At 45.3% G+C, this 107,373-nt stretch overlaps 4 protein-coding genes and 1 non-coding gene across 18 annotated transcripts; 3 read left to right on the top strand and 2 right to left on the bottom strand.

Moving 5' to 3' along the window:
* The first annotated feature begins 4,288 nt into the window (after positions 1–4,288).
* On the top strand, positions 4,289–4,361 carry TRNAT-UGU. Its single transcript has one exon. It is a non-coding gene; the product is annotated as a tRNA-Thr (tRNA).
* A 2,523-nt stretch (positions 4,362–6,884) lies between these two features.
* Positions 6,885–23,011, bottom strand: TAF1A (TATA-box binding protein associated factor, RNA polymerase I subunit A). Of its 5 annotated transcripts, none has more exons than XM_036453642.2 (11): positions 22,918–23,011; positions 20,224–20,346; positions 18,483–18,652; positions 16,080–16,193; positions 14,689–14,887; positions 13,045–13,175; positions 12,616–12,774; positions 11,483–11,549; positions 10,521–10,644; positions 8,792–8,946; positions 6,885–7,260 (listed from the first exon to the last, which is right to left on the bottom strand). In XM_036453642.2, the coding sequence occupies exons 2-11, from the start codon at positions 20,342–20,344 to the stop codon at positions 7,154–7,156; spliced, it is 1,347 nt and encodes a 448-aa protein (XP_036309535.1). In that variant the 5' UTR covers positions 20,345–20,346; positions 22,918–23,011; the 3' UTR covers positions 6,885–7,153. The 5 variants fall into 5 exon arrangements, with proteins under 5 accessions (XP_036309535.1, XP_045443055.1, XP_045443054.1 ...); XM_045587099.1 differs by having other exon boundaries at positions 20,224–20,397; positions 22,918–22,933; XM_045587098.1 differs by having other exon boundaries at positions 20,224–20,400; positions 22,918–22,932.
* A 6,765-nt stretch (positions 23,012–29,776) lies between these two features.
* On the top strand, positions 29,777–68,390 carry MIA3 (MIA SH3 domain ER export factor 3). Of its 6 annotated transcripts, XM_036453635.2 has the most exons (29): positions 29,777–29,945; positions 33,467–33,600; positions 37,831–37,917; positions 40,691–43,481; positions 45,350–45,511; positions 47,028–47,143; positions 51,976–52,101; positions 53,252–53,273; positions 54,262–54,350; positions 54,599–54,676; positions 54,775–54,885; positions 55,819–55,890; positions 56,096–56,200; positions 57,129–57,251; positions 57,344–57,455; positions 58,412–58,467; positions 58,563–58,653; positions 58,966–59,104; positions 60,888–60,989; positions 62,267–62,327; positions 62,428–62,463; positions 62,540–62,607; positions 62,731–62,828; positions 63,561–63,695; positions 64,419–64,484; positions 64,845–64,921; positions 65,029–65,100; positions 66,552–66,687; positions 67,565–68,390. In XM_036453635.2, the coding sequence occupies exons 1-29, from the start codon at positions 29,813–29,815 to the stop codon at positions 67,846–67,848; spliced, it is 5,682 nt and encodes a 1,893-aa protein (XP_036309528.1). In that variant the 5' UTR covers positions 29,777–29,812; the 3' UTR covers positions 67,849–68,390. The 6 variants fall into 6 exon arrangements, with proteins under 6 accessions (XP_036309528.1, XP_036309529.1, XP_036309530.1 ...); XM_036453636.2 differs by lacking the exon at positions 64,419–64,484; XM_036453637.2 differs by lacking the exon at positions 65,029–65,100.
* A 3,598-nt stretch (positions 68,391–71,988) lies between these two features.
* AIDA (axin interactor, dorsalization associated) lies at positions 71,989–89,187 on the bottom strand. 2 transcript variants are annotated; one of them, XM_036453653.2, is made up of 10 exons: positions 89,064–89,187; positions 84,533–84,602; positions 80,633–80,686; positions 80,146–80,200; positions 77,553–77,616; positions 77,287–77,393; positions 76,123–76,245; positions 74,020–74,142; positions 72,996–73,113; positions 71,989–72,870 (listed from the first exon to the last, which is right to left on the bottom strand). In XM_036453653.2, the coding sequence occupies exons 1-10, from the start codon at positions 89,171–89,173 to the stop codon at positions 72,768–72,770; spliced, it is 927 nt and encodes a 308-aa protein (XP_036309546.1). In that variant the 5' UTR covers positions 89,174–89,187; the 3' UTR covers positions 71,989–72,767. The 2 variants fall into 2 exon arrangements, with proteins under 2 accessions (XP_036309546.1, XP_036309547.1); XM_036453654.2 differs by lacking the exon at positions 72,996–73,113.
* On the top strand, positions 77,949–106,045 carry BROX (BRO1 domain and CAAX motif containing). 4 transcript variants are annotated; one of them, XM_036453647.2, is made up of 14 exons: positions 77,949–77,953; positions 89,818–89,849; positions 91,024–91,140; positions 92,803–92,909; positions 93,261–93,357; positions 96,602–96,697; positions 97,860–97,932; positions 99,020–99,125; positions 99,550–99,639; positions 101,330–101,415; positions 102,336–102,417; positions 102,692–102,842; positions 104,412–104,571; positions 105,445–106,045. In XM_036453647.2, exons 3-14 carry the CDS (start codon positions 91,040–91,042, stop codon positions 105,526–105,528), a joined length of 1,233 nt encoding a protein of 410 aa, XP_036309540.1. In that variant the 5' UTR covers positions 77,949–77,953; positions 89,818–89,849; positions 91,024–91,039; the 3' UTR covers positions 105,529–106,045. The 4 variants fall into 4 exon arrangements, with proteins under 4 accessions (XP_036309540.1, XP_036309544.1, XP_045443053.1 ...); XM_036453651.2 differs by lacking the exon at positions 77,949–77,953 and having other exon boundaries at positions 89,710–89,849; positions 104,435–104,571; XM_036453649.2 differs by lacking the exons at positions 77,949–77,953; positions 89,818–89,849 and adding an exon at positions 90,211–90,320.
* The last annotated feature ends 1,328 nt before the right edge of the window (positions 106,046–107,373 follow it).

The raw sequence follows: 107,373 nt of genomic DNA, 5'->3' as shown, positions 1-107,373 counted from the left end.
CTTTTTTTTTATATATTTTATTGATTTTTTGCAGAGAGGAAGAGAGAGGGATAGGGAGCTAGAAACATTACTTTTTTAAAATATATTTTATTGATGTTTTACAGAGAGGAAGGGAGAGGGAGAGAGAGTTAGAAACATCGATGAGAGAGAAACATCGATCAGCTGCCTCCTGTACACCTCCTACTGGGGATGTGCCCGCAACCAAGGTACATGCCCTTGACCGGAATCGAACCCAGGACCTTTCAGTCCGCAGGCCGACACTCTATCCACTGAGCCAAACCACTTACCAGTCTTCTTATCTGTAAATTAAGATAAAATATAGGGTTTCCCCCCACAAAAAAAAATGTATACGCACACTCTGAATAATGCAAAAGGCAGTGTATATGGAAATACATTTCACTTTCCAAGCTGAACCCTCAACTGGGTATACATTTGGGGGGGGACATTCATCATGTTAGCTTTCACATTAAAACCACAATGACGCTGAAACCGGTTTGGCTCAGCGGATAGAGCATCAGTTTTCGGACTGAAAGGTCCCAGGTTCGATTCCGGTCAAGGGCATGTACCTTGGTTGCAGGCACATCCCCAGTAGGAGGTGTACAGGAGGCAGCTGATCGATGTTTCTAACTCTCTCTCCCTCTCCCTTCCTCTCTGTAAAACATCAATAAAATATATTTTAAAAAAGTAAACAAATAAGAACCCACTGCATAGCTTTCCCTGCCTCACCCCCACCCCAGACGCCTCACACTCTCAGGGATGGGAGCCCCCCTGCTTCTCCCACGGGGCAGCCGAGCTTCCTGCCCTCCCCCCCCCCCCCCCCCCAGATAGCCCCGACGGAGCCCCCCAACTCCACCGCCCAGCTACCTGGGACTTGGGGTTAGGGACTCCCTCCTCTTCCTCCTGTGATAATGTGTGCCTTCCAGGTGCTGCTGAGCATGACATCGGGGAAACGGACGTTTCCAAAACCCTAGTCCCGAGGTCGGCAAACGGCGGCTCGAGAGCCACAGGCAGCTCTTTGGCCCCTGGAGGGTGGCTCTTCCACAAAAGACCACGGCCCGGGGCCAGTCTGTGTGGAAGACGCGGCATCAGCAGGACTTTACGTTTAAACAATGTGGCTCTCCAAAGACACGTCCATCGTTGTGCTGTTGCTATTTGGCTCTGCGGACGCATGAGTTTGCCAACCCCGGCCCTCGTCCCCGCCGCTTCGTCCACGACGGATATCATGACGTTGTTGGTCCACGTCCATAAACGCTTCTCACGCCCCATGCCGTCCAGGGAGGGGACACGTCCAGACAGAAGGAGAAAGGGACTGACACGGTGGGCAGGGCACCAGCCCATCGCCACCCGCGGCCGGCTCCTGGGTCTCCCGGTGCCTCCACGGGACTCGCCCACCTGTTTCCGATGGACGTGAAGGCGCTGGGAGCAGCCCGGGGCCCTCTCCCAGCCTCCCCGCCCATCTCGCCGATGGTTTACACGTGAGAGGACAAGGCAGCGGGAGCGAAATGACCTTCCCAAGGTCAATGGCAGAACTAGAATGCAGGGTGGCCAGCTCACAGCCATCCTTCCCCCCTGTGCCCCCCTCCCTCCCTCCCTGACCCACGCAGGGCCTGACAGCAGGGTCCAGAGGGGAATGTGCATGGGATGGGGCCAGGGAGTCCCCTTTACAACTGAACGGGTCCACGTGGAGCCTGCCCGTCTCCATGACAACACTCATCTGGTCCTCGCTCCTGTCCACTCCCAGGATAACCTCCTGCGGACCCACCACCCTGCTGCTGACCCTCTGAGGCCGGTAACCACGGTGACCCCTCTCCACAATGGCCACCCACGGCGGCTCGGAGAGGCGGCGTCCCACCCGGCCCAGGGGTGGGGCCAGGCGGCTCCTGACTCCTAATTAAAAGGTGTCCCAGGTCCCAATGAATTAAAACCGGTCTCCACCTGATAGAGCGTACCGTCGGCTACAGTGGATTGACACATGTGGGCTAGAGCGTCGGCCTGCGGACTGAGGGATCCCGGGTTCGATTCCAGTCAAGGGCATGTACCTTGGTTGTGGGCATGTCTCCAGGGGGTGTGCAAGAGGCAGCTGATCGATGTTTCTCTCTCATCGATGTTTCTAACTCTCTATCCCTCTCTCTTCCTCTCTGTAAAAAAAAAAAACAATAAAATATATTTTTAAAAAATAAAAGGGTCTCCATGTGACCACAGCCCGTTTACTCAACACTCATCACCGAGGCCTGCAGGGGCCGGAGCCCAGCTGGGTCTCATTCTCTCGCTGCTGTGTGGTTTCACTGGATTGTGTATTTTATTATTTTTTTATTTTATTTTATTTTATTTTTACAGAGAGGAAGGGAGAGAGATGAGAGTTAGAAACATCTATTATATGAGAGTCATCGATCAGCTGCCTCTTGCTTGTCCCCCAACTGGGGATGTGCCCGCAACCGAGGTGTATGCCCTTGACCGGAATCGAACCCGGGACCCCTCAGTCCGCAGGCGGACGCTCTATCCACTGAGCCACACCGGTTTCAGCTGGATTGTGTATTTGTATAACCTGGCCACTGTAGCCAGGTGCCCGTGGGCAGGTAACGCCCTTTTCCATCCGTCCCAGCAAGGAGAGGTACCTGCCAGCACCGCGGCGTGTTCTCCACGGGGCTGTGGGCGTGTTTTAAAAACTCAATCCCGCCCATGGCTTCATTTCTCTCTCCGGGATGCGTGCTCTTCTCTCCAAGAGTGACAGTCAGGCGCGTCCACGCAGGCACAGCCTCCTCGCGTGCGGGAATGTGGCATCCCCTAGTGGCCACTCGCTCAACTGCAGCCCAAAGAAATAAGACACCGTGGTCACCTTGACAAAGTGGTGTGCTCAAGGGGGAGTTTTTTTTTTCTTTTCTCTTCTTTTCTTTTCTCTTCTTTTTCTTTTTTATTCTTTTCTCTCCTCTTTTTTATTTTTTTAATATATTTTATTGATTTTTTACAGAGAGGAAGGGAGAGGGATAGTCAGAAACATCCATGAGAGAGAAACATCCATCAGCTGCCTCTTGCACACCCCCCACTGGGGATGTGCCCGCCACCAAGGTGCATGCCCTTGACCGGAATCGAACCCGGGACCTTTCAGTCCGCAGGCCGACGCTCTATCCACTGAGCCACACCGGTTTCAGCAGTAAAATATATGTTAAAAAATAATAATAAACTCATACCAAGGCTACCCCTGACGCCAGGCCCTGTGGGAAGTATTGACACACAGGGTTTCATGGATGCTTCCCGAGTACCCACAGGCGATGACAGCGTGATTGCGGTCATCAGCATCCTCCTCCTCCTCATCCTCATCATCACTCGCGTTTTACAGAGGAGGAGGCCGAGATGTCCTCCCTCCGGTGCCTGTGCCCAGCCTGGGACCTCACGACGCCACCGGAGAGAAGATCAACTTCCTCCGAACCGAATCCCCCAGCACCAGAAAGCAAACAGTGGCTTCGGACGGTCTCCAGGATGGACCGCGTATTAGGTCACACCACAAACCTCCACCAATCCAGCAAGACTGGAATCGCTGCGCTGGGCCCCAAGACCATGGCCCTGGAGTGTCTGTCTCCCTCCTGATCGCCAGCCCAGAGGCCAGGGATTGCACACATCCAGCCAGCTGCACACAATACTTTTAGACTCAACTAGTAATAAAAAAATAACTCATGCCGCCCTCACCGGTGTGGCTCAGTGGATAGAGCGTCGGCCTGTGGACTGAAAGGTCCCAGGTTCGATTCCCGTCAAGGGCATGTACCTTGGTTGCGGGCGCATCCCCAGTGGGGGGTGTGCAGGAGGCAGCTGATCAATGTTTCTAACTCTCTATCCCTCTTCCCTCCTCTCCATAAAAAATAAAATATATAAACTCATCCCTAACCAATACCTTACTCCTGAGAACCAAAGCCAGGCCCCTGTGAGTATTAAACTTGAGACAAGCTGTCCCAGCGACAGCAGAGCTGTACCCCGACCTAACGGTAACCCCGTTTCACTTCTGCATCTCCCCTTCCCGCCTCTGTCCGTTCGCATCACTTACCGCAGGTAGGCGTCCGTGTTCTGTGATCCTAACCTTAGGGATTCGAGTTTGTTTTGTTTTTCCACCTGTGGCGTGGCGTGGCGTGGCGTGGTGGGCATTTTTTCCCTCTGGCACTTCACAGTCTTCACAGCCATCATGACTGAGATTGGGGGTCAGTCAGTCTCCTGGGGGGTCGGTCTGTCTCTCAAGCCCGCCAGCTGAAGCCAGGCTGCCACCAATGCCCTTGCATTGCGGTCTCCCAGGTAACAAGGGGGCTCCATAGCTCAGTGGTTAGAGCACTGGTCTTGTAAACCAGGGATCGCGAGTTCAATCCTTGCTGGGGCCTTTTGCTACCTTTTTTATTTTTCCCCCCTTTCTTTCTTTTCTTTTTCCTTTCCCATGCTCTCGCATGCATCCAGAACAGAAACTCCCAAAGTGGGAAAGTCACCTCTGCAAACGCTCTCCGGCACGATGGATGCAAAGCGGGGTCTCTCCTCCCGAAATGCAAAGGATACGAGCATCCTCGTTGCGCTTGGGATGCAACGCGGGAGAGGAAATGCTGGGCCGCAATGAAAAGGGGGGAGAAAAGGAAAAAAAGAAAGAAACAGAAAAGCCATCCTCGGTGACCGTAGCGCCCCGGCACCTGCGGGCGGGCCCGATCGCTGGGAATCGGGGCGCGAGGCTCCGGCTGGCTGTGCTCGCAGCACCGGGGGGGACGGCGGGCAGCGGAGGGGCGTCCGGCGCGCGGGCTGCGGGGCGGGCGGGGCAGGAGGCGCGGCGCCTGCAGTGCGCGCGCGCGGCCGGCAGGTGGCGCTGTGGCGCCGGCTCCCGCTCGCCTCTCCCCGACGCCGGACCCGCCGCGCCCCGGGGCTGTGGGCGCCACGTGGCACCCCGGCCTTGCAGCCCAGCCCGCGTGCACCCGGGGAGATCCCCCAAAGCAAGCAGCCCCGGGACGTTCCCCAACACAAGCAGCAGCCCACGCCCGCTCGGGGAGCCGGTGCCTGCAACCATCCTCCTTCCTCCGTTCCCCGCTGAATTCCAGAGTCTTTTCTTTTTTTTTCCTTTTTTAATATATTTATTGATTTTTGTGCAACTTATTTGCAGATAAGTTGCACAAAGTCAGGCAACCTATCTGCAAAAAATAACTGCTGTAGGGGTGTACTCTCTGATTACGTAAATACATGTTTTATTTGAAGGTTATTCCTTAATAAATATATTTCCTTAATAAATATATTTAACAGTACAAAAAGGAAAAATATGTATTTACCAAGAACAAAGGTAGTGAGACTGTTTCTCTGGAGGGAAGAGGGACAGAGAGTCAGAAGCATCGATGAGAGTCATCGATCAGCTGCCTCTTGCACACCCCCCACTGGGGATGTGCCCGCCACCAAGGTACATGTCCTTGACCGGAATCGAACCCGGGACCTTTCAGTCCGCAGGCTGACACTCAATCTAATTGAGCCAAACCGGTTTCGGCTTAATCAGCGGGTTTTTTTAAATTAAATTCAAACTACCGAGGCGTGTGGGATGGTTTTCATTTCGGACGTGGGGCAGTTAACCACTTCGTCTTGGCCTGCAAGCTTTCAGCTCTGCAGAAACACGCACATTTGTGGGTTGTTTTGCCTTCGTGTGCTCGGGGGTATGTGGTGAGGGGAAGTGTGCCCAGGGCCCTGAGGAAAGGAGTCCCACCCAGGCAGGAAAAACACTCCCGTTCTCACGCAAGGGTCTGCACGTGGCTAGTGCTGGTACGCAACGTCTGTGGGCAAAGCCATGAAATCCTGAAGTGCCCCAAGACTGGGAACCTGCAAATGGGGTGACCATCTTAGGGGGCAGCTTTCCTTGGAAACCCGTCAGCACAGGCCTCCAGGCCTCCTCCTAGAGCTGGGGTATATACGGAGTCTCTCTCTCTCTCTCTCTCTCTCTCTCTCTCTCTCTCTCTCTCTCTCTGTCTCTCTCTCTCTCTCCCTCTCTCTCTCTCTCTTTTAAAACCAATAGTATTTTTTTTAATATATTTTATTGATTTTTTACAGAGAGGAAGGGAGAGAGATAGGGAGCTAGAAACGTCGATGAAAAACATCGACCAGCTGCCTCTTGCACACCCCCCATCGGGGATGCGCCCGCCACCAAGGAAAATGCTCTTGACCAGAATCGAACCCGGGACCTTTCAGTCCGCAGGCCGACGCTCTACCACTGAGCCAAACCGGTTTTGGCTTTTTTTTTCCTTTCTTTTTTTTTAAATTTATATATTTTATTGATTTTTACAGAGAAAGGGTGAGAGAGTTGAAAACATTGATGAGAAACATCAACCAGCTGCCTCCTGCACACCACCCATCTGTCCTACTGTGTGGGACACTATCTCATTCTCCACTGGGCCTACTGTGTGAGCCTGGGACCCTATTTCACTGGCTGTCTGCTCCCCTGTCCAGCTGCCAATGCTGTACCTTGTTCCCCAGAGAAAGGGGAGGACTTGGGAGCTCCAGAGCACGGCTCAGCTGAGCCAGACACAGAAACAAAGGCAGACAAGCCCAGAGCCCTCTGAAGCGAAGCCAGCGCCAGCTGAAACCAGCCAGCCCCTTCCACCTGCTCTGACCCAAATTCCTCTCCTGGAATCAGGTCGTTCAGCCTCACACTGTCCCGTCTTAACACCGAAGGAGAAGGAGGAAGAGTCCTTTACTAGGTCTTGTTTGGTTTCCAAAGTTTCTCAACGGAACTCATCACCAAAATATTTGTCATGATAGTAAACCCAACATGGATATCATTTAGAGTCTGAAATAAGAAATTCGTTTAACAATTCCACTTATTATAAGCTATGACTTATTGCACAAAGTCAGGCAACTTATCTGCAAATAATAACTGCTGTAGAGGTGTATTCTCTGATTAAATAAATACATGTTTTATTTGAAGGTTATTCCTTAATAAATATATTTAACAGTACAAAAAGGAAAAATATTTATTTACCAAGAACGAAGGTAGTGAGACTGTTTCTCTGGCTATAACTACTAGTAAGAGAAAGTATAAAAATATATAAAAATAACTTTTTTATAGCCATATAGACCACCAAATAAATAAATACATTCAATAATTATCCATTAAGCTACTACACTGTAGCTACTAAGCTGAAATAACTAAGATTCAGTATCAGGGATTTACAATACTGTGTTTTTTCACTAACTTCTTCATCCGCTTAAATTTCTTCCTTAAGACTTGATGATCTTGTTTTGAAATATACCTAAAATATTTACAACCTAAAAAAAAAATAAAACAAAGAAAGTTTTAATACTTATTGAATTCTTCAAATATATTTCTACATTTTTAGCTTTGCTTCATTCCTGACATATTAATGATTATGGAATCAGAATGAGTTTTACTGTCTATACCAACATGTCTAAGCACACTCTCAGAGCCATCACCAGTGAAATGTATTACTTGCTACATACGAAGATGTTTCTGATCCATCAACATAAAGCGTCAACTTCAGCTGGTTTTCTAAGCTGCCTCCCACACCCTTGTTTAGGCGAAAGGCATTCATATATTACAAGAACCTGCTCCAAAAGCAAATTATCCTCGATTCTTCTCTTTTTTGTAGTTGTCTTTGAAATATGTATTTTTATTGATTTCATAGAGGGAGAGGGAGAGAGAGATAGAAACATCAATGAGGAGACCGGTTTAGCTCAATGGATAAAGCGTCGGCTTGGGGACTGAAGGGACCCGGGTTCGATTCCGGTCAAGGGCATGTACCTTGGTTGAGGGCATATCCCCAGTAGGGGGTGTGCAAGAGGCAACTGATCGATGACTCTCTCTCATCGATGTTTCTAACTCTCTATCTCTCTCCCTTCCTCTCTGTACAAAATCAATAAAATATATTAAAAAAAAAAAAAAAAAAAGAAAAGAAAAGAAACATCAATGAGAATCATTGATCGGTTGCCTCCTGCACACCCCTTACTTCCCAGGTTCGATTCCGGTCAAGGGCATGTACCTTGGTTGCAGGCAGTAGAGAGTGTGCAGGAGGCAGCTGATCGATGTTTCTCTCTCATCGATGTTTCTAACTCTCTATCCCTCTCCCTTCCTCTCTATAAAAATAAATATTATATGTGTGTGTATATGTATATATATATATATATATATATATATATATATATTTTTTTTTTTTTTTTCTTTTTTACTATATTTTTATTAATGTCAGAGAGGGAGAGGGAGGAAGAGATAGAAACATCAATGATGAGAGAGAATCATTGATAAGCTTGCATGCCCCCTACTGGGGATATAGTCTGGCGTGTGCCCTGACTAGAATCGAACCTGGGACCCCTCAGTCCGCAGTCCGATGCTCCATCCCTTGAGCCAAACCAGCTAGGGCAATAAAATATATATATTTTAAAAAAAGATAAGGTGAGAAGTAACAAGTGTTGGAGAGGATGCAGAGAAAAGGGAACCCTAATGGTAGGATTGTAACTTCATGCAGCCTTCATGGAAAACAGAATGGAGGCTCCTCAAAACATTAAGAAGAAAGCTACCATGTGACCCAGCAATTTCTCGGTATTTTTTAAAACACCACCATAAAGATACATGTATCCCATCGCTTCTCGGCTTTTTGGCTAAGATCAAGTGTAGTATAAGATACCTGTATCCCTTTTTCACTGTAGCGTTATTCACAACAGCCTAGAGACACAGAAACAACCTAAGGTACCACAGGAGGCGAGCTGTCAGATGAGAGAATGGTCACACTCATATTTCAAAATCGCCTACAAGAGACTTTTGAGATAAAAAGAGAACACATACCTTTTCCTAACAATATCCCGGCTACAAACGCCTTCTCGTAAGCCAAGGCTCTATCCTCCTTCCAGTCGCTTTTTGCCCAGAAGGAGCTGAAGTGAAAGCCTGGCCACCAGCTTTTCCTGGAATTCCACTCCTCCTGAATCCAGGCAGGATGGCTTCTGGAAGAGAAAAAGGTCAGGGATGGAGACGGATCTGGGCTGTCAGAACGGGAACAGAAGCAGAGTCGATGAACTAGGAGGAGAGGAAGACGTTTTCAGACCAACGTCTGGGTTTGGCAGGGGCAGGGCACACGCATGAAACCACATCATTTCCAGTTCTTGTGGATCTCTATGTCCTAGTTTCCATTTAACTAAACAGCCAGCCCAGTGTGGCTCGGTGTGGTTAATGCCATAGACTCTGAAGTCAAAATCCCGATTCAAATCTCAGATCTTCCATTCGCTACCTATGTGACCCTGGCCAAGGTGTTTAACCTCTCTGAGCTTCCATTTCCTTGGGGATATGAATGGCACCAGCGCACAGCACTGTTATCAGGATGAAACTGGTCCCGCAATACAGCCATCTCATTCAAGCTCCCGGCCAATGTTTCATAAATGTTAGCTATTATTACTATTTAAGAATTCATTTAAAACTTCATTTTAAATTACATACTACAAAGAATTACTATCCAAATTCAGGTATTATTATATAAATACATGGACACACAGGTCTGACAGTTGAAACGGACAAGGCTGAGAGTTCATGAATGATTTAATTGAGCAAATACACATTTAGGACCTATTTGTGTCCTGTGGTCGAATTCCTACCGGTTCAAAAACTCAATAGGATGCCGAGACCGGTTTGGCTCAGTGGAGAGAGCGTGGGCCTGCGGACTGAAAGGTCCCAGGTTCGATCCCAGTCAAGGGCATGTACCTTGGTTGCGGGCACATCCCCAGTAGAGGGTGTGCAAGAGGCAACTGATCAATGTTTCTCTCTCATTGATGTTTCTAACTTTCTATCCCTCTTCCTTCCTCTCTGTAAAAAAATCAATAAAATATATGCCGGGACCGGTTTAGCTCAATGGATAGAGCATCGGCTTGGGGACTGAAGGGACCCGGGTTCGATTCCAGTCAAGGGCATGTGCCTTGGTTGCGGGCATATCCCCAGTAGGGGGTGTGCAAGAGGCAACTGATTGATGACTCTCTCTCATCGATGTTTCTAACTCTCTATCTCTCTCCCTTTCTCTCTGTACAAAATCAATAAAATATATTTAAAAAAAAAAAAAAAAAATCAATAAAATATATATTTTTTAAAAAAACTGAATAGGACATGTTTCTGCCTTTAAGAATCTTATGGTCAGCAGGCGTTCAGATAGGGCTTCATCTACTTCCGTTCCCTCTACACATGTGTCAAACACAAGGCCCGCGGGCCAAATCCGTCCCGCCAGGCCTTGCAATGTGGCCCGCACCGCGCTGTCATCACTGCACTCCGCTGCGTTTCCATCACAATGACAGTTTATGACTGTTCAGTAAACCATTCGGCCCGCGATTTAGGCTGGATTTTAGATTTTGGCCCCTTCTCTGATTGAGTTCGACACCCCTACTCTAAAAGCAATAACAAATATTTTTTTAAAAAATAAAACCCAAAAACATAAGCAAAAACTTTATTTGCTTAAAAACTGACATATTATCAGCTCTGATACTGGGAAGTATTATGATTTATGCTGACCCAGCAACAAAGACCGCGAGTCTCTTACCGCATTAAGATCTGTCGCAGATATTTTGCCAAACACTGCCAAGCAGTTACGTTTTTGGCGCATCCAGCAAAATCCAAGACACCGAACAGCACCTCCAGCCCCAGTCTACGGTGCTCTTCTTGGTCTGCAATGGTCACAGCAGTGAGGTCACAGGGGAAACTGAGGCACACAAAGCCGAGACAATCACTTACTTCATCAGCTGATAAAGCATTACTGAACCGTAAGCCTCTGATTTGGCCAAAAACTTAAAAACAATTCATTGTACTCATACTCTCCTGTGAAGAATCTGAGAAATGCAATAATTCAGTCCATGCTACTGAAGTCGGAATGCGGATTCTGATCTCTGAATGGGCTTCACTAGTGGTCGGCAAACTCATTAGTCCACAGAGCCAAATATCAACAGCACAACGATTGAAATCTTTTTGGAGAGCCACATTTTTAAAACTTAAACGTCTTCTAACGCCACTTCTTCAAAACAGACTCGCCCAGGCCTTGGTGTTTTGTGGAAGAGCCACACTCAAGGGGCCAAAGAGCCGCAGGTGGCTCGGGAGCCGCGGTTTGCCGACCACGGAGCTATATAACTCTGCGCCTGAGTTAGGGGCATCCATCATGTCTAACTCAGGCGTTATTAAAATATGTGTATTATTTATTGTAAGCATACGGTAAATAATACACACAATAGACAAAATGTGTGTGATAAGTATGACCTCTGGTGAACAGTGGGCCATAAGAAGTTAAGGCTTTTGGGAGTCAAAAGTTAGACATGTGTGTGACTGTGGGAGTGGGGGGGATGGATGCATGGACCACGTCAGTGCATGGGAGTGTCTGGGCTCCAGAACTGCGATCGGGGGAGCAATGGGTTTGGCCCAGGGGCCTTGGGCTGCTGACCGCCTCGTCTACTCACAGAGATTTAACACACACACACACACACACACACACGCACACACACACACACAACTCACCTGATTTCCTCAGTAATCTGTGGAATTCTAGCATCAGCTTATGAGATGGTACAATCTGATACAAAATCTGGAAGAAAGGATAATCTTGTGATATTTGCACATGCAAAAGGCATTTCTCAAACTTCAGCTAACTTTCAAATAGCCCTTCAGAGAATGAATCATGGATTTAAAAGACACTTAGCTTTTATCCAGTTTCATTTCGGGTACAGAAAGGATTCTCTGTAAAGCTACTGTTTAAAAATCACTGATAATAACAAGATAATCAGAGGTGTAGGGGAAAACAGATGGAGGCTTTTTATTTTCTCATACATTTTTATACTGTTTATCACACTTAATAATTTAATTTCTTTTCAGACGTCAAAACTGAGAAGAAGAAAAAAATAAAGGAAAAAATCTACTTCACACAGGCCCAGCGGTTGAGCGTCAACCCATGAGGTTCCCGGTTCGATTCCCAGTCAGGGCACAGGCCCATAATGCAGGCTCGATCCCCAGGAGAGGGCGTGCAGAATGATGTTTCTATCTTTCTATCTCTTTCCCTTCCTCTCTTTCTAGTACCCAATTAAAAATCTTTAAAAAAAAAAAAAAAAATCTATACCTTATAAAAAATCTGAGGAACAGAATAAACTGGTGAATATAATAGAACCAGGGGCCTAGAAAGGGAGTGGACTGACAATTCTCAGGGGGAAAGGGGTGTGGGGAGTGCGGGAAGAGACTGGACAAAAATCGTACACCCGTGAATGAAGACAGTGTGGGAAGGTAAGGGCAGAGGATGGGGTGGGAACCAGGTGGAGGGGAGCTATGGGGGGGGAAAAAGAGGAACAATTGTAATAATCTGAACAATAGCCGAGACCGGTTTGGCTCAATGGATAGAGCTTCGGCTTGGGGACTGAAGGGTCCCGGGTTCGATTCTAGTCAAGGGCATGTACCTTGGTTGCGGGCATATCCCCAGTAGGGGATGTGCAAGAGGCAGCTGATTGATGACTCTCTCTCATCGATGTTTCTAACTCTCTATCTCTCTCCCTTCCTCTCTGTACAAAATCAAAAATATATTTAAAAAAAAAAAATTAAAAAATAAATAAATAAATAAATAAACAAATAATCTGAACAATAAAGATTAAAAAAAAGATCTATACCTTAAGCACACTAATCAGTTTCTCTCGTGGCGCCTTCTCTCTCTTTAGAAAGTTGTACAAGTAGACGTGCGCGTTGGGATTGGACGGGAACTTTTCGTCGTAGGCATAGTTAGTGAGGACCTCTCGGGCCCCATCTTGATCCCCATAGAATTCCAGCATCTATTTTAAAAAAAAAAAACACACATAATATCTGAGCTACATTCTGTAAGGGTCCCGGGTTCGATTCCAGCCAGGGGCACATGTCCAGGTTGCAAGCTCAGTCCCCAGTAGGGGACGTGCAGGAGGCAGCCAATCAATGATTCTCTCTCATCACTGATGTTCCTATCTCTCTCTCTCTCTCTCCCTTCTCCCTTTCCTCTCTGAAATCAATAAAAATATAATTAATTTAAAAAAATGAAACTAATAAAATTTTATGGGAAGTCTACTTACCTCTACATAACTCTTCACAAAAGGGTCCCAGACCCCGGGCGTCTGAATCAGAGCAGAGAAGTTGATGGACGTCTTCCAGCTGTGGCTGAACATGTTCTGAGAGGCCGTGCTGTAAGCATAGTCATCCTCATCTAATCAAAAAGACCAGAGACTCATTAAGAATCACTCAGAACTGACCACAAATTAGCAATCGGCAACTACCCACCGAAAAGCTCGGGCCCTGGTGGTTTTGCTGGTGAAGACAAATATTTAAAGGATAAGACTGAGCTGAAACCAGTTTCGCTCGGTGGATAGAGCGTCGGCCTGCGGACTGAAGGGTCCCGGGTTCAATTCCGGTCAAGGGCATGTACCTTGGTTTCGGGCACATCCCCAGTAGGGGGTGTGCAAGAGGCAGCTGATCGAATTTCTCTCATCGATGTTTCTAACTCTCTCTCTCTCTCCCTCTCTTAAAAACTCAATAAAATATATATATATTTTTAAAAAGAGCTCCACGTGTAATGCCATCTCCACCTCCTGTTGCTACGGAACAAAGGGCTGCCACGGGAAGGGACTGGATCACCTGTCCGCGGGGAAGAGGGCATCAGTGCCAGGTTCCAACTGCTTCTGTCGTCAAATATTTGCTTCAGTTCTGCCTGACCACGTGTAAGAAAGTAAATATTGAGTTGAAAACTTACCTAATCAGCATTAACTAGCCTGTTCAAAAATAATAAAAAATATCGCAGCGGGCATTATAGCCAGGTGAACTGAAGAAACAGAAGACAGACACAGGACATCGAAAGATCTGACTGGTCCAGCCCTGACCGGTTTGGCTCAGTGGATAGAGCGTTGGCCTGCGGACTAAAGGGTCCCAGGTTCGATTCCGGTCAAGGGCGCATGCCTGGGTTGGGGGGGTGCAGGAGGCAGCCGATCAATGATTCTCTCTCATCATCGATGTGTCTCTCTCTCCCCCTTTCCCTTCCTCTCTCTGAAATAAAAAAAAAAGGTCTGTTATAACCTTTGTACAGGGATGAAACAGCATTATCTTCCTCTCCTCTTTAAACATAATATTCTGAGAAACAGCATTATACAATAAAACACACTAAACCCCATTCCAAACCCACGAGAAGAAACATTTATGATATGCGATAATGCCTGCTGAAGAAAATGGTCACCTTTCTTGGAAATCATATTTAAAAACAGCAAAGAATCTAAAGTGATCATAACTTAATTTATGAATCATCTAAGTTTTGTCTGAAAAGGTTTTTTGATACATCGGAATATAAAAAATGATGGAGAACTTTACATCCACAGAGACATCTGCTCTCCGTAACATCAGGATAAAGCTCGGCTGGGAGGTCGGGGATTAAGATTTACTCCTTAAGATCCCTGTGTCCTTCTGATCCAGTCTTACCGCCTAAAGCAGTGGTCGGCAAACCGCGGCTCACGAGCCACATGCGGCTCTTTGGCCCCTTGAGTGTGGCTCTTCCACAAAAATACCACAGCCTGGGTGAGTCTATGTTGAAGAAGTGGTGTTAGAAGAAGTTTAAGTTTAAAAAATTTGGCTCTCCAAAGAAATTTCAATCATTGTCCTGTTGAGACTTGGCTCTGTGGACTGATGAGTTTGCCGACCACTGGCCTAAAGAAACAGTTCCCGTTTCCACTCACCAAGCTCGGACAATTCCTTCTTCTTCTTAGACCAGGTGTAATACTGCAAAAGCCCTTTGTAGGCCTGGACGAGGTTGATCAGCGCCTCCTGGGACGAGGACTTCTCGCCGTATCTCCACGTCTCCGCCTGGCTCAGATTCCTGCTGGCGTCGTCCAGCAGCCCATGGTGCAGAAGGTACAACGTGTGTTGCAGGGAGATCTGCAACCGTAACAAGAACATGCAGGGACCTGTGAGCTGCTTAGAAAACCATTCGTCAGACAGCTCCGTACACATAGGACGTATGTTGGGCTAAGGTCCTGGTAGCACACAGATGATGTAACGGCACAGGCCCCCGAGACCCGAAATGTCAATCCAGCGAAGAGGGGAGAGGGGTGGGACAGTACGAGGTGGGTGAGAGTGAAAGGATGTCAGCTTACAGCCCTAACTGGTGTGGCTCAGTGGATAGAGCGTCGGCCTGTGGACTCAAGGGCCCCAGGTTCGATTCCTGTCAAGGGCATGTGCCTTGGTTGCGGGCACATCCCCGGCAGGGAGCAGCGTGCAAGAGGCAGCTGATCAACGTTTCTAACTCTCTATCCCTCCCCCTTCCTCTCTGTAAAAAAAATCAATAAAAAATAACGTAATAATTAATAAAAATAAAAAAGGATGTCAGCTTACAGAGAGAGGACCACGTGATGGAGGGAAAGAACCTGTGCCCGGGAGACAGACAGGAGCCTGGTGGCTGCCAAGGGCCGAGGGTGGAGGAGGCGGGAAAATATCGGTCAAAGGGCACCCCTTTTCAGCTATGAGATAAGTAAGTTCCGGGAATTCTAATATACAGTACGGTAACCAGAGTTAATAACGGTTAATAATTGTATACTCGAATGTTTCCGGGAGGGTAGAGCTTTAAGGTTCTCACCAGAACAACAACACAACGTAATCACGTGACATGTGATGGAGGAGGCGCCAACTCACCTCATTGTGACTGCCTCTTCCATGACGAGGCTCAAATCATCACACTGTACGCATTAAACCTACACGGTGTGATATGCCAATTATGTCTCCAGAAAGCTGGGAGGGAAACGTTTGCACATATTCAAACTCCCAGTTTGGCTGAAACCAGTTTGGCTCAGTGGACAAAGCATTAGTCTGCAGACTGAAAGGTCCCAGGTTCGATCCGGTCAAGAGCATGTACCTTGGTTGCGGGCACATCCCCAGTAGGGGGTGTGCAGGAGGCAGCTGATTGATGATTCTCTCTCATCGATGTTTCTAACTCTCTATCCCTCTCTTTTCCTCTCTGTAAAAAATCAATAAAAGATATTTTAAAAAAAAAAAAGATTGTGACTCAATAGCATTACTGTAAAAAAAAAAAAAGAACACTTCAAAAGTAAATTCTCAAAGCCCACATTCTTACCGTTAAGTAATTCATGACGCCGATATTCTTCATCCTGTCCGCAAAGGCATTGAAAGTCTCCACGCTGCTTTTGGGGTGATAATAGAGAATTTCACTTCCGAGTTTCCAAATCATCTGTCAAAACAGAAATTGCTATCAAAAATGTAAAACCTTTGCCTTAACCCATGTCTGCCCAAGAAAGCTATTTTTTTTCCTGATTATTTCATTCAAAAGCAACCTGTCATTTCTTTCCCTGGCTACCATTTCCATCGATATTTCACTAGCCTTCACCCAGTGAAACTAATATTGTATCACATGTGATTAAGTCCTTCCCACCAATTAAAATACCAGATAATTATAACAGTGCCATTTTTAAATCAGTAGTCTAAAGGCAGGCAGGCAGTTAGGATATACACTGAAGATAAAAATTTTGCCGAAACCGGTTTGGCTCAGTGGTAGAGCATCAGCCTGCGGCTGAAAGGTCATAGGTTCGATTCCGGTCAAGGGCATGGACCTTGGTTGTGGGCACATCCCCAGTGGGGGGTATGCATGAGGCAGCTGGTCGATGTTTCTCTCTCATTGACGTTTCTAGCCCTCTATATCTCTCCCTTCCTCTCTGTAAAAAATCAATAAATTTTTTTTTTTTTTTTCATTTTAACTAACATAGGAGAAAAAAACAAAATGAGAGCAATGGACTAGATACTTCCTGAGATCCCAGCAAGCTTGCTAACTACTGACTATATGTAACCTCCATTTAGGGCTCCAATTTAAGAATGTTTATCAGCCGAAACCGGTGTGGCTCAGTGGATAGAGTGTCGGCCTGCCGCTGAAAGGTCCCAGGTTTGATCCTGGTCAAGGGCATGGACCTTGGTTGTGGGCACATCCCCAGTAGGGGTGTGAAGGAGGCAGCTGATCTATGTTTCTCTCTCATCGATGTTTCTAACTCTCCCTCTCTCTTCCTCTCTGTAAAAAAATCAATAAAATATGTTTTTTTTAAAAAAAAGAATGTTTATCAGCAACAGACACATTTTAATAGAAGGTATTTCCTCCCCACAGCCCCACAACATTGCTGACAGAACGTGGAGCTCTGCGTTTTCCATGGCTGTGAACTCTGTTTCTCTGACTCCGTTTTAAAGCAATTCAGTAACACCAACCTGAAAGTAAATGTAAGCGAATTTTTAAATCCGTTATTTCTATAAACATACAGACTGGTGGTTTGGTATAACTGTAAAACCAGTCTTCCCAGCTTAGAGGGGCCAAGACCTACATTGGCAGAATGCCAGACTGGAGCACTCTGGAGCTTAAAGAAAATGTGGAGATGGCCTGTCACAAGTGCACTTGAACCTGGTTGCACACGAGAACTGCCTGTTAAATAAACACTGCAGGGACTTCAGACTCGGATTCAGACCTGGGGGGGAGCCCAGGAAATCTGCGTGTCCAACGAAAGCCCCAGACCCGTGGTCGGCAAACTGCGACTCTCGAGCCATATGCGGCTCTTTGGCCCCTTGAGTGTGGCTCTTCCACAAAATACCACGGCCTGGGCGAGTCTATTTTGAATAAGTGGTATTAGAAGAAGTTTTAAAAAAAATTGGCTCTCCAAAGAAAAGGGCAAATGGCCGTCTCAGTGGGATGGCAGCGGCCTGCGTCCAGGGGCAGCCTGGTCAGACCCCAGGGAATCGGACCGTACAGCCAGCAGGCCTTTCCGATGGTTTAGAGCAGTGTTTTTCAACCTTTTTTGGGCAAAGGCACACTTGTTTCATGAAAAAAATCACGAGGCACACCACCATTAGAAAATGTTAAAAAATTTAACTCTGTGCCTATATTGACTATATATAAAGTAATTCTCTTGAATAGGAATCAAATAAACACAAAGAAAGTATTTTATAATTACTTTATTATGAAATATTAAGTAAACAAAATAGTGAAAAATTATAAAATTCTTGTCTTGTCTGCACCTACGGCACACCAGGCAACATCTGTGCCGCGGAACAGCGGTTGAAAAACGCTGGTTTAGAGATGGGACATGAAAAAAAAAGAGGACTCCAGAGTTTGGCCTTAGCAGTTAGATACATAAAAACAATCCTCTGCTGAAACCGGTTTGGCTCAATGAATAGAGCATCAGCTTGGGGACTGAGGGTCCCGGGTTCGATTCCGGTCAAGGGCATGTACCTTGGTTGAGGGCATATCCCCAGTAGGGGGTGTGCAAGAGGCAGCTGATCGATGACTCTCTCTCATCGATGTTTCTAACTCTCTATCTCTCTCCCTTCCTCTCTGTACAAAATCAATAAAATATATATTTTTTTTAAAAAATCCTCTTCTGAGGTGAAGAAAAGGTGGTGAAGATCAGAACCGTGTCCACCAAAAGGAGCTGGAACTCTGGAACTCCCAGGGATCAGAAACCTCTCCCGCACTCGCCCACCTCACCTCGGGCGCGGCCTGCCGCTTTTGGCTGTCCGAGTCCTCCAGGGTCTGGAGGTAGCTGTGCATGTACTCGGCTGCTCGCTGCCACTGGTGCTTCAGCAGGGCGTCTTGGATGAAACTTAAACAGGCGCTTGTGGTCTGAGCAAAATCCTTCTCCTTTTTCCCTCGGGTCGCTATAAGGATTAGAGAGAGGAGTCTTGTTATTTCTTTTTTAATATGTTTTTATTGTCGAAACAGGTTTGGCTCAGTGGATAGAGCATCGACCTGCAAACTGAAAGGTCCCAGGTTCGATTCCGGTCAAGGGCATGTATCTTGGTTGCGGGAACATCCCCGGTGGGGGGTGTGCAGGTGGCAGCTGGTCGATGATTCTCTCTCATTGATGTTTCTCTCTCACTCTCTCCCTTCCTCTCTGTAAAAAATCAGGAAAAAAAAATAAATATATATATTTATATATATATATGTTTTTATTGATTGGAGAGAGAAAGGGAGAGGGAGGAAGATAGAAGCATCAATAATGAGAGAGAACGATCGATCAGCTGCCCCCTGCACACCCCTTACTGGGGATCAAGCCCACAACCTGGGCATGTGCCTTGACTGGGAATCAAACCGTGACCGCCAAGTTCACTGGTTGTTGCTCAACCACTGAGCCACACTAGTTGGGCAAAGAGAGGAGTCTTTTACTCAGTGACCCTGACTCAACAGCTCAAAAACTTACTTCTGACAAACCGGAGTATTAACAAGTACAACAGTGGGTATTACCTTAATCCAGCCCATCCCAAATATTAAAGCTAGCTCCATTTGCAACAAACTATCCCACACTATTTTAACTAGTTTAGCAAATGGGGGAAAAAAGACTAATGTAGAGATGTCAACAAACCCTTCAAATCTGTCAATCACCCTTTCATTTTTTTAAAAATATATTTTATTGAGTTTTTACAGAGAGGACTGCAAGGTCCCAGGTTCGATTCCAGTCAAGGGCATGGACCTTGGTTGAGGGCACATCCCCAGTAGAGGGTGTGCAAGAGGCAGCTAATCGATGATTCTCTCATCGATGTTTCTAGCTCTCTATCCCTCTCCCTTCCTCTCTGTAAAAAATCAATAAAATGTATTTAAAAAAAAAAAAAAAAAAAAGGATTCTAGCCCTAACTGGTTTAGCTCAGTGGATAGAGCATTGGCCTGTGGACTGAAGGGCCCCAGCTTCAATTCCAGTCAAGTGCATGTGCCTTGGTTGCGGGCACATCCCCAGTAGGGGGGGTGCAGGAGGCACCTGATCAACATTTCTCTCTTATCGATGTTTCTAACTCTCTATCCCTCTCCCTTCCTTTCTGTAAAATAGGGGTGTCGAACTCAATCAGAGAAGGGGCCAAAATCTAAAATCCAGCCTAAATCTCGGGCCGAATGGTTTACTGAACAGTCATAAACTGTCATTGTGATGGAAACGCAGCGGAGTGCAGTGATGACAGCGCGGTGCGGGCCACATTGCAAGGCCTGGCGGGACGGATTTGGCCCACAGGCCTTGTGTTTGACACATGTGCTGTAAAACATCAATAAAAATTTTTTTAAAGAATTCTAAAACAAAAAATCATCTTTTTTTAAATTTCTTTTTGGCTGCTGCATAAGAAATTGTCATCTGTTTATTCTTATCTTGCAAAGTGAATCAAGCTTGGTTATTCCTGTTGCATTCGCATGGGATCTTATCATCACTTGCACGGAAGGTAAAACGGCTGTCCGGTGTTTTACTTACGCACACTTTCCACGTGCTTCTGGAGCCAAGGAAGACGCATTCCTGAACCAGAGCGGACGCTCCTTCCCGCTGGGTCATCCTCCTTCGTGGGCCTCAGCAAGTCTTCGCTGAAATCGCTCATCCCTATTTCAAACCGAGAAGATCAGTTACTGTCTGCATGTCTTACTCCACGGCCTTCTGAGTTCCACAGAAAAACAGACGTTTCTTAGTCTAGTACATACCACTTGATCAGCAAAATTAAGGGTATCTAGAAATTCCTTTTAAAAATATAAATTTGTCAGCAACAACCAAAAAAAAAATGATCCATGCAAAAAAAAAAAAAAAAAAAAAAAGACTATGTTTCAAGAAAACACCAAGATAGATAAGATACAGCCCCTTGATGTAAAAAAGGAAACAACTCAAATCTAAAGGAAGAAACAGCAGCCCTGGTCAGGTAGCTCAGTTGTTAGAGCAGTGGTCCGCAAACTGCAGCAAACGAGCCACATGTGGCTCTGTGGCCCCTTGAGTTTTTAGCAAAGGCCAGCTTAGGAGAATCCTAATTAAGTTAATAACAATGTACCTACCTACATAGTTTAAGTTTAAAAAATGTGGCTCGCTGCCGAAACCGGTTTGGCTCAGTGGATAGAGCGTCAGCCTGCGGACTGAAAAGTCCCAGATTCGATTCTGGTCAAGGGCACGTACCTTGGTTGCAGACATACCCCCAGTAGGGGGTGTGCAAGAGGCAGCTGATCGATGATTCTCTCTCATCGATGTTTCTAACTCTCTATCCCTCTCTCTTCCTCTCTGTAAAAACTCAATAAAAATATTTTTTTTTAAATGTGGCTCTCAAAAGAAATTTCAATCGTGTGCTGTTGATATTTGGCTCTGTGGACGAATGAGTTTGCCGACCACTGGACTAGAGCATCCACCCAATACACCAAGGTTTGGGGTTGGATCCTGGGTCAGGGCGCATACAAGAAACAACCAATGAATGCATAAATAAGTATAACAACAAATTGATGTTCTCTATTTATCTCTATCTCTACCTCTCTCAAATCAAATAAAGGTATATGTTTTTAATTTTTAAAAATGTAATAAAGGAAGAAACAGCAAAACTGCATAATAACAAAACAGTACAATAATAACAGTAATAGGAGTTACCATTTACTGGGCCCTTTTTATACAACGGGCATATAAATCACCTAAATTAATCCTTAGAGATATCTGAAGTAAATAGTATTATTTTCTCCCAATTTCATGTTGAAAAAACACTGAGGTTCTTAGTGAATAAATGTAACGTGGACTGAGGTCACAAGAAAGGTGAGGACAGCCGAAACCGGTTTGGCTCAGTGGTAGAGAGTCTGTCTGCGGACTGGAAGGTCCCAGGTTCGATTCCGGTCAAGGGCATGTATCTGGGTTGCGGGCATGTCCCCAGTAGGGGGAGTGCAGGAGGCAGCTGGTCGATGTTTCTCTCCCATCGACGTTTCTAGCTCTCTATCCCTCTCTCCTCCTCTCTGTAAAAAATCAATAAAATATATAATATATAATATAAAATAAAATATATAATATAAAATAGTATATATATATATATATATATATATATATATATATATATATATATATATAAAGAATTGAGGGCGGGAGAAGAATCTAGAAAGACAGCCACGGGCCAAGCTGAGCCTGGACTTAACCCTCAAGATGCTCAGGGCCCTCTCCCTCGCTCCCCATTCTGATGGCTCATTGGGTCCTGCTGATGGCTGCCTGCTGGCACTTCCATCTCCCCCTTCTTCGCAATCCTACGCCAGCACCCTAGTTCACCCTCACACCGGGTCTAGCTTACTGCCTTCACTTTCTAACTAGTAGCCTTGCCTCAAATTCTGCTGCTCATCATCATGCCTGCGAAAGCTTTCCAAATCAAATTCTAAACTGAAAATGGAACTCCCATTTGACCCAGCAATACCACTTCTAGGGCTATATCCCAAGAAGCTAGAAACATCAATCAGAAAGGACATAGGCACCCCTATGTTCATAGCAGCACAATTCACCATAGCTAAGAAGTGAGAACAGCCCAAGTGCCCATCAGCAGATGAGTGGATCAGAAAACGGTGGTACATCCACACAATGGAATACTACGCTGCAGTAAAAAGGAAGGAATTCCTACCATTTGCAACAACATGGATGGGACCTGGAGAGCATTATGCTACGTGCAATAAGCCAGTCAGAGAAAGACAAATACCACATGATCTCACTCACTTGTGGACTCTAGTGAACAACATGAACTGATGAACAAAAACAGATCCAGAGGCAGAGGAACATCAATCAGACCATCAAACCTCAGAGGGAAGGTAGGGGAGGAAGAAGTTAGGGAGAGAGATCAACCAAAGGACTTGTATGCATGCATATGGATCTAACCAATGGACATGAATACCAGGAGGGTGAGGGCAATGGGGGAATAAGGACACATAGGTAACACCTTAATCAATAAAGAAATTTTAATAAAATAAAATAAATCAAATTCTAGAGTTAGGAGCATGGGTTTTAAATAGTACCAGATTTTTAACCCCACGCGCATGCATTTTATGGAGTCTTGATACAAGCAGCTCTCCCTTCCCAGATTCTCAAATCCTGCGGGCGTGTCATGCAATTGCCAAGTTCACCGAAGTCCCTCCCCGCTCCCGCCAGCAGTGATGGGTGCAGGGTACCCTCGGCCCTTACCGCCAGCAGCGGGACCTCTCAGCTGAATGCAATCCCAGCTCCAGGCAAACACCGGAAGTGGAGTTAGCGACAGCCCCGTGTGAGCATGCGCTAAGCCAGCCCTCTGGCTCGCAGGCAACGCCCAGGCGCAGCCCCGCCCCTAACTCCTCCTGCGGCGGCGCCGCAGTCTTCGCTGTCCTCGGCTTGGCCCCGCCCCCCGCCCAGGTAACCCGGAAGTGATCGCGAACTCCCGCCCTCTCATTGTGGATGCTCCAGATTTGCATCTTGGATTAGGGACATGGGATGAATGGGAGACTAGTTTTGTTGCAAATGGATATTGGGGCGACCAGAGGGCAAGTGGGTGGGGTGAACAGTGGCAGGTGGTCCCAGCACAGCAAATCTGCATAGCCTAGCCTTTCCATTGCTCCTTTGAAATCATTTTTCTCTTTTCTTTAAATTTAGGTTTTGAATTTAGGGGAGCCTGGACAGCCTCCCCAAAAGTTGGGGAAGATTTGTTTTTCCTCTCAGCAGTGGTGGTTCCGCTGACACCTGCAGTCACTGTCATAAGGACCATAGGCAAACTTTTTTTTTTAACTTAAACTTCTTTTTTTAAAAATATATTTTATTTGGGTTTTTTGCAGAGAGGGAGAGAGAGGAATAGAAAGTTAGAAACATCGGTCAGCCGCCTCCTGCACACCCCCCCACTGGGGAAGTGCCTGCAACCAAGGTACTATGCCCTTGACCAGAATCGAACCTGGGACCTTTCAGTCCACAAGCCAACGCTCTATCCACTGAGCCAGGGCCAACCCATTCAATATCAATCTTGGTTTCACTGTCAAGAATTGTAAATGTGTGTGAGGTAATTATGAGAAATACACAATAAATGCATAACTTGCACTTAATGACTAGGAGCATAATGATAACTGTATCTTATCCTTTTATTAAGGTCTTCAGATTCATCTGAAATGGCAATGAGATTCTCAAACATCCCAACAATAATCTCAACCTCTGATTACAAACAAAACAAAAAAAGTTGGTGGATCTTGAGATAACCACCATCCTTCTTTCTCCTTCCACAAAAGTTCCAAAAGAGCTTGGCCAAAATATGTTAAATTCCAAAACACAATTTTAAGCCTTAGATGATTTGGCTCAGCGGTTAGAGTGTCTTTGGCCTACAGATTGAAGGGTCCAGGGTTCAACTCTGGTCAAGGACACATGCCCTGGTGGGTTTGATCTCCAGGAGTGGGCATGCAGGAGGCAGTCAATTAATGATTCTATTCATTGATATTTCTATCTCTACCTCTCCCTTCCTCTTTTAAATCAATTAAAAAAATTTAAAAAATTTTTAAGCTTTTCATTTCTTTAAAATAAGTATATGCAAAATAATGTACAAATATGTACAAATGTATGGTATGAATCTGATGTTAGTTTTTAATCCCTGCCTTCTTGAGCTATGCTATCTTTAAATGTGTCTAATCTGAATTAATATATACTGTAAGTGTAAAATACATAACAGATTTCAAAGATTTCATATAAAAGAAAGAATGTCAAATGCCTCGTTAAGAATCTTACATTGATTACAAGTTGAAACAGTAATACTTTGGATGTATTGTATTAATTAAGATGTATTATTAAAATTAGTCTCATCTTCTTTGTTTTACCTTTCTAATGTCACTTGTAGAAATTTTAAATTTGTAGCTAGCATCATATTGTTATTGGACAACATTGCTCTAGGGAGTCAGTGAGAAATAAGGGAAATATCAGATTTAGATCCATTTAACATTCTGGTTTGAAGACATTATTCACCCTTTAATGCATTCCATATCATTTCCTATCCAATGCATATTTAAATACGGATGAACTTTTTTTTTTTCATCTTTCAAAAGGGATGTACTTTCATACTTGCAGGGAACTCTCATGCTTCCTGTATGCAATTGCTCAACATCCACACTTGAATAGGCTGCATGACGGCATTTATGTTCCTGTTTCTAATTTTATACTGAATGTGTCAACTAAAATGCCGAGGATTCAGGAGGTTTGCTTTGTCTGGATGTGTGGTCTGTTAACAGGTTGTCTGTGCCTGTACATCAAGAACCTATTTTTTCCTCTCAGTTCTTAGTAGCTCCTCCAGGAGGCGCTTGTGAGCTGCCAAACACAGCCTGGGAGGTTGTTACCTGCCATGGCTGACTTTTAGTAAGAAGTGTCCAGGGTAGGTTCCATCTAAAAATGTCTCCCTTGAGATGAAGTCATTGATCAGCTGAGACTCTCGTTGCATCATCAACCATCCCTGTTGCCTAAGAGCCAGGTCTGTTTGCGGTTTAATTGTTTAAACAACATAAATGGGCAATCTTTAATATGTGATCTTATTTGCTTCTTCAAGCAACACCATGAAATGTGAAACATTTAGCCCCTATTTTATTTTTCTCAATATATTTTATTGATTTTTTTACAGAGAGGAAGGGCAAGGGATAGAGAATTAGAAACATCGATTGGAGAGAAACATTAGACCAGCTGCCTCCTGCACAGCTCCTATTGGGGATGTGCCCGCAACCAGGGTACATGCCTTTGGCCGGAATCGAACCTGGGACCTTTCAGTCCGCAGGCCAACACTCTATCCACTGAGCCAAATGGGTTAGGGCTAGCCCCAATTTTATAGATGAGGATTCTAAGAAACGCAAAAATTGGTGACTCGCCCAGGGTCACATGATTACACTCCCGATAGCTAGCTTAATTCTTTTGACTACATTCCCTGCCTCCACTCCTGTCCTGTAGGGAAGTAATTTGTATCTGAAGTCTGTAATGGATAAGCCAGTCTTCACTGTGCAGGTTGGGCTGTACGGGCCCCACCCTGGAATTCGTTCTGCCTGTGTTTCAAAGCACCAAATATTTGCCTTCTGGGAAAAGCGCGCCAAGGTAAATCGGGCAGAACCGGAAACCGGAACTGACATACAAGCTTACTGTATATATATCGGTGGCAATTTCACATGTTTGCCTTCCTTCCTTTGTACAATACAAATGGGGACATTTAACAAGACTGAACAAACAGAACATGCTGATAGAAGACCTTGGATTGCATATGACTCACTCCTACTAGAACATACCCTTTGACATGGCTTTGACATGCTTTTTATTTTTTTTTAAATATATTTTATTGATTTTTTACAGAGAGGGAGAGAGAAGGATAGTTAGAAACATCGATCAGCTGCCTCCTGCACACCCCGCACTGGGGATGTGCCCGCAACCAAGATACATGCTCTTGACAGGAATCCAACCTGGGACCCTTCAGTCTGCAGGCCGACGCTCTATCCACTGAGCCAAACTGGCTTCGGCTTGACATGCTTTTTAATGGTGAGGAAGGATTTAACCCTACTAGCCATGCTTAACACAAAACTCATTCTCCTTGGCTTTCAGAATAGGATATTTACTTAAAAGTTCGCTTCTGTTTTATGATTTCTTTCCTTAATGTCTGATAGCTTTCTGCCTTTGGCTCAACTAAGTCTAATTCTTGTGCTTGATTTTCATAAGCTGACCTGCCCTAGATAAACCCAAGTTTATTATTTCCCCCTTCTATTTAATAGGATCATTTCACTCTAGAAAGGTTAGGTCTCTTTCCTGTCCTTTAGAAATTACTTCCTGCTGAAACCGGTTTTGCTCAGTGGATAGAGCATAGGCCTGCAGACTGAAAGGTCCCGGGTTCAATTCTGGTCAAGGGCATGTACCTTGGTCGTGGGCACATCCCAAGTAGGGGGTATGCAAGAGGCAGCTGATCAATGATTCTCTCTCATTGATGTTTCTTTTTTTTTTTTTTTTTTTTTTTTTAATATATTTTATTGATATTTTACAGAGAGGAAGGGAGAGAGGTAGAGAGCTAGAAATCATCGATGAGAGAGAAACATCGACCAGCTGCCTCTTGCACACCCCCCACCGGGGATGTGCCCGCAACCAATGTACATGCCCTTGACCGGAATCGAACCTGGGACCCTTCAGTCCGCAGACCGACGCTCTACCACTGAGCCAAACCGGTTTCAGCTCATTGATGTTTCTAAGTCTCTATCCCTCTCTCTTCCTCTCTGTAAAAAATCAATAAAAATATATTTTATTTAAAAAAATTACTTCCTGCTCTGTTTTGTCTTAGGTTGCTTTCTTCAACTTGCCCTTTCCTGTCCTTTTAGAATCTAAATCCCACTTAACTCACCGAGACCTAGCTCAAATCCCACCACCACCATTTACTTTCCTCCTCCTTTGAACTCTTTAGTGCTTAGAATTTGTACCCCAACACATTTCAGCACTTACTATGTGCCAGGGTTCTTTTCTCCCTCCCCTCCCCCCATTCTTACTAAGGGAGATGATTGGTATTAGCAGGAGAGCTTTGTTGATCTTGTAGGAGTTTCCATTCTAAACACTATGATGGGGATCCAGAGTCATTCTCCACTGTCAGAGGTGGAGCCCAATGGAGGCTACTTGGGCACAGGTGTAAAAGGTGGGCCCAGCTGAAACCGGTTTGGCTCAGTGGATAGAGCATCAGCCTGCGGACTGAAGGGTCCTAGGTTCGATTCCAATCAAGGGCATGTACCTTGGTTGCGGGCACATCCCCAGTGGGGGGCATGCAAGAGGCAGCTGATTGATGACTCTCATCGATGTTTCTAACTCTCTATCCCACTCCCTCTCTGTAAAAAATCAATAAAATATATATATTAAAAAATCAATAAAATATATTTTAAAAAATAATAAAAGGTGGGCCCATCTCCTAGGCCAGTGGTTGGCAAAGTCATTAGTCCACAGAGCCAAATATCAACAGTACAACGATTGACATTTCTTTGGGGAACCACATTTTTTAAACTTAAACTTCTTCTAATGCCATTTCTTCAAAATAGACTCGCCCAGGCTGTGGTATTTTGTGAAAGAGCCACACTCAAGGGGCCAAAGAGCCGCATGTGGTTCGCTAGCCGAGGTTTGCTGACCACTGTCCTAGGCAATGGCCACACAGAATGACACTAGACACAAAAGTCAGAAATCTGGGAAGAGAGAAGATAGACCCCAAGATGCTCTTTAGGAAATGACACTGTGCAGGCTGACTTGACAGAGTAAAGAAATGTGTGCCTGTTGTTTTTCTGACTCACTATATTGCAACCAATCATAGCATTTTTATTTTTAACCAAATCCTTTACTAGGATTAACCTGGCGTATAACACTACAGGTTGTCTTTTTATGATTGAATTTTAAGAGTCCTTTGTATATTCCAGATCAGAGATTTTCAACCTTCCTCATCTCACGGCACACATAAACCACTTACTAAAAGTCCGCAGCATGCCAAAAAATGTTTTGAAGATTAAATGAATTGATACGTTTACAGGCCTTAGAATAACAACCCGCTCCTAAGGAAAATAACAAATATTAGCTGCCATTGCCTCTCCCCTATTCTGACATTGATTTGTTAGTCGTTGCTATGCCAGTCGGTTTCCCCTGATTTGTGGGCTTCTTTAGACAGGGTAGGATATCTTGTCTTTGACTTACATATTTTGCACACAGGATTTTGTCCCATGCCTGGCACGGCATGATAACCTAACATGGAAGCTCAACACATCTGTGTTGAATTCAGTCACTTCTTCCTTTGTGAATAAAGACCCAAGCAAATGGAGATCTCAGCAGGGGGACCCATTGCCCATCTCTACCTTCCAGGCCCCCTCAAAAGACCTAACCCGCCACATGCATGCTCTCATCACCTCAACAACGCACCATTCCACTCCCTCTCCCCTTCCTAATCAACGTGGGGAGGCGGGGGAGGGACCTGGTGTCTGGAATGGAGCCTGGAAACAGGGACTCACAGAGTCATGGTGGGGTTTCATAGCTGGGGGAAAGGAGGTACCCCAAGAATGGGGGCAGCGGATCAGAGAGGAGAGGCTGCGAAAACCCCTCACCATCCCAATAGGTAGGAGGCGTTAGGGGGATCCAAGGTCGCAGGGCGGAGGTTGGGGGTAGGGTAGGGTGACCAGATGTCCAGCTTTTGGCGGGACAGTCCCGACTTGTAACCATTTGTCCCGCGGTGGTTTTAAAAAAGTCCCGATTTTTAAAAAAATGCCGTGGGACACAAGACAAATTGTTACAAATCGCGACTGTCGAAAAAAATACCGATTTGTTATTATGCACGCACTGTTTGATTCTTGTCTGTGCCCTGACGGGATGGAACCGGCCAGCACAACCTTGGTATATTCAAGATATTCTACCCAACTAACCTACCCCACCAGGCCAATGGGTGAAAATAACTTAAATACAATTTTGCATTTCTTTGATTAAATTTCAATATAATTATTTAAAAAAAAAAAAAAAGCCGAAACCGGTTTGGCTCAGTGGATAGAGCGTTGGCCTGCGGACTCAAGGGTCCCAGGTTCGATTCCAGTCAAGGGCACATACCTTGGTTGCGGGCACATCCCCAGTGGGGGAGTGTACAAGAGGCAGCTGATCAATGATTCTCTCTCATTGATGTTTCTAACTCTCTATCCCTCTCTTTTCCTCTCTGTAAAAAAATCAATAAAAAATATATATATATTTTTAAATCGGGATTGTCCTGCCAAAAGCGGGATGTCTGGTCATCTTAGGGTAACGGGGAGAGCGAAGAAAGCAGTTGCAGTTCTCCTCCCAGAGCCCCCTGCCTCCGCTCCCGGGGGCCCGTGCTGACGTGTCAGACCGGCAATTCAAACCCGCCCAGGCCCCGCCCCTCGCTCCTGGCCACGCCCCCACACGCCCTGGCCACGCCCGCTGGAGCCGCCGGTCACGCCCCCATTCCGCCATGGCCACGCCCCTCGCGCACGGCCCCGCCCCTCCGCGTCCAGACCACGCCCCCCGCCCCGCCCTGGCCCCGCCCGCTGGCGCCGTGGGCCTCCGCCTCCGCGTCACCGGCCCCCGCGGTGACCACAACATGGCTGCGGCGCCGGGGCTGCCCTTGTGCCTGCTCCTGCTCGGGCTGCCCTGGCGGGTGCCGGGCCGGCTGGAGCCGGACGCGAGCCGGCGCTTCTCCGAGCACAAGCTCTGCGCCGACGAGGAATGCAGCAGTGAGTGCCCGCGGGCCGCCGGGGCCGGGCGGCGCGGGGGCGGGAGCCGGGCAGCCCGCACGCCGCCGCCGGGGAGCCACAGCCCAGCCGGGGCGGGAGGGCGGAGCTCCGGGCCGGGGGGGTTCGGGGATCGAGCCCCGGGGTCCCCCTGCGTGTGTGCCCGGCGGCTCTGCGGGCGCCCCGGGCGGCCAGCAGGCCCGGGCCGCGGGGGTCTGCGCCTCCCACTTGTTGCCGGTGTCTTCTTCTTCCTTCGCTGATCGGGGTGGAGGGGGGGTAAGAGGGGGTTGGAGGTGGCCCCCGTTATTCCCGGGGTTAGCTGCCCGGCTCCCGATGGGCGATGGGGCCGCGTGCCCCGGGCTCCCCACGCCGCCGCCTCGGAGCGCCCTCCTGCCCCGCCGCGGGGACCGGGGTGGCTGCTGTGCTGTCCGGGGGCAGATGCGCCCCGGGCTCGCTGGGCGGACTCCTTGCTCAAGGTTGATGATAGGTTTCGGGAAGGGCGCTGCCCCCTGGCCCTCCTGCTTCGCTAGGATTGGGGGCGCGAGCCGCCTTTTGGGCAGACGTACTGGACTTTGGGATCGGGACGGTCTTGGAGTCCTGGCAGGCGGCGTATGCCGAGGTCTCTCTCCATCCTGTCATTGCTGTGCCTGGGAGGCTTGCAGGCAGCCGGGCAGCCCGGCAGGGAGGGCACCGGAAAGGCCACCGTCTCTGGCTCTCCAGTGTGTGGGAGCATCTGCCTCGGCCACCTGGGACCCCGCAGCCTCCTCTTCTGGGTGCAGGAAGCGGAATGGTTCCCCTGCCCCCAGATTGGTGGGGGTTGGGAGGGGGGGTTGGAGGGTGCGAAGGGCTGAGATCTTCAGGCTCCGATGGAGGATCATTAAAGTGACAGTGATGCTGTCCAATACTCAGAGGGTCTTAGAAAACCAGCCAGCTTGAGCCTTAGCCCCTTGCCTTGTTTGAATCTCTGAGCCAAGATCCATCTTGCAGCCTCCCAGCCGGCCTCAGGCAGCCTCAACTGACTGACAACCGCTTCCAGAAAGGTTGGTCCTACATAGTCGATAAAAAGAGATAGGAAACGGTCTTCCTGGGAAGGCCATCGGCCTACGGTCTATTTAGCTACTTTATAGGCAAGCTGGCGTTATTCAGAAACCAGTTTCATAATTTGGAGTTTGTATCCCTGCAGCCATTCCTGGGTGTAGTAACCCTGGGGCCCGTGTAAATAATAAATAAATAAACGCTACCAAGGCGGCGCAGCTTCGCGGGTTTTTCCTGTAGTTTTCTGGGTTATTAGCAAGCAGAGCGCACTCCCACATACCCGCTCTTCTGTGCTTCCAAAAGCGAGTTCCTCAAAACCCGTTGCCTGGAGCAGCACATCGCGGATGCTTCCCGGGTAGGAGACAAGGTATTGGAAGGGCCCTTAAGTGGCCACCTGGCAGGTATCCAACCAGATGTCACCAAACAGCAGGAAGCAGAGTAGGGGCTGCGTTGTACGCATGTGCTTTTCAGATAGCTGTTCTGCAGCTGGCCTTGTGGTGTCATCCCATTTATAGATTAGAAATCCCTCACTGATCTGTTCTGAGGGGACCGAGAGAAACAAGGCTATTCCCAATGGTCAGAGAGGCCCCCGTCTTACATTCCCTATCACCTTCCATCCGGCCTCTCGCCCAATTACATCTGAATTAGGTTGATGGCATGCATTAAAATAATGAGATTTTTTTTTTTTTGCTTCAAAATCTAAATAACCTCCGAAACCGGTTTGGCTCAGTGGATAGAGTGTCGCCCTGCAGACTGAAAGGTCCCGGGTTCGATTCCGGTCAAGGGCGTGTACCTTGATTGCGGGCACATCCCCAGTAGGGGGTGTGCAAGAGGCAGCTGATGAATGATTCTCTCTCGTCGATGTTTCTAACTCTCTATTCTTCTCTCTTCCTTCAATGAAATATATATATATTTTAAAATCCAAATAACCCCCTTTATGTTTGTTCCTTGCTAATTGCCATGTAGAAAAGTATTATTTCCATTCCACCCTCCCTTTTTTTCTGCTACTTAATTGCATTTATTGTCCATTTCATCTTATATGAGAAACTGTGTGTGTGGCCAACAGAAAGAAAAAGACTTCCACCAGTTTCTAGATCAGGTGTGATTTAAGTCCTGTATTTTAAGACTGAAGGTAACTCCTGAACAGTATTCACAAGGTTTGCTTAGACCCTGTCACAGGTGATGTCCACTTTAGGCTTTTGTTTATAGAAATAGGGAAATGAGGCTATTTTAACTTCGTTCTGAAACCTTCTTAACACCTTAAGCGCCATGTTAGTCACCGGTGACAAAACAGGTTTGGTGCTTAATGTGTTAATGTTGGCTACAGTAAAAATCTTTTAAAATATATATATATATATTTATTGATTTTTTTTTTTTAACAGAGAGGAAGGGAGAGAGTTAGAAACATCGATGAGAGAGAAACATCAATCAGCCGCCTCCTGCATACCCCCTACTGGGGATGTGCCCGCAACCAAGGTACATGCCCTTGACCGGAATCCAAGGAGGGACCCTTCAGTCCGCAGGCCGACGCTCTATCCACTGAGCCACACCGGCTAGGGCTACAGTAAACATTCTTTACCTTCAGGAAACATTACCTTGTAATGTGACTGGATCTGTCTCATAGGGTGTGACATCCTTTCCCATCAGTTTACCTAGTAGATATTGTAAGGAAAGGACAACTTGGCCACAAATGAAACCTACAGTGTTTACTGCCGGGTGGTAGCAATTAGAGCCACTTAAAAATAGTGCCATTCGGTGGTTAGTTCAAGTTAATTGACCCCCTGGGGGTTCCCGGGTGCTCTCCCCAGTCCCTATTGCCTCTGCATGCAGCCGTGCTTAAGCGAGTCAGCATCTGTCCTTGAATTTACTCAGTTGCAAAAGGAAGCTTTTTTGTGACCATGACACAGCAAAGATCGAGGACTAGCAAGTCAGAGAGGGGACCGAGAGTTTTATCTGGGACCAGCCTTCGGGGGTGGTGGACACACTGGTTTTTGTTTCTCAGAATTTTCCATAAAGAAAACCAGGGAGAGGTTCCCTCTGCCCGGTCTACTTGCAGGCGCTGTCCTGATTTATCAGGATAAAGCTGGGAAGGTTTCAGATGCTTGGAGCATGTGACTGGAAAGTGATCGAGTGCAGCCCTAGCCGGTTTGGCTCAATGGATAGAGCAGCTGCCTGCAGACTGTAGGGTTCCAGGTTCGATTCTGGCCAAGGGCACAGGCCCGGGTTGCGGGCTCGATCCCCAGTGGGGGGGGTGCAGAAGGCAGCAGATCAATGGCTCTCTCTCATCATTGATATTTCTATCTATCCCTCTCCCCCTCTCTCAGAAATCAATAAAAAAAAAAATATTTAAAAAAAAGAAAAAGAAAGTGATCAAGTGCAGACAGTACGGGAGAAAGCTGTTGACAGTGGGTTCCTGTATTTCCTGATCGATCAGCACGGGCTGCGCCGGTTGAATCGTGATGTCTGGTTATTCTTTTCTCTCTTTACAGTGTTGATGTACCGGGCTGAGGCGCTAGAGGACTTTACGGGCCCCGACTGTCGTTTTGTGAGTTTTAAAAAGGGAGACCACGTCCATATCTACTATAAACTGGCCGGGACGACGCCGGAAGTTTGGGCTGGAAGTGTAAGTAAAGATTTGTCATCGTTCCTTTTTGTTTCTTTTCCTTTTTCATTATATATATATATAGTGTGTGTGTGTGTATATATATATGTATATATATACAATATATATACACAATATATATATACTTATATATAAATATATATTTTTACATACACACACACACACACACACACGATTTATTCAGGAAAATGAAAAGGATTGCAATTTAGAAGCTGCAGACGTGGTGAGCCACGTGCGAATTCTGCCAGGAAGCAGATGGGAGAAAATGACATGCTTTCTTTTCTGACGTTGAATGGGCTCGTCTAGCACTGACGGTTTTAGTAACTGTTTTCTCGGGGTCCAGAATGGCAGAAACCTGTCCTCTGCTGTGTGTTCCCAGCAGGCACCAGGCTTGGCACTGAGTAAGGGCTCGGCAGAGATTTCCTAAATAGAACTGAATTGCTTCCAGCTATTGCTCTTCAGCATCACGTTCTAGGCCTTTCAGCCATGCATGCTCCATACATAGCAAAGGTGGAAATGGGCCCTCACCGGTGTGGCTCAGTGGATAGAGCAACGGCCTGTGGACTGAAAGGTCCCAGGTTCGATTCCGGTCAAGGGCATGTACCTTGGTTGCAGGCACATCCCCAGTGGGGGGCGTGCAGGAGGCAGCTGATGGATGTTTCTCTCTCATCGATGTTTCTGACTCTCTGTCCTTCTCCCTTCCTCTCTGTAAAAAATCAATAAATTAAAAGAAAAGAAAAGGAATCATGGGTTTGAGACTTCTCCCTGCAAACTATGTGTGAGATAGGGTTTCGGGCATTCACGAGGAAAGTTGATCTTGTGTGCATTTGTTTTTTACTAAATTATTGATATCTGAAAAACGGGCAGCTCCGGGAACAGTCATGTGTGCTCTTTTCAGGCTGTTAGAAAACCTCAATGTCACTGTCACCGCGTGCCTTCTTGTTTGTTTTGTTGGCAGCTTCTGGGCCGTCCTCTTCCTGCTCTTCGGACACTTGTTGCCAATAGCTGCCCCGGCAGCTCCATTCCACCCGGTTCCGTGGCTGACCTGAGAGCAGACATGGAAAGCATGTTTTCAATGAAGAGATTCACTGGCAGTGAGCTGCCTGGGAGGCTTATGAGCTATGGTCCTTGTTAAAGTGTGATATGTAGACTATGCATTTATTGAATGTAGCAACGGACCTTGATGTCCTTGGCGTTGTCCAAGATTAGAGAAATATCCAGAAAGCTTTCAATCCCAATAAAATGCCAGACGAACAACAGAACATGAGGCTTGAGAATCTTCCCTGGGACCAGCAGGTTGATTTTGTTGGCGTTCCCGATTCCCAGGGAGGAATCTTCAAAGGCCACCTGGGCAGGGACAGTCCTTGCGTTTAGGCAGAATCCCAGTTGAATCATTTGATACAAAGAAGAATCTATGCTGTTTCTTTCAAGTCTACCACGAGTTTTCTTAGTAATCTTTATTGTTGGGGAGTTTTTTTCCATGTCCCTACACAGCATTTTTATTTTATTATTATTTTTTTTTTTTTAAAAAATATTTTATTGATTTTTTTACAGAGAGGAAGTGAGAGAGATAGAGAACTAGAAACATCAATGAGAGAAAATCATCTACCAGCTGCCTCCTGCACACCCCCCACCGGGGATGTGCCCGCAACCAATGTACATGCCCTTGACCGGAATCGAACCTGGGACCTTTCAGTCCGCAGACCGATGCTTTACTGCTGAGCCAAACCGGTTTCGGCTTTACGCTGCATTTTTAATCTGGTGGTCAAGTTTGAGCATTTGAACTCAACTTGCATTTTTTTTTTTTTTTGCCCCCACACTTTTTTTTTTTTTTTTTTCTATTACAGAGAGGAAGTGAGAGGGATAGAGGGTGAGAAACATCACGAGAGAGAAACATCCATCAGCTGCCTCCTGCACATACTGGGGATGTGCCCGCAACCAAGGTACATGCCCCTGACCGGAATCGAACCCGGGACCCTTCAGTCTGTAGTCTGACGCTCTACCCACCGAGCCACACCGGTTAGGCTACCTCCATATTCTTGTTCGCCGTCTTACTCACGTCTAGAAAGCCTGCCGTCTTTGTGGGCCCAGCTCTCATCCTGCCTTCTGTGGGAAGCACTGCCCCCTGCACCCAACAGAAGGGGTCTTTGCCTTCTGATAATTGTTTAGGGGACATTGGGTTTGCACTGCTTGTGGGACCCTTTTTTCTGCTTTGCATTGAAGAATGTGTGTGTGCTGGCTTAGCTCCTATAAAATCTAAGCTCTGAATGGAAGGGCCCATGTGTAAGCCATCTTCCTTTTGAATATTTCCTTTCAGGGTGGTGGTTGACATTTGTCTGCATAGTAACTATGCAGAATTTGTTCTTTTTTTTTTTTTAATATATATTTTTATTGATTTTTTACAGAGAGGAAGGGAGAGAGATAGAGAGCTAGAAACGTCGATGAGAGAGAAACATCGACCAGCTGCCTCCTGCACACCCCCTACTGGGGATGTGCCCGCAACCAATGTACATGCCCTTGACCGGAATCGAACCTGGGACCTTTCAGTCTGCAGACCGACGCTCTACCACTGAGCCAAACCAGCTTCGGCCAGAATTTGTTCTTTTGAAAAAATATTTTGCCCCCCCCCCCCAAAAAAAATAAAATAAAATCAGTAGTAATTCCTTGGCAGGGATGATAGTTGGAATCCAATTAGATATGAAAATTATTTTTATTATAGTTACAAGGGCCCATGATTCTGCCACATCTTGGGGAGAGGTTAGGTCATAAGAATGGGGACCCCAGTATAAAAATAAAGTTTTATACAGCAAAGATGACACAAGGATAAATGTATTTCCTTTCTCTACAGATCTGACTTTTCCCCCTTTTCCACATTCTCTCTAAATAAAATTTTCCTGAGAAGGAGAAAAGGATCTTTGCCCTTACTCTCCTTTCTCATTTGGTGGCCCTTCCACTTTGGGAAATTAAAACTCTCTCTCCTTGGCTTTCAAATGATTCTTCTTTCTATTTCTTAGTTTTCATCCTACCGTCTTTTTTGGTTTCTTAGGATTTCAGACTCCCAACTGCCCATGTGGCAGTTTTTAATTGCCCTGGCTTATCTAATCTCCAAGGCACTAGCTCTCAGGTACTTGCCAGATAAAACAAGAGCACTCCTAATGAGGATATTTTAGGAGTTCGTGATAAGATAGCCTTTTGTTTTCTTTTGGTGCTTTTAATGCCTATCGGTCTCCTGGAATGACTGGGAAGGATCTAACCCGCTCTTTCAGACTGCAGCTAGTAACTGGCAGTGTATGTTTCCTGAGAGGACATGCTCAGTACTATCACCTTAGCTGCTAGTGCTGTAGATAAATGGGATCATCTTCTGCAGAGGTTTTCTTTGCATAAATCTAAAGCTGCTGCGTAGATTAATATGAATTCTATTTTCTCCCCAAATATTTGGAAAACCCAGGTGTTTTTTTGTTTGTTTGTTTTGTTTTTAATATATTTTATTGGGTTTTTACAGAGAGGAATAGAGAGGGATAGAAAGCTAGAAACATCGATGAGCTGCCTCTTGCACCCCCCCCACTGGGGATGTGCCCACAACCAAGGTACATGCTCTTGACTGGAATCGAACCTGGGACCTTTGAGTCCACAGGCTGACGCTCTATCCACTGAGCCAAACCGGTTTTGGCTGGAAAATCCAGTTTTTGAAAAAGCCATTACAACCCATACATATCAGTAAATATTTGTTTGCCTTTTGTCGTGCTGATCAATACATTTCAGAAGTTTTATATTTTTCTCAACTATTGATTTTCATCACTGGCTTAAGAGAGACATAAGTACTGGTCTGTGAGCAATGCTATGAAATGTGCAGGTAAATTCTTGCTAGAGGTTTCTTAGAATTATGTTTCCAATCAGCTTTGATTTGCACAGTTTTAATCATATAGTATACAACAATCTTCTCTTGTGCAGATCTTTTATCTACTTCCAAATCTAACTTTATGTGCCCTGTGTTTAGCATTAAGAGTGTTGAAAGAAAGCATAAGTGGTTTTAGAAAAATTGGTTTAGCAATATTATATACTCAATTTTAATTGGAATAATAATCTCTGTAATCACAGTGACTGTGCGTTTCTGTGGTGATAGCTACCTATCTATTTGTATATTTCCTCTCATTTACATTTCTCTCATTTATATTTCTTGTTCAGAATTTTGATTGATAGTTGTTTTTTTTACCCATTCTTTTTATATAGGTTGGTCGTATTTTTGGATATTTTCCAAAGGATTTACTTCAGGTAGTCCATAAATATACTAAAGAAGAACTACAAATTCCAGCAGATGTAAGTTGTGGATTTTTTTGTTGTTGTTGTTCTCCATTGTATTTGGCTTACAAATTCATCGGTTGTTAACTATAATACATTAAGTACTCACTTAATGTTCTCTATGGGTTCTTTGACTTTAAGCAAAAGGACATAAAACAAAGCCAGTTTTATCACAGATTAAGTGATATAAGCAAGAGTTACATTTCTATGGCATCTCACAACTTGATAATGAAATGACATTGATTAAGACATTATTCGAGGACCTGCTGAAGTTTTTAAAGTCTTTGAATGTGTTTTGGGTAAAAAAAAAAAAAAAAAAAAAGTTAACATTTGTGTTTCAGATTTTAATTTAGAAACAGGTTCTGAAAGTAGAATAAAAATAGAATAAAAGAAAAATTTTAAAAGAGAATCTAGGAGACTTATAATCTGATGGAAGCACATTTATACAAGGCCGTGTACTCTCATACAGGGTTTTTCTTTGTTACTTTATAGGAAAAAAGTTAAGAATTCAATATCTTTGCCTTTAGTTATTAAAATGAGATAATTCTTAAGCAAAAGGAATAGCTATTAGACAGTTTACATAGATAGAAACCAGGTTAAATTGATCAAACTAATTTACGTACTAGGCCAGAAATACAGATTTACCAGGATTTTCTTATCATTGACCTGTCAGTGATTTAGGGGATTATGGTTACATTTTAGATTTGGAAAAGGGAACGTGAGAGTTTCAGACGCAGTCCTGTCGCAAATCTACAAGGTCCCGATGGCACCAATTCTATAAATCACTCCTCTAGGGAGCACTGACTTAAAATAGCTTTGAGAAGACGAGGATTGTGTTCTGAGATCCTCACTCAGCTGATTATTTCTGCAGTTTTAACATTTATAATAATCGATGCCCACCTTCACTCAGAAGTCTTGGAGCCGCTTTCTGGAGGTGCTGCAGAGGGTGCTAGCTGCTGGCCGAGAGCAGCTCTCAGATGAGAGGGGCCGAATGGGTTGGAGCCATTGCTATTCTTTTTCTTCTTTCTTCTTCTTTTTTTTTTTTTTTTTTTTAAATATATTTTATTGATTTTCCACAGAGATTAAGGGAGAGAGAGCACTAGAAACGTCGATGAGAGCGAAACATTGATCAGCTGCCTCCTGCACACCCCCCTACTGGGGATGTGCCCGCAACCAATGTACGTGCCCTTGACTGGAATCGAACCTGGGACTCTTCAGTCCGTAGGCCGATGCTCTATCCACTGAGCCAAACCGGTTTCGGCTCATCGCTATTCTTAAAAATTCTCGATGATCCCAAGGGTCATACAATCAGCCTTGCTGCCTGCTTGGCCTCACTCCGAATGAAGAGACTTCGGAATAAGTGGGAGCCAGCAGTCCATTGGTCACAGGGACCTCACTTGTTTGGAAATCTGCCTTCTCCTGGCACCAACCTTTGCATGCTTCCCTCAGTTAAGAAAATAATTTAGAAATGCATGCGATGAACAAAAGGAAATATAATTTATCCCTACCACACAGGTCAGGCCTCCCCAGAGTAATGTGACAGTTTTGTTAGGAGAAAATTATCTTTGTTGGTTTTTTAACTTTTCCCTTTGTGGCCCCTTTTATGTCCATATGGTTTTTAAGGGGGGAAAGGAAGAGTATAGGTTTACTGGGAGTCCTGAAAGCAAATTTTAATGACACAGAGAATCCTGATTTAAAGTATATCCCTTACTGGTGTTCAAGTTACACTTGTAATAATTAGGTGGGAACCCTCTTGACACCATTCCCTGTTCCTTTACATTTTTACTTCCTGTGCACCTGTATTCCAGTAACAAACATCTTGAGCTGATTTAGCTTTCCCAACCTAAGGAAAATAAGAGCCAAAATCTGTGTAGACTCAGAGCCAACTGACAGCAAAGGGGTTTCTGCCTGGTTCTGGCTGGGTCAGCCTAGAACGCAGGAGGGCAGAGGAGCTAGACAGAGTCTAATGTGGTGAATTCCCAGGAGATCAATGTTGGAAGTTGGGGGACCCAATCTCTGACACTTCACTTGCACCTTCTGTGCTCAGAATAAATTGAGAGACCCAGGAGTCAGGCAGATGGAGACTAAATTGCCCCCATTATTTATTGATCGAGCTTTTTGAAACATATTTCATTGATTTTTTTACAGAGAGGAAGAAAGAGGGATAGAGAGTTAGAAACATCGATGAAAGAGAAACATCGAAAAGTCAGCCCTCGACACAAGGGTTTGTTAAAAAAAAAAAAAGAAAGAAAAAAAATGAAAATAAAAAAATAAATTAAAAAAAGATTAAAAAAGAAAAAAAAGAAAGAGAAAGATCGATCAGCTGCCTCTTGCACACCCCCCGATTGGGGATGTGCCCACAACCAAGGTACATGCCCTTGACCGGAATCGAACCTGGGACCTTTCAGTCCGCAGACCGACGCTCTATCCACTGAGCCAAACTGGTTTCAGCAATTGATGGAGCCCTTCCAGCCGGTCCCAAACAGACAACAGGGATGGTGCAGGGCAAACTCACATTTCTGAGTCATTCCTCCCGGGGGAAGCGAGAAGGAAGGGAAACTGGGAGTATTGCTCATGTGAAAGTATTTCCGTGGGGAAGCAGGGAGCCAGGGAAAAGTGGGTTCCTGCTTCCTGTCTCCTGGCTAAGGAACAGTCATTGCCCGAGGCTGGCACAAAAGCCCCTCCAGAGGCAAACGTGACCTTGAGGCCGTCGCTGTCATTGGCATGCCTGAGAGTCTGCTCTTGTGCCACGTGGCTCCAGATACACTAATGCTTTTTCTTTCCCTTACAGGAGACAGATTTTGTTTGCTTTGATGGGGGAAGAGACAAGTTTGACAACTATAATGTAGAAGAACTGCTAGGATTTTTGGATTTGCACAATTCTGCAACCAGAGATTCTCAGAAAGCTCCAGAAAAGACTTCTCAGCCTGTGGAAGAACCTCCTGATGCAGTATCTGAAGAAAGTGACCCTGAGCCTGATTCAGTGCAAGCTACCTCACAAGAAAGAGAAGGCGTTCTCTCAGAGAGCACCAAGGAACTGCAGGACGGACAGGAGGCTCAGAAGAACCACCCCCAGGTCAACAGTCAAAGAAATCACCCTCAGGGAGGACAATCCTCGGTGGAACCGGCGGAAGACACGCTTCCAGATACATTAAACGTGTCAGCCAGTGACAACAACATAACCAGCAACAGCCCTCAGTTCTCAAAGGAGCAGAAGAAGGATGCTTACAAACTTTTGAAAAAAGAAATGACTATGGACTTGAAAACCAAATTTGGCTCCACTGCTGATGCACTCGTGTCTGATGATGAGACAACCAGACTCATTACTTCGTTAGAAGACGATTTTGATGAGGATTTAGATGCTGAGTACTACGTAGTTGGGAAGGACGAGGAGGAAGAGGAGGAGGAAGAAAACTTTGATGAGCTGCCCTTGCTAACCTTCACAGATGGGGAGGATTTGAAAATGCCAGAGAAATCCGAAGTTGAGAAATATTCAACCGATAAAGAGCAGAATTCAAGTGAAGAGGATGAGGTGGAGGTAACTCAGCCCCTTGGCATCAAAAAGGGTGATAAAAATATACTTACAACTTGGGAGGAAGGTGCAGAACAAACAGGGATGGATTTCGAGAGTTCTGGTGAAGAGGAAGAAGAGGAAGGTGAGGATGGATTCATCCCAGACAGCAAATGGGGGAAACCACAATCAGCAACAGATGAGAATGTCCCTGAAAAGGCAGAAGATGGTCTTTTGACTGCAGAAGTTCCTAAAACCAATAACGACAAAAACCCACTAATGGACACAGAACTTCATGTTAGAGGAAAAGGGAGGACAGTTGAGGAATCCAACAGGGACCTGGCGGAAGGTAAGAAAGGATCAGAGGATGGAAAGAAAGAAGACAGGACTCTGGCTGGTTCTGCGCAAAGTAGTAACCTCAACTCTTTGCCAGCTATTGGGAAGGGCAAAGAAATATTAAAATCAGCCTTTTATAAAAAAGAAAATGACCTAAAAGGAGCAGCTGTTCATATCTCAAAAGGAATGGTCCATGAAGAGAAGCCTGGAGAACAGAGTCCGGAAGGTGGCTCCATGAAAATAAGGGAACATGGAGCTGCAGGGAATGAAATGAAGGAAGAAAAGATTAAACAGGAAGCCATGGATGGTACACGGCTCATGGGAGATGAGCACAGTGCATCCAGAGACAGTGTGGGGAAGGGAGTAGATGCTTCCGGAAAGGGACCAGAACAACACGTGCCTGCAGCAGAGCATCCGAGTGAGGAATCTAAAGAGGAACAGCTTCTTAAAAATCACAATCAACCTAGGTTCTCCTCTCCCGAGGAAATTGGTTTGTCAGTGGAGCTGGAAGACGAGGGTCCCGGTCTGGGGAGGAATCTGTCCGGGGAGCCAGGAGGAGACGTGGCTGCTGCGGTTCACAAGCAAGTGACGGAGAAGGCGAAGCTGAATGAGGCAGCGGTCACGGGGGACACCTCCAGTGAAGATCCTCCTCATCCACAGCCAGACACGCCAGAAGCAGAGACAACGGGCCAGAGCGATGGCGCAGAAGTCCCGGGTTCCCATCCTGAAGGACCAGAAGCAGAGGAGGACGATTCCAACCCTGAAGAACTGCTGGAGGACGAAAACGCTGTAAGTGCAAAACAGTCTAAAGAAAAAGGCCCTGAGATGCAGGACAGGCAGTCAGACGTTCATCCGCACGTCTCTGGAAGTGGAATTTTTGACGCCACAAATACCAATGTAGAGAGTGAAGAAAACAAAGAAAACACTAGCTATATTTTGGAAACTGAAAGCAAAAATGAAACTGAGGGCAGAGGGGCAGGCACGCCAGGCAAGGAAGCTGGTGGCCCGGAGGCAGAATCAGAAGCAAGCCCTTCTGCCGATCAGGAATCTCAGGGACCACCCGAAGGGAGTGACTTTCGGACTCCGGAGGTAGACCAAGTGCTTCAGGGTCCAGACCCTGCTCATCTTAAAGAAGACAACCCCGGGGACCAGCCGAAGGCCTCGGGGCTCACAGCCGAGCCTGGTGCAGAGCTCCCGACGGCGGGCCAGGAGGACGCAGAGAAGTTCATGGACACACCCGGCCAGGGGGCTGCCGCCGAGGAACGTGAGGGCGACAGCCCCCAGCCTGCCCACGCCACCGCGAAGCCAGAGCTCAGCGCCCACAGGGAGGACCTGCCCGTCATCAGCAGCTTCCTGAAGGAGCAGCAGTCTCTGCGGCGGTTCCAGAGGTACTTCGACGCCCGCGCGCTGGAGGCCATGCTCCAGGAAATGTCGCGGAAGCTGAAGGCGGCCCAGCGGGACAGCCTGCCCTACAACGTGGAGAAGGTCCTGGACAAGGTCTTCCGGGCATCCGAGTCGCAGATTTTGAACGCGGCGGAGAGAATGCTCGATGCCCGTGTGATGGAATGGAGGGACTCGGGGATGAAGGAAAGCAACGTTATTGAAGAGGCCGCGGTGCTGGATGATGTTCAAAACCTGATCTATTTTGTCAGGTACAGATACTTCCCAGAGGAGGAGCCGGAGCCCCTGGCCACGACGCAGCCCCCCGAGGGCGGCTGGGGGGGACCAGCGGAAGGTGAGTGCCTGTGGCCTGACGAGTTGGGTTGGGGGTTCGCTGAAGTGCCTTCGACCTTATTTGCGGAGCCCTGCCCACAGCTGACGGCGTGTCTAAAGGCAGGAGGCAGCACAGTGATGTCCCCATGTCCCTTCCTGCCTTCTTTCAGGCGGCACGGATAAGGATCTCTTGCTGTCTTCTCTTTAGAACAGTTGAGAATGGTAGCACTTTTGGATTTTATTTTAAAATTTTTTATTGATTTTTTACAGAGAGGAAAAGAGAGAGATAGAGAGCTAGAAACATCAATGAGAGAGAAACATCGACCAGCTGCCTCTTGCACACCCCCTACTGGGGATGTGCCCGCAACCAACGTACATGCCCTTGACCGGAATCGAACCTGGGACCTTTCAGTCCGCAGACCGACTCTCTATCCACTGAGCCAAACCGGTTTCGGCGAGAATGGTAGCACTTTTGAAAGGAAACTTTATAAAAAGATAAAGAGGCAAAGGAGAAAAAGGTGCACAAAACAGACCTGTTAACCAGGCACAAGCTTCAAGTGAAATGATGAAAGCTCTTTCGGGAGCAGAGTTTCTCAATCACAAAATAACCTGACTGGCCTGAGGGTCTTCATTTCCCAGCTTGCATCTTTGGTGGATGTCACGTGCTTTCTGCCCATGGGGAGCAGTCACCAAGGACAGGTCAAGTCTACTGGGCCCTGGGGTTCATGCATTCAGATTGGCCAAGCACTGAGCCAGGATGCAGAGAAATATAACACAGTCGCTGATTCATAAAAGCCATCCTATATAATAAAAGGCTAATATGCAAATTGTCCCCTCCACCAGGAGTTCAACCAGGGTCAGGGCTGGCTGGCCAACAGCCCACGGCCCCTACCCCCAGCCGGCCCCACTCCTGATGGCCCCACCTACCCTGGTCAGGGACAGGACCAGTTGGCTAACCTCTCTCGTCCCCTTCCCCTGCCCACTGTCAGCCTAGCCCAATAGGCCAATCAGGGTGGGCTGGCTAGACCCCAAACATGCACAAATTCATGCACCAGGCCTCTAGTTAAGTAAATAGTGGTCGAACTGGCCCTGAGCCAGAGTCCAAATGTAAGCTGCTTCTGAGTTGCATGCCATCATCTCTGCCTCCCTGCTTTTCAAACTCAGGGATTTGAACTGAGGTTACATGGAGGAATACCAGGCGGACAGGAAGGCACAGGGTCCAGGTTTCTCCCTGAGTGCCAATTTTCCTGAGCATTTGGGCAAGGAACCACCTTTGCATTTTATGAAAGCCGATACGTATTGGATTAGAACGTAAAACTCGAATTTTCAGGGTAGATTCTGAGGTGTGAAAGAAATCCGGCTCTGTTGTGGTCACACATTGAGCTACGCCCTGAGCCTCTTAGGGTTGGAAATGGGTTCTCTTTGACCGGGAGAGGTGCTTTGACAATACTGACAGGCACTTCAGCAAGCTGCCTCTGTATGTGCGCCCTTCTCTGTGCTGGCTCTGAGACAGGCATGCTTGGGTATAAACGAGTTCATGTCATTTCTGTGTAGAAGAGACATGTCCTAGTTTTGCTCTTGACTGGGATTCTCTTGCACATTTATCTGTGTGGAAGTCAGGTTACTGACGTCCCCACTGTAAATACATTTAATTATGAAGCACTTTGGGAGGTGGGTTCCTTTGTCCATTTCACTGTGTAGGTTAGCTGTCTTCGAAGTGAGATCAAATCATTTGAAACTCTTATTCTCCTGCCCACTTGGGCTCCATGAGCTGCCAGCACTTGGCGGGCAGAGGGGGTTGCCCTGGAGCTGTGATGGTGCTGCTCAGTGGGAGGAGTTCAGGGGGACTCGGCAAGCTTTGTCGGCGCAATGCATTCTTCCTCCCTGTAGAGACACAGCCGCCGCTGGAAGGTAATTTCCCCCAAGAGAACATGGAAGATCTCAAAATGCAGATCCCCGAGGAGCCCGGCCATTCAGATCAACCTGTGACTAGTCCCCTGGGTGTCTTAGAAGTGTCACAGAAGCCGAATACCGAGAAAGACGAATATCCAGGTAAAGCTTGTTAATTTTTCTCTACAAAGTAGAAGCACGTCATAAAGAAGAGCTTCTATAGGAGATTTGTTATTAAAGATTGGAAACAGGGGGAAGTAATACAGGTATGAGCACATTCTGAAAGTGAGAAATCCAAGAACCAACAGAGACAAGCAGGAGGTAAGACACATGAGCTCAATCATAGGACACAGGCCGGAGACGGTAAGTAACGGCATTAGCTTAGACAACTAATTTTAAACTAAAATTTACTTTAAAATCCTTCGGTTCTAAAACAGTTTCCACCAGATCCGCAGCAACAGGAACTCCCAGGGTGGAGACCAGCAGTCAGAGTTTAACCAGCGCTCTAGGAAATTCTGATTGGTTGAAAGTTTGAGACCCACTGCTCCAAAACTCACAGATTCAGTGTTTCACCCCCATCCCATACTCACCTCCCCCAAAGTAGAATACAGTGTAGCTCAAGTTCTTTTACTAAAATGCTACCTGACATGGTAAAAGCCTTTTTAAAACACAGGGAAGGGGTATTTTTGTCCATGTATTGTTATACTGTACGAGTTCAGGAGGCAACACTGACTGTTGCAGGATGGGATGGTCCAGGGGAGACGGACACTTTTGAACAGTAACTGGATCACAGAGGACAGCGAACGTCTAGTGGGAAAGCAACTCATTTCGTCTGACCTGAGGAAGTTATTTTAAAATCAAGATTTTTTAGCCCTAGCCAATTTGGCTCAGTGGATAGAGCGTCAGCCTGCGGACTGAAGGGTCCCAGGTTCGATTCCGGTCAAGGGCATGGACCTTGGTTGCAGGCACATCCCCAGTAGGGGGTGTGCAGGAGGCAGCTAATCGATGTTTCTTTCATCGATGTTTCTAGCTCTCTGTCCCTCTCCCTCCCTCTCTGTAAGAAAATCAATAAAAATATATATATTAAAAAAATAATAATAAAAAATAAAACCAACATTTTTTTAGAGAGAGAGGAAGGGAGAGGGAGAAAGCAAAATATTGGGAATCGAGCCCACAATCCGGGCATGTGCTCTGTCCGGGAATCGAACCAGCAACCTTTAGGTGCCCAGTATGACCCCCAACCAACTGAGCCACACCAGCAAGGGTGGAGCTATGTTCATTTTATAACTGAAAAGCTTGGATGGCCCTAGTGGGAATTCTGAGATTTTCTCTCTATATTAGGGGTGTCGAACTCAATCAGAGAAGGGGCCAAAATCTAAAATCCAGCCTAAATCGCGGGCCGAATGGTTTACTGAACAGTCATAAACTGTCATTGTGATGGAAACACAGCGGAGTGCAGTGATGACAGCGCGGTGCGGGCCACATTGCAAGGCCTGGCGGGACGGATTTGGCCCGCGGGCCTTGTGTTTGACACATGTGCTCTATATAATCGTCTTAAAGAGTCACAGATCCAGGCACAATGCTTTCTACTTAGTGGACACTCATAGATATTGTAAGTGAAGAGAAAGAGTTCTTAATCTACAGCATACAATAAAATATTCCTTTGCCCCAATTGTAGGGCTGTTTGTAACGGAAAGCACCCCTGACGATGCTGTTGATGGAAAAGAGCAACTAGAAGCACCCGCCGAAGAGCCAGCCAGTGCCACGCCTTTCGTCGCTTATTTGACAACCACGGTAAGTTGGACATACATAATTTTTTCCAATAGAATGTTGATTATTACAGTTTGTAAGTTGATTTCGAGCTTGAGATGAGAAACCTAGGGTGTTTTTCAGAAAATGACTCCCGGTTTTTGAAGAGGGCCTCTGAAACAAGCCACAGGCACCTGGCTCTGATGGGCTCTTAGGCGAGTGAGGCACTTAATAAGGTGACCAGACGTCCCGCTTTTGGCGGGACAGTCCTGATTTTCAACAATTTGTCCCGCGTCCCGCAGCGTTTTTAAAAAGTCCCGATTTTTGGAAAGATTCTTTCAAAACAATTTCCTGGGACACAGGATAAATTGTTGAAAATCAGGACTGTCCCGCCAAAAGCGGGACGTCCGGTCACCTTAACTAAGGAGGATTTGCTGTGTGCCCAAGCTGGGCATATGCACAGCGGTAAAACACTGCCCTTCCTCTCAAGGACTCTCCATTCTAGCAGGAGATAAGACATCCACCTGAACACGCGCCCATACAGGCGGAAAGAGAGTGTTTAACTGGTGGTGAGCACTGTGTTGGATAAATAGATTCACTGTGGTGGAGAAAGGTGGGCTGAGACACGTTTGGGGTAGAGTTGAAGTGCCAGTGGGAATTTGATGTGTTGTTTGTTATTGAATAGAAGGGCGGGGGGTCGGGGGTGTGGATTGGGGGAGACGGGGTAGTGTGCAGTCAGAAGAAATAACGTGTTCAAGGAGATGGAGGCACAAATAAAACTTTATTTGGGGGAGCTGGGAAGCTTTGTTGTGTCATTCAAATGCCGAGGAATGGTCAGGCATAAAGGAAATTGTATGCCTTGGTGTGTCAGACTGTTAGGGCTGGGGGTCGGTCTTTAGCAGAAAGGGGGTATGGTCAGATTTGTTTCTCACAAAGAGTCACTAATGTAAAATACTTATTCAGATTTATCTTCCTAAGGAAATCATGACCCAAATGAGATCTTTTTAATCTGTCTGCTTTACTAGCTAAGCTTTTTAGGTCGTAGCTCCTCCTGGTGGTGTTTGTTGAAATTGGGTGGTTTTTCTTGGTAAATTATTTGGAGCTATAGAGAAAGTATCCTCTACCAAAATACCCGTATTTTCCGGTGTATAAGACGACCCCGTAATTTTACAGTTAAAACATAGGTTTAGGCCTATATTCGCTGTATAACCCCACTTCAAAGAAAAGACTTAATTTGCCGTCAAGATCTGCAGGTAATTTTTGTGCAATTTTGGTCTTTTGCCCCCGATTTTCAGTTGACTTTTTTTTCCGTTTCAAAAGTCGTCTTATACGCTGGAAGATATGGTACTCCTCCTCCCGGTTCTGTTATTTCAGCCAATACCTACTCCAATTGTTGTAAGGATCACATGAGTTGATAATATAAAGTGTCTAGCACCGTGCCTGGCTTTTCGTTGGCGTCATCCCCTACCTGCTTCTCATGTGATCAGGTTCAGTGTCAAGATGTCGAATGCCTAAAGAATTCAGGCAGAAGGCCACCGGGATGGGAAGGCCGGGGGAAAACCAACCGCTTTTCTGTTTTCTCTGTGGCGGCAGCAGTTGGGGTGAAGGTGTGACCTATGAGGCAGAATGATATTTTCAGCGATTGAGGGAGGCTCAGAATTCATACTTGATGATTAGAATACATCATCGTCACTTCCAAAGCTTCACAGTCTCCATATGTGGGAGGGATTTTTAAAAATATATATTTTATTGATTTTTTTAGAGAGAGGAAGAGAGGGATAGAGAGTTAAAAACATCGACCAGCTGCCTCCTGCACACCCCCTACTGGGGATGTGCCCACAACCAAGGTCCATGCCCTTGACGGGAATCGAACCTGGGACCTTTCCGTCCCCAGGCTGACGCTCTATCCACTGAGCCACACCGGTTTCAGCGAGGGATTATTTATGCACTTTACTTATGGGTATGGGTATGCACTGAGCCCTGTTCTACCCCAGGGTTGGGGGACACAGATGTGATATAGGATGCGGTACCTGCTGGGGGGATGATAGGAGAAGACAGATATGAATGGCAAGAGGAAAGGGTGCAGTGTTACAAAGTAACATAGATTTGAAGGGTACAAAGCATTGTGATGGCCCAATAAGTACCAAGTATTGTGCCAGGAGTACAAGATTCTAGGAGGCACAAAGCATAACTCTGGATCTCCCCGGCTGTCCTTGCTCTGTTGTTCTTCTGAGTTGACTTTTTATACTCAACGCAAAGACATACCTTTAAAGACCTGCAAGAATTGTTTTCTCTCCAGCTTACTGTCCCCACTTTCTCCATAATCCTCGTCTCTTTCCCTAAGTCCCGCAACCATCAAACGCGGGACCCAGAACCAAACCCACTGGCGTGAGAATGACTTGATTCCTTAGGGCTTAGGCTATGGCTTTTTAAGGGGCATCAGCAAGAGAGTTGAGACCCCAAACCGGTGTTGCTCAGTGGATAGAGCATCGGCCTGCGGACTGAAAGGTCCCGGGTTCGATTCCGGTCAAGGGCATGGACCTTGGTTGCCGGCACATCCCCGGTGAGGGGTAAGCAGGAGGCAGCTGGTCGGTGATTCTCTCTCATCGATGTTTCTCTCTATCCCTCTCTCTTCCTCTCTGTAAAAAAATATCAATAAAATATATTTTTAAAAAGAGAGAGAGAGAGTGAGTGAGACCCTGGGAGCCCCTAGAGGTCGGGAATGGAGCCTCGAGCCGGGCAGGCACCTGAGACGCAGGGAGGCAGGCCGCGCCCGGAGGCAGAGCGGCGGTCCTACAGCGAGCGGGGGGCTGGCCTTGGGTGTCTGGGGGCTCAGCCCGCGGCGACTTAGGATCCGGTCCCGCCATCCTCCTCCTGGTAGCCCGGGGCCTCCCCTGGACCGCGCCCTCCCCGCTGTACCTGCGGCAGGTGCGCCTCCTTCCGCCCCGCGCCGCTCTGTTCCTCCCGCGCATGTCTGTTCGCGCCTTCCCCGCCGCCGCGCCCCGCCATTGGCTCTCCCGCCGTGGCCCCGCCCACCGCCGTGGCCCCGCCCCCGTCGGCACGTTTTACGTCGCCCGGGGGCAGGGCCGGTGACGTGTTGGACGGCAGGTGTCGGAAGTGTCAGTGCTGGCGGCGGGGAAGGCGAAGTTCACCCCGGCTCCCGCCCCTCGGGTCCTCTCCGGAGCGGGAAGCGGCGGCCAGAGGGGCGTCCGGGGCTCCGTAACGCGGGGGGGAAGCGTCGCCTCCGCTCGCCGGTCCCCGCGCGATGGACTCGGTGCCCGCCACCGTGCCTTCGGTGTCCGCCTCCCCCGGGGACGCGGGGCTGCTGGGACCCCTGTCGGTGCTCTACGCCGCCCTGATCGCCAAGCTGCTGGAGGTGACGGGCCCGTTCCCGTGGGGGGACCCCGGGGCCCGGCAGGCCGGCGGCCGTTCTGATCGGAGCGGGCGCCCTGGCGGACGGACGGGGCGAGGGGGACACGGGGGGACAGGCCCGGGGCCGGCGGGACCCTCAGTGCTGCCCAAGGAGGCGGCGGGAGCCCGGGTGCGGGGTGGCTGTCCATTGGCGGCTGAGCCCTTGGCGGGCAGCCGGCGCTGCGTTACCCCCGGCAGGCGATCGCCACCCGAACCGCGGTCACCGTCACCGCCTCCTTCGGGCCTCCTTTCCAGGTGACCCTGGCTCCGTGGGGGTGGGGCCCGTCTGACAGGTGCCTTGAACTTGCAGAAAACCGTGGGAACGTTGAGAGGCAGGCAGGTGCTTCCTGCACTGACTTCGAGGAAGGACTTAAAATTGAGTTTTATAGATGACCGTTACATTCAGGGGAGCCTAGACCAGTTACCATATGTCTGGCCCTCCTCAGCATTTGTCTTCTTACTGATTGATTGATTGATTATTGATTATGGTATCACATAATTGTCCTCATTCTCCCCCCCTCACCCCAGCATTTGTCTTTAAGAGTGGAATACAATGGAGGATGTACAATCTTAGAAGGAAAGCGCATTTTTTTGTGTGTTACTTTTTTACTGTTTTGGTTTTATTTGCTGCTGTAAAACTTGATTTCTTGGTACAGGGTTTTAATTTTTTGTTTTATGCGGCTTTTTAAGTCATAAACATCACCTAGATCCAGAGGGATTCTAGCCCTGTGTTAGACTAGGTGGTGTGGTCTCGCAAACTGGAAATGCATGCACAACTTAAAGACATTTAGATTCATAATGTTTAAAAACATTTGCCGTCAAACAAATGTGAGGCTGCCCCGGCTGGTGTAGCTCAGTGGTTGAGCATCCACCTATGAACCAGGAGGTCAGGGTTTGATTCCTGTCAGGGCACGTGCCCCGGGTGTGGGCTCCATCCCTTGTGTGGGGCGTGCAGGAGGCAGCAGGTCAATGATGTTCCCCTCTCATCATGGATGTTTCTATTTCTCTACTCATCTCCCTTCTACTCTCTCTAAAAAATCATTAAAATCACAAAAACAGATCCAGAGACAGAGAAGCATCAATCAGATGCTCAAACCTCAGAGGGAAGGTAGGGGAGGGTGGGGGTAAGAGGGAGAGATCAACCAAAAGCCTTGTATGCATACATATGAGCATAACCAATGGACAGAGACAGCAGGGGAGTAAGGGCATGTACAGGAGTGGGGTGGGGAGATATGGACACATATGTAATACCTTAATCGATTAAAAAAATCAATAAAATATATAATTTTTTTAAGGAGAGAGAAATGTGAGGCTGTCAGAATCCAATCTTTGTAGAAACAGTGGGAGCTATTGAAGATTTTTGAGGGGGTCGTTATCTGGTAGAGGTTGCTGTAGAATTTCTGTGGATAGTTCTATGTGGCTGCTCTGATGTAAAGTTTTCATGATGTCTCATGTTTCCGTTTCAGCTCCTTTCTACACTGCCTGGTGACGATCAGCCTGATTTTTATGGACTGCCATGGAAGCCTGTGCTTGCCACTGCCTTCTTGGGAATTCTCTCATTTGTCATTTTCTTCTGGAGAAGCATCCTGGCTGTGAGTAAATTAGATTAGCTTATGTCTAGCCTCGTAGATACAGGGATATTTTATAGTCACTGGCCCTTTTGTTTCTTTTTCACTTCCTAGCATGAGCACAAATCAATGCATATAATCTTCACTACCCTTGTAAGGCAACCCCATACCAGTCTTCATTGGTGTTAGCTGTCTTTTTAAAAATATTTTTTTATTGATTTCAGAGAGGAAGGGAGAGGGAGGGAGAGAAACATGGATGATGACAGAAAATCATTGATTGGCTGCCTCCTGCATGCCCCCTATTGGGGAATTGAGCCTGCAACCCGGGCATGTGCCCTTGATGGCAATCGAACCCGGGACTTTTCAGTCCGCAGGCCGGCGCTCTCTCCACTGAGCCAAACCAGCTAGGGCTTAGCTTTCTTTTTGTTCATGCATTTTTCTGCACCAGTCTCCTATCCCTTTCAGGATTATAACCACTCTTCTCAGGGGGTTGGGAAAATCTGAATGATCGCTAGCTTATTTATTAGACTTCTAAATTCAGCCAACAGTCAACTTTAAATAGGATTCCCGAGGTGTTTTCTGGTGAGAGCAAGAGGCATTTCTTAGTACAAAGACAATTAATTTTGTCTTTTGAACAGTCATTGTTTCTAGACCTCATTCTGGCAATTTGGGGTTATCAAGTTATTTCGGGTGAATGAAGCATTAGTATATTCAATGTGAAAATATTTTCCAGTTTCATTTTTTAAAGTTGGGTACTTAGTTAATAAGATTGGTGCTCGTTCCATAGACATATAAATGTGCCTTTTGTTGCAAAATGAGGTGTTTGCCTTATTGCTTTTACCTATCAAACTATTTATAAAGTATCACTACCAGTTACATTTGAAATTCTTTTTATCCTTTTTCTAACCCTGTGGCTCATCAGGCCGAACCAACTATTATTAAATTTTCTTGTAGCAACGATTTGACTGTTGTATTAGAACTACCGTGTTTCCCCAAAAATAAGACATCTTCCGAAAATAAGACCTATCGCATGGAAAGATAAGACATCCCCTGAAAATAAGACCTAGTGCAACTTTGGGAGAAAAAATTAATATAAGACACTGTCTTATTTTCGGGGAAACAGGGTGTATTATTTCTAATAATGAAATCAAGTTTAATTTTATTTCTCTTTTAGGTCAAGAGTCATGCATACCAAGGTAAATATTTAAGCTGGTTTTGTTACCTGTACTATTTCCTCATTATTAGTGTTTGATATGAGTTTTACAAGCTAGAAATAGATAGAGTGACATCTGATATGTGACTGACTTATTAACTCCTGAAGGTTTCACTAATGCTGTGTTGTAGTCTGGTGATAGACAGTGATGCTTCCCGCTGAGATAGGAGATGAGGTGGGACAAAGTGGAAGAAGGAAGATAATGATTGGTTTAATTTGAGGCAGATTGGCTTTAAATATTGACAGAATGCAAATTTATTACATGTGAACAGTGTTCCTGGGCTAATGGTATAGTCAATACAGTATATATATTTAAGTAGATAATTTGAGGAATAAGAGATGCAAATCAATATGCTATACTTTCGTCTGTTCCTCTTTGCAAGTTATATATAGTTGAAATGACCACAGTTTCTGCAAAGAAAGTGGTTTCCTAAAGGGAAGGATATAGAGCTAAAATATTTTACTGTATTTCCTAGCTCTGAAATAATTTTAATTGGAAGCTCATTGAAGTAAAGGTTCTTATTATATTTTTCTTACATTTTAATATTTTTATACTTTTATTTCTCTTAACTACTGATTGGTTTTTTGTTTTGTTTTTTAAATATATTTTATTGATTTTTCACAGAGAGGAAGAGAGAGGGACAGAGAGTTAGAAACATCGATGAGAGAGAATCATCGATCAGCTGCCTCTTGCACACCCCCTACTGGGGATGTGCCCGCAACCAAGGTACATACCCTTGACCGGAATCGAACCTGGGACCTTTCAATCCACAGGCTGACACTCTATCCACTGAGCCAAACCGGTTTCGGCTACTGATTTGTTTTTAAAGGCTGATAGTTATGCTAAGAAGTTCTTTTCCTTCATAGTGCAGGATAAGATGTCTTTGTTGCTAATAGATTGGGTAATTCAGTTTTATTTAGAAGTCATAATTCCATTATGAATTCTCACCCCCCTCCTCCCCTTTTTTTAGTCACTGAACAGCAAATTTCTGAGAAGTTGAAGATGCTTAAGAAAGAAAACGCAGACCTTGTACAAAAATTGTCAAATTATGAGCAGAAGGTATAATTCTTTTAGTTTTTCCCCCCATGGTTCTAGCTTGATTTCTTCCTCCTGTCTTATATCAATAGTTATTATGCTATTTTTAAATCACATTTTTAATACCATTATTCCCTATAAATCATTCAAATTTGAAGCAGCCATCATATGTATAAAGTACTACTGTCTTTTCTAACGGGGTCATGTGGTAGAGATAAGTTTGATAGCACCCTACTTCATATTTCTATATTCTGAATGCTTTCTCTAAATAGATCAAGGAATCAAAGAAGCACGTTCAAGAAACCAAGAAACAAAATATGATTCTCTCCGATGAAGCAACTAAATTTAAGGTAAAAAAAAAAATCCCTGATCGTTTTGAGATCACATTCTAAAAACAAAAGGGAAAATAACAAGTCATTATTATTCATCTTCATATCCTTTTCCATAGGATCGAATCAAGGAACTTGAAGAAACTAAGGAAAATCTGAACGACACAGCAAAAAACCTGCGCCTTCTGTTAGAATCTGAGCGAGAACAGAATGCCAAGAATGAGGACTTGGTAAGAGTTTTGGGTCTAGACGTTGCCAGCACTTGGATTTCAAACTGTGTCTTTTTCAAGCTATTCTGTAGATTGGGTGAGCTGAACTCTGCCTTTTCCCGTGTTGTGACTAGAGTTAAGAGTGGAAGCCAGGGGAGTTAAACCTGTATCTGTCCATTTTTAAGGAGCTTGAAGTGCTAGTCCCACAAGATCTTATTTTTATGGTCCTAGGAAGTATTTTTGTCCTCAGCCCGGGCCTGGCTCAACCCCCAAAACATGTTGAGCAACTAAGAAACCAGCCCCGTTGAACAGCGCTAGTACCTTGTGTTGTTTGCGTGGTTCTTTTTAAAAATAGACTTCTAATATTAGGACGGTTGTAGAGTTCGAGTTCAGCATAGTAGAGAGAGGGTTCCGGTATATCACACACCCAGTTAAACTTGATCACCTGGCTGAAGCCGCTCCAGGGTCAAGTCACCCTCTTTCTACCTTGAAGTCACAGCCCACAGCTAAAGGGGGAAGAGGCGCCCCTCCCCTACATTCTCCATAATTTATTGGGAGTCTTCTGTTGGTGAGGTTTGTCTAGTTTCCGGTCCAGCCATTTTTAGTTCAGGCCAGAGAATTTTTAAAGTGACCTCGGGATCTTTTTCTCTATGACTAGGAAAAACCATTGATTTGGATCTGTTCACTTGAAAGTTTTTTCTTTTCTTTTTTTTTCTTTCACCTTTTTGTCTGGTCCTCTACCGCATCCTCTCATAGCCAGGAAGGTGGTGAGTGGCATTAAACACTAATGCCTCCAATTATTTTCTTCTTTCCTCATCTCTTTACATTCTTGACTTTCCTTGGAGGCTGAGGCTGGGTCACCTGGTTTTACCTGTTATACATACCTGTTAACTTACAGCCCAGTGTTCCTGCTGAAATCCTAATGTGTCTTTTGTGTTCTTTCCCACACGGCAGATATTGGAAAACAAGGTATCCTTAGAGAAGTTAAAGGATGTCATTGCAATGAATGCCTCGGAACTTTCAGAGGTAAAGCTTCCTACAATTCCTGCAAGATATTAATACAATGTCTTAGTTTTATTGAGGAGCAAACACTTATTTGTGCTAGAATATGAAAAAAAAACCAAAAAACTGAAAACTCTCTGATATCTAATTGGGAAAGTGAAACTTTGTAGGGGGTTTTTTGTTTGTTGTTCTTTGGAATCACTTCATTAATGGAAATGTTTTGCATTAGGTTCAAATTGCCCTTAACGAAGCTAAACTTAGTGAAGAGAAGGTGAAGTCCGAATGCCATCGGGTTCAAGAAGAAAATGCTAAGCTTAAGAAGAAGAGAGACCAGGTAAAGAGAAGTTAATGCCATAGATTTTTAAAAATATATATTTTTATTGATTTTTCCCAGAGAGGAAGAGAGAGGGATAGAGAGTTAGAAACATCGATGAGAGAGAAACATCGATTAGCTGCCTCTTGCGCACCCACTACTGGGGATGTGCCCGCAACCAAGGTACATGTCCTTGACTGGAATCGAACCTGGGACCTTTCAGTCTGCAGGCCAATGTTCTATCCACTGAGCCAAACCAGTTTCGGCCACCATATATTTTGTAAACTAGGTCGCTGAATATCATTGCCTCCTGAATATCTTTTCTCAGATCTGTGTTGAAGGAAATGAAATATGTATGCAGGATTCTATTCTGAGATATGCAAACTTTCATCTGTGCTCCCTAAATTGAGTGCATGTGTTTGCTCTCCATCTGTTCTGGGTTTTCTGTTCTTCTGTACGGTTTCTTAGAGCTAGCAGAGTGTTTAGCCTTTGTCTTCAAACACCAACCAGTTACTAACCCGAATGGCCTCAAGAGGGCAGTGGATTTGCTTCTCAAACTACAGAATTAGTTTAGTCCAGTGGTCTGCAAACTCATTAGTCAACAGAGCCGCAAATCGCATCTGGTTCTCGAGCCGTGGTTTGCTGACCACTGGACTCCACGCAGTTTCTGCTTTACTGACCAAGGGAAGATGCCATGGTCTGGGTGTGGGAGACTGAGATTGAACCCTTCTATTCCTACTGGGTGTGAGTTATTTTAATTGGCTGCCATTTTCTGAAGAATACAGTAAACTGGATCAGCTTCTGAGGATTGGGCCTACTCCCTTCGCCCTTAACCGAGGCCTTAGCCCGTGGTAGCCTGGCTCTGTACTAACCTGTCTCATTCACGTGGTCGTGATGTCTCCAGTACAAAGCCCTGACTTTCGGAAATTCACGTGCTTTCCCTTTTCAGTTGCAGCAGGAAATCAAAGACTTGAATAAATCCCACGCGGAGCTCAGCGAGCAAATCAAATCATTTGAGAAGTCTCAGAAAGACTTGGAAGTAACTCTTACCCAAAAAGATGACAATATCAATGTAAGTTCGTTCCCTTGAGCACACGTGTAGTTCTCATGAATCCCCATGCAGCCAAGAGGCTCTCTCTAATACCCTTTCTGCTTCTCTCCCAGGCGTTGACGAATTGCATCACACAGTTGAATCGGTTAGACTGCGAATCCGAATCGGAGCATCAGAATAAAACAGGAAATGACTCAGATGAGTTAGCAAACGGGGAAGTGGGAGGTAAGATGGGTTGCCGGGACTTTAACGAAATACCCCGATGCTCCTTTAGGGTTGTGAGTGCACATCGCTGGATCTGTGTGCGTGGGCAGAGGCGGTGGCTGGGCTGTGGTGGCACCGTGGGCGTGCAGTGGACACTGGATCTGCTTTTCCATCCCGTTAGAACTAGACGTGTGCACGGGTGCTGGGCCCTGAACACTGGTCAGGAGGAGAAACTTGCTTCCCACCTTTACGGAGATGACACTGGATTTTTTAAAAAATATGTATTTTATTGACTTTTTACAAAGAGGAAGAGAGAGGGTTAGAGTTAGAAACATCGATGAGAGAGAAACATCAATCAGCTGCCTCTTGCACACGGATATGCCCGCACCCTCCAAGGTACATGCCCTTGACCGGAATCGAACCTGGGACCTTTCAGTCCGCAGGCTGACGCTCTATCCACCGAGCCAAACCGATTTCGGCGACACTGGAATTTAGTGCTCATAATCTCAATAGCTCTGTGGTTTGAAGGCCCCACAACCTTCTTTCAGAATGAGGTGGCGGGAGCCAGGAGAGCTAGGCTGAAGGGTAGCCGTGCTTCCTGACGAGATGTTTCCAGATACTGTTCCCCACATTGGATACTGCTCTCATAGTGGGTGTTTTCAACCCCATCCGGTAGCAGACTCAAGGGGAGAACAGAGGAATGAGTCTTTCTAGAGAAGATACTTGAGCAGGCGGAGGTGGATGTGAGAGGAGACAGAGAGCTTGGCCTCACGTGGACCTCCTTGCTCATGAGTGGCATGGGTAACATTTTCACTGCACGGACTCTCTTACAAGTCAAGTAGCCTCATCCGTTCTGTTGGTGCATTTGTTTTGACTTTGAGCGTTTAAACCTGGGCATTTTTCTTTTGGGGGAAATCGAGAAAACAGAGTTTAAAAAGCGTGGGAGGAAGAAGTAACGAAACCCTCTTGTTTCCTAGGTGACCGAAGTGAGAAGATGAGAAATCAGATTAAGCAGATGATGGACGTTTCTCGGGTACCGTCCCTTGTGTAGAACAGAGTGGCGTTAAGTGCCTGTGAGTCCTCCCCGTGCCTCCTTTTAAAAACACCTCTCTCTGCTGCCCTTTCCAGACACAGACGGAAATATCAGTGGTTGAAGAGGATCTCAAACTCCTCCAGTGTAAGCTGAGAGCCTCGGTGTCCACAAAGTGTAGCCTGGAAGGTAGGTTGCCACATATTGGGAAGACAAAGAATTGCTTTGGATGCCCGGCTGGCGTGGCTCAGTGGTTGAGCATTGACCTGTGAACCAGGAGGTCACGGTTCGATTCCCGATCAGGGCACAGGCAGGCAGACTAGATCCTCAGCAGGGGGCATGCAGGAGGCAGCCAATCACTGATTCTCTTTCATCATTGATGCTCCCATCTGTCTTTCCCTCTCCCTTCCTCTCTGCAATCAATACAAAAATAATTAAAATAATCACTTGCATTTGCCGAGTCCCTGTGCACACACAGCTCTGATGTGCTCTCCTCTGCAGACCAAATAAAGAAGCTGGAAGACGAGCGCAGCTCCCTGCAGGCCGCTAAGGCGGGGCTGGAGGAGGAGAACAAGACGCTGAAGCAGAAGGTGGAGATCCTGAACGAGCTCTACCAGCAGAAGGAGATGACGCTGCAGAAGTACGGTTCCCCAGGGGTGCTGGCAGCGAGATGGCCGCTTAACTCACGGCAGGACTGTCAGATCACTGCCTCCTTTTGAAAGACGATCAGGTTTTCCACCCACAATGAAGTGAGGGCTGACTTTCTACCCCTCTTTCCATAACCTGCATTTTTGTTTCCATTCTAACCAGTTGTCAGAAGTCATTCCCACGCATTGACTGGAGGTGGGGGGGTGGTACTAACAGTTACTGCGACGGAAGTGCTTTTTAAAAATATATATATATATTATTGATTTTTTACAGAGAGGGAGGGAGAGGGATAGAGACTTAGAAACATCGATGAGAGAGAAATATCGATCAGCTGTCTCCTGCACACCCCCCACGGGGGATGTGTCCACAGCCAAGGTACATGCCCTTGACTGGAATCAAACCTGGGACCTTTTAGTCTGCCGTCTGACGCTCTATCCACTGAGCCAAACCTATTTCTGCCGGAAGTGCTTTTTTTAAATTTTCTGATCCTTACCCTTTCTGTAGTCTTGAAAAATACTGAATAATTTATATACATTATTTTTAGTAAAATACTTCAAAAGGAATATTTAGCTATTGAAGGTATACATACAAGTCAGATACACTAAACATTACATTATGTAATCATGACAAGGATGTTGGCCTGTCTTTTAGATTTTGATCACCAAGTCTTACAGAATGGCCTGTCAGTTTTTTGATTGAGCAGCACATAATAATAGTATTTGTTCACACTTTAATCTTAGCATCTTACTAGGTACCGGTCTATTGTAGCCATTCATAAAATACTTGCTGAAGTATTGAATGGGCAGTGAAGAATACATAAACCTTTTTCTCTTTGGCGTTAACCCTTTTTCCTGTAGCTCTTCTCCCATTTTGCTTCTGATTCATAGAACATTGTTTCAAGTTAAGTGTCTTTTGAATCAGAACTATGTGCAAAGAGAATCAAGAGTAACAAGAAAATAGTATTTTTAAACCGTTAAATGTTACAATAAATAAGATCTGGGTGGCTTAATAGCTGTTTTAGGAAGGCAGTTTGCTGTCTGGTCGTGACATTTAAAATGACCGTGACATTGATGGGCCCAGTGCTCAGCTCTGGGAAATGGTCATTTGTGTTACAACTGAGATGGCGGGTTATCGGGTTAAAACCAGCCTCCAGGAGATAGTACTCCGATCAGGGGGCAGCCAGAGTCTCCTTCTATCCCACAGACATGGCCAGTCCTTTGCTTTTCTCTCTCCTTATCCCAGTCCCACTGCAGCGAGTGGAGAATGGGATTGGACTGAACTGCGGAACTGTCTGTGGTCAATTGCAGACGTGGTTTGAAGGCTCTGTCTTCGGCGGACTGTCTTCTCAGTCTGCAGCGGAGAAACAGCCCTTCCGTGGCAGGAATGAGAGAAGTAGTTACAGGTCTCCCCATGGTAGGGATCAGAATTATACCCCTGCTTCACGCTGATGAACTTGACTGTGTCTGGCAGACTGGCCCTGACTTTCCACACGACTCAAATGAAATTCTATTCTCTCAAGTCCCAGAACGTTGTCCAAGGGGCAGCTGCTGTTTTCTCATTCCTTTGTGTTATTTGTTAATAAGCAGAGAATTACGAAGAGAGGTTGGGAAAGGCAGGCGATGTGCATCTCTAACGGCAGGTGTGAAGCCCTCTTGGGGTTCTGTCTGTGCGTCTCAGAGAGGATGGGAAGTGGAGGCGTTGGGGGTTTGAGCGGAGGCACTGGGACAGGCGCTGGGGAAAAGAGACTCTTTCCCCTGACTGCTGGCTCTTCCTAGGAAGCTGAGCCAAGAAGAGTTTGAGCGGCGAGAGAGGGAGCAGCGGCTGTCAGCGGCCGACGAGAAGGCGGTTTCGGCGGCAGAGGAGATAAAAACCTACAAGTGAGTTCAGGCTTTTATTTTTTTATTTTTTAAGTATATATATTTTTAATTTCTTTTTACAGAGATGAAGGGAAAGGGATAGAAAGTTAGAAACATCGATGAGAGAGGAACATCGACCAGCTGCCTCCTGCACACCCCCTACTGGGGATGTGCCCACAACAGAGGTACATGCCCTTGACCGGAATTGAATCTGGGACTCCTCAGTCCGTAGGCCAACGCTCTATCCACTGAGCCAAACCGGTTTCGGCGACTTCAGGCTTTTTAAAAAAGCCACTTGTCCCGTTTGTACAACAAAATGGCACCTAAATAATGATGAAAGGACATGGATACATTTAATTCGCACAAGCAAAAAAGAAATTTTCACTTTAGGAAAGGAAAAAAAAAAAATGTTTAACAAAAATTTCCCACCACCCAGCACTGGTGGATGTAAGGGAACTTGGTTCATGCCGGCTGATCTGGTGGTTTAATGGCTGTTTTAGGAAGGCAGTTTGCTGTCTGGTGTATCAGACCTTTAAAATGACCGTGACATTGATGGGAAGTTGTCTGTGGATATAATTAAAGGAAGAAGCTGTATGGAGGGAGATATTGATAGCAGGCTTGAGAACATATTACAGAACAGTTAAAGAAATTAATAATGTATCAACTTGGAATCTCTGGCTGTTACAATACATAAGGAAATTAGATAGTATTAGTTTTGATTATATTGTACTCTTTTTTAAAAATATATATATATATTTTTGTTGATTTCAGAGAGGTAGGGAGAGGGAGAAATAGAAACATCACTGATAAGAGAGAATCATTGATTGGCTTCCTCCTGCATGCCCCCTACTGGGGATCAAGCCCACAACCCAGGCATAGCGGACACTATCCATTGAGCCAAACCAGCTAGGCCTGTTACTTTTTATTTTTATTTTTTATAATATATTTTATTGATTTTTTTACAGAGAGGAAGGGAGAGGGATAGAAAGTTAGAAACATCGATGAGAGAGAAACATCCATCAGCTGCCTCCTGCACACCCCCTACTGGGGATGTGTCCGCAGCCAAGGTACAAGCCCTTGACCGGAATCGAACCTGGGACTCTTCAGTCCGTAGGCCAACGCTCTATCCACTGAGCCACACCAGTCAGGGCTGTACTCTTAATTATAACCATGTAAAAATACATTTCTGTGTTAGGATGAAATCTGTAAGGGTGCAGACACAGTAAAGGGAATGTGGTAGGATCATGTAACACCTAATTCAGTTGTGCTGGACGGATAAAAGCACGTGTAACTCTCAGGTGGAGAATCGAAGAGCTGGAGGACGAACTGCAGAAAACAGAGCGCTCCTTTAAAGACCAGGTGGGTACGCCGCCCGGCGGCTGCAGGATTCTGTGGGGTCTCTGGCGGGCTGGTGTCATGAACCCACAAACATATCTTTCCGGTGTGTTATCTTCTTCAGATTTCTGCTAATGAGAAGAAGGCACACGAGAACTGGGTAAGACATCTCTCCCTTCCCTTCATCTGGCGCAGAGATGGCCGCAGCTGAACTTGGCTGTGTTTTCCTCCCATAGCTCAAAGCTCGAGCGGCAGAACGAGCTATGGCTGAAGAGAAGAGGGAAGCAGCCAACTTGAGACACAAGTACGTGGCTTCGACCCCTGTTCTGTCAGCACACGTGGAGGTTTTCAGGGCCGAGCTGTGCGGTATTTGATAAGAACGGGTTTCCGATTGCATGTTTACGTCCATTCTCGCTCCAAATTCAAGGTTGGTAGAGCTGACCCAGAAGATGGCGATGCTGCAGGAACCTGTGATTGTGAAACCCATGCCCGGGAGGCCCAGCGCACAGAACCCTCCGCGGAGAGGTGGGCGGCGGTCTGTGTTTTGGTGCAAACTGAATATAGGTTACTCTTTACTTCCGTGTGTAATGTAACGATGCCCTAGAGACAATCCTAAGCCCTGGCCGGTGTGGCTCAGTGGATAGAGCGTCAGCCTGAGGACTAAAGGGTCCCAGGTTCGATTCTGGCCAAGGGCACAGGCCTGGGTGGTGGGCTTCATCCCCAATGGGGGGCGTGCAGGAGGCAGCCGATTAATGATTCTGTCTCATCATTGATGTTTCCATCTCTCCCTGTCCCTTCCTCTCTGAAATCAAGAAAGAAATATATATATATGTATGTATGTATATATATATGTATGTATGTGTGTGTGTGTGTGTGTGTATGTATATATATATATATATATATATATATATATATATATATATATATATATATATATATTTTTTTTTTAGAAAAGAAAGAATCCTAAGAACTTAACACATAGCGGCCCAGCCGTTCTATTGCTAGCTTTACCCGGTGGCCAGATAACAAAAAAACATCTTACATAAAAAGTTAAAGGCACGCTTTACAATTTAAACACACGTTGCATTTTGAAGTTACTTACGACACGTTCTTACACGCTAGTATCTTTTCAAAGAATTCCTGTGATTGGCCACAAGCCGTAGAACAGAAAGCACGCGAATTCTCGTGATCCGCCCGCAGTGTGTGAAAAGCAGAGGGAGGTGGCCCGAAGCGGTAACGGTGGACTGTCCCCCGCAGGCCCCCTGAGCCAGAACGGCTCCTTCGGCCCCTCGCCCGTGAGTGGCGGGGAGGTGTCCCCGCCCCCGAGGGACCCGCCCACGAGGCCTCTCTCCGCCACGCTCAGCCGAAGAGATGTGCCCAGATGTGAATTCGGTGAGTGTCCCCGTTGCCTGTAAACTGTTCCGAGAGCACTTTCCCCTCTTATTTGAGAATTCTAATGCAGACTTTTTAGAATTTGTGCCTAACGTGGAGAATGTCTTCATTTTTCTTATTATTTCAAATGGTCTACTGCAAGATCCGCCTTGGCACAGAAACCATCCATTTATTATCGCTAATATCATTTATTTTACATATAAATAAATACGTAAAGTATATTTATACCTAGGTAAAAGCATAAATAATAAGCATTGGTTTTGCTTCTATTTTTATGTTTTACTGTGAGGTGTAAGCCTTTACCTGTAAACTAAATTTCTATGGCGTTCCCTTCTGAAATATTATAAAAATATCAATATAATTTCCTCTGCAGCCACTTCTCACTGTAGTATGAAATGCTAGGTCTGGTTCTTTCATAAATATGTCCACGAGACTCGGTAAGATCTGGAAGGCGTTGCATGCAAACGGGAACAGTGACCTGTACCCCTGACCAGCCTGCAGCATGCGGTCCTAACCAGTTTGGTCCCCGCAGGTTTTGTGGCCATTTTTCCTAAGGCAGCTCTCACTTTAATTCTCTGAGTCTGGGCAGAGATGGTGGTTCCCCCCTGAAGGTATGGGGGCTCCTGTTTTTAATGTTCCTTTCCAGGCAGCGTTGAGCCCCGCCCACCACCGGTGTATTCCTTCCGAAAATCCACGCCAGGGCTCTGTTCTTTCTTCCTCAAGGTTCAGAGGATGGGCCTCCACCTCCCCTCCAGTGCTCTGAGGCACCTGGGAGCCCCTCCGCCTCTGGTAGGGACCTGGTGTGTTCAAAGTCTCAAATCACAGAGGCAGCCGGCCGGTGTGGCTCAGTGGTCGGGCCTCAGCCTATGAACCAGGAGGTCCCAGTTCGATTCCTGGGCTGGGCACGTGCTCGATCTCCAACAGGGGGTGTGCAGGAGGCAGCCGGTCAAATGATTCTCTCCCATCATTGATGTTTCTCTCTCTCTCCCCCCCCCCCCCCCCCCCCCCGCTCCCTCTGCGAAATCAATCAAAATGGATTACGAAAACAACAACACAATCACCGAGGCAGTGGGTAGAGGGGTTCCTATTCTTCCTCAGAGAGCACGTAGCTCGGTGGGCCTAACTCATCTCCTCCTCTGGCTCCCACAGACCCCGGGTCCGCCGCGGCTCCCGTGATGAACAGCAGCCCAAGGAGCGCTTCCCCGCCCAAGGCGGGGGAGGGCAAGGTACGTGCCCAGGCCGCGCGGCGCCGTGTCTGCGGCCCTCTCCGTGCCGTCCGCCCCTCTCTGTGTGCACGGCCCTCTCCGTACCGTCTCGTTTATCTTTTAAAAAGCACACGGTCCCCCAGGACTTCGAAGGCCCCGCAGCCCCCAGCGCCGCGCCTGTGGCCGAGCATCCAGGAGCAGTGAGTACCCGGAGGCCTAGCACCGCCCTGGCCAGCACGCCCGGTGCCTAACCTGCCTGCGTGCGGGCACTTGCACGGCCGTGCGCGCTTCCTCCGGCCTTGGACTTGCCAGTGTCTCTCGGTTGCTGGGATCTGACTGGCCGACGGGTTTCTGTTCTGGTTCGGTGGCTAACCCGTGTGGAGTGCCGTAATCGACTAAAACATTTACGTCGTGTGCTTCCGTGCTGAGCGATCTCGGGCAAAGGAGACCTACTGTGTGGCGCATAGCTCATCATTACTGCATACACGGGAAGGTCTACAGTCTAAGACCACCTCCAGCTGCATAGGAGGCAAACCCTGCTCTGCATAGCCCTGAAGCCACAGCTTGGTGGATGTGAGACACTGACCGGCGAAAACCTGTCCCTATCGCCATGCCAGTTCCGGCAAAAGCCTAAATGAGGTCCCCACGAGAGCATCCTCTTGTCAGTCGGGCAGCGGCTCTAGCTGGGAGTCCCCCGGCCACACCTCACAGGGGCTTCTCAAGGTTGAAATAGAAAAACAGGCGATTTAATTCTTTAGGATTTTCAGCCCAGTTTCCCGTGAGGAAGGATCGGTCCTTACCTCACAGCACACGGTGTCACTGGTGAACGAAGGCGAGGGTTAGCGCCATGCCTGCCTACCTTATCCACGGAACATGGCTTCTCTGGAAAACGCTGGCCTCCTGGGACACACCGCTCCGCACAGGCCTTTTCCCCAGGGGCAGCCTGAGTGAGACCCAAGGCCCCTCTGAAGGGGAAGGCTTCAGGGAGAAAGGGCTGTTTTGCTAGAGGGCGGCAGAGGTGGGAAGAGCAGCCCTGATCCCGGCCCCTGCCGTAGCCTTGTGTGCTGGGTGGCCTCCAGCACAGTGTCTGCGCCTCTCTGCGTCTTGGATATTTAAAGCCAGAGGGTCGTACGGAGAGACTTAGAGATCTGAGAGTGAGATGAGAGGCAATGGAAGGTGCTCTGAACGGTAGCTAAGATGACGCGTGTAGAGAGTGGGTTTTTGTTCCCTTCCTTCTCTCCATTCTCAGTATGGAAGTGTGAGCGGATGTGGTGGGGGAGGGAGGGAGGGAGGGATGTGGGGAGAGGGGGTGCCCTGGAAATAGACCACCGTGTGCAGCATGGTGTGACTTCCCCCCTTCCACCTGCACATACCGGTCGTAGCATGATCACAGCCAAGCTCTGTGCTGCTGTGTGTCCTGCCTGCCCACACCACCAGCAGGGACCAGTGGGGACCAGCAGGGACCAGCAGGGACCAGCGGGGACCAGCGGGGACCAGCAGGGACCAGTGGGAGGAGGGTGGTCTTCGGCGCTGGTTCTGCCCATTGGCAGGTGCCTGACGGCCGCTTCCTCGGGGCCCGGCTTGTGTTGGTGTTGGTGCTTCTGCCTGGCATTCCCAGGTGTTTCAGACTTGCCCCGTTTCTGCTCCGCAGGTGAACATGGCTGCAGAAGGGCCCCCCTTCCCAGGCGGGCCCCCCATGGGCGGCCCTCTGCCTCCGCCCATCCGATATGGACCACCTCCTCAACTCTGCAGGCCTTTCGGGCCTCGGCCGTTTCCCCCGCCGTTCGGTATGATTATTGACTTTGCCAGTCACCTTTCTGTGAGCTCCTTGCTAAGATGCTAACAGTTGCTATCGGAGGAGGCTCTGCGAAGTCCCTTTGAACTTGTGCTAAAGTTTCTTAGGACACATGGGGGCGGGGGGGGGGGCGGGGAGGCTGCATGATTTCCCTCCGCTGGGGTGGGCAGCACGGGACCTCTGTAGACAGCAGGAAGGGGCTGCTGACAGAAAGCCAGAAATGTTACTGCTGCAGATGCTCAGTGAACATCTGGGGCTGCGTGCCAGACTCTGTGATGGATAGAACCTCCTCTCCGGACCCCGAGAGCTCCGAGTGTCCTACAGGACCCAGCTGCATAGGCTCTGTGTGTGAAAGGGTCGGAGCATAAACGGGCAGGAAGTTTTAAAGAGAAGGTGGAGTGGAATAGCTACCTACTGGTGTTGCTGGAGCTGGAAGGCCTTCCCAGAGGGGCCAGCACCTTGATTTTGATGGCTAGTTAGGTCCGTGCTGAGCCCCCAGGACTTTTTAATTGATACAGTAGTAGGCAGGACTTCCTTTATCAAAATTTCGACGTCTCGTGAAGCCCTATTTTTTTTTTTTTCATGATCTGTCAAATACACGCCAAGCTCTTGTAAGACAAAGATGGCAGACGGGTGACGCAGAAAAAGCACCAGCGAGGCAGAGCTGTGCTGAAACCCTGCCTGTGCTGCCTCCCGGCCGGCCGGCCCGAGGCCCGTCACTCAGAGCCGCCGAGCCTCAGGGTGATGATGTGGAAAGCGGGGCTCCACCCCCCCCCCCCCGACTTCCAGGGTTGGGAGACATGAAAGATCCACATTCCCGGAATCGTCTACATGTATGTTCATACGTGACGCCGTTTGTATCTCTCCAGGGCCCGGCTTCCGGCCGCCTCTAGGCTTCAGGGAGTACCCACCGGGCGTCCCGCCGGGAAAACGGGATGTGCCTTTCGACCCTCGAGGATTTGTCCCGGGACACCCTCCCTTCCGGCCCGGCGGCTCTCCTGGCCCCCGACTCCCGCCCCCGGGCCACGGCCCCCCGGGGTACCCTCCCCCTCCTGCCAGAGACTCACTGCCTCCGGGGCCCCGGGAGGAGCCCCCTCCCGCCCCTCCGAGCGGCAGCCAGGGCTCCTCCCCGGCCTTGAAACAGAGCCCGTAACCCCGACCGACCGACCGACCGACCGACCGACCCGCCGCCCCGACAGGAAGTGGACTGTGCCCTCTCCGTGACAGTCTTAAACCCAGAAGTTGGAATAAAGTTAGTTTTTAGACCCGAGCTGCCCCCGGCAGTGTGCATTTTTGAGCCAAACAATGAAAAATACACCATTTCTCCCCTTCCATTAAGAATCACCTCGTTAAGCTACAGCCTCCTCCCAACCTTGAAATGTGCAATAAAGAATACCTGTGTTTTAGTTCACGTAGCCTATGTAACTGTTCAATGATTCAGAACGTCGTGAAAACTATGAACATTTCCTGTGGAAATGCTATAAGATCACGTGTTTCCATCTATTCTCCTGTTTTATAGTGGACACCGGTTGTACGCGGAGCAACGGTGTTTATAAGCTTGAATTTTTAAAGTATCTGGTCGCAAGGACTGTTACGCTCAAAATGTTTACTAAGAAATCACTGAACTGTATCTCCCCTCTTGCTGAAGATATTTCTTTGTAGTGGAAGTTCATTAAAATTTGGTTATTAATGTTTCCCAAGAGTCTGTGGATTCATTGGACTGTTTTCTCGCGAGACTTGCGCCACTTGGGGAAGATGGAAGCTCGGCGCCCTGTGGTTGAGCATTGACCTGTGACCCAGGAAGTCAAAGTGTAATTCCTGGGCAGGGCACATGCCCACTTTGAAGGCTCGATCTCCAGGGGGGGTTGGAGGGGGTGGGGGAGGCAGCTGATCGGTGATTCTCTCATCATTGATGTTTCTATCTCTCTCTCCCTTCTTCTCTGAAATGGTTATTTTTTAAAAGGGTGCACAATAGAAAAAAGAAAGCAATGTCTTATGACCATAAAAGGAAATGTCCTTTGTTTAAAAAAAATTAAAGTTTATTATTTCTCCCATACCTTGCCTATGGTTTTCAATGACTATACAAAAACCATCAGAAGAGTAGAATACCATGAGAAAGAATGACTTAAGATTTAAGGCTTGTAACATGCCCGAGGTCAGCAACCATGGGCTGACCTCAGTTCTTTTTGTTGACTGATTCTATCTACTTCACAGTTAATATTTGAATGTTGGCATTTGTATTTAAAAATCAGTATATCTGTAAGAATTTGGGATTACACCATACTCAAAAAGAACTCTTACAATACTTTTTATTTTAAATTTTAATTTTTTATTGGAATTTTAGAGAAAGGGAGAAGAGGAAAGAGAGAGAAAGAGTGAGAAAGAAAGAGAGAGAGAAACATTGATGTGAGAAACAGATCGGTTACCTCTCATTCATAACCCGACCAGGAATCGAACCTGCCACTTTTCAGTGATGCTCCAACCAACAGAGCTACACCAGCCAGGGCTACCCCATGGTTTTAAAACAATGTTTCTTAAGAACTAACTCTTTAAAACCATTCAATTATAGTAACTTAATAGTATGTTTTAATAAGTAAATTTAGATTCAATCAAAATGGTAACAAGCTGATATCCCAGTTAACTTTTTGACTATACTCTCCCATTCTCGGAAGGTCTATGATAGAATATTACCTGCACCAGGGCCTGTCATTGTTATGGCATTTACTCCACTGAGCACACCCTATGACAGAAGCAAAAGCCTCTGAAACCAAAGCTTCCTTTATATGAAACCACTAACACATCTACCACTCAAGAAAGATAAGGACCTTTGAAAGAAGGCAACCCTTTCAAGATTCATAAGTAACATGACTTCAGCAAAAGAATTCCATCAATAGGTCCTCCCATTTAATATCAAGAGTAGAACAAATTTGCCGGGACCGGTTTGGCTCAGTGGATAGAGCGTTGGCCTGTGGACTGAAAGGTCCCGGGTTCGATTCCGGGCAAGGGCATGTACCTTGGTGGCGGGCACATCTCCAGTTGGGGGTGTGTGCAAGAGGCAGCTGATCGATGATTCTCTCATCGATGTTTCTAACTCTCTATCCCTCTTTCTTCCTCTCTGTGAAAAATCAATAAAATATATTTTTTTTTAAAAAAGAGAAGAACAAATTTGATAAGAACTCCATAGTCAAGAGCAAAAATTATTTTTTTAACCATTGTAAAATAAGAGCAAATCACAAATATAACTTTTGAATATTTCAATCTCTTTTAGGACATAAAATAATGGTGAAATTAATATAATTTCTATTTTTAAATAGCATTTAAGTGTAGATTATTCCAACTAGGAAGATAATCAAGTAAGGAAGGTAAATTAAACCTATTCTTTAAAATTGATTTCAGAGAGGAAAGGAGAGAGAGAAATATCAATGATGAGAATCACCGATCAGCTGCCTTCTGTACGCCCCCTATTGTGGATCAAGCCCACAACCTGGGCATGTGCCCTTGACTGGAATCGAACCCGGGATCCTTCAGTCTGCAGGCGGACGCTCTATCCACTGAGCCAAACCGGCCAGGGCAATTAAACCTATTTTTAAATCAATCAGAGCTGGAGTCCTTTTGTGCCCCTAAAGCTGTAGAGCACATGTGTCAAACACAAGGCCCGCGGGCCAAATCCGTCCCGCCAGGCCTTGCAATGTGGCCCGCACCGCGCTGTCATCACTGCACTCCGCTGCATTTCCATCACAATGACAGTTTATGACTGTTCAGTAAACCATTCGGCCCGCGATTTAGGCTGGATTTTAGATTTTGGCCCCTTCTCTGATTGAGTTCGACACCCCTACTAGAGAATTCCCGACCTGAGCACCTTTGCCCCTACAGGATGCTGCCTCTCAGCCCTCTGGTGGCATCGCTGTGGCAGTGGAGCCAGGCAGCTGCCAATATCCAGAAGGCAGGGGACCACCCCTCAGGGTGTCACACTGGCCATCTCCAGTTGTCCTGTTTCCGGGCGTGGTTTTTGAAATCCTCTCCTTTATGTAGCCACATAACATTTCTACAGTTGTGGTTACTCTTCAATGGCTGATTTTTTTTTTTTCTCATTTGAAAGTAAATTTAATTAATTTACTGTGGGATGTGGAGTATTCTGTGTCTACTGCTTCAAGACAATCACGTGCTTTGTAATTTCATTCCTTTCTGAATGAAAGCTAAGCTACTCACACAGTGTTCAATGAAGCTTCTTTAATACTGTTGAAAGGCATGGTGGAGTTCATATAAAACACACTTAGTGAACAGTAGCAGATGCGTCATATAAATTACCACTTTGCTATACATGTCTTACGGTCTATGAGAAAAGAGAAAGAACAATATGTCAGTTTTGCTACATTTTAATAGTAGGTGTTTTGAGGGAGGATTTTTTTATGTCTTGTTAAGGTCCTGAGTCCCTCGGGGTACAGAGCCCTGCCCCCCTCAGTTCACATGACGCGGACAAAGTGTGGTTCTTGCCCCTGGAGGAGCTTACAGTCTGGGGGGGTGGGGGGGGGCTGACAACTCACAGTCTGAGAGCTGAGCGAACAACGAAGTTAGTTAAGGCAATTCCTCATCCCCTCCAGCAATTGTGGACGGAACCATTTTGAAACGAATGTGATCACAAGATGAGAGAGCGGACTGAATCCGGCTGAGAATTCTTTCAGGCTCCTAAGGTTTCTGACATCCATCTCAGTCAACGGAGCTGACCCAACGGACAACGGAAAGACTGGATCTCTTCAAATGCAAGGGACAACTTAACGGTGGTTACTTATTTTAAAAAGCAAACATACTGACCAGTATGACAGGTTATTACACTAGTTTAAAAACAGGCCCAGGACTGCACCCCGTCCCCTCTTGCCAGCACTGGTCATTGCAAGTAGTGCTATGTATGAAATATGTGGGCTCTGCATCTAACCCCCAGAAAGCCCACCCCGATTTAATGTTCTGTGCATCAAACAGGCGCCTCGTGTATACTATGAAAGTTTTATTTATGCCCCGTTAAATCAAAAATAATGTAAATAGTCAAATTATAACAAGCTCATGACCTGCATATTTCCATATGGATGAATGGTGATATATCTAAACAGGAAATAAATGGCAATCCTATCTACCTATGTAAAAAAAAAAAAAAAAAAAAAAAAAAATAGGTTATCTCCAAATTTCGCATACTCAATGCTATAAGAGGTATGCTGGTTTCCAGGTTTCACAATCAGTTGTCAGAAAAATAGCAGTCATTCCTGCAGTTATCTCCTTAGCATCTGACTCAAATTATTTGTAGATTACATGATCTAGAAGACATTATTAACCCATCTAAATATTGGCAATTATTCTGAGATGGTTCCGCGTTAACCCTAGAATCATGATCAGAGAGAAAAACAATGTGATATGGAAGAACAGCGAATCAACATGACAAAACATATGCTCACTTTCCGAAACACTCTTGTCATCGGGAGAAATCACAGCAACAACCTGGGAACGTTCCCGTAAGGATACTGATCCGGCCAAGGCACACTCCGAGCAGGAGAAGGATGAGATCAGGTGAGCTCAGGCCACCTCACGGAGCAGCCTAGTAGTTTCCTTCTTGGACAGACTACCTGGTCCAAACGCTCCAGAGCAGTTTCGTACGATCCTACCCACATCGGCCCAAAGTCTGACGTTCGTTCCAAACACCCAGAGAGCGTGGTGGAGCGGAAGGGACAGACGTGTAAACTCGAGTACATTCTTATTGCTGTAGTAAGTCTGAAGATGAGCACACCCTACCCACAACAGTGTTTTTCCAGGAAGCAGGGCAGTAGTGGTCGATTAGAAAAGAGGATATGAACTGCACAATCAATAGAAAAGTAAAAACAGGTTTCAAAACCTACAATAAGCCTGTATCCAAAAGAGTCTTACATGTCAGTGATGTGCTAGACGTGGGTTCTGTGCTACAGCTTTGCAGCGGGCTCCCTCTGGCCCACGGGCCCGGCGCGGCCTGCCTGCTGGCCTCCTGAAGGGAGAGATTCTACAGAGCTGGTAGTGAGTGGCACAATTCACAGAAGGTCCAGGGTATTCGTGTCAGGGTCGCTCCTTGTGCAAAGTTTGATGTAGATGGAGATAAAGTGGTTTCTTGGTCAATAATTGCAATTTCTTTCTTTTAAAATCAGTGGGTTTCTTGTATCTGTAACCACAACAGAAAAGCCACTGTTTAACATACTTTGATAATCCATCTATTCCAAGGTCACATACTAAGAAGAAATAGTAGCCACCGTTCCGTCATACTAACTCCATACGCGCATCACTTACAGTTCTATTACAATGGGCCCGGGTTTAATCTCATCCATCTCCATGAAAGCGAAACACTTGGTGCTGGTAAACCTTTTCTTAGGCTTGTAGTGTTTGAATTCAAAGAAGATAGCTGCACCTACGGATGGAAAAAAGCATTAGCCATGGGCGGGCAGCACCATTCTCGTCAATGCATTTCCTTTGATTACCAGGAGCATATGAACAAGAATATAAACAACTGGCATAATTTTATAGGGTAACCTCTGTTACATGGTCTGATGGTATGCCTGTGGCTGTCACTCCAAACTCTAGCAAAACTTCTGAGCCAGACTGAAGGAGGAACGCCCCGGGAAATGAGAATAGGCCAGGAAGATGAGCTGACATGCTTGTTAGCGTGAAGTACAGCATATTTGTTAGTTTTTAAAAAAATATATATTTTATTGATTTTCCACAGAGAGGAAGGTAGAGGGATAGAGAGCTAGAAACATCGATGAGAGAGAAACATATAATAGATCAGCTGCCTCCTGCACACCCCCTACTGGGAATGTGCCCACAACCAAGGCACATGCCCTTGACCGGAATCGAACCTGGGACTCTTTAGTCCGCAGACCCGACGCTCTATCCACTGAGCCAAACCGGTTTTGGCATGTAACTTCACCTTTTTAATAATTTGCTTTTGTCTTTTCCCATCCTCCTGCCAACTAACGCAAACGATAGTCTTGTCTGCCCAATAAATTCCGCTGGAAAAGAATGTTTCTTTCAGCGACCAGAGACTTAATCTTCAGGAGCCCTGCTTCCACAGCTCTTCGGTGAGAAAGCTTTCATTCTATTTGTTGTTAAAGATGAGATTTTATTATGGAAGACTGCTTTGTTATATGTTATTTATTATGCAACTAGAGAACACCGTTCCCGATTCCCACATTTAAATATAAACGAGTATTTCATTCAATTCCAGAAACACTACGTGACATTCCCTTTTTCCAACGCTGCTACATCCACCAGGCCCGCTGACATGACCACGATGAGAACTCTGATGATTACACACCTTTGGTTAATTTTTCAACGTGCTTCTGGAGCTCAATGTCCACGTTAAAGTGAACGTACGTATCTTCTTTCCGTGAAGCCACAGGGGTATCTTGCACAGGAGTTAAATCTATGCCGTTCAGATCTGGAAAGGAAGAGTTTCTGCTCAGCGGCCTTCAAATGCACAGAGGAGCCCCGGCGTTATGTTTCCTAGAGCAGACTCCCAATTAGCGGAGCTCCCAGATGGTGTGGGCGGCCACCAGAGGAAGACCTGTGATGTCCAGAGGTATGTGGAGGGAGCTGGGGGGGAGTGGGAGAGGGAGGGAAGGGAACCTCAGGGACCAGCAGAGAAAGCCTTGCCATATGACTGGCTATCTAAGGATCCTATAGTTCAGAGGTGATCCTATAGGTCAGAGGTGGAGAGAGCATCGTGTCTTCCCCCGGGGAACAAGCCATCATATTCCTGAGTGCAATAAAACTTTGCGATGTGAATAACACCCCTACTTCCCACCCGGATCAAGTGCATGGGCCGGGAAGGCCTGTGAACTGACCACCATCAGAATCCCCGTTACATTCAAGTGGGTGGACCAATCGGACATGGAACCTGCCAATGAAACCTCTGCATACGTGAATGCTTTTGCATGCATGTGACCTACATTCTGGTCCCCTTTGCTTGTAACATAACCTGATTTACAACAGCCAGATGGTGCACTGTGTATGGAGTATGGTTTTCATTTCCTGGAGCCGAGAATCTTCCAGTTTAATCAAATGCAACGGGGACTCACTTAATGACTCCTCGGTGTTCTACTCCACAGGCCCATCTTAGGGGACTAAAAACGATTTAGCACATTTAATTATCTCAGTTCCCAAAGATATGTACACAAAAACATATTTCAGTCCAGCGTGTATGCAAAGGAAACGTAATACCTATCACGTTATCATGACATTGTGTGTTTCACAGTGTATTTTCCCAAATGAGACATGCAGCTCTGCTGAGGACTTATAAAACAAGGTCGGGTACAAATGCTTTCCAGTCGACCATGAACTTGGTAACTGCACATCAGGAGATAAAGTAGCACAGCACTAGTGCTGTGGATCGTGGTTTCTGCATGTTAGAATTTTCCGTGGTGGCCAAATTCCTTTTTCTTTTATTTGGTACTAATGAACCCACATGGGTCTGAATTTATTCCTGTCATTGGGGAGAGTTCCATTTCTTTTCAGTCCATATCTGTTTCATTGATTTGCCTCAAACTGCAGATGAACTGTGGATTGGATGAACTGTGTTGTCATTTTTGAATAATAGTATAACTTCCTTCTCAATCACTCAATAATTATTTTTAAGAGGCCACTGGGTGCTTTACAGTCAAGTTCTGTATAAACGCTTGGTGATGCAACAAAAGAACTCAACTGCTGTAGCTTCCCTCTGAAACCAAAGACAGAAAAAACTGTTTTCAAGGAATCAATCATCGGATAGTACACACACACACAAAAAAAAATTCTAAGACTAACCATGTTTAATAACCTTGGTAACATAGATCAGGACAAGAAACACACCACTTTTTAGCGTCCCACAGGACTGAGTTCTGGGTGTGGATGTTTACGGATATGTCCTATTTCCCTTCTCCACGGATGATTCATCGACGCCCTCACTCTCGCCCACCTGGGCCCGGCTCTCCCTGTAAAGGCTCCCCTGGACAGGAAGGAGAGGGCCTCAAGGAGGCCCGAGGGGACAGGAGAGCTCGGCTGTGCAAAGGGGACCACACACTCAAGGGAGGTGGGGACATTTTTTAAACCTTTTTCCTGAAAGATGTCTTTGCTGTGAAGACAGCATATGTCTAGGCAGCACCCTTGATGGAATTTGAAGAATAAAAGATATAAGAAAAAATAAATAAAACTGAAAGACAAACATGAGTGTAAGTTATAATAGGAAAATGCTTTTAGTAAATCTCTCAGAAATGTGCAGAGAAGGAATGATGCCCTCTTCTCAGGGATCTCGCCTCCCTGTAGAATGAATGAAAAATGAGCTGTCACAGACACGAGAGTCCCCCCGCCCCCATTTATCCCAATGAGAAAGACCATTTTATAAAACTGGCCAGAATGAAAGCATGCAGACACAGTTATTTACCCTTCACACTGACTGTGATATAGGGATCAATGCACTGGCCGGCATCTTTCAGCCCGATCTTCTCAATCCTGATCGTTAGTAACGTCATTCCTGGTTCTGACGGCAACCTTGGTAATAAAGTACCTGGTAACAGAGAGACGGTAATAAAAACGAGCTGCACTGGAAATGTCAGAGTAAATATTTTACGTTATTTGCTTTCTACCCACGCCCCCACCTCCGGATTCAGGTTTAATAACCACAATGTAATTAATTAAACAAGCACATGACAGTGCACAGGAGAGTTAACAGAGCAGGACCGAGACAGTCACTCTGGGAAAGGCCTGCTTGCAAGGTCAGCCATGGGCATGTGTCTGTGAACTTGGACTTGGTTCCCAAGTCCCCTGATAAGAACAGCCACTGTCCTCAGCCGTCTGGGCAAACAATGCGGTCTCTGCTGAGTACTTGCTTTCCTCTAGGCCCATGGTCAGCAAACTGCGGCTCGAGAGCCACATGCGGCTCTTTGGCCCCTTGAGTATGGCTCTTCCACAAAATACCACGGCCTGGGCGAGTCTATGATGAAGAAGTGGCGTTAGAAGAAGTTGAAGTTTAAAAACTGTGGCTCTCCAAAGAAATGTCAATCGTTGTGCTGTTGATATTTGGCTCTGTGGACTCATGAGTTTGCCGACCACTGGGCTAGGAGAAGGGATTTCGGCTAGTGCCCGGCAGAGGGTGGCTATAGGACTGGCCCCCATATCAGCTCGGGCACTGAGTCCCCACTGTGCTTCCCGACAGAAGCCATCTCCGTGTGCTGCTCCCATTCATCGCTGGGGAATTAATTACGTGACTCTATAGGGGGGACTCCCGGAAGCTCGCCCATCTTTTCCCTTTGCTGGTTCTGTTCTTGTATTTTTCTCTCTGCCGTACATTATAGCTGTGAGTACAACTATATGCTCAGTCCTCCTAGCGAATTACCAAGCTGGAGGGCAGTCTTGGGAGCCCCGACACAGTAAGGTACTTTGAGACCACACTTCTAAAATAGCTACTGCCAATAACTTGGCCATCAATGTTTGCTTCAGACTGACACGGGCTCTGGAGATGTCTTACTCCCACTGGCGAGGACAAAGTCAGTTCCACACACCCTGACCTGGCATTATGTCATGACTATTTGATAACAAAGACACCCACCGGGAACTCTAGCAGGTAAGGAATCAGGAGACCCCGCTCCAGCACCGCCCTCCTCTTCATCTTCTTCAAATTCCAGATTCTCCTCTTCACCGGGTGCTAAAATTCTTCTACATGCAAAAGGGCAGACATACAATGAGCTCCAAAACCACATATTCCAGGGAAGCCTGCCAGCTGCTCACTTCCCAGGTAAGATGCTGATATGAACGATGTTGACAAAAAAACAGTTGTAAAATAAGAAAACAAATATCGGTGGGTATTTACTCTACCTTAAAGGGACAGGCTGGACGTCAAATGGGAACTCTTTATTATAGGTAAGAATATTCTTTAGGACTAGAATAAAAAGAGAAAGGAACATAAATTCTTCTACGAATCAAATTTAAAATTTTGCCACAAATGACTGTTTTTAATCAATTTTCTCTGCATAGTAAACATTTTTGAAGATTGCCCATCTTATCATGTATTTGTCCATGGACTTACAGCTCTTAGCAAATGGAAATATCCGTAGAATGCTTCAGCCACTGATAATTTCAAAGTTCTGTCAGCTCTCTAAGGAAGAGGATGAGTTCCAGAGCCTCAAAGCCCTCATGGAAAACAAATCCCCAAATAGTTCTATGTATAAATTCCCAGGTGAGACATGGGAACAGACAAGCAATGCCTCCTTCCTGGAGTACGACATTTAAAGACTGACATCAGAGGTGCATGAACATATCTTATTCTATGTCCTGATTAGATTTCCCTTCAACTACATAAAACTGGTAAAATTTGGTAAATCCAGTTATAATTTTCATATATAAAGTTTACTGTATACACACACGTTTTATACACATACATATAAACATTATCACTTATGATAAAGGTTATTATATACATACATACATATACATAACATACATGCACACAAACATAAAGAAAGACTTATCCTCATGGGAAGTTTGAAACCACACCCTATGGCACCACCTCCTGGACTATGGCTGTGCTCCATGACTGTTCTGGCATGGAAACTTACAGAGCGGAGGTCTACTCTTCTGCCTATGTTAGAGAGGTGCTATAAGTATGTGCTTCATGTCTAGCCTTATGGGTCTCCAGTCATTACCTGCAGTTATACGAAAGTGAAGTAATGGCATTAACTGAGAAATCAAAAAAGTTCCCAGGATTTTACATTCATCCTATTCAGCCTAACTTTGGAGTCCTGCAGCTTAACGCTAAAATAGGTATGGTGTGCTGTCATCTCAAAGGAGGAAATCCAGTGCGGACTGCAATTATATGACTTCCACAGGAGTGAGATGTGTTTACCGGACTTCTTAGAGCACCCCTACTCAGTCCTTCAGTGAGAGAGAAATCTGAGACTGTGTCTAGATTCTCATTCATTCTTATTCTTTCTTTCCCTCCAGCTCTTACCCTTATCCTTCCTCTCACTTTCTTCTCAACAAATGTGCCCTGAATGTCCAGAATGTCCCAGAATGTTCGAGATACTGCAGTGATCAAGACAGAGGGTTCTTGCTCTCACATACGGGTCTTAGGCCACAGGGAGGACAAGCAGACAATAGGTGAGCCAACAAGTTAACGAGTTAATGTAAGATTGTGCTTAGCGTGAGACAGGCCACAAACAGGAAGACGGTAAGAGTGGAGGAGGGGAAGGTGGACGAGGTAGGCCTTTCACAACTAACTTGTTAGAAGTGTGAGCTGTGACCTGGAATGAGAAGAACCGTCTCTAAGCACAAGGGACAATGGCTTTCCAAGTATAATATTAGAGAACGGGCGAGACAACAACAAAGGCTCTGAGGCAGGAACGAGTCGGACTTGTTCAAGGAATAGAACGGACTGTACAGCTGAGTTGGACAAGCAAAGGGGAAGTGGCAGAGATTTGAAATGTGATATGTTGATATTACTAAGGATTAACGTAAGAAAATTAAATGACTAGTGCTTTCAAGATCTTAGTTTTAGTATATTTCAGACAAGATTATCAAGAGATTTAAAAACCTTGAAGAAAAAAATACGTTAACAAAATAAAGCAGCCAAGTCCACGTATTGAAAGGTACAGTCGTTCATTAATTTTCCTTTTCTTAGTCTTAGAAGAGTCAGAGGCTAGGTTGACTAATCACTAACTTAAAACAGATCAAATACCAACTTGTAGAAAATGATTCTGATACAGTAATTAACTCACAAGTGCCTAGCTTTAATCAAATCAAAATGACAGAGCATATCCTGCTAAGATACAATATGCACGCTGATGCACCTTCGGAGGCAAGAGCAAAGTAAAGTCATCTCAAAAGCTAGTAAGTACCAAGGAGGGAGAAGTCCATATGAAAAGAACTATATAAATTAAAAATATAAGACAATGAATCCCAATAATGCTACCTTTCCTTTCCACTCCTACCCCTAATCTTAAAAAAATAAAAACAAACAAAAACACGAGCAGTAGAAGATGAAAGCAGATTTTAGTCCAATCTTCTAATATGTGTGTCAATAACCTCTCAGGAGCTTGAGCTGGAGAACTATGAGATGTAGGACTGATACTGGTACAGGTATAATATAGAGCGCAGGGGAGGAAACATATGCTTTGGGGCGACTTAGAACTCTGGTCAATGGCAAGTTCTGGAACAGCGTGGTGAAGGCTTGGTAAGGGTGGGTGCAGGTGGAGGGGATCAACGGGGGGAAAAACCTAGAATCAAATTTTTCATATTCTAAATGAAGGTAAACCAAATAAAAGTTATTATAAATACTATAGGAAGTATGAAAGCGTAAAAATATCACACAGGACAAAATAGTAACAGAAATAAATCAAATAAGCATCTATGCCTAATCATCTTAATATATCTAATGAATAATTTTTGAAAGAAGTATCACTGAAAAACTTACTTGGTTCTAGCTTCTTCAGATCCTCCAGTTTAAATTCTTCTTGGGACTGTGTGGACTGAATTCAAAATATGCATATTACATCTTTTCAATATAAAGATTTCAGTCTTTTAAGTGGCAAGAACTAAATAGTCCAAAAGTAGCCAAAATAAATGAATCTATTTCTGACTTTCAAAGTAGAAAAATGACAAGTCTGAAGAGGATTTTTGTTTGTTGTTGTATTTTGGAAACATTTAGACTAATAATAACAGGAAAAAAATTAAAGTTATATCTTTTATTTCTAGTTTATAAAAAATGAATATAAATATTTTCATATGAGCTTAACTCAGGAATTATTATTGCTATAAAACCCTCCTGAGACAATACTGCTCTTAGCAGGCATGCCTAATGTTTCATTAGAATAGTTCATAATAATTTCTTTTCCTTAATTTTGCAGACCTAATGGTTGGTGGTTTCCTTATATCAGAAAGAGGGACAAAACCCTATTTACCTGTAAAGCTGCGCTTCGTAATTCCAAGCATGTTGCAATTTTGCCTATGGTTTTCTGCAGGAAAAAGAAAAAGCTGTAAATACCAAAAATTGTAACTATTAACCAGTAGTTGTCAAAATCACCAGTTGATTTTTATTGATAAAGGATGTGCCAGTATAATTTCTAAAAATAACCCTAACCCTAACCCTATAATTCTATCAGTTAGAGACAGTCATTTTATAGATGTGAAAATTAAACAGAGGTTAAGTTTCCCTGGATATAAAATTTTTTCTATACAAAATATTAAAAAGCAATATTTATTTTAATACCATTTGGCCATACTTTTTGTTCTTTCAAAAATGTTCTTTTAACAAGGATTTTGTCTGTATTAATGTGAGATATATCAATGAGCAAGTCTTTAAAGATATTACTTAACTCCTTTTCCTTCTTTACTTTAAAATCCACTTGATTTGGTACTTTTAACTTTTAAAGTAAAATGCAGTTTAACAACTATGAGTCCACTAATAACCTATTTTAAAATAAACATTCTTCAAATTAAGCAGAAGCAACAGCTTTTGGCCGGAATCTACTGAACTATGGCAAAATACCAATAAGCATTATTCACAACTATTTTAAGGGACCACACCCAACATCAGTATTAAAAGAGGAGTGAAACTATCATTTTCAGATGTAACAATGACTTTTAAAACATGCAGGATTTATTGGTGTCAAAATCCAGTGCTTGCTACTGTAATTGTTTCACCTTTCCAAGAAACAAATGGACACAAAAATGACTGAGAAGCCCAGACATTTGTGCCAGAGTAAGTACTGACTATTAACTAATGTGCATTGAGGGAAAGTGAAGTCTAAATTTAGAAAGATTTAAATTATCAGCACTTCATTCAAATTCATTGCTCATATCTGATATGATATGCAATGGTAAATGTTCTCATTTTCAGAATATTGGCTATTTTAGTTTATTGTTGCTAAGGAATTGGCAACTCCAAAAAGAGCAGTTTTAAAGAAAAAGGCGGAATCCAAATTAGACACTTAACGAGCTACATTAATTTTGCTAAGATGTATTCAACTTAAATAGGTTTTAAAAATACACGTAATTGAAGTAGTAGTACAGTCTCAATCCAGATTTAATTTTTTAGACTTAAACAGCTAGTCATCTACTCTCTAGCCGGGGGGGAGGCTGGGAAGGGAGGAAGCGAAGGGGAAGCAGTAGAAAGAAGATGCCTAGAAAATATAATACAAGCATTGGAGCTTGAAGTCTCATTACCACCAAATCTGACTCAAAACAAAAAGAGACTTTCTAAGCATCATGAGACATGATGTTCTATTCTGCCCAGGAACTTTCATGAGAAAATCTACTGCACCAAAGCAGGGAACTTAATGGGATGGAAGCTTCTGGCAGCTATTCTTTGGCTACTAAACCCAGTTGTTATTATGACAAAACTATTGGGAATAGAAAGCCAAGTCAACGAATCATGAGGGAGGATCAAATAAGAATCCCAAAATTTCTTCCTTTCCACCGGAAGTCTTTGTGGATATTATGATTAGAAAATCCCCAGGAATATTTTATCACCAAATAGTCAAGTTTTGAGGGATCAGCAGATCTGTTTTAGAGTCCTTTAGACTTAAAATAAATATTGTGGAGATGTATATAAGTTATGCTTTCAAAAATTAGGCTTTCTTTTACCGTAAAATAAATATCAATAACCTACAATTAATAATAAAGCATTTATTCATCAAATAATTTTGAAAGCTTACTGTGAGCTAGAAAGCAAAAGGCTTTGAATGTGCACCAAAAGGTTGTCAGTTCAATTCCCGGTCAGGGCACATGCCTGGGTTTTGGGCTTGATCCACAGTAGGGAGTGCGTAGGAGACAGGAGACTGGTGTTTTGCTCTCACATCAATGTTCCTCTCTCTCCCCCTCTCCCTTTCTCTCTCTCTCAAAATCAATTTTAAAAAATGAAAAATAAAATATGGCGGTCATTTAATTCTCAATACTGTGAAACCCGCTGATCACTTCCTAATCAATTCCTAGATAGTTTTCACAAATGCTATAGAGGTGATAAAGCATATAGTTCCTTTCTTTAAGCAAACCAATCATTTCTTTTATGGTAATTATTTTCCAAGGCTCAAGTCCTAAATGTTCTATATCTATTGTGGGTATCAATAATTATTGAGAAAAAGAGAACAGTACACTTTTAAATTGTAGCAATGTTTTTTTTCTTTTTCAACACACAAAAAAGTACATTAGATAATGTAGATCTTAAATATTTAAAAAATGCAAATGCACTATCTTGTGTAAGAAATATGGCTAATCAAAATCTTTAGGGGTTTCTTTCCTTTCCAAACTCCTATAAATAACACTTAAATGAATACAAAGCCTAAGGACCAAAATAAATTTGTTTCAGCTTCCTTAAAATGTCTACAAAAAAAAAAAAAAAAAAAAAAAAATCACTCCCACCCCCACTCTTTGCACAAAAAAAGAACTCGAGCAAATTAAGTCACCATAGTTTTCACAATGTGTTTTCTTAAGAGAAGAAGGAAAAACTGACACAAGTCTTTTTAAAAAAATATATTTTATTGATTTTTTTACAGAGAGGAAGAGAGAGGGTTAGAGAGTTAGAAACATCGATGAGAGAGAATCATCGATCAGCTGCCTCTTGCACACCCCCTACTGGGGATGTGCCCGCAACCAAGGCACATGCCCTTGACCGGAATGGAACCCGGGACCTTTCGGTCCGCAGGCTGACGCTCTATCCATTGAGCCACGCCGGTTTTGGCACAAGTCCTTTTCTTTATCTACGAGATTAAAATCTGATTTTACGTTAGATGCTATGAGCCAGGAAAAAATGGGAATTGTTTCTTCCCACTTCATCTCACTCTTCAAAGTAAAGCTTCTTAAAGCATCCTATTTTTCGTCATCTCTACAAGGAATTAAAATTTTAATGGCATATTAAAATTTTAATTCAAGGAGCCGAGACCGGTTTGGCTCAGTGGATAGAGCGTCGGTTTGGGGACTGAAGGGTCCCGGGTTCAATTCCGGTCAAGGGCATGTACTTTGGTTGGGGGCACATCCCCAGTAGGGGGTGTGCAGGAGGCAGCTGATTGATGACTCTCTCTCATCGATGTTTCTAACTCTCTATCTCTCTCCCTTGCTCTCTGTACAAAACCAATAAAATATATTAAATAAATAAATAAAATAAAATAAAATTTTAATTCAAGGAGAAAGAGCACTGTTGAAACATTTTGCAATCTTACGCATTTATTTTGAGACAGAATCTTATGCCAAACTATTGAACTAACTTTTTTCAGTGGTGACTTTTTTTGGGGGTGTCTGTTTTGTTCTGAAAGGAGGTAGAGAAGTTAAGAAAGTTCAGAGTTGCCGAAACCGGTTTGGCTCAGTGGATAGAGCGTCGGCCTATGGACTGAAAGGACCCAGGTTCGATTCCGGTCAAAGGCATGTACCTTGGTTGCGGGCACATTCCCAGTAGGGGGTGTGCAAGAGGCAGCTGATCGATGATTCTCTCTCATCGATGTTTCTAACTCTCTATCCCTCTCTCTTCCTCTCTGTAAAAAAATCAATAAAATATATTAAAAAAAAAAAGTTCAGAGTTAAAAATAAGATATGATTACTCATAATCAAACTCCAATTTATGGACTTCCCTCCCAACCAACGTGTGGATGATCTCCACTAAAGATAAACAAATCCTAAATGGCTAAGAAATTCATGAAGTAAGAAATTCACTGAACGGCAAATCACGTGGTACCTCTATGTGATCACATGTTCAGCAAAGCATAATCATTGTCATTTTTTGAATACCAGTTTAGTTTTTACTTAATGGAATCAAATGAGGAACCCTGTTCATTTGGAATTTGACATATCTGGCCATTATTCTCTGATACCTTTTGTTCTTCTGTAAATTCAGAATTATTGTGTTGAGCTTGGGCCTCTTTTTGTAGATGTCTTGCTAATCTGTAAGAAGAAAAACATATATTCTGTAGAACTGAAGGAAAGTTTCTCAAATGCAATAACGTGAAGCAACTTCAATCTTTTATTTTTGAAAATATTTATTTATTTATTCATTTTTCGAGAGAAAGAGGAAGGGTAGGGGAGAAAGAGAAACATTTATGTTAGAGTGAAACATCGATTGGCTACGTCCTACATGCCCCCTACTTGGGCTCGAGCCTACAATAGGGGCATGTGCCCTAACTAGGAATCGAACCAGCAACCCTTTGGTGCATGGGATGCTGCCCAACCAATGAAGCCATACTGGCCAGGGCACAATTTTAATATTTTAATAACCAGACAGTGAAGTACAATAATACTATGTTCTGGTTTCAAAGTATAAACCTACATTATCTTTATCATAATCATAACTCTTTCTACAATCACAATGAAAATAAGATAAAATTTTCAGAGCATTTCACTGGGACAAATTTGAGCCTTAGACAGTAAAAAAGACTTAGAACTGGGAAGGACCTCGAGTGGCATCTAATCCAACTTTCTTAAGCACGCGTACATTTCTAATGGAACAAGCCAATAAGCAGTTGTCCAGATGTTGCTGAAAACTTCCGGTGAGCACCAATAACAGTACCACCAGAGACACCTCATCAGTCTATTGTTCATTTGCTGGTAAGATTAGTCCATCTTACAGCTGTGCCAAAGTGGCAATACCCAACCAAATTTTACCTTTGAAAACATTTTTCATAAAAAATAAAGAAAACTCCACCAATCTGCCATGAAAATAATTATCTGCCCACTTATCATCAAAATTACAAATAGCATGCTGAAACTGGTTTGGCTCAGTAATAGAGCATCGGCCTGCAGATTGAAGGGTCCCAGGTTTGATTCCAGTCAAGGGCATGTACCTTGGTTGCGGGCACATCCCCAGTAGGGGGTGTGCAGGAGGCAGTTGATCGATGATTCTCTCTCATCGATGTTTCTCTCTACCCCTCCCCCTTCCTCTCTGTAAAAAAATCAATAAAATATATTTTTAAAAAAATTTTTTGAAGTTAAGCAGAGTTACCATATAACCCAGCAATTTCAAAATCCTGCCGTGTTTCCCCGAAAATAAGACATCCTCCGAAAATAAGACCTAGCGCACGGAAAGATAAGACATCCCCTGAAAATAAGACCTAGCGCAACTTTGGGAGAAAAAATTAAGACACTGTCTTATTTTCGGGGAAAACAGGGTAGGTATATTCCCAAAGAAACTGGAAACATATACTCACACAAAAACACCTGTACACGAATGCTTACACCATCAGCATTATGCATAACAGCCCCAAAGTGGAAATACCCCAAATGTCCACCCACTGATGAACGGGGTAGACAAAAAGGAGTGTATCCATTCAATGGAATATTATTTGGCATAAAGAAGAATGAAGTAGTGATACATGCCACAACATGGATGAACCTCAAAAACATTATGCCTGACTGGCTTATGTCACTTAGCATGATGCTCTCCAGATCCCTCCATGCTCTCTCAGAGGCTAAGAGGGCCTTCTTTTTTTTCTGCTGCCTAGTGTTCATGGGGGGACCTTGTCCCACGCTTTTTTATCCACTCATCTACTGATGGGCACTTGGGCTGTTTCCAGATCTTAGCTATCGATATTATAAATTGCACTGCTTTGAACATTTCGACCTCATTTTATACATAGCCTCATTTTTATACAGCTACAAAAGTTAAGCCAATCGTTAGGCTGGCAGTTTTTAAAATCTGAGAGCCGCTCTGAAGGACGAAGTTAAAAAGTTAGGGTGGCCCTAACCGCTGTGGCTCAGTGGATAGAGTGTCTCGGTCTGAGGACTGAAGGGTCCGAAGTTCAAGGCATGTACCCTGGTTGCGGGCACATCCCCAATAGGGGGCTTGCAGGAGGCAGCTGATTGATGTTTCTAACTCTCTATCCCTCTCCCTTCCTCTCTGTAAAAAAAAAAAAATTAATAAAAAATATTGAAAAATAAAATAAAAAGTTAGTGTGGAAGTCCAGTAGCAGATTTGTATGTGCCTATTGCTCAGTGCTAGCAAACAGCTTGCATACTCTGCTTTCCTCTGTAATTTCCATTGGGCATGGTACTGTCCACTCCCGTTGTGAGGTCTGCTGCTCACTGCCAACAGCTGCAAAGTCCCGCCACTTCCCAGTGAGAGGCAGCTTTATACCTCTGGTCTGCAACTCTGGCCAACACACAGTGCACATGGGTGCGCACTGCCTAACTGGCGACATGTTCTTTGGTAATGAAGAAACTCTAATTTCCCAAATTACATACACGACACGTCTTAAATAAAGTATCTTAAATACTATGGGGCAGAGCAGACAGGATTGGGAATTTTTTTAAAAACCTCAGATTTCAGCAGTAATTTCGCTCTTTCTTTTTTAAAATATATTTTATTGATTTTTCACAGAGCAGAAGGGAGAGGGATAGAGAGTTAGGAACATCAATGAGAGAAAAGCATCCATCAGCTGCCTCCTGCACAACCCCCACTGGGGATGTGCCCACAACCAAGGTACATGCCCCTGACCGGAATTGAACCCGGGACCCTTCAGTCCCCAGACCAATGCTCTACCCAGTGAGCCAAACCAGCTAGGGCAGGGGTATAGTATTGAGACCCTAGGTAGTCTGCTTAACTCAAGCTTCTGTCTCTTCTTTTTGTAAAAGGAGAGTAATATGCTCACTGAGTAGCGGCAAGAGCAAGTGATTATCAAGTGCAAGTGCCAATCAGATGATCTGCTTGGCAAAAGGGCCCAGAGCTGGGTTGTTTTCTGAGCCTTTTGAGAAACTACAGGCGATTCAAAGTCAGTAAGACGGGGAAGGAGAACATCCACACATCCAACGGAATGGCCACAGCAAAACACAAATAACTACTGTAAATAGATCCTCCAGGCACCAATGGCATATTCTTCCCAGAAGACACTGAGGTGTGTGTGTGTGGGGGGGGGGGGGGGAAGAGGGGCAGAGAGATCTTACACACACATACACATGGTTTCATACTCCCTACAGCCTCAAACAATAACTTGCTTCAACCCAAGAAGTCATTCATGGCAACAGTTTGCAGTGGCATTTCAGCAGCCAGTTACTTCCAGGGGAAATGTGTAAGAATCTAAGCAAGGCGTTCTTTTTGTTTGTTTTGTGTGTTGTTGTTGTTGTTGTTTTTTTTAATTTATCTTATTGACTTTTTACAGAGATGAAGAGAGAGGGATAGAGTTAGAAACATCGACGAGAGAGAATTATCCGTCAGCCGCCTCCAGCACACACCCCCACTGGGGATGTGCCAGCAACCAAGGTACATACATGCCCTTGACTGGAATCAAACCTGGGACCCTTCAGTTCACAGGCTGACGCTCTATCTACTGAGCCAAACCCGTTTCAGCTAAGCAAGGTTTCAATAATAATAATAACACCTTGCCTGTAATAATAATAATAACAATAATAACAACTCTTACTTTTTCTGGGGGGAGGGGGGAAACTAGAAGGGGAAAAGAAATGGGACTTGGGGGCTGGGGCTGATCAGAGCCCGGTACACATACACACACACACACACACACACACACACGCACACACACATGCACACGCACCCAGCGGCCATACGTTATACACAGGAAGGGGAGGAGGGGCCCGGGAGGGAGCGGCGGCGGCGGCTCCCGTGCGCGGGTCCGTGAATTCCCAGTTTTGCTCGCTCTTCTGTTCACATCCTGCGCGGGGACTCCACCCAAAGCAGCCGAGCGAGGGTGGGTGGGTGGGACCCACACTGCCGCTGAGCAAATAACAGCCCCAGAAACCGAAACGGAACCGAGGCGACCTGGGAAAACAGCGCTCTGCACAGAAGGATGGGTGGAGAAGGGGGGCCCTTGTCTGGGATCGTGGGGCACCTCTGGCCTCGCTGCTTTCCGGGAGTACACCCCCCCATCCTCCCCATCACCCCCAGCTCGTCCCCTCCAGTCCTACACATGGGGGTGGCGGGTGGGGGGAGGATGGCACCCTGCACACACAGCCACTCGTGCCTGGAACATGGGCGGAGAGCACCCAAGTTTTCCCCTACCCGCCACCCCCCACCCCAGAGAAACTGAGGGGCGGCAACCTGCAAGGGGCGGGGGGAGGAGGAGTAAAGGAAGCTGCAAGCGGGGGACCCGTGAGACTGGGGGGGGAAGGAACTAAGGAGGCAGCCCGATGGGGGCCGGCGCCCCGGGGGACCAGGGCCACCTGTTGAATGGGGACCGGCCCGGCGGAGGCGGAGGGACCAGGGCGAGGAGGCCCCCAGAGAGCCCGCGGGTCGTGGGGTGTCCAGGGCAAAGCGGCCCGGGGGTCCGGGCGATGCGATCCGGCCCCGGTGCCCGCGGGGGGCCCCACCCAGAGGAGCCTCGGCCGCGGAGACGGGGATGGGAGAGACCGACGGGAACGGGGAGATCGGGGGTCCCCCAAGTCTTCATTAAGACTCACATCTGATACTCGTCGATCGCCTCCACCAGCTGGCCCCAGGAGTCGAAGTCGGCGCCCCTCCTGAAGCTGGCGCCCCAGCGCTGCAGCAGAGTGCGGGTCCCCTCCGACATGGCCGGTGCCCCGCCCGGACGCCCCCTCCCGCCCCTGCCCCTGCCCCTGCCCCGGCCGGCGAGCCAGGGGTCTCAGGGCGCCATCCTCCCCGGGCCGGGCCCCGACATTAACAGGGCCGGGAGGAACCGCTCCGGCCGCCGCCGCCGCCCGCCGAGGAGCCGCCCAAGCCCATTTGCCGCCACAGCCAAACTTGGCGGCTCCGCGGCCGCCCCGCCGAGGCCCCGCCCCCGAGGCCCCGCCCCGCGTTAGGTTGAGGCCGCGCCCCGCTCCCCCAGCGGCCAGCGCGGCTGGGCCGCTAGGGCCGCGCCTCCTCCTCGCTTCTCCCAGGAGAGACCAGGCCGCCGCCCCAGAGGAAAGACGAGGGCGGAGCAGCTTAGGAGAAGGGCCCGGGGAAAGGAGCGCGCCCGGAGGGGCTGCGGCGGCGGCGACCACGCCCCCAGCGGCCCGCGAGGTTTGCCCCGGTAGATGTCATGGCCGCCGAGTCACGTGACCCCATTCCGCGCGTGCGCGGTGGTTCCCCCGCCACCCCGCGCATGCGCGGCGGTCCCCGCCCGCCCCAGCTCCGGGGCCAGTTCCTCCGCGTCCCTCTCCCTTCCTCGCTGGCCACTCGCACCCTGTCTGTCCGTCTGTCTCCCCCACGTAGGGAGGACCGCCGTCCCGGGTCCGAGGAATCCGGTAAGTGTGTCCAGAGGACGGGCGTTTCCCAGTAAATATCCTGCCCCTTGTTGTCGCGTCCCTGGAGGCCCAGACCATGGGGGTCACCACCCACCCCCTTTTGCACAGTCCCCATCGACTCCCCCCCAAAGTGTCTCCTTTTGGCATCTTGAAACCAAAGGAAGAGAGGACGTTTATTTTGCGCCCCGAGAATCCACAGCATGAGCAGTCAGATGGGCGGGGACCCTCCCCCCCAACTCCTTGCCCGCCTCTCCGCTGGTATTGGGGGGCTCCCAGCTACACAGGGGCTCGCCCTGCCGTCGTGGGCCCGTCCCCCTCCCGGGTGGGGGGTGTGGGCTCTCCACAGAAATGCCTGCCGGGAAGTGGGGCGCCGGGGGTGGCGCCTGCGCGGGTGGCCGGGCCCAGGAGGTTGGGGAGAGGCTGATGGTAAACAGGAAGCGGACGCTCCGGCCTCGGGGCGCCGCCGCTCAGGTGGGCTCTTCGGGGGATCCGGGGGTTCCGGGGTGGTGGGGGACCCCAGTCCGTAAGCCAGTCCCCAGTGTGGGAGCCTGCTGGGTGGCGGTTGAGTCGGTGGCCCTGCAGGTCCCCTTGCACCTGCGGTGGTGGGTGTGGCGTCCCTGGACCCCACCCTCCGGATCCCTGGAAACCGGGGTGCGGGGTCTGCCGCTGGGGCAGGGAAGACAGCACAGAGGTAACCCGCAGACACGTTCATCCCGGAAGCGGCGGGCCGCCTGGACAGACTGTGTGCAGGCAATTGGCTGCCGCAGAATCCAGTGTATTGTGTGCCATTACCTCTGGAAGGCTGATTTACATGCATGTGGATGCTGTGTTTGCTTAGGTTATAAAGGCGGACATGGATGGTGTCTACAAGATATATATGCATAGATGTCTATGTATATGTAGATATAGGCATATATACATATATATATACACATATACACACACACTTATTTCACTTAGCATAATACAAATGCTATTTTTTAATAGGCCTGATCTAAACATAGACAAAACAAGGTTGACTTATAATAGTGAAGCATTTTGCTTATCTATGAGTATTTTACTTGTATTTTATATAAAAGTGTATATACCATCCACTAACATTTTATTTTAAAAATAATTATTTTTACACTGTTTACATTATTTAACTTGCATGCATTTTTTTTTTTTTAAATAGGAAATATCTGGAGAAGATGACGCATTGGTTTCATAGGAATCCATTAAAAGCCACAGCTCCTGTTTCTTTTAACTATTATGGCGTAGTCACTAGTCCTGCTGCTTCAAAAATTTGCAGGTAAGTGTCGTCAATCTCAACAGGTATTGGTTGAGTCACCCTTGGGTACCATGGAATTATTTAGTTCCCATGGTCAGTCCAAACGTATGTAACACACTGTCCCTAAACTTAGACTCCTTAACACGTGAAGAGTTAAATAATAGATTACTTAAACTTGGCCAGGCCAGGGTCCTTAATTTTAAATCAGTGAGTCCCAGAGAGGCTAAAGCAATCACAACAAAAGAGTTATTGTAATGGTATAAGAGACTCTACAAAGACATATATAGGTATTGTTAATTGGCTGGATATTAAATTCATTGAGTTCTGACCCTATGACCTGAATAGCCCTCAGAGTGTTCATATAGGAGAAAGGAGTTTAAATGAATTGTGTAGCTTAGACCAGGTTAGCAAACCTATGTTCAGCAGATTCGGCCCACTGCTTGTTTTTATAAATAAAGTTTTATTAGAACACAGTCCCTGCACCCCCATTCATTTACATATTGTCTATGGTTGCCTTTGCCTTCTCTCTACAAAAACATTTCCTATAGAGGCTTAGATGACCCGGAAACCTTAAAGTATATACTTCCAGGCCCTTTACAGGAAAAGTAGGCTGATTCCTAATGTAGATAGCAAGAAAGAAGAGAAGTCATTTCTGTCAAGAAAACCTTTGTATTAGAGTAGTTTGACTAGAACAAAAAGCGATTGTGTTTGTTTAATTTTTTAAATTAAAACTTGCTATATATTTTTATTACGTATAATGCCCATGATTTGTCCCTTTAAACTGGACTGAGTTTATTTTAGTACAACTTTAAAACAATTGTGAAATTTCAGTTACGTCCAGTGTTAACCCTAATTAAATTCCTTTCTATGTACTTAGCAATACCTTAGAGAAGGTGTGTGTGTGTGTGTGTGTGTGTGTGTGTGTGTGTGTGTGTGTGTGGTGTTTGAAAAGTTACAAATGGCCGAAACTGGTTTAGCTCAGTGGATAGAGCATCGGTCTGCGGACTGAAAGGTCCCCGGTTCGATTCCGGTCAAGGGCATGTACATTGGTTGCGGGCACGTCCCCAGTAGGGGGTGTGCAAGAGGCAGCTGGTTGATGTTTCTCTCTCATCGACATTTCTAGCTCTCTATCCCTCTCTCCTCCTCTCTGTAAAAAATCAATAAAATATATTTTTTTAAAAAGAAAAGTTACAAATGGAAATTTTAAGCCTGTGTGTGTGTGTGTGTGTGTGTGTGTGTGGTGTTTGAAAAGTTACAAATGGAAATTTTAAGCCTGTGTGTGTGTGTGTTGTGTGTGTGTGTGTGTGTGTGTGGTGTTTGAAAAGTTACAAATGGAAATTTTAAGCCTGTATGTGTGTATGTGAGTGTTGTGTGTGTGTGTGTGTGTGGTGTTTGAAAAGTTACAAATGGAAATTTTAAGCCTGTGTGTGTGTGTGTGTGTGTGGTTGAAAAGTTACAAATGGAAATTTTAAGCCTGTGTGTGTGTGTGTGTGTGTGTGTGCGCGCGCGCGCGCGCGCGTGGTGTTTAAAAAGTTACAATTGATGTGTTAAGCCTGTGTGTGTGTGTGTTGTGTGAGTGTGTATGTGTGTGTGGTGTTTAAAAAGTTATAATTGATGTTTTAAGCCTCTGACGCAGACTCATTGTAACAGCTTACTAACTTGACTGTCTCTGTCTCTTGGAAGTGACCTGAGGTCATCCAGGGCACAGCTGCTTGAATTGTTCACGGATTTGAACTGTAACCCAGAAATGATGAAGAATGCGGCCGATGCGTATTTTTCCCTTTTACAAGGTGAGCTATTTATACAAACACGGGAGTTTTTAAAAGATAGCTATGCACAAGTTCACATTTAATTCTTAGACTTTTCAAATTGGAGTGCAGTCTTCTGGACTGTATTCTTTGGTATGCTTGAGATCCTGAAATGTGAGAGCATAAGAGTGATAATGTGGTCTTGCTCACATTTTGAAAATTCAGTGTGTTCATATTTCATAATGTGTTACTTTGGAGAAGGTGTGAGATACAGAGAGGTGAGGAATTTCATTCAGACACCTGGAAAAGTTATCTGAAAAATACCTGAAAATTTTTCTAAATTTAATACTTGATATCGCTTTCTAAAACTGGAATGTTTTGTGCCGTTTATAGGTTTCATAAATTCACTGGATGAATCTAGCCAAGAAAGTAAGTTACGATATATTCAGAATTTCAAGTGGACCGATACATTGCAAGGACAGGTTCCAAGGTAGGCAGTGCTCACAGTACTAAATTGAAGCCATTTTTAAAAACGATTTAGCCAGTACTTAACTCATAGCCCCTGTATTTGAAGAAATAAAATATAGGCCCAATCAGTATTTTCTCTTATCAGGAAATTAGTTTTTAAAATTTCATCTAAATTCCTAATACATGCTGTTAAGTAAAAATATAATCTTTCTCCTGGACCAAATCTGTTTTTTAGATGATCAGTACAAATGTTAACTTGAATAGCCTTAACTTTTAAAATTATTATTATTTCTTATTGGCTTCGGAGAGGAAGGAAAAGGGAGAGAGAGAAGGATCAGTGATGAGAGAGAATCATTGATCAGCTGCCTCATGCACGCCCCCTACTGGAATTGATCCTCCACCTTGGGCATGTGCCCTGACTGGGAAGCAAACCATGACCTCCTGGTTCATATGTCAATGCTCAACCACTGAGCCATGTTGCCTGGGCCAGCCTTGACACACACAGTGTTTGGAATTTGGAACCCAAAGCTAGCTTTCGATCTTTGCCTACATTCAGGCAGAACAGAATTTGGTTTTTCCCCTCCTTTTCTTTTCTGATGAATAATTTAGATTTCTTTGGTCAGTGTCTTTTTCTTTCTCCCCAATTCCACCCCAGTTCCACACTCTTTTGATTCACTATATTTATTTTCTTCCCTAACTTCTCTATATTGTTTCTGCTCCTTTTAAAAACTACTCCCCCTCAGAACTTCCTTACCACTTATTTGAGACTAATTAGAAGAGATCTAATTATAACAGGAAGCAGATCATAATGGAGCTAAGTTTTTATTTAACTCCCCCCCCCTCCCTTTTTTTTTTTTTCCACCACGGAGCTATTTAAATGGTCTTTATATCAATTTGCTAGAATTACTGTTTTCTAACATCAGAAGGGAAGGACATGGAGACGACTGAAAAACCACACAGACAGGCATTGGAGGCAGGAGTGTGGACCTTGGATTCACGCATAACTAGATGCGAACTCAGGGCTTATAGTGCGTGAACACCCGCCTCTCCCGCTGCATGCTGGGAGTTTGCAGGTTTAGGCCTTTGCGAGAAGCAGAATAGGAAGGAACACCTATCTTAAGTGATTGATATAACGCCAGGCACATAATAGACATTCAGTGAGTGTGCGTTTCCTTCCTTCCTTGGGAATGTTGTGTGTAGAAATCATAAATTGGATAGGAAGCTGGGGACTCTGGATCCTTTGGACATTTTGATATTCTGAGATCCTAAGGATTTCCAAGTCCTCATTTTGTGTGTGTGTGTGTGTTTTTTTTCTGTGACTCCTTTGTATTTTATCTAAAATTAAGGAATATTTTCATTTAAATTTTTTTTTTTTTTTAGCGAATCAAACCGCTATCTTTATTACATTAGAAAACTTGGCAGCTTCTAAGACTGTTTGGCATTACATACATTTGGAACTTTTCCCACCGTGCCAAATGTTGATCCCTGTAACAGCATTTTCTGCATAGTTTCATGAGACGGTGCAGAATTATGTGATAGAGGCCTTAAATAATACTACTGAATATTCAGTACATCTGAGATATTTAAGTAACTTTATCCTTGACTGCTACTGATAGGCAATAGAAAATACACTTACGAGTATAGAATGAATATAGCTTTTCTGAAAAATGTTTCCTCAACTGTATATGCTCTGATAGATGTGGTTCAATAAAAGTGGAATATTTGGGAGTGAGGCAGATTGAAATAAATGAAGGAAAAATGGGAGTTACTCCTACGACCGTAAATTAGGAAAGCTATTTTATTACTTTAAAGTTATAGAGTAGAGATGCCTAGTAGATCATCAGAGATAATTCATTTGAAAGGTCTCAATGCTGAAAAGAATAAGCTATAAAACTGCATTAAATTTTCTTCAGGTAGTTTGTTCATAACATAATTTTGTATAACATACTAAACAGGATGGTTTATAAGTTATTTTTGAGTTACCATATGTCTTATAACAAATCTTTTTTTTTTTAACCTAAAATATTTATGTCTCCATTTCTTTTAAGATGTAGGCAACAAAGTAGAAGCATATTCTGTTTTTTTCTCCGTTGGGTAATTTTCCTTTATCTTAGTATTGTGTATGTAAAATGAGATCATGTATAAGGAACTTCCAGGGTCGTGGCAGAAGCCTAGTGATTAATTAGTATTATCTCAGTTGCTTAATAAGCTTTTGTCATCTTTGTGTCGTATTTAGTAATAGAAGCTGAAGGAAACAAGATACAAAATACTATTATACTTGAGTTGAAGACCTTTCTTTTTCTTTGTAGCACGCTGATTGGCTTAGCTCAAAATCCTCTTCAGTTTCTTTCCAGTTTGGCTTTTTGACTCTGTTCCTGGATGTGTTTTTATGAACCATCTGTGCCAGTCCAGCCAGTGGGGTCTCTGCTGTCAGGAAAATGGTCAGACCTTCTAGTGCATTCCCAGCGGCGTCCCCTCACCTGGGACGCCCTCTGCTTCCTGCACCATCTTTCAGGGCACACTTCAGAGTCTATAGATACATTAAGCCTTCTTCAATTATTTAGCCTGGAACTGTCTCTCCTATGAGTTCCACTTTCTTAAAATGTGGCCTAAGAGCCAGCAGCCCCAGAATCAATGGGGTACTTGTTAAAAATGCAGATCCCGGGCCCCTCCCAGACTTTCTGACTCTCTGGGATTGAGTCCCAGAAATCAGTGTCTTTAAAGCTACTCTATGCACAGTAATCTTTGGGAACAACTCCTAGTCTCATGCTTACCTCCATCATCATCACATTAGAAAACCTTGGCTTGCCAAAACCTATTTGGCTCAGTGAATAGAGCGTTGGCCTGCGGACTGGAAGGTCCCGGGTTCGATTTTGGTCAAGGGCACGTACCTTGGTTGCAGGCACATCCCCAGTGGAGGGTGTACAAGAGGCAGCTGATCAATGATTCTCTCTCATTGATGTTTCTGTCTATCCCTCTCTCTTCCTCTCTGTAAAAAATCAATAAAAAAATATATTTTTTAAAAAGTCCATCTTAAAAAAAAGAAAAGAAAACCTTGGCTTACCGTTACGGAGTACATACTGTGTTTAGTCCTTCATTGTTAATTACGTGTGTGTCTTATCCATCTGTGTAAAACACAAGGACTGTTTTCACCATTTTTCAGTTAGTATAGAGTTACTGTAATTTTGAGTTGGATGTCCCAGTAGGTCTCCTATAGAGATGTCTTACTAATTGGCAAAACGTAATGATCATGTTTATGATTGTAGTGCCCAGCAGGATGCCGTCTTTGAATTAATTTCCATGGGATTTAATGTGGCTTTATGGTACACCAAATATGCCTCGAGGCTGGCTGGCAAAGAAAAGTAAGTTAAAGGGGGTGGCTTATATGCACATGTGTTACTTTTCCAGTATATGGAGCTTTGTTATTAAACAATCGAGGCTATTGATAAGAGGTAGTACTTTGGTAAGTGAAAAGGTTGCCTCAAAATGGTAGCATATTAAATATCAGGATTATGGAGCCCAGTGTCAAAAGGAGGGGGGAAAATGAATAATCTTGTCATGGGGAAGGTCTTTTAAAATAAAACCCCAAACCAGGAAAAGGAAAAGATTGAATATCTGACTATGTAAAAGTACTGTAAACAGAATTTTTAAAATGACAGATGGGTCAAAAAAAAGTGCGATGCATTTTACAAATTATTTTTATAAAAAGAGAGGTCAAAAAAAGTGCGATGCATACTACAAATTACTTTTATAATGTATATTCTTAGAAATCAGCAAGGAAAAGACCAACAAATCTAATGAAGGTAATCAAAGGACATAAACAGTTCACAGAAACATAAATAAAAAGGCTTTAGAAATGCAAAAGATGTTCAGAAGGATTAAAGAATTGTGAAGTAAAATGAGATACACTTTTTATAACAGTGAAAGTGGATATTAACAATATGAAATCCACTGCCCTCTCGGGTGCATCTGAACACGGGAATAACATGCAGCCATTTAAGAGTGAACTTGATGGTTGGGGACTTGACGGAGTGGTGAACACACAATTCTATATTCAGATGATGTATCAGAACTGTACCTCTGAAACCTGTATCATTTCATTAACCAGTGTCACCCCAATAAGTACAATTTTTAAAAATGAAGTTGAATTGTGTAGGCTGATGTAAAATGATCTCTGAAGTAATTGAAGGGGTTAAGCAAGAGCAGAGCAGTGAATGTGTGTATTTATGTGTTTTTCAAGTGTGGGTGTGCATTAAGTGTATAACGTTCGAGGCCGTTTATGCACAGAAGATCTTCTGGAAGGAAAACCAAGAAGCCTTTGTTCGTAAATGAAAAAAGTTTCTTCTCTTTGGATTGTTTTCATGTGCATTTGTTAAATGTCAAATTAGATTTTCTAAAAGGAGGAAAGCTGGTAGTGAGCAGCACAATGCCTAATTTGGTTTTATGATACATAATGTATTAGTTGTTGGTTTTAATACCAGCAATGGCTTTGACCCTCTAAGTAATGTCACCGCTGTCTTTAAGCATTACAGAAGAGGAAGCAAAAGAGGTCCATCGAAGCCTGAAAATTGCAGCTGGGATTTTTAAACATATAAAGGTAAAAAAACAATAACATATTTCTAATGCTTCATTTCTTGGAAAAAATTTTTTTAATATATTTTTATTGATTTCAGAGAAGAAGGGAGAGGGAGAGAAAGAGAAACATCAGTGTTGAGAGAGAATCATTGATCGACTGCCCCTGCGCGCCCTCCTTCAGGGGTCGAGCCTGACCGGGAATCGAACAGTGACCTCCTGGTTCATAGGTGGATGCTCAGCCTCTGAGCCCCACCAGCCAGGCTTGAATAATTTTTCTTTCTTTCTTTGGGGTGGAGGACGAGGGCATTATTCATTATATAAAAAGTACTAGTGTATGTTCTGGTTTCCTATGTAAAGTAACCATGTTGGACCAGTTATAGAATAGTGTCTTCATTTTTGAAAATCACCAGTGGATTTTACAGTGAGAAAACTCACGTCATAATTCACTGCTTATTCTTCTGTCTCTTCTGAGAAGGCAGAAGACAGAGCACCGAAGTTGCTGGTGCTGACCGGTCCTTATTGCTGTCTGCAGTGAGAACTCTGCAGGGCACACAGCACACACTAGCTATACTGAATTGCCTGAAGGTGGATGGGAATTAGGAGAAAGAGTAATATATTTCCAACCAGAATCACCCGCATCTCATGCTCCCTATAAACCTCTATTTCCTGGAGACCAGTGTTGGGTTTTCTCAGGATAAGATAAGATGCTTTTACAGGGACCACAAAGCTGAGACGCTGAGGGAGCTGTAGGATTGTCATCTTTATATCCAGCTGTTCATGTGAGTGACAGCAGTGCGGGCTGCCATTCAAAAGGCGACTGTTTCAGTTAAACGTTTTCTAAGGTGCAAATACGATTTACACATCTAACCAGTCCATAGAGATCTAGACTTTGTTCTTGAATTTCTTATTTTTGCAAAAGCTTATAAAAAACATTGAACGTTTGAGTATATAGGAGCTTTTATTCTCTATAAGCTTAGTATTTTTCCTTTTTAACACATTTTTTTGTTAGTACCTTGTATTTCTGATAAATCTCCATCAGCTTCCACTTTCTTCATCTCTCACAACTGGGTTAAAAGAAATTTGGCTTTTTCTTCTTCTTTCTCTTTCAGGAAAGTCACATCCCACGGCTTATCACACCCGCCGAGAAGGGGAGAGACTTGGAAGCACGGCTCCTAGAAGCTTACATTATTCAGTGTCAGGCTGAGGCTCAAGAAGGTACCTTCAGATTGTAAGGTGTTTTTAAAAGAAAGCCTGGCCCTGGCCGGCGTGGCTCAGTGGATAGAGCGTCGGCCTGTGGACTCAAGGGTCCCAGGTTCGATTCCCTTCAAGGGCATGTGCCTTGGTGGCGGGCACATCCCCAGTGGGGAGTGTGCAGGAGGCAGCTGATAGATAATTCTGTCTCAACCTTGTTTGTGTCCCTTCCTCTCTCATCCTCTCTCTCTCAAATCAATGAAAACATTAAAAAAATAAATAAAAAGTAGCATCAGAGCCAGCAAGCTCAGTTTGTGTTTGCATTTTCTGTAGCATACTTTTCAAATTAAAACTTTTTAAGAAACTATTAAAACCCCACATAGGTTGTTGGACTGTCTTCTGCCATTATAATTGAACATGGATTAATTTGATTGTGTTTTGGCCACAGTGACAATCGCTCGAGCCATTGAGTTGAAGCATGCTCCGGGACTGATAGCCGCGCTGGCCTACGAAACAGCCAATTTCTATCAGAAAGCTGGTATGTTCATAATCCCATTGTTACACTTTTAGCCTTTAGATCTTCAGATTAACTTCCGGGCTAAATAGGGAGCAAGCAAATCAGAGAAATTCTCCAGAATTTTCACACAATGATACCTGCATTATTTTATGAATTTTGTTGAAAAGAAAAGAATTAGAGCTGTTCACAGTTAATGGAAAGGACGATCCTATACTTTTTAACCAATTATGTCTTAATAATTATATAGCTGTTTTGCTTTTGAAAATTTTTGGGTCTTTATTACAACCGTATAGTTACTATCCTTAGTGAGACAAGAAACCAAAATCCAGAGACTTAACATAACTGACCCATCAGTTAACTGCTAACAGTTGAGGAGTTGGGACTAGAACTGTGGCCATCTCATTGGCCTATTTTTCTTTTCATTCACTTACATAGGGAACACATACATGTTCCTGTGTATGGGATGGTTACTATTTTAGTTACTGGGTATACAGAGATCAGTACAACAGATTCACAGTCTAGGGAAAGGGACAGACACATTATTGTGGCATGACATAAGATGTTACAGCGTGAAATAGAAGCCCGAAGGACCTGGCCTGCGAGAGGAAGCTGGTGTGTTAGCCTTATTTTGAAATGTAAATAGAAATCCTAAGTGTGCTAGGAATCTTGAGCGATGGGAGGAGGAGAACATCCTGTAGTTTATAGAGATAAAAAGGAGCTTAGCTCCCTCTGGGAGCTTTGGACAGATAGTCTGGCTAAAACACTGGATGAGCCCTAACCGGTTTGGCTCAGTGGATATAGCGTCGGCCTGTGGACTCAAGGATCCCAGGTTTGATTCTGGTCAAGGGCATGCACCTTGGTTGTAGGCACATCCCCAGTAGAGAGTGTGCAGGAGGCAGCTGATCGATGTTTCTCTCTCATCGATATTTTGAACTCTCTATTCTTCTCCCTTCCTCTCTGTAAAACAATCAATAAAATATATATAAAATAAATTAAATAAAACACAGGCTGAGGGTTAGGAGGAGAGGCTAGGAAAGTGTGTGGGGGTGAAATCATGAACTGGTTTGCTAGCCTATCTTAGGAGTTGGGCCTTTATTCAGTAGATATTTGGGGCCCATTAAATGATATAAACTTGATTGCATTTGAATTTTTAAAAGGTCCCCATGATTGTAAGATGAAAAATGGGCGTGCTTAGGAGGAATGCTTACAATGAAAAGAGAAAATGATGAACACTTAGACAATGATAGCAAAGTAGGAAATGGGGAGGAAGAAATAGACTTGAGAGAGGCGTGGCAGGATGTGTGAATGTGTGTATTTCATATGAGATTCAGTGATGAGTGTGTCCTTCATGTTTCTGACTTGGGTGACTAGACTACTCTGCATTGCTATATAACTTTAAAAAAATAGATAATGTAATAGTATAAATCATATTTACCTTCAAGTTCTTAGTTATATCTATTTTTATCATTATGTTAAACCTAAATTACATTAACCATCAAATCAAAGAAGAGCCCTGGGACTTCACCAATCTTGTTATATGGTTATTGGGAAAAACAAATCACTTGAAATAAAGCGAGGTTTTTAAAAACGTGTAAATGCTTGAGTTCTAGACTTGAATGTCATTCTGCTTTTAGCATCTGAACACATGACCTGAAAGTCTCCTAGTGAATCAGGGTGAAATGATATTTTGCTTTTTAAAATGTAACTTTAGATCATACTTTATCCAGTTTGGAGCCTGCGTACTCTGCTAAGTGGAGAAAATACCTTCTCTTGAAAATGTGCTTCTACACGGCTTATGTAAGTATGCATGACCTGGAAACAGTGAGTCATGGTCTTCCCAGCCCCCTGAATGCCACGGGTGCCAGCTCTCCCGACCCCTCATTAGCATTTTACAAATTACGGAGCTCTCAGTAGAAAGTCCCCGGCAGTCAGTGCAGCCGCCATTTTGAACTAAGGTGGGTGGAGAGAGAGGATGGGGAACTCAGAACTGGGTTCTAGCCATGGAACCCACTTTTAAGCTGGAAGCATCTGCATACTTAAGAATTATCTCATTTCACCCTGTAGAAAGATACTAATTCTAATCGTAAGGCATACTGTACATGTTTCACCTTCGCTGGTGGAGAACTACTAATGAGCATTCTTGGGAAGTGGCCTTTTTGTCTCATTGCCCTGGCCACTGAGGCTCAGTTGATTGGGGCGTCATCCCACACACTGAAAGGTGGCGGGTTAGGCTCCTGGTCAGGGCACATCCTAGGTTGCGGGTTCAATCCCCAATTGGGGTGGGATGCAACAGATTGATGTTTCTCTCCCTACCTCTCTCTGAAAAAAAAAAAAAGAGAGAAACCCTACCCTTTTTCAGATCTAGGTAGATATTTTCATTTCTTATGCCTTATAACCGGTTTTCAAGCCTGCGCATAAGACCATGTGTGTACTATCCTTATACTGATACAGACGTTTAAAGAGAGCATATCTGACTTCACGCTTCAAACTGGTTTAGTCCTAATTTAAGTCCTCCCTCCCACTCCCAGTGATGTAATTCCACATTTGATACTAACAGAGATGGGGGAACGCTTATTCAAGTAAATACATGTAAGGGATTGCATTGAAACTTGAATCAGTGGACAAAGGCAGTGATTTATCTGATGCATGTATAAAACAATGGCAGTGGAAAGCATCATTTGTGGAGAAAATGAATGAAAATCTGTGTCTCTTTTCAGGCTTACTGTTACCACGGTCAGACTTTGTTGGCTAGTGATAAATGTGGCGAGGCAATCCGGTCTCTCCAAGAAGCAGAAAAATGTGAGTATTCCCACCAGGTTATTAAATTTTATTCTTAAAGACACATGTTTTATCCTAAAGGGGAGAGGCAGTTAAAACAGATTTTGGCTGAGTTCATGAACGGGGATGGGAATTGGAAAAAAGAAACAACATTTCAGAAACCTCGACTCTAGAGGTTTGCACTGATCCTGGGGTTGCTGTAGCATTCCCTGCCTTCTCCGATTTAAAGCGCTCTCATTGTGAATAATCAGTAGTGACTTCAAATCAGATGACTTTCTATCCCTTTCACCCGCAGCCTTTGCAAAGGCAGAAGCGTTATGCAAAGAATATGGAGAAACCAAGGGGCCTGGACCAACAGTCAAGCCTTCGGAACACTTGTTCTTCAGGAAACTTGGAAACCTTGTGAAGAATACCCTCGAGAAGTGTCAGAGAGAGAATGGGTTTATGTGAGTACAGCTGAGCAGTATCTGCACTAATAAAAGAGTAAGATTCAAACTGACCATACCTTCGTGATGCCCACCATCCAATCAGGAGTGTGTATGCAAATTAACTCAACAGAGATGGTGGGTAAATTTGCATACACGGGCACTGAGTGGCCATGGGGGGGGGGCTCCGCGGGGGGGATGCTGATGTTGTCACCATGGTGACAACATAGGCCTTCTGCACTGCCCCAGCCGCTCTGGGCCTCTGGGTAGATGGGAAGGCGGAAAGGCGGCTCCAGGCTGGTGCAAAGAGGCTGCTCCAGCTGGAGCGAAGGCCCAATTCTTGCATGAATCTCCATGCATCGGTCCTCTGGTCTTAGTGATATTAACGTTCGTAGGCCATGACTCTTGAATAACACAGGTGTGAACTGCTTGGATTCACTTATAGGCAGATGTTTTGGTAAATATCTGTAACTTCCATCCACAGTTGGGGATTCACAGATGAGGAGGGCAAACTGTATACATTGATCTGTTTCTAAAGACTTTATATCAGATTTCAATTAAGATGAACTTTAATCTTCTGTTAAAATTGCTACTAAAGTTTACTTGTGTTGTCTTAACACTTATTCTGCTTATGATGATGATGTATAAAAGCAGATTTCAAAATTTAAATATGAATTTTCAGTTAACGTAATAAATCTCATACGGCCCTGATTTTCTGTTTCCCTGCATTCTCTCCCCATATGTTATATATATTCCTCACAACTCCCTTTGCATGGTCATCTCACTCTGGTCTCAGCCACCTATAAGCAGGGAGATTAACTTTCTGTCTCAGTTTTGTAATTAAATCAGCATTGTTCAAACTGTATATTGGTAGATACAATTTTTAAAAGATCTTTAAAGTTTCCATACTTTTTAAAAATATATATATTTTATTGATTTTTTTACAGAGAGGAAGGAGAGGGATAGAGAGTTAGAAACATCGATGAGAGAGAATCATCGACCAGCTGCCTCTTGCACACCCCCTACTGGGGATGTGCCCACAACCAAGGTACATGCCCTTGACCGGAATCGAACCTGGGACCTTTCAGTCTGCAGGCCAAAGCTCTATCCACTGAACCAAACCGGTTTAGGCTAAAGTTCCCATACTTTTTAAAAATTATGAGTTAATTGGAAATTGGGAAATAATGTGCCAAGTGTGGAAAATCTAGCGTGAAGTGCAGAGAAGATAAAGCCACAGTCTTCATCATTGAGTGCCTCTCCATTCAGAAATAGCGACGTCTCCTCATTTAGTGAGATCTCTCTTTTCAGCCCTCAGTCTTTCACGTGGGTTTCATACATTTTTTGTGTGACGTTCATGTCTATCAGGTTTCTCTCCAGCTTTCTAAATAAAGGTCCAGGAGCAAATATATTCAGGAAAAAACAGCTTTTCAGCAGCGGGCTGCAAAGTTAACCTCAAATTGTCCCTGCTTTGGTCTCCTTCCATCCCTCCCCTTGTTCCTGCACCTGGTCATCTGAGCACCTTCACGCCCTTGAACATCAAATAAATGAACGAATGAATGAGTGAATTGCTGTTTCAATGGCTTTTTGCAGCTACTTTCAGAAAGTCCCAACAGAAGCCCCACAGCTGGAACTCAAAGCGAATTACGGCCTGGTGGAGCCCGTGCCTTTCGAATTTCCTCCTACGAGTGCTCAGTGGACCCCAGACACGCTGGCTGCCTTTGACCTCACCAAACGGCCCAAGGAGGACAGTGTAAGAGACCGGGTTTTCCATTCCTTCACAGACGCTTTTCATCCTCACCCGAGGATTTTTAGACAGAGGGAGGGGGGGAACAGGGGAGAGAGAAAGAAACATCGATGCGAGACAGACACATCTTGCATGCACCCCTACCAGGGCTGGGAAACCTGCAACTGAGGTATGAGACCTTGACCAGGAATCAAACCTGACACCCTTAGGGTCCCAGATGCTCTAACCACTAACCCAACCGGCCAGGGCTCATTCACAAATGTTTAAAAAGAACTCAGAGTTAGCGTTTTGATATTGTTCTCTGCACAAGTAGATGTATATATATTTGTCTAAATGTTACATTAGCTAACTGCAGCGCTTGGTGAAATGTGTTCTAGGACTCAGAGACAGACCTCGAGGCCTTCATTGTCTCCTGATTTTCTACCTCATTGACTGGCCTTGTTTTCAACTCCCTGTCTTGCCTCTTTTCCAGTTTGTCAGAGCCTCCTGAGAGAGAATGGGAGAGCACCTCTGAGGAGGATGGCCTGCCCACGTCTAGAGCTCTAGGGATGCTCTCTGACTTGTAAGAATATACATTATAGCCGGGACCGGTGTGGCTCAGTGGATAGAGCGTCGGCCTGAGGACTGAAAGGTCCCGGGTTCGATTCCGGTCAAGGGCATGGACCTTGGTTGCGGGCACATCCCCAGTGGGGGGTGTGCAAGAGGCAACTGGTCGATGTTTCTCACTCATCGATGTTTCTAGCTCTCTGTCCCTCTCTCTTCCTCTCTGTAAAAAATCAATAAAATATATTAAGTAAATAAAAAAAAAGCTGGAAGTGGAAAAGGTCTAGCGTTCGTTTTCTGAATCTTAGCTTCTGTTCTTCTGTTCTTCCTCCCCAGACCAAACCCAAACCGGAAGACGTGAGGCCTGTGAAAGAGCCGGACATCAAACCCCAGAAGGACACGGGGTGCTCCGTCTCCTAAATGCATCGACCGCGGTGCCTGGGAGCCGCCCGGCTAGTGGACGAGATAAGCCGAGGACTTCCGTCCACGTTTCTTGAAATGATTTCCCTGAAGCCTGTAGAATAATTGAGTGCATTCAGAGGGAACCGGCCTTCCGTTTAGCTGTCAGATTTTTCATAGACGGGGGCTTCAAGCTTTGTTTCCACACTCCTTTTTCACCAGGACAACATGGGGAAGACTGGACTCTGCCTCTGAGGAGTGTATTTAAGGGTTGGGTTTTGTTTCTCACACACACACACACACACACACACACACACACACACACATTCTGGGTAGTAATAAATTACAGGTTAGTATAGCAGAGGCCAGAATCACCCTTTGGGTATGTTTTCTCTCTTTACAAAAAAACTTATTCTCCTTCCTTTTAACTGATCCCAACAGAATGACAGGAGTCTGTTTTCAACAGAGTTTTCCCTTCACCATTCTGTTCATTGTAGCACAGACTTAGGTTCTGAGTTTAGTTACCTTTTCCGCTGGGGGGAAAAAAAAAAGTCACTTATAGTTAAAGGTTAGAAAATGTTTATACCCATCCCCTTATGATCGAATGTATGATTTCCTCAAAAACCAGTGTTCAGGGATGTTGAGATCATTTAAGGACTTCTGCTCTGGCGGCCCTGCACCTCGTCTGTCTGTAAACTTCCACCGGTTTTGACGAGTTCCTTTCTAATGGGTTTTTCACTCCCAGGGCAGACTTGGCGATAGCTTGTATATTTCTGTGTGAGGGGAACCAGAACGAAAAGGTTTTTGAAGAAGTCAGATGTTACATGATGTCGAGGGAAACCTTGAACTCAAGGGGAGGGTTGAATTACACTGTCACTCCCAATTCTTTGTTAGAGACAGAGTAAAATCCTTTGGTTACCTGGGGGTAGTGTACCTTGCTTTTATATGATTTTTTTTTTTCCAGATACACAGGATATGTGTTGCTTCAGGCCAGAGGCCAGAGCAAAAACTTAACACCAGATACAGTATGATCTTAGCAATAGTTTGTAATATTTGAAATCACTTCGTATGTACATAGACTTGGGATATGGTGGATGCATACACCTGTAGGTTTATCTTTGGATTGTTCTCCGGGGGCATTAGCTAATTTCCCTGTCATAAATGGGCTGGCACACTTAGTAAGAAGAGCAGTATGTGTTGGAACTTATTAAGTACCGGGAAGTGCTCTGCACCGAGCACTTCCACAAATGATAAACCCTTGAATCCACACGGCAACCCTGAGAAGTAGGTAATCTCTGCAGAAAGTATTGAAATAGGAATAAACATTTCATTATGAAGAATAGATAGATTATGCCTGTCTGAATCAATATTGTGCCCCAATAAGTTCTTACTAAAACCACAATTGACACTCTTGAGACAAGCTCTATAGGATCATGGTGTTTAAAAAAACATGTGAAATCCTACCGGGAGTAACACATGGGCATGCTCCTCGCTGTGTTTGGAAGCTGCCGTTTCCAGAGGAAGTAAAGCAATAACATTGTAGTTCGCTGTCTGTAGAAACAGTATTTTAATTACATTCACTGCCTTGTGGTTATAGCCGTCTGCCGGCTCGCTGGACGCCAGTAACTGACAGAACTGAGCTGCCCTTGGAGCTTACAGCTGGGCCCCGAGGGCCAGCTCATCGAAGGTACCAGCGCTCGCTCATCAAGCTGCTCATTCTCACATGGACATGTGTGCATCATGCTACCACACATGGAATTGAAGCATGTAGCACGCTCAGCACTTCTGTGATTCGCAGTAAATACCGGCAGTTCAGTCCGTAACTGGCAGCTTTGACCCGAGCAGGTAAACATTCTGTTGACTCCG

This window comes from Pipistrellus kuhlii, unplaced genomic scaffold (assembly GCF_014108245.1).
Source record: "Pipistrellus kuhlii isolate mPipKuh1 unplaced genomic scaffold, mPipKuh1.p scaffold_m20_p_25, whole genome shotgun sequence".
Lineage (NCBI taxonomy): Eukaryota > Metazoa > Chordata > Mammalia > Chiroptera > Vespertilionidae > Pipistrellus > Pipistrellus kuhlii.
Note: the sequence above shows the minus strand (reverse complement) of the source record. Positions and strands in the feature narration are given on the sequence as shown.

What these genes read in the sequence shown, in the direction of transcription:
- TAF1A (XM_036453642.2), bottom strand. Translation starts at nt 20,344, where the DNA reads ATGAGCGATTTCAGCGAAGACTTGCTGAGGCCCACGAAGGAGGATGAC. An exon ending in GAAGGAATTGTCCGAGCTTG is followed by an intron (nt 13,176 to 14,688) that starts GTGAGTGGAAAC and finishes CTTTTTGATTAG; the next exon opens with ATGAGGATGACTATGCTTAC. An exon ending in AACTGATTAGTGTGCTTAAG is followed by an intron (nt 11,550 to 12,615) that starts GTATAGATCTTT and finishes CCTTTCTTCCAG; the next exon opens with ATTTTGTATCAGATTGTACC.
- BROX (XM_036453647.2), top strand. Translation starts at nt 91,040, where the DNA reads ATGACGCATTGGTTTCATAGGAATCCATTAAAAGCCACAGCTCCTGTT. An exon ending in AGGCTGGCTGGCAAAGAAAA is followed by an intron (nt 96,698 to 97,859) that starts GTAAGTTAAAGG and finishes GCTGTCTTTAAG; the next exon opens with CATTACAGAAGAGGAAGCAA. An exon ending in TCAGGCTGAGGCTCAAGAAG is followed by an intron (nt 99,126 to 99,549) that starts GTACCTTCAGAT and finishes TTTTGGCCACAG; the next exon opens with TGACAATCGCTCGAGCCATT.
- MIA3 (XM_036453635.2), top strand. Translation starts at nt 29,813, where the DNA reads ATGGCTGCGGCGCCGGGGCTGCCCTTGTGCCTGCTCCTGCTCGGGCTG. An exon ending in CGGAAGTTTGGGCTGGAAGT is followed by an intron (nt 33,601 to 37,830) that starts GTAAGTAAAGAT and finishes CTTTTTATATAG; the next exon opens with GTTGGTCGTATTTTTGGATA. An exon ending in CAAGAGTCATGCATACCAAG is followed by an intron (nt 53,274 to 54,261) that starts GTAAATATTTAA and finishes CCCTTTTTTTAG; the next exon opens with TCACTGAACAGCAAATTTCT.
- AIDA (XM_036453653.2), bottom strand. Translation starts at nt 89,173, where the DNA reads ATGTCGGAGGGGACCCGCACTCTGCTGCAGCGCTGGGGCGCCAGCTTC. An exon ending in TCTGAAGAAGCTAGAACCAA is followed by an intron (nt 77,617 to 80,145) that starts GTAAGTTTTTCA and finishes TTTTTATTCTAG; the next exon opens with TCCTAAAGAATATTCTTACC. An exon ending in TATCACAGTCAGTGTGAAGG is followed by an intron (nt 74,143 to 76,122) that starts GTAAATAACTGT and finishes CTTCCTTTCCAG; the next exon opens with ATCTGAACGGCATAGATTTA.